Source organism: Mesocricetus auratus, unplaced genomic scaffold (genome assembly GCF_017639785.1).
Source record: "Mesocricetus auratus isolate SY011 unplaced genomic scaffold, BCM_Maur_2.0 Super-Scaffold_100047, whole genome shotgun sequence".
NCBI classification, from domain to species: Eukaryota; Metazoa; Chordata; class Mammalia; order Rodentia; family Cricetidae; genus Mesocricetus; species Mesocricetus auratus.
Window position 1 is genome coordinate 6,485,107 of NW_024429224.1, and position 142,286 is coordinate 6,627,392.

The 142,286-nt window shown below is 52.1% G+C and overlaps 1 protein-coding gene and 1 long non-coding RNA gene across 4 annotated transcripts; one reads left to right on the plus strand and one right to left on the minus strand.

Annotated features, from left to right (window-relative positions):
• Positions 1 to 8,524: 8,524 nt before the first annotated feature.
• On the minus strand, positions 8,525 to 29,898 carry LOC121136068. 2 transcript variants are annotated; one of them, XR_005873179.1, is made up of 4 exons: positions 29,326 to 29,898; positions 20,572 to 20,608; positions 13,221 to 13,341; positions 8,525 to 8,909 (listed from the first exon to the last, which is right to left on the minus strand). It is a non-coding gene; the product is annotated as an uncharacterized LOC121136068 (long non-coding RNA). The 2 variants fall into 2 exon arrangements; XR_005873180.1 differs by lacking the exon at positions 29,326 to 29,898 and adding an exon at positions 20,708 to 20,933.
• A 295-nt stretch (positions 29,899 to 30,193) lies between these two features.
• On the plus strand, positions 30,194 to 108,762 carry Lmx1b (LIM homeobox transcription factor 1 beta). Of its 2 annotated transcripts, none has more exons than XM_005082063.4 (8): positions 30,194 to 30,459; positions 31,203 to 31,389; positions 100,743 to 100,975; positions 102,572 to 102,753; positions 102,944 to 103,021; positions 103,155 to 103,221; positions 104,733 to 104,897; positions 105,164 to 108,762. In XM_005082063.4, exons 1-8 carry the CDS (start codon positions 30,321 to 30,323, stop codon positions 105,319 to 105,321), a joined length of 1,209 nt encoding a protein of 402 aa, XP_005082120.1. In that variant the 5' UTR covers positions 30,194 to 30,320; the 3' UTR covers positions 105,322 to 108,762. The 2 variants fall into 2 exon arrangements, with proteins under 2 accessions (XP_005082120.1, XP_005082121.1); XM_005082064.4 differs by having other exon boundaries at positions 104,733 to 104,876.
• Positions 108,763 to 142,286: the final 33,524 nt, after the last annotated feature.

The window sequence follows — 142,286 nt, forward strand, 5'->3', positions numbered from 1 at the left end:
ATATTGTAAGTCTCAAGAGACAAGATAAAGGTAGAGACGGGCGGTGGTGGCGCACGCCTTTAATCCCAGCACTCAGGAGGCAGATGCAGGCAAATCTCTGTGCATTTGAGGATAGCCTGGTCTACTAGGGTTCCAAGACAGCCTCCAAAGCTACAGAGAAACCCTGTCTCAAAAAACAAAACAAAACAACAACAGATAAAGGTAGAATCAGAAATCTTCTCTAGTTAAATAATGACTGAAATCTTCCCAAGCCTTGGGAGAGATGTGGACTTTGAGAGATGGGAAACTCAAAAAGCCCCCAAAAGATTAAGACAACGCAAAGTCCTCACTAGAGAATATACTTCTCTTGGGATGTGCATCTGTAATCCTAGTGCTTGGGAGGCTGCAGTAGGAGGACCATGAAGGATCATGAGTTCCTGGCCAGCCCGGTCCACATAGCTGACCCTGGTTTTAGAAGGGGGAAATGTGGGAGCTGGGCAGTGGTGCATACCTGTATTCCCAGCACTTAGGAGACAGAGGCAGGCAGATCTCTGTGAGTTCGAGGATAGTCAAAGCTGCACAGAGAAACCCTGTCTTGAAAGATAAAAAAGGGGGTGGGGGTAGGAGAGGTGGCAAGATGGCTTAGGGGGTGAAGGTGACTGCCACCAAAGCTGTCAACCTGAGTTCAATCTGTGGGACTCATATAACAGAAGGAGAGACCTGACTCTTGAAAGGTGTCCTCTGACTTCCAGGCGTTCTCATAATTTTCTCCTCAGAGGGAGGAACTAGACAATGTCTGTCCCTCTAAGGTCCCAGTGACTAAACTAAAGTTTGACTCTACTAAAACCCCCAAATGTAGGTAGCCAACGAATTTATTTGGGGCTTACTTACAGAGCATGAGTGACAGGCTGCTTACAGGAATGGGGGACCCCAAACCAGCTTCACTGGAGTCTCCACCCAGCGTGGATGATGGTTTCCCCACAGATAATCTCCCCTAACCTATACATGCTAGTTCCTCCCCGAGACCATGTGCAATTAGGCAGAACTGTATACACGTGAATGAGATTCTGGAATGGCTGGATACCCAGGTGAGGGTCCAGTGACCTTCCCAACCCTCCTTCCAGGAATGAATGTCAACAGTCAACAAATCCAGCTACGATGATCTGTGAGCAGACACAGCTGGTCTCATGAAGATGGCGGGTGTTCTGCTTGGAGGTCAGCACCATGCAACAAACGTGTGTGGTATGATACACATACATACATACATACATACATACATACATACATACATGCATACATACATACTAAATGTAATAAAAATAATTTTAAAGGGCTGGCAAGATGGCTCAGGGAGTGACAAATGAGGGCTCGCCTTGTAATCATAAGGATCAGAGTTCTGATCCCAGCACTCACACAAGAAGCCAGGCTTCCCTAAAAATGCCTGTAACCCCAGTTCCAAGAAGGACAAGTTGCTTCTTGTCAGGTATTTTGATGGCAGCAAAGAGGACAGTAACTAATATAATTGTTTCATGAGCCCATATGTGTTGTCTGTCTTTGCTCGCGATACACAATGGACACGGTGTAACGTTTTGGAATCATTCATGTAAAATGTATGAATGTATAAGATTCGTGTTACTCAGGGTTGTCATTGTTGTAATGAGACACCATGACAAAAGCTGGGGAGGAAAGGGTTTATTCGACTTACATTTCCACATCACTGTTCATCCCCAAAGGAAGTCAGGCAGGAACTCAAACAGGAACTGAGGCAGGAGCTGGTGCAGAGGCCATGGAGGGATGCTGCTTACTGACTTGTTCCTCATGGCTTGTTCAGTCGGCTGTCTTACAGAACCCAAGCTCACCAGCCGCAGGGTGGCCCCACCCATAATGGGCGGGGCTCTCCCCCATCACTCACTCTTTAAGAAAGACTTGCCTACAGTCAGATCTTAAAGAGGCGTTTTCTCAACTGAGGTCCCCTCCTCTCAGATGACATAAAACTGCCCAGCACAACTGGCAGAGGTAAATATAGAATTAAACCTGGAATATTCCAGCACTGTTGGATACTATGTAAGTCAGATATCTTTAGCATGAAAGTCAAAGTCAAAAGAGGTTTGTTTTGTTTTTTAAACTGGGCTGGAGAGATGGCTCAGAGATTAAGAATACTTGCTGCTCTTACAGAGGTCCCCGGTTCAGTTCCTACTCCCAGGTCAGGCAACTGACAACCAGCTATCCCCAGCTCCAGGGAATCCGATGCCCTTTTCTGGCCACTGAGGGCACTTGCACTCATGTGCACATGTCACACACAAAAGCATATGCTCACAATTTAAAAGATAATGTATCTTTTTAAAACAAATACAATGAGCTGTGAAGTACCTTAATATAAAAAATATGTAAATCACGATAGCAAAATTAGAAAATGTTGGGGAATATAAAAGTGTAAAGCTTGAGTATGCTATAAAATGATCTCTCTACTCTACCTATCTGATGTTCTGCATGACCTTCGCTGTAATCAGAACAGTATAGCACAAACCATAAAGAGAAAGTTAGTATTAAAGAAAATTACCAAGCCTGGTGTGTCTCACACCTGTATTCTCAGCACTTGGGAGACAGAAGCAGGAGGATGCCCTTGCGTCCTAGGTCAGCCTGCTCTGTTGCAGAGGACTGGTCTCTGTTGCAGAGGGAGACCCTGTGTCCACAAAGGGGGAAGATGGAGAGAGAGGGGTGGGTGGTGGGGTAAGCCTTACCCATCAATAATACCTTAACTATAAACGACTTAATGAAGGCAAGGACTGAGGGGAGACCTGGGCAGACAGCTCTGTCAACGAAGTGCTTGCTGTGCAATCATGAGGACCTGAGTTCAGATCCCCAGCACTGTGCAGGGGCACATGGGGGGACACATTGGGGGGACACACAGGAGGGCAGGCTCTGAAGCTCAGTTCTCACCCACAGACCAGGCAAATGATTTCTATAACACTTGTGGGGATCCACCTGTCATACCCAAAAACCCACTCCTTGGTGTGCATTCCAAGGCATGGAAGCCAAAAGCACTCCACTCCCCAAACCAAGCAGCCACTGTGGACCCCACAGCAGCCGGAGTAGGCCAGGCAGAGCACAGCGAGAATCCACGACTGCACACCCAGAGAAGCCTGGGGTGGGAGGCACTGGGACCCACCAACAGCATCTGTCCACTCAAGAGTGACGCGCACCCAGGCTGAACCTGCCACCCAAGGTGGGTCTCTGCAGCCCCAGGCGGGTGTCCACCGCGCGGTCCTTGGAGGAAGTCTGGAGCTCTGGCCCATACAAAGGCGGAGAAGGAAAATCCATTCGGGGCCAAGAGCCCGGTCTCAACTTTGTCCTTTTCTCAAGCAAAAGAAAATATTATTTCACCCTCTAAAGAGAACCACACATAATAACAGGCAAAATGTCAAGACCAATGTTGATATAAACCCCCAAGGAAAACAAACATCTCCGTACCTTCTCTGTGGCCTCCCCACCTCACCCTGCTCGGCTAGTTTAAACAGACCTAGCTGTGGGCAGAGGCAAGTCACAGAAGCCTGCTTGGCCTGGGGCCGGGCTGCCTGCCATTCAGCCCTGTCAGAACCCGGGGATGAACCTGGGAAGGGCATGCAGACAGGTCCTGTGTGTAAGATCTTGGACTGATTTCAGACCCAAGCTCACTCACTGACTGTGTGACCTTGGGCAAACAGCCTGACCTCTCTGGACCTGTCTTCTCTTGGTAAACAGCAGGGGGAGAAAGCATGGGACAATGTGGGCCCTGGGAACAGAGGACTGATCATTGCCACTCTGAGCAGTTAGCTCTCCGTGGTGGGAGAAGAGGCAGGGCTGGGTCCTGCTGTGGCTGCGTGACTGAATACTTGAGTGATTGCTAAGCACCCCTAGGTGCTCAGTACTAGCCCAACCACCTCATGGGACCCATGCAGCCCCGAAACATGGATATTGTCGAGCCCTTGTTAAAGGAGAGGCGAGGAGGTTCCAAAAGGAAGGGCCTGTCAGGTCACACAGCCTGGAACAAGGGGTGGGATTTTAAGCCGAACTTCATCCAGGAAGCCGGAACATTCTGGGAGGGAGGACAGTGGAGTACACTTTTCCAAGAATCCTCAGGTCTGAGCTTCTAGCTCTTGGGACACCTGGTTCCAGGTTAACCCAGAGATCAATGTAGCTGAGGCTAGCTTGAAGTCCCGGAATTACAGGATTTATTGTTGTTGCTGCTGCTGTTATCCTCTCCTTTTCTGAACTGAAGGCACAGTAAGGGTTTAACAAAGACCCAGAATCATATCCTTGCAAGGTCCTGATTCTAGAACGCTCTCAGTAAGCGTCCGGAAGGGATCAGAAAGACAGGGCTTCTTCATGGCTGTCCTGTACGACAACACAGGCTCACTGAAGAAGGAGCGCTCAGGGTTTCCAGGGGGACGGAAGGGACTCAGCTTTGGTATCAGAGAAGCAGGTCACCTGGACACCGAGGGCGGTTCGAGGAAAGGCACGTGGGGCAGGAGTGCCTACCTACAGGCAGTTTTGCTACTCAGTGTCAGCAGACCTGCAAGAGAGGATAAGAAACTGACCTAGGCCCTGGGGTGAGGGTGCGGGGCTGAACCACTGGCCAGGGAGGACCCTTGAGAAAGAACACTTTGCACACTGCAGAGCAGAGCTTGGAGCAGGCTGGCGGTGATGAAGGCGAAGGAGACAGAAAGATAACTTGACGATGCAAATTAGAATAGAAAGAACAGTAGGTACGAGACTTTGGACTGACCAAGACGGGATGATGAAGTATTTTCTCTGAATTTGTCAAACGCCAATGAACTAGGTGTTTTCTCTGAATTTGTCAAACGCAAATGAACTAGGCATTGTTGGTGTAATTATTTTTTGCCTGTATATATTGTATACACTTATTATATATAGCTTTGCTTATGTTAGTAGGTTTTCTTATTGTATTAGACAAAAAAGGGAATTGTGGTGATATAATATTTATGATTTATTAAAGCTTGCCTGAGGATTCAGAAAGCAAAGTTAGCTTCAAGCTATAGAGGTCAAGCAGTGGTGGTATACCTTTAATCCCAGGACTCAGGATTAAGAGGTAGACAGACTTCTCTTAGTTCAAGACCACCATGGCCTACACAAGAGTGAAGAGTATCACATGCCTTTAATCCCAGCATTAGGGAGGTGTTTAAGACAGGAGCAAGGTCTCAGAGCTGGCACTCATTCTCCAGCCACACTGAGGACAGGAAGACATTGAAGTCTCAGTATTCTCCAGCCACGCTGAGGAGAGGCAGCAGTCTGAGGTTTGGTGGAGCCGGGATGGCCTTTCATTCTGAGGTAGAGTAAGAGCTAGTGCCGGTTGAACCCCAAAATCTGTCTCTGGGTCTTTCCGTGCTGCAGGAGACTGGGATGAGACAGGTGGCCTTGGGAATGCTGGGCAGAGAAGATTCCAGGAGAGGCAGGAAGGGCAGGCCTGGTGCCGGGTTGGCAGAGGGGTGGGCACAGAGTGAGGAACCTCGCAGGATGCTGTCGGCACGCCTCACTGGGGCTGGCAGAGGTGCTGCGCCCCACCTGGCATGATAGCAACCTCCAGAAAAGAGGAGAAGTTGGGGCAGGGGCTCAGCACCTGATGTGGGCCGGGCATAGACAGGCACGCCTGTGTTAGAACTGGGGGTGACGGGGCGGAGGATCCAACAATCAGCCACAAAGAAGGGGACGAGGCAAGGATGGAAAACGAAGTCACAAAGTGTCGAGTGCAGCAGACACCTGCAGCCCCACTGAGCGCAGCCATGAGACAGACAGAAGCCAGGAGACAGACAGACACGGCACTCAGCCACCTGGCTTTGAGAAGTGTGACAGGAAGATGGAGACAGCATTGGAAACGGTGGCTTGGAGGAGGCTTGTGAACCACGGGCTTTGATTTCAAAACAGACTTGAGCTATTGTGAGTCACAAACTCAACACACAGGGAGTTGACTGATGCCTGGAGGTGGATGAGACGCAGTGAGGCTGGGAGGGTCACCCGAAGAGAGAGAGCATGAGGGGAAGGCTAAGGGCTCTGGTAGGGCAGCAGGGAGATGGGGGAGCCATGGGCTTTGTGAAATCCCATGTTCCCACACAGGGACCTACAGAGGATCTCCTGGTCCCCACGCGACATGAGGGTAGCAACTGTTCCTGTCCCATGGGAACAAATGCCTGAAAGGCCACTTGGCACAGGGCCCAGCAAGCAGGGGACCGCGACAGATACTCTGGAATAAGAATAATAAATAACATGGAGCGAGCCGAAGGGGCCTGAGGCCCGGAAGTGGCAAGGTCAGGGCTGTGTTTTAGAAAGTCTGCGCTGGAGGAGGAGGTAGCCTTGGGGTGAAATGAAAGGTCGGGCCCTTCTGGAGGTATTTCTCTGAAGTCTGTGGGAAGTTTGTAGTGTCAGGTTAAGGATCTGATTGGTTCCATGTTTGGTTTTGATCCGGCTGTTTCCTTGAGTCCTCTGGCTTCGGATATTCAGGTCCAGTCAGGCTGTGGAGAGGGCTGCTTTCCAGTCAGGCTGCGTGAGAGGGTCCGAGGCAGCTCCAGGGTGGATCTCAGCAATGCCATCGATCAGCTGATAGGAAGAAGGAACCAAGAAGAGCGATAAGTTACTTACAGCGCAGGTTTGGGGAAGGGCCAGAGTGACGGGGACAGTCTCGGGGCTCCTGTCCCAGGGCTGTGGGACTCTTAGCCTGTTCCTTGGGGGGACGCTGAAGGTGGGGCTTCTCGCCACACTCAGCCCTCTTTCCATACGGCACGGTTCATGGATTCTACCCAGGAAGACACTAATGCCTTTTGGGAACACCCTGGGCCCATGGCTAGCTCAAAGGTCTAGGCTCAGATGAGGTAGGAAAATGGCCTCAACGATAATATCCACACTGTGCTCTAACCACACACCACGCTCTTCTTCAAATTTCCCGCCCCTTGGAGGGGATGGAGGAAGAGACTGGAGGTCAGGGCGCATTGCTTGACTGAGACCTCATCTTGGATTAGAACCTATTTCCTGGAAAAAGCTTCATTCAGACACAATAGAAAGAGCCTGAGTACCAGCTTCCAGCTCTCTGCTAACCTGCTGTGTGACCTCAGGTGACAGGTTTGCCCTCACTGAACCCTCAGTCAGAGGTCTGTGCTGGGAATCCCACTGGCTCCTGGCTGCCTTTAGCCTCGCACATAGTAGGTGCTCCATGGAGGCTGGAGCCCCCTTCCCAGGGTTTCCCTGTCTGGGGTGATTATCTCCATGGAATCCACGCTGTGAAAATAAACATGAACTCAAGTGGCCCCAGTCTCCGTGGCAGCCAAAGGGAAGCTGGGTCCCCAGCCCATGTCTGTTGTAGACAAGAACAAACGTTTCCCTGTAAGCTTGACTCCCCCCATTCGCTTCAGCAGCCAGCTGGAATGGGGGTGGGGCAGGGGGACAGGCCCAAAGCAGTGAGCTCAGCTGTCAGTCAAGCCCAAGCGTCCCTCCCTCCCCTCCCCCTCCCTCCTTCTCCCCTCCCTCCCCTCCCCCTCCTCTCCCCCTCCCTCCCTCCCCCTCCCCTCCCTCCCCCTCCCTCCCCCTCCCCCTCCCTCCTTCCCCCCTCCCTGTCCCATCTCAGCACCCAGACAGGTAACTGTCCTTCAGGGTTCAGCTGGCTCTAGTGGAGGGTTTGAGAAGGCTCCGTGGCAGCTGCTGGCATGGGTATTGTCACAGACGTTATGGTGTCTTTCGCCTTCACGTTGGCCCCCTGCTCAGAGCTCCCGGAGCTGGTGGGGAATGGGGCACCCGGAAGGACACGTCAAACTCACACAGCTTGTTGTCTGAGAGGAATGAATTCAAATTCCGAGTCTGCCGTGACTACGAGGTGTTGGGAGTGTGTGGGCTCCCGAGCCCTGTCCCGCCTCTGTCATGCGTGGGCTGTGGGGCAGGGGCTGTGACACTCCGAGTCGGCACGGTGCTCCTGGCCAGTGGAGTCATTAGAATTAGGGGGTGGGGGCAGACGTGAGGCATGGTGAGGTGAGCAGCCCGGGTATGGTAGGAAGGGTGGCGGCCCTCAGGCTCTTCCTGGGAGTAACAGTGAGGAGCAGAGGGGCCTGGACTCCTCGCGGCTGCCGAGTGACAGGGACACAGACCTGCTGAGGAGAAGAAGAAGAAAGGGCCCAGCCTTCCCTGTGACCCTAGTAACCCTGCTAGGGGACCCCACACACAAGCAAACGTAAGCCGAAGGGGTGGTTGTACCTTCCCCTCAAGCCACCGGAGTGAAGGGAGTCCACGGGAGGAGGGGCTCTGCAGGGGCAGGGACAGCAGCCAGGCCCCAGGCTGTGCTTTGTTCCACACGAGGGGCCATGGTGGTGAGCTGTGCAGAGTGAACCAGGGGAGCGCCCAACGGCAAAGCGACTGAGAACTCAACACCCCCTTCAGAGGGCTCTGTTCATGTTGGTCCACAGGTAGGAACTAGGAAAGCAACTGGTTTTCTTTTTTTTTTTTAATTAATTTATTTTTTATGTATACAGTGTTCTGTCTGCACGTATCCCTGCAAGTCAGAAGAGGGCGCCAGATCTCATTATGGATGGTTGTGAGCCACCATGTGGTTGCTGGGAATTGAACTCAGGACCTCTGGAAGAGCAGCCAGTGCTCTTAACCTCTGAGCCATCTCTCCAGCCCTCAACTGGTTTTCTTATTTCACCCTTCAGTTTTGCAGTTTTACTAAAGTTAACAATTAGCTTGCTTGTTTGGCGTGTTGGTTTGAGACAGTGTCTTATTTAGCCCATGCTGGCCTTGAATTCATTGTGTAGCAGAGGATGACCTTGAGCTCCTGGTTCCCCTGTGCATTTCCCAAGCTTCGAGCTCACCGATGGGCATGCTAGGCCTGGATCCTCACCTCTGTAAGTCTCCTGGTGGGTTACATTGATTTTCCACTCAGTCGGTTATGTCATCTACAAATGAACACAAAGGTACTTTTTAAAATATGTAATCGTTTATTTACTGTGTATGTGTCTGTCTCTGCGCATACGTGTGTGAGCTCACATGCCACCATGCAGGTCCTAAGTACAAATGCATGTCACCAGGCTTGGCGGCAACTGCCTTTAAACACTGAGCGATTTGCTGGCACTGTAGTGGGTTTTTTTTTCTTTCTTTCAAAATAAAACAGCAACCAAGACAAGCCTGTGGGAAAGACAGTCCCCCCAGAACCTCAGAGGCAGACTGCTGCAGCGTACTGTCCTTGGAGTTCCGATCACACCCCCTCCCCTGCTGGCCATCATAGGTCCGTGACATTAGGACTGAGAGGGTGCCCGATGTGGTCTGGGAATGGAAACCATGGGGCTGGCCTGTCTCTCCCTGTGGGTGGAGCCACTCAGACATTTCAATATTCAAATCACAGTAGCTTTTCTTTATTTTTTCTTATGTTTATTTATTTATTTGTGGGGGGGCATGCATGTTTCTCATTGTACATGTGGAGTCAGAAGACAACTTGTGGGAGTCTGTTCTCTCCTTCCGTCATGTGGGCTCCAGAGCTCCAACACCTGTCCTCCAGCTCGACAGAAATCCGTTTAACCCACCAATTCGTCTTACCATCCCTTTGTCCTTTTTTCAGCTGTGTGTGTGTGTGTGTGCGTTTTATGTGTTTAGTGGGTGTGTACCTGTTCGTATGTACAAGTGTGCATACAGGTCCATGTGCACATGTGTGCATATTTGGAAGCCAGATGCCCACACTGAGTCTACTTCTCCATGGCTCTCTATTTTTTTTTTTTTTTTGGTTTTACGAGACAGGGTTTCTCTGTATTGTTTTGGAGGCTATCGGTCCAGCCCAGCCTTGAACTCACAGAGATCCGCCTGCCTCTGCCTCCCGAGTGCTGGGATTAAAGGTGTGCGCCACCACCGCCCTGCTGGCTCTCTATTTTTTGAGACCAAGTCTCTCATCGAACTTGAAGCGTGTGGTGGTGCGTACTGGGGAGGTGGAGGCAGGAAGATCAGAAGCCATAGTCATCCTAGGCTACACAGGACCCTGCTCCATAACAGTGTAGGTCAGCCAATGGCTACCTGATGCAGAAAATGCCATTTGTACAAAATAACTAAGTGCATCTAAATATCCAACAAAAACTTGCCTCATGGCTACCATCTTCATGATGTTTTGGTTTTCTTTTAATTTTTAAAGTTATTTGTGGGGGCAGACATGCATATCACTCTGTGTGTGTGTGTGTGTGTAGAGCTCAGAGGACAACTTACAGGAGTCAATTCTTTCCTTCTGCCATGTGGGTTCCAGAAATTGAACTCAGGTCCTTGACATTGACAGCAAGCTCCTTTACCTGCTGAGCCATCTCACTAGCCAGCACGTTTGATTTATGACACTGTGATTTCATTTTCACACACACACACACAAACACATTTATGTAAATCTACTCTTAAAAGCTGTGATTTTTAACATGTCCATTTTCCGATTTATTTAATCTTTATTTAGACTCATAAACACAGCAAAAGCTTTATGTTGTCTTGGTGGAGTTTTACAGCATTTCAGACATATGTACTGGAGGTTGGGTGTGTCTAATCTAAGAATCTGAACTCTGAAATGCTTCAAGATCCAAAGCTTGGGGCTGGGAAGATACTTAATGGGTGAGATGCCTTCCACCAGAGCATGCGGTGGGGGAGGGTATCGGAGGACAACTGTAGACTCAGATCTCTGCATTCACCTTCCTGTGGGTCCCAGGGATCAAACTTGGTCGCTAGGTGTGTGTTATAAATGCCTTTACCTTCGGAGGTATCCCTATGCAGCCTTCATGTTTTGTAAGTCGTGACGGTCAGAGTCCAACCAGACAGAATACTCACCTGAAACCCGTTTAGGCAAAGAAAGCCTGAGAGCTTTAGTGGAAGCCCTCCAGGGTGTTTCTCCTGACTTCACCTCCTGGGGGCAGCTGCATTCTCAGACAACCAACCCTGCTCAGGAGCCAGGTGACCCTGAAGCAGCTGTGTCCAACACTGCAAAGTCATGGTAAAAATGTGCTTCAAGCAAACGTCTGGAGTGTCACTCTGTAAGCTGTCTCAGGCCTCTGACCGTCGAGGCCACTCTCCATGCCACAGTGATGGATTCGTTTTAATTGGCTTAAACCTGGCTCACACGGTCTACCCAGGGAGAGGATGAAGTTGGGGTGATGGATGTGGGATGACCCACAGAACAAGCTGCACCCCACAGTTATGAGTAGGGCAGAAGCCAGGATCCAAAGTCTAGAGACAGGAGGATGGGAACCTGCCCTGCTGAGCCCTGAAGACCACGAACTTACTGACTGTCTGCTATTGCTCACCCAGCGACACACGCACTGTTCTGACTGTTTGAAGCAAGATGTAATGGTGGATTCCCATTAATGACAGTGGGGGTGGGGTGAGGCTCGATCCCAGGAGTGCATGCTTAGGACCCTGGCTTCCACCCCACTGCTACATAAAGCAGACAGGAGTGCTTGTCTGTAGTCCCAGAACATGGGTGGTGGAGGCAGGAGGATCAGGAGTCCCAAGTCATCCTAGACTACATAGAGAGTGTGAGGCCAGTCTGGACTACATCAGACCCCGCAGATAAAAAATTTTTAGTTTGGTTTTGGTTTTCTTAAGACAGATCTGTGTAGACCTGGTTGTCCCAGAACTCACTCTATAACTCTATAGACCAGGCTAGGCTTGAACTTAGAAATCCTCCTGCCTTCAGAGATCTACCTGCCTCTACCACCTAGGGGCTAGGATTAAATTCATGCACCGCTTTAAAACAAAGCAAAACAAAAAACTTTTTTTTTTGGTTTTACAAGACAGTGTTTCTCTGTATTGTTTTGGAGGCTGTTGGTCCAGCCTGGCCTCAAACTCACAGAGATCCGCCTGCCTCTGCCTCCGGAGTGCTTGGATTAAAGGCATGTGCCACCACTGCCCAGCTAACAAAAAATCTTTTAAAGGGGGAGATGAAGTTGTTTAGGCTGTGGCGGGTCACACACCATGCCTGATATACCCTGGCCAGTGCTTCCAGCCCAAAGATAGGTGGCTGTCACACGGCCATTCCCTAAGGTCCGGATTATCTTTCTACCAAGACAAAATGATGACAGCAGTGCTGCTTAGAGAATAATAAGAAGAGCTAGTTACAGCTCGGTGATAGGGGATGCTCACGCCTTTAATCCCAGCACTCAAGAGGCAGGTGGACCTCTGTGAGTTGAGACCAAGACCAGTCTGCAGAATGAGTTCCAGGACAGCCAGGGCTACACAGAGAAACCCTGTCTCAAAAAATAAAAATTTCAAAATAAACCAATTTTTTTGAAAGAATGTCTATTTATTGGTAGCTTATGAAGCAATCCAGAGCTGAGCTCCCGGGCCTCTCCCTGACCAGGGAATGGATACCGCTCACACCCTGTGCTACTGAAGTTAAAAACCAAGGTCACAGAACCAACTCAGTGTGTGGTGCTGAGGGCGAGAGTCCTAAAGGCCTGTGTGCTACTAACACTCTCTGCAGCCAAGAAGGACCCAGAACTGTAGAAAGTCAATGTGCTGGGACAGAGCACCCAGTGGGAAAGGGACCGAGGCGGGCAGGTGCCTCCGGATACTGTCCTTGCTGCATTTCCCCGGCATCCACGGGAAAGGTTACACAACCAGCCGAGAAACCGTGTGCAGCCTCCCAGCCCGCTAGATAATCATCTTCCTGCGACTGCAGCCTTCGTCTCCACTTGATAATTATTTTATGTGGTAAAGGATGACATCACTATGAAAATAAATCCAAGCCCTAAGTAGATGGTGAGGCTTTAAGGGATGTTCAGGGAGGAAAATTGTCATGATGGACTGTTATCGGCAATTTCCTGAAAATGCAAACAACACTGTGTATACATGCATAAATGTATGTACATACGCATACATATATAGGCATACATTTATAAAAGGCTGTCTTTATACAGGGCCAACCACAGATGTAAACTGATACCCTGGTTATTTTTATTATCTCATTTACTGCACTTTCCAAGTAGTCATTACTGAAGTACATTATATTTATAATTTAAAGGTTTTTTTTTCAATTCTGTACCAAAGTTTCTCAGTTCAAGAAGCTGAAGACGTCTGTAATGACCACAAACTTTTGTTTTTCTTTTCCTTTTTCATTCAACAAACTTACATTGATTTCTTCCTGCACTGTTCAGGATGCCTGGAAGGGTTCCTGGTGCCATGGGCAGACAGACAGACAGTCTTAAGTTACAATCAGGGGAAAGTGAGGTATGGCTGGCCCCACTTAACATTACCTCTGTGAGAACAGGACCCTGCCTCTGAGCCTGAGTGCCCAGGGTGGGATCTGGAACAAGGCTAGGCACTCAAGTGCCCGCACTTAGGACCACGTCCCAGGATGGATGACAGCTTCCTGTCCTGTAAAAGATGGGAGGGACACCTTTGCATGGGGTTGCATGAGGTCTCACACACAGAGCATCCATTTTATAATGTCCGGGAGTGTCCTGGACTGTCAACAGGGGGCAGGGATGGCTGGTGTCAGACAGGGTGACCTTGAGGGTGGGTGAAGCCTGACTTTACTTGAAAATCAAACACATTTTATGTACCATAAAGTCACCAAATATTAGTTATTTGAAAGGAAATTCCAAATATTAAAAATGAAATGAGGAGGAGGAGAAGGAGGAGGAGGAGGAGAAGGAGAAGAAGAAGAAGAAGAAGAAGAAGAAGAAGAAGAAGAAGAAGAAGAAGAAGAAGAAGAAGAAGAAGAAGAAGAAGAAGAAGAAGAAGAAGAAGAAGAAGCTAGCTTGTGTTGAGTTGGTGACCCTAGTCCCAGTCACTCCCAAGTGTGATAATCTTGACTGCACATCAGTCACTAAGATGTCCCCTGAAGGCAAAGAAAAACAAACACATAAACAGCCTGAAAAAAGTCTAATTGTATTGGTGCATCTGAAATTCATGGTAGCAGGGCATGCAGGCTCACATCTGTAACCCTAGCACTTCTGAGGCTGAGGCAGAAGGATTGCTGTGAGTTTTAGACCAGCCTGGGTTGCACAGTATATGGGTTGGAATGTGGCTCAGTTGGTGAGCCTTCTGCCTAGCATGCACCAAGCTCTTGGTCCCACCCCAGCACCACAGAAACCTGTGTGGTGACACTTGCCTGTAACCCCAGAGCTCCGGAAGTGGAGGCGGGAGGATCAGGGATTCAGGGATGTTCCTAGCTACATACGGTTGGAGACACCTGGGCTGCAAGAGAGTCTAACTTAAAACAAAGCAAAAAACCACTATACAGTCCAGAATCTAAGTTAGAAATATTAATATGAACTCGTGGTTTAAAAAAACCTTATTTTTAGCAGTTTTGGTATGTAGAAAATCTGTGCACAGTACAGAGTTTCTGTACACCCTGCACCGTTTTGCTGTAATTTCTAAGCTAACATCAAGGCATCCCAGCTAAAGTTCTGCCCTATCAGTGTCCTCTTCCTGTTGGGCATTCTGTGGTCTTTGACAAATGTGTGACATTAGTCCACAGCTACACACTTACAGGCATAGAAAGAGGTAGCAGTAACAATTGATAACGAAATGGAAACGTTATGGACCGGGCGCGTAGCTCAGTTGGTACCATGCTTGCCTAGCACACACAAAACCCTGAGTCTGAACCCTAACAGTGCACAAGAACAGGCGTGGTGGCCTATGCCTGCAATCTCTGCCGCTGGGAAGTAAAGGCAGGCTGGGCGGTGGTGGCGCACGCCTTTAATCCCAGCACTCGGGAGGCAGAGGCAGGCGGATCTCTGTGAGTTCGAGGCCAGCCTGGTCTACAGAGCTAGTTCCAGGACAGCCTCCAAAGCAATACAGATAAACCCTGTCTCGAAAAACCAAAAAAAAAAAAAAAAAGAAAGAAAGAAAAGTAAACACAGAAGACTCAAGGTCATCCTGGACCACACAGGAGGGTCAAGCCTGAGGCCCTGTCTCGAAACAATAAAAAATAAGTAAGTGAAGCAGGCTAAGGAGATAGCTCTGTCAGGGATGGCATGAGCACTTGAGTTTGATATACAGAACCGACATGGGGGAGGGGAGGCCTTTTAACGCCCACACTGAAAATGGAAACTAGCCTTGCACAATTGGTGAGCACCTGTAAGGAATCTTGACTCAAAGATTAGGTGGAGGGACCAATGACATGGTTCAGCAAGCCAAGGTGAGTGCCACACAGCAGGGTCCTTCCTTGGAACACAGGTAGAGATAGACGGAAACCAGTTTCACGAGGTTGTTCTCTGATCTCTGTCTGAGGCACGCACTCCGATGCACACAGGCACCCACTGAATCGATCGATCGGTAATAAAGTGGAGAGCATTCAGGAAGACATCTAATGCCAGCCTCTGATCTCTAGACACACTCGTATACCAACCCACCCCCTACCAATAAGTCATCTAGTTTGTAGGTAAATAAATAACAGTTTAAAACAATTGTCAAGCTGGGGGCTGGAGAGATGGCTCAATGGTTAAGAGCACTGGCTGCTCTTCCAAAGGACCCAGGTCCAATTCCCAGCACCCACCTGGCAGCTCACAAATTGTGCGTAACTCCAAGATCTGACAGGCTCACATGGACATACATGCAGGCAGAACACCAAAGCACATAAAATAATAATAAATAAAAATTTTTTAAAAATCATCAAACTGAAAAAAATGCAAGCACTTGCAACACTCCAAGCGTTCATGTGATGACCGAGATGGTAAGTAACAGACAGGTCACACATACAGCAGGGACACACTGGAAAGGGCCGACTCACACCCCAGGACGGACAAGATGGGAAAACTGGACATTTTATCCGGGTGCTTTTAGTGAAGTACAACAGGGGGGCTTTTCCACTGATATGTGTAGACCGATATTGACCACAGAAAACCAAAAACTGGGAGGTATACCTTAGACAGAGTGACTGATCGCCACAGTGCCAAACCCTCTGTGCTCCGCTGAGAAGTGTACACTTTCCCAACACCCATCTTTCTACTGTCTCCATAGTTTTGCCCCTTTCAGGGTGCCATGTAATTAGAATCAGGCAGATGGGCTTCCCTCATATAGCAATATGCATTTGAGGGCAAACACCTAAGTAATATTCCATTGAATGGACATACATACCACAGTCTGCTAATCCATTCTCCTAGAGAACATCTGGGTTACTTCCAAGATTTGGCATTCATGACTCACTCTGTATTTTTTTTTGATGGGGTGTATTTCCAACTTGTCCACTGGAAATACCCAGAAATAATGGCCAATCCAATAGCAAAGCATGTTGCTTAAATCTAGATTGTAGTCTCTAAGCATGATTCCTGCAGAGACCGGGGCTCCTTAACAATGATTCAGATGAGTAGCAGCAAGTTGATGAGGCCCATTCGGAGCATCCTGATCTTCTAGGACATAAAGTGGCCTCCAGAGCCTTCTGGGCACAGGCTTCCGGGGTCAACCCAAAGAGGACCCCTCTGGTCAAAGGAAAGAATGGGACATGGAGGACATGGATAGGAGTTCCAGGGGATTGCAGCACATTACACCCCTGTAGTCACAAGGATAGTAGAGAAATAACCCCTGGGCCAGTGAGACGGTTCAGCAGGTGGAGGACTTGCCTGACCACCCATCTGAGTTCACACCCCATAGCCCACCTGTGTACTGAGGCGTGTGCGTATACAGGCATAGGTGCACTAAATAAATAAATAAGTGTAAAGATATTTTTAAGGTAACTCCAGCCTGAGTGTGTGGTTCCGCAGCACAGACAGCACTTGCCTAGCAAGCCTAAGACCCTGGTTTCCACCCCCAGGACTGAAAACAAAACTAAAAGCGGGTCTGGGGGTGTGGCTCAGTTACTGCGAGCTTGCTTAGCAAGCTCAAAGCCCTGGGTTCGATCCCCAGCATGGCATAAAGCAGACACAGTGGTCGCACCTGTAGCATCAGTTAGTGCTTAGGCAGGAGAACAGGGAGTTCAAGGTCATTCTTGACTACATAGGGTGTTCCAGACCAGCTGGGATACACGACATTTTGTCTAAGGAGAGAGGGAGGGAGGGAGGGAGGGAGGGAGGGAGGGAGGGAGGGAGGGAGGGAGGGAGGGAGGGAGGGAGCCATGATTTGAGAAACAGTAAGGGCCAAAGCTGACAGCATAGTGATCACACCTGTATTGCCCTCATTAGGGAGGTTGAGTCAGTAGGGCTGTAATGAGTCCAAGACCAGCCTGGATATCTTTGCATGACTATTTCAAAATAAGATTTCAAAGGTAAAAAACAAAACAAAACAAAAAAGAACAGGATCTGAGGGTGTGGCTGAGGAGTGGAGTCCTTGCCCAGCATGTCAAGGCTCCGAGTTCAATTCCTAGTGTTAAAAAAATAATGGTCAAGAGTCAAGCCCTCAGTGCCTCTCTTGCCGTTCTGAAGGAGATCTTATGGTACTCGGTGTAGCTAAAGAGTTGCTAAGGAGACCCTGCCATCCTCAAAGATCCCAGCTAAGAGACAAGAAGGAAGCTGGCCACAGAAAAGCGTCCTTCTGCAAGCCCTGATACAGCAACGAACCTAGGTGAACACCAGTGATCACTAACTACACACACACACACACACACACACACACACACACACACACACACACACACAGAGGCCAGGAGTCTCAATCTCCCGAGAGGCAGACTGCCAAAAATTGAACCTGAATCTGATCTAATTACAGGAATTACAGAGGACAGAGGAACGTGTTTAAGGGCCCCACAGGGATACAGGCAGCGGACTCCAGACCTGAGTAATGCTGAAGGACAATGGCAAGGGCTGGGAGCCGAGCAGGCAGAGAGGGGAGCCAGACACAGCTTCAGAGACCTGGACACGGCTTGCGGGCTTCTCTGTAACGGGCAAGCATAAGACTGTCCAGGGTCGGCAACGCTGACGTGATAGGTTTGGGTGATAAACTTTCCAGATTGTGACAGGTAATTCCAATTATCAGCTTGATTGGATTAGCAAACACGGGGGCACTGGTGGCACACAGCACTAGGGGTGTCTGTGACCGTGCACCCACAGAGGACTAGGTGAGGAGAGGAGACCCGCCCTGAGGATGAGTGTCACCATCCCGGGGGCTGAGGTCCCAGACTCAATAAAAAGGGGGGGAGGAGAAATCCATGTGAACACTATCCCTCCCTCTCTCCACTTCCTGAGCTCCCGCTGCCTCCATCTCCGGCCACCAAGCTTTCTCTCCCCACCACAATGGCCGGTGCCCTTAAACTGTGAAGAAGTTAACTTTCTTTCCTTACATTGCCTCGTCTGGTATTTGGTCACCCCAGCAGAAAACTAGGTGGTGCAATGGGATTAGCACAATTTTAAAGGGGGAGGAGGCTTCAATCCCCAGGATCCACATGATGGATGGAGACAGCCAGTTCCCACAAATTATCCCCTACCTCTACATGTATACCATGGTAAATAGGCACCCTATACACAGAGAGAGAGAGAGAGAGAGAGAGAGAGAGAGAGAGAGAGAGAGAGAGAGAGAGGGAGGGAGGGAGGGAGGGAGGGAGGGAGGGAGGGAGAGATCAATGAATGTAATACTTTTTTCAAAGGTTCCCTTTCTTGAGCTGTTGAGATGACTCAGTGTTAAGAGTACTTACTGCTGTTGCAGAAGACCTGGGTTCGATTCCCAGCCCCACATAACAGGTCACAGCTGTTTGTAACTCCACTTCCAGGGAATCTGACGCCCTCTTCTGGCCTTCATGAGCACTGCACACACGTGATGCACTTAGCACGCAGTGACAAAACACTCATTGTCATAAAAAATAAGTTTAAAGAATCTCTTTCCTTTAGAGACATATACCAAATTGAGTGTGTTGGCATCCCCGCTGCCCCCTGTGATTCTAGCACTTAGGAGGCTGGCACAGGAGGATTGCTATAAGTTTGAGACCAGGCTATCTGGTGAGCTCAAGGCCAGCCTGGGATACCTAGAGAGCCCAATCTCAAGAATATTTTTTCACATACCCCAACAACTGTGCTTGATACATAGTAGAGTTTAGAAATAATAAAATAAAGAAATGTTGGTTTCTGGATGGACCAGTGAGATGGCTCCGAGGTAAAGGCGCTTTCCACGTGAGCCCAGTTTGATCTGTGCAACCCACATGCAGGTGAAAGGGGAGAATTGGCTCCACAAGGCCTCCTCTGACCTCCGCAGGAACACTCACATGTATGCATCATGCCTATGTAGACATGCAAACACTCACATGTATGCATCATGCCTATGTAGACATGCAAACGATAGGGGCGTGTGTAAATTCTTAAGGAATCCACTGGCAATGTGAAGGGGGCTGGGAATCCAGCTTTAGTGGTACAGTGTTTACCTAGCACTCATGAGGCCCCAAGTTGGATCTACACAAAAATAAATTAATAATTTTAAATCCATTGGAATCAGAAATTTTGAGTAGGATAAAATGAAACAGGATTGCCTGTGAATTGCAATAGCTGAACCTAGGGAATGGGCATGCTATTCTATTTTTATATACATTTGAAATTTTTCGTAATACAAAAGAAGCTGCTGGGTGTGGCAATACATGTCTTATTCCCAGCAGTTAAGAGGCTGAGGCAGGAGGATTGCTGAAACTTTAAGGCCAGCCTAGGCTACGTAATGAGCACCAGGCCAGCCAGGGCTGTAAGTCAAACTCTGTCTACAAACAAATAAACAAAAAGTTTACCAAAAATAAAAGGTTGGGGGACCAGGCATGGTGATGTGCACCTTTAATCCCAGCACTCAGGAGGCAGAGGCAGGAGGATCCCTGTGAATTCAAGGCCAGCCTGGTCTACATTTCAAGCTCCAGGATAGCTGGAGCAGAAAAGCAGAAACCCTGTCTCAAAAACAAAAACAAAAACAAACAGTGCTCCATGTGGTGGTGCACACATTTAGTCCCAGCACTCAGAGGCAGAGGCAGGAGGGTCTCTGAGTTTGAGGCCAACGTGGTCTACAAAGCAAGTTCCAGGCCAGCCAGAGCTATATACAGAAACCCTGTCTTGAAAAACAGGGTTTCTGTATATAGAATCAATCAATCAATAAAAGCTTAGAAAATTACTTGTTCATAACAAAAGCAGAGCCCTCTGGTATTACCCATGCTCTTGTCATTGTTTGGTATGAAGCTGCTACGGGGTACTTCCCTTCCAGATGCCCCTGCTTTTAGAGTATCTGTAGTAGGTTTGCTTTAGGAGGCTCCACACACGTGGCACCCATCCCTGTGCCAGCCAGGCTTCCTCCTGGGAGAGAAGAGACTGCCAGCCACCAAGAGGAGGAAGCCCAGCCCAGCAGCCAACAATGGCAGGCACCAGATTGGGGCAGTGAACCACCTACCAAGGGGGGCTTCCTCACAGGCAAGTGCGGTGCTGAGAACCCCACAGAAGACACGGGTCCTCAGTGTGATGCAGAAAGTATGAGCCCAGGCTCTGAGAGACACAGGTTCAAATCTCAGGTCTTCTAGCTACTGTCTGTGGGATGTAGGCATGTGCCTTCCCATGCCTGAGCCTCAGTTTCCCCATTGTTGACTAGCGGTGAGATTGACAACACTATTCAGAGTTGACCTTAGAGTAGATTGTGACAGGGCAACATTTGGAGTTTTGTACTGTTTCTGATCATCTGCCAAATGACCAAAATATACAGTACCCATCCACTCACCATTCCTTCCCCCATCGCTCCTGGGTTTCTCTTGAAGCTGTAAAGGAATAGAGAGGGTGAGGGAAGAAGACATATACCCTACTTACACAATGAAGGAGAGACAAGGACAGTGAAAACACAGCCAACGTAGTCTGACCTGTCAGAATGTGAAGGAAAGCTTCCGGGAGGAGGTGACATTTACAGGGACACACAAGAAATGCATGGGAGTCAGCTGAAAACAGGACGGAGTCCAGCCATACAGGCTGAGGGAGCAGCCAGGCCAAGTCTCAGGGGCTGAAATAAAGCCAAGAGTCTTGGCAAGGTGAGCCTTGCAGAGCGCGGAGGGGAGGGAGGCAGAGACCAGGCCGGTGAGGGGCCGTCAGAAGGTTTCTGGACTTGGAGGCTTGTCCCGGGTTTAGAAGAGGCTGACTTGCCAAGCTGTTCCAGGGAGGAGAACTCTGCTGGGCATATTGTGTGGGCTGGAGCAGAGGTGGGGCGAGTATGCACCAATGGAATCTGCTGGCTCTTCCACACCACTGTGGAACAGTTACAAGGCTTTCTAGATCTCAGCAAGCTCAAAGACACTTCAGACAGGCACACACACACACACACACACACACACACACACACACACACACACACTGAATGCTGCTTGGTACCCAATGGCATCGGCGTGCAGGCTGTGACCTTGGGCAAGGCACTTCACCCTGAGAGCCTCACCTTCCTGGTGGGTTCACTGGGCAAGCGTGACAGCTGCTCACAGGGTCACTGTAGGCTTCTGAGAGGTCACTGAGGTCGGGAGCCACCCGCAGTGCTTAAAAGCAAGAACAGCACCAGACACAGCCTCAACTGTGGGGACAGACAGACACAGCCTCAACTGTGGGGACAGACACAGCCTCAACTGTGGGGACAGACAGACACAGCCTCAACTGTGGGGACAGACAGACACTGCTGAGCCTTCTGCATCATGTTCTCACAGGAGCCCCTCCTTCTGCGGAGGGTCCAGCAGGGGTTGCTTGGGGGCCGCATTCCAGAAAGAGCAGCTCTGTGTAACATGAAACCCTGACTCTGGACACATAACCTCTATGGGAAATTGGAGGATAAGGCCTGTTCTGCAACCTGCCCAGCCCCCTTGCACACAAAGGGGATATTGAAACCCAGTGCCTGGTCACTTGGCCAGAGAGATTGTCCTAAGCAACACACTTGACCGTGGCATGGCCGTTGAAACCGTTCCTGGCTCTCAAGTGCAAGCCTACACTCCTCACCGTGACCTACAGGGCCTCGAAGTCAGCTCCTCCCCAACGGTAACCCAGAGCCTGGCTGTGATCAGCCACAAGGCGTCCGCCCGTGGCTCTGGTGCCTTTCTGCCTCAGGGACTTTGCACAGCCCTTGGCTCCTCTACTAGGAGGAGCTGACACTCTGAATTGTTACAGATCCTAAAGGCCACAGAGGGGCTGAGGGTGGACAGTAGTTTGGATGGCAGAATCCTGTAAAAAAACAAAACAAAAAAAAAAACCCAGGCAGGTGGCTGGGCAGTGATGACGCTCGCCTTTAATCCCAGCACTTGGGAGGCAGAGGCGGGCGGGATCTCTGTGAGTTCAAGGCCAGCCTGGTCTACAGAGCAAGTTCCAGGACAGCCTCCAAAGTCCCAGAGAAACCCTGTCTCAGGATAAAGGGAAAAAAAAAGGGGAGGGGGGCAGGTGGCCTGGAATCCCAGCACTCAGGAGACAGAAACAGGGATTCCTTGTGGCAAAATGGCTAGCAGAGCCAGACTCCACAACTCCAGGCTCAGCATGAGACCCAGCCTCAGGAGACACAGTGAAGAGTAGTTAAGACCTCCGCGTCAGCTTCGGCCAGTGTGCGCACGCACACACATAGATATGCATTCCTGTGTACATACGTCCACATACATACAAACAAAATGTCCACACAGAGCTCGTCAAACTCCCCAACAGCAAGGCGAAGTAGTGAAGTCACTCTTGCTTTCCAAACAAGAAAACTCAAGGCCAGAACAACCAAGGGTTTCTACTCAGCCCCCCCCCGCAGCCCCCCCAGACTCTAAAATCTTAGGGCTGTACTTCAAGCACAGCAGGACAGCAAGAGTGGATCAGATAAGAGAGTCAAGGACAAGATGTGTTCATGACCAGGCCCGGCAGGGATGAGCAGAGCCTTGATGCAGCTGCAGCCCAGGGCAGGCTCTGAAACTGCTGGGCTGAGGCGAGACCCTGTTCATCTCTGCGCCTCAGTTTCCTCATCTGTGAGGTGGGGCTGAAAAACTGACTTCCATTCCGAATGAGGTGCTGGCCTGCTGGGTGAGTAGCACGATGCCCCCCCTCTGGTGACACACAGCATCTAGGGAAACTGGGTCAGTCCGGACCAAACCAGCTCTGTCAGACTTGTACTACCCAGAGCTAGGCAGCTGGGGCCTGGGAAACCAACCTGCCCTGTTTGCTGTTTGGGGTTTTCTGTTTCCCGTCGTTTCCTTTGGAAAAAGTCCAGCTTCCTCCCTGCTGGAAGAGCACTGTTCACGCCTGGGCCCGGATGCCCAGGGGAGCCATGTGGAGAGGTGACAAGAGCCTGGGGTTTGGAGTTTGGCCAACTGGGGTTTGAGTCCAGGGTCTGACCCTTTCAAGGCTGTGTGACCTCACACAAGTGACTTCATCCCTCTGAGGTGCTGTCTTCCTCAGAGGGTGCTAGATGTGGAGAGAGGGACTGAAACAAGAGAAGGTTGTGGATGCCTTTCTCCAGTGCTCAGGGTGGTTCTTGGGGGGGATTCCAGGCTTATAGCAGGATTACCCACACAAATGCCTCTGACAGAGTGTGGGAACCCAAAGGGAGTTTTGAATGGGTGGACAAGACATGTGATATGAGTGGATCAAACTCCAGAATACCAGCCCCCTGAGAGGGTGAGAGCCCCAAATCTCCCCCGATCATCCAGCAGAGGGAACCAACTTCTCCTGCAAAACCTCACAATTAAGTACAGGAAGGAAAACATGCTGTGTGATACCATTTAGATAAAGTTCAAACACAGCCAGAAAGAAGGTAGAGCCCAGGGAGAGCAAGCCGGTGAAGGCAGGCAGTGCTTTTGGGAAACCAGAGGCATCCTTGGTCTTAATCTAGGATTAGTGTCATGGGAGTGTCCCCTTTATAATTTCACGCTTTGTACACATTTCTATATGCACATTATAGTTCAATAAAAGTTCTATAATCAGTTCAAAGCAAACACATCGAGGCTGCAGGGCTGGGAGGAGAGAATGCTGGCATGGAATCTATGGAAAAGGGTACCTTCCAACTGTGCTTAAAAGTCCTGTCAAGGGCTGGAGAGATGGCTCAGAGGTTAAGAGCACTGACTGCTCTTCCAGAGGTCCTGAGTTCAATTCCCAGCAACCACATGGTGGCTCACAACCATCTACAGTTCAATCTGGTACCCTATTCCAGTATGTAGGTAGAACACTGTATATGTAATAAAGAAATAAAATCTTTAAAAAAAAAAGTCCTGTCAAGAAGGGCAGGACTCTAGCTTCCCTCCCTGCATAGCCTGGAGCTTTTTCCGAAGAGGACTGGCCAGTCAGCATGCCTCTCTGACCAGTATCTTCTCTCAGGCAGATCTACTGAGCTCACACAGGCAACAATGTTAACTCCTCAGACTCACCCTTTGCCATACTACCCAGCCAGGAGTGAAGACTGGGTGACACCGCCTTGTTCTGTTTCCAAAAAGGCCTTTCCAAAAACTAGCAAGTCACCAAGCTTGTCACTCAACCCTGATCACCCCATGGATCGGATCACACCCAATGGCTTCAGGCTCCACCGGCAGGTTCTCTGGGGCCCTGGGCAGGCCTCACTATCAGCAAGCTTCGAATTGCAAATTGGCAGGTCAGCAGTGGACCAGACCAGGCCACGCCCTCTGCTTGATGGATGTGGAGGTCCTGGCTTTTTTTATTTGCTGGTGCCTTGCCCTTTTCTCTTGCAAGGCCAACACACAGTGCACACATCTCCTTCGTCACACGGAGCAAGTGGCAGAGCCAAACAACCGCACATCATCAGATGCATTTATTTGCACAGACACTCATAAAAACTTTACTAGACACCAAATAATTACAGGAAGGGGCCAACCTCCAATTCGGCGGAGCCGCGGCGTTTTGAAGTGGATTTAAGATAGAGATCAAATAGGAGAGGCACCCGCCCTGGCTCACACCCACCCCCCCTTCACAAACCGTAGACCCTCAGGGTGGAGACCAATGAATTCCCTGGCTTTTGTGAATTTGTGTCCAATTCTGTGAGTTATTCTTGAGATCTTAATGAGGCTTTTATGGCTCCAAACACAGTCTTTTACCTTCTCTTTGTTCTGGCTCTTGTCCTGGGTTGGGGAGACCCTCGTTCTTAAAGACTGTATGCTGACAACCATCCATTTGGCAAGAAATGCAGAGATTCCTAAGGAAGATGCTTGGTGAAAGCAAACAAAACACGTGCATACACATCCCAATCCCTAAGAGGGGTTTCTGTGAAATGGGCTAAAAGATAAAATCCCAGAGCTCTTACTGTGAGTACTAGCTGCTCTCAGCCCCAGGTTTCATGACAAAATGAGTGGAGAAGGCTGAGCTGTCTGCTGGATGCCCAGGCTGGATGCCCAGCCAGACCTGTGGCCAGCACCTCAATTCCACCTGCCCCAGAGGGAAGGAAGACACTAGACAGGACAGCATTTGAGACAAGTCTGTTTTCCCTCGGGCTCTAAAGGAAGAAGAGGAGGAGGAGGAGGAGGAGGAGGAGGAGGAGGAGGAGGAGGAGAGTCCCCTGTGTCTACGCCACCTCCCATACAATTATACATCAAATAGTAAGTCTAGAGCCCAACAGTGAGCAGGGCTCACCGAGAGCATGTCCACATCACCCTCCCAGCAACCCTGTAAAATCGATGCCTTTTTTATGTCCATTGCTCAGATAGGGAAATTGGGGTAGAGGTGCAAGTCTCCCACCCTGTTTCCTAACCAGACCTTGCCATTCTGCGTCCTTAATCATTGCCTGGCCGGCGGAAGACCTGAGCTCTGGGTCACCCAGTCCTGGAGCCCTTCCCGAGGGCTGCCAGCAGCCTTTGGATCTGGGAGAGCCCGATTTCCTAACAGTCGGGACTAATGGCCAGGGTTGGTGGAAGGCTGAGGGTGTTGGCTGCGAATGCTCCTCTCTGGCTGTGGTACACACTGGTCACCGGCAAGTCCCCCAGCAACCCTCCCTCATCAGCCTCAAAAGCCCCCAGTGGAGAAAGAGAAAGCACCCCAGAGGTCCCTTCCCAGTCTCTCCTCTCTGGAGAACCTCCTAGTAGGCTTCCACCAGCACAGGAAGACCTCAGACGCCTTTCCCTAGGTGGTGGGAAGTGACTGTCCCATCCTTTGAGCCGTGTGTCCTGGTTTAAGTCCATCTGGGATGCTCAAAGATGTGCCTGGTGGCTCGGGAGTTGAAAACTGCCCGCCTTCGGCCTCTGCTGAGCCTTGGGCCCGCCTGGGCTCCACTTCCGGAGTCTGCGGCATCTTCAGCGGAGCAGCTCCGGATCCTGGACCATGGCTTGGGGCAGCTTTGATTCAGCGCGACCGAGTATCGTGGATCTTGAGGCTCCATTAGCCTGAGAGGGCAGCGTGGGGTGAGCCTAGGCTTCATGACCCCGGCTCCTGTGACAGAGCAAAAAGGCCGGTGCGGGATGTTTCTCATAGTCTCCTTAATGGTGCGCCCAAGGCTGCGCCTGACGCTCATCCTTGCTGGGATCTAAGACTGTGGCTGTGTTTCTAAACCTGGAGGGTCCTCTCTCTCTCCCCAACTCTGGTCAGAAACATGAAACGGTTGGGGTTTCACTGGTGTAGCCCTAACCACCTCCACCCCCACGCCCTGCGCGCGCGCTCGTACGAGGCGGGTCGCTACGGAAAAGGTTTGTGAGGTCCTAAACGAGAAGAGCCAGGAGCCTCGGGACAGGACTCAGGAGCTGCGCGCCTCTGGGAATAGGAAGAGCCCAGATCCCGTTTGTTTCTTGCAAGCTCAGCGGTGCTGGCAGCCTGCCTCCTCCGTCTTTGCCCAGGTGGAAACAGTCCTGAGCGGATTCTGTCGCAGACGTCTGAGGCAGCAAGCATCCCGCGTTGGACGGCGGCGGCGCGCAGTGGGGGGAGTGGGGAGTCTTGATCGGCCGGCTGCCTGCCGCCGGCCTTGTGAGTCTCAGAGCCGCTGGGGACAACGGCTCGGTACAGGAGCGAAGGCTGAGATCCCGCGGAGCCAGGAATCACTTGAGGCCGGCAGAGAGACATGAGCTCCGAGACTAGGCCGGTGTCCTTGTCCAGTCGTATTATTCTTCCGAAGAGTCAGAGGCTGGGAGGTCAAGAACCCTAAGGATGCTTCGGAGACACGCGGACGACTGCGCGCAGCTATGTGAGAAGGACCAGTGACAGTCAACTCTGGTTGATGGAGCGAGGACAAAGAACAAGGACCAAGGCCTACAGGTCGGGGGAGAATGGATGGGAGGAGAGAGGTGTGGACGAGGGACCAAGGTTGTGGGCACACAGCATCCTCGACCAGACTAGAGACGGAAGCCACCCAAGGAGCCATGGACAGTTCTGGCAGCCCGCCCCAGGCCGGCCCCCAAACGGAGTTGTGGCTTGGACAGGGGCAGGGGCACAGGGAGAGAGGTCAGTAACCTCTTCTCCAAATGGGGGCTACAGGTGTGCCCTCGGCGTTGAGACCTGGCTTCGAGCATTGCAAAACGCTCAGCAAACACAGTCAAAGACCCAGACACTGTCCTAGACGCTAGTCACAGAGTCAGGGAAACCTCAGAGGCCAGGCCACAGGGGCCTCCATTCAGCCAAAGAGAAGAGAGCGATGGAGTAGAAAGGACCAGACAACAGGGAGCGTGGGGAAAGGGCAGCACCAGGGTGGGGGTGGAACACTGCGCGGAGAGTTAAAGGTCCGGGTGAGTCTTTAGGTCTTGACACAGAGAAGATACTTGCAGCCTTAAGTCTGAGATGGCAAAGGTCCGGGCCAGGAACTAGAGCTTTTGCCTGCGGGTAGTGTGCCCAGCAGTGACTGCAAGGATACACTGTGGCCAGCAGAGGGCAGAGTGCACCCGATCCGCCCGATCCGCCCGCCGGCCCCGCGCGCCTCTCGGCTTTGTACGCCTTACCCGCCCGGCTTCTTCCCGCAGCTATGCGCCGGGCCCAGATATCCAGAGAAGGCAGCCCAGACCCAGGCCTAGGCCCAACCTCGGAGCTCAAGGCCTAAGATTTCCCACATTGGGCAAAGACAAGAGTACTAAGGGTGTGTGAAGAAAACTCTACATCCACATACCCATGCTCCTGGACACAGACACACAAAGGCGCCGAGAAATAGACAGAACACAAAGCCACAACACAAAACCTCTGGGCGACAAAAAAAAAAACAATTCAGGAACTTGGGGTCAAACGGAAACACGAAGGTAACTCGGAGACATATATTTAGAGAAAAATCTACCAAACACACTACGGGGGCCGAGACACACACAAAGGCATCCTCATAGTGACACAGACACAAGGACACATACAAAGACGTGCAAAAGCATGACACAGAAGCACGGGAAGGTCTGCAGATGTGCACAGAACGCGCAGACACTCGCAGCCTGGAAAGACACAAGGCCACACAAACACAAAATTGTTTGTGCTCAGGGACACGGGTGCACACGTACTCAATAGCATCAGAGTCGGGAGCGCCGATACGCACAGACACACTCGGATACCCACCGACGCACAGGCAGGTACTGGGGTGGGGCGGTGACCGCTAATCCTCCACAAAGCCGGGCCCCTCCGGGGGGCCCCCCCGAAGCACAGGGGGCCACTTCTGACCAAGCCTCCCGCAGGCTCCAAATCCGATCCGCCCTCTTGCCTCAAGCGGGGTCAGGGGACCCGCCCTCCGTGCCCTCCACCCCCGCTCGGCTCCGCGCCGCTGCTCCACTCCCGGAGGGGCCAGGGCCGCCCAGCAAAGGCTCACGGGGGCAGCCAGCTCCTGCCCTGGGGCCGCACCATCCCTCCTGCTATTCCAAGACGAAACACGCTCGCGGGAGTGGTGGGGCCGAAGGTGCCCAGTTCCCTGACGCGACGTCTTCTAGTTTCCTCCCGGGGGTGCCAGGAGGGATGCACACGGAGTCTCCAGCTGCGTGCTTCTGGCCTTGCTCTGCCCGGTGTGGAGACCCGCTTTGCCCAGGCTGGCCAGTGCTCCGTCTCGACCCCTGTCCAGGCCCCTTGACCACAGTGAGAGGGCACCTATTCAAGAAGTCACCCCGATTTCCTTGGAGCGGCCGTACCCGCGCGGTCCCTAGCCTCCATCCCTAGATCTTGGGGGCACCGTTTCTTACCTGCAGCTCATACTCCATGCCCTCGGAAGCTCAACCTTCTCCCACTGGCCCCGCCGGCGACCAAGACCCCCTTTCCAGTCCTGTTGATCCCCTTACACTCTCCTGTCCTCAACTCTGGCCTGACTGTCCTCGCCCACTCAACGTCTCCCATTCAGGATCTGGGGGCCCCTTCAGCTCACTCTCCTGCCCTGTTTCTGCCAGGCCAAGGTTTTTAGGACTCTTCATTCAAACTGCAGCCCTTCCGCCTCCGTCCCTAGGCCAGTGCTCTCTCTGGCGAGTCCAGGGCCAGCAGTTCTCGGCATTTGATGTACTCCATCCCTGGGTCCCGAGAGCCATCCCTCTCTGCATACCGAGCTGTCTGATGCAGGCGCTGCCTCACGGGGGGTGGGGTGGGGGACACCAACTCAGACCCTGCGACCTACCTTCGCCGACAAGTCTGGGTTTCGGTGCAGCTGTTCCCGCCTGGCGCAGTCCCCTGGAAGAGTCTCTGCGCTCCCCGCCGTCCGGACAGTCTGGCCTCACTCGGGGCCACTCCTCTCAGAGCTGGAGCTTTTTTTTTTTTTACAAAAATATTAATAATAAAAAAGGCAAGAAAGAAAAAAAAAGAAAGCCTGATTTCCCAAACTCCCAAATCAATTTTTCAAGAGGGGTGGGGCGCAGGGTTTGTTTCGATGGCTACCCAAACTTCTGCTAAGGATGGGCAGAATGGCTGGCTGGGGCCGGGGCGCGGTGCGGGGTGCAGGCCGGGGGCTCGGGGATCCCTCCCGCGGGGAGGGGGGGGCGGCGACGGCACTATTTGACGTGGAGCAGCCGGCTCATCCCGGCGCAGTGATACGAGGCGCACCAATGAGTTCAAATGTCAGGAAGTTTGAGGAGGGGTGAAGCGGCTCCCGGCCGGAGTATCCCTCCGCCACCAACCCCAGCTCTAAACCGAGAGGCTCCTTGGGCGCACCATGGCACTGGAGTAGTGCGGGGAGCGCGCCCGGAGCCCCGCGGCCCGCTGCGCCCCGCCCGGGACCCCGCTGCGCCTCCCGCACCCCCCAGCCCGCGGGGCCGCCCCTGCACCCCCGCCCCCTCCCCCGTCCGCCGCCGCCGCCGCCTCCTCCTCTCGGCGTCTCCGCGTGCCGCCAGCCGCAGCAGCCGGGACCCGGGACTGACAAGCAGGTGACAGGCGAGCTGCGGGCGCGCGTGGCTGCGAGTGGCCCGGAGAGCGCGGCGCGCGGGGCTGCCAGCCGCCCGGGCCCGCCCGCACGACGCCGGGGCCCGGGGCCAGCGCGCCGCTGCTCCAGGTTCGTCCGGGGGCAGCGGGCGGCCCCGACCCCGCGGGCACCTCGCCTACCCGGCTGCAGCGGAGCGGGCGGACGGGCGAGAGGGCGAGCGGCCCGGCCGGCAGGGTCTGCAGAACGCCCAGCGTCCCATGGATATAGCAACAGGTCCCGAGTCGCTGGAGAGGTGCTTCCCTCGCGGGCAGACGGACTGCGCCAAGATGTTGGACGGCATCAAGATGGAGGAGCACACCCTGCGCCCCGGGCCCGCCACCCTGGGGGTGCTGCTGGGTGAGTGCTGGGTCACAACGCTCGAGTAGTCCTGGTCAGGGGGTAGGGCCATCGTGCCGCTGTGGACACTGGCGTGAGAGCCAAAGGATAAAGAAAATGGGTTTGTAGTACGTGGGGAGGGGTCCGGATCCCTGGAAAGACCACCGGAGGGGCAACAAGCACACCTAGACAGGCTCCCCCGGAGGGACAACGTTCAGGGACATCACCCAGACAGAGGACCGAACAGCCACAGCCATCACGCACACCATCCTCAACGGGTCTGGGTTCCAGAACTGCTACTCTGGACGGGACTGGGTTGGGAAGCGGGTGGTAGGGATGATGGAGGACCAAGTTGTCACCTTAGAGCCCGGGAGAGGTGCCAGGTCATTTAGGGAAGGGGAACATCTAGAAGAAAAAAATATCCCCCGGTCTATCCACACCACGGGTCTTGGGGCAGAAGGCACGATCAGCATCGTGGGGCGTGTCAGGCAGCGAGTGCCCGAGCCTCACCTGGCTGGTTGGGTTTCAGCCGGCCACCCCGCGTGGAGCTCCTTCTCGTTGGATCTCCGCAGCCCGGGAGAGCACAGTGCCCAGCCAAGGCTGCAGGCCCTTGGCCTCTCTGCGCCCCAGCTTACGGACAGGGACGTGCTGTCTCTGGCTGCCCGGTCTCTGGCGCTGTGGCTGGGGTTCCTCCGGCGAAGGGTGGCGCTCCCGGACTGGGCCAGGCGGCGCTGACGGCCCGGCTCTCGCCCTGTGCGCTGCAGGCTCCGACTGCCCGCATCCTGCCGTCTGCGAGGGCTGCCAGCGGCCCATCTCCGACCGCTTCCTGATGCGAGTCAACGAGTCGTCCTGGCACGAGGAGTGTTTGCAGTGCGCGGCATGTCAGCAAGCCCTCACCACCAGCTGCTACTTCCGGGATCGGAAACTATACTGCAAACAAGACTACCAACAGTAAGCGCCTCTCGCCCTCCTCTCTTTCCCCGCCACGGACCAGCACTCCAGCCTGGCCGGTCCCTGCCGGGAAGGGCCCACGCCGCCCTGCGGCCGGCTCTGCGCTCCACTGGGCCCGGCAGCTCGGAGGGCGCATAGGGCTGAGTGTCTCCGAGCTGGGGCGGACTATCGTATCCCAGCCGACACTGGTGGGGTGGCCCCTAGGTTCCATCTGTTGTCCCGGAAACCTGCGCTGAGTGACTGAATTGGGGTACAAGACAAAACCCTGGGCAGACTGGTGGATATGATGCTTGTCCTGGGAAAGGGTTTGGCCCCACTAAGGCCTGAAGTGGGAACCAAGAATTTATTTTCCAAGAGAGGCATTGCTTTAGAGAGCCAAGCCTGACTGTGTGCTTCCCCAGTCCAAGAGCGGCTGGGATTCCTGGAGCAGGGAGGTGGTGGCTGAACCCCGGCTACAGAACAGGCTGGGAGATTTCCCACCCTGTCTGGTTCCTTGTTGCACTTTTATTCTCGATAAAGAGGAAAGGGTGTCCATCTTCCTAAACCCTTCCACACAGGAATTTGCTCTTACAACTTTTCTTAGCTGGAGAATCAATCTATCTAGGAAGCTGCCTCCTAGAGATCCTAGTTGGCGGACTGAAGGAGTCAGGCCTCCCCAGGCAGCCTCCTTTCTGGCAGAGTACTGGCAAAGAGTGGTGGATACTAGCGAAGTGTGCTGGGCCCTACCTGCTGGCTTCTGGGCTAAAGCTGGCAAGGTGGGTGTGTATGACTGGAGGCTGGGGACAGACCACAGCAGATGCAGGCTTTTTCTTATGACCTGGAAGTGCAATGGGGTTGGGGGGGCATTGAGAAGCTTCGGTGGGAAGAAAGGTGTGCAGATCTGGAAGTGGAGTTGCAGGGACAAGTGTGTGTGTGTGTGTGTGTGTGTGTGTGTGTGTGTGCCTGTGAGAGCTTGTAAGTGGTGCTCAGAAAGGTGTCTTTGATGGGGCTGCAGGGTGGATAGCCTGCTCAGGTGCTTTGGGCTAGTGGTCTGCCGCCGCGCCGAAGCCTTTGGAGAAAAAGGCAGGGCTGTGTGTGCCAAGTGGTCAGTGCAGCCAAAGTATTGTCACCAAATCCAGGGCCTAGTGTGAAGAGGGGCAGCCGGACTCTTTGATTGGGCCCTGGAGATGCTAAGACTTCAACCGGAGCCCAGCACAGGGCTTTGGTTGGTCAGTAGTGTGCCTAGGAACTGGGGAACTGGCAGAAACTGCTTTTTGCGCCTTGCTCTTTCTGGTGGCTGGAGTAGGGTGGCGTTTTCTATGGGCAAGAATTGGGGTGGGTTTCAAAGCCCTGTCCTTTTGTTGGTCCTATAACAAGGAGTAGGCCTGGCCCTCTGTACGGCTGTGCCCAGGTTGAGACACATTGTTGATGCCATGCGGTGTCTGTGCCCTTGATCTCTATCTAGTTCCTGGAGAAAAGGCCACACCAGTCTGTCCACCCACAGCTGTGCATACAGCAGCACAAATAAAATGGAGTAGCAATGGTTGGGAACCTGGAATGACTCAGGTAGCCCCTCTGTGGGATGTACTGAGCTCTGGGGGTACCACTGACCTCAGCAGCCTCACATACGCATTTTCTAAGAAGCCTGGGAAGGCAGAAATGGGCCTCTGAAACTTTGGGGTGGTTTTAATTTTTTTTTAATTTTAACACTGGAAAGACATTGCAACCTTTTGTACATAGTTGCCTCTGGGGTCATTATGGAACTTCTCCTAAAAGAGGACAAGGATGCCTCCCAGGTCCTTCTGGCATAACCACAAAATAGCAACACGGACCCGATTTTGCCTTAGAGAGATGTGTGACCAACCTCCCCACTTCACAAAGCGATTACACATTTGCAGCTTCTTTGTCCCACAGATGTTTGTTTTTGAAAGAGAAGAAAAACACCACCACACTACCTAGGTGCAAACACCGGTTCTGGGAAGGAATTTGGTTCCCAGGACTCCGGGCCCTGAGTTTGGGGTGTGCATCCCCAGAGGAAGCCTGGGAGAGAGGAGTCTGTCTTATCCTCTCCTCCCACCCTTCCCTCCTCCATCATCCTTCTTTCTAACAATAATGACAATTAAGTATCTGCTATAGGCGGACCTCCTAGTGTGCTTAGGCGGGGTAGTGGTTATCAACACAATCTTGGGGACAAATCCCCAGGGTCTCCTGGCAGCGGTTTTTCAGGGAGCAGAAGATCAGGCAGACTCCCTGAGAACTCACACGGAAACAATGTTCTTTTTACACAGTAAAAAAATATATTTTTATTCATGTTTTTTTCTTTGAGAATCCCACATGCATATTTATTTCATGTGTGCACAAATGCTTTTCAGACGAGAATTAAGGCAAATGGGTGCGGAGACGTACTTTCTCGATTTTGAGTGTGCCTCCCTGGCACTGGGAAATTTACAACACACACACACACACACACACACACACACAAACTTTTATAAAAGGCCCTCCTCCCCCGACTAAGCAGAATGGCAGAGTTGGTCCTTGTGAGGAGGTTGCTGGGGTTTTTGATGTGTCTTCTTCCTTTCGGTTTGTTCTCAACGACCGCAGGCACCCAAAAGCTCGAAGTTGTTTTACGCACCACAGGGGCGATTAATTGGCTATTGGGAACATTTAGGCCAATTGATAAAATCAACTCATAGGCCGGGCAGAGCAAGGGAAATGCGGGCGGCAGAACTTGGACGGTTTTTGTTTGTAACCTGAAAACTCTCCTTTTTTCCTGGCCTTATGTGCATTTCGGGGACTCCTTCAAAGAAGGGGGAGGGAAAATCCATGACCTCGGTCTCTTTCAAATGGAAAACTGGTTAGAAACCGGGAAAACACGCGGCCTCCGCAAAATCGTGAAAACGCTGTGTCTTCCACCAGAGAAACTATGAGGGAAAACAAAAACAAAAACAAAAAACCTGATAACCTCCCTCTCCAATATATGTTATTTTTTTTTTGGCAGTTTGGTGAAATCGAATTATGTAACTCCCTTCTCTTGCCGGCGGTAGCTCACTAGCTCCGAACGCTCGTCTGGAAAAGGTTTCTGTCCTAAGGAGGTGGTGGACTCCTGGAAGAGGCTCCGGAAGCGGGGAGGTTCGGTGGGAGAGTCCAAAAAAACTGTCACACAATGGAGTCTGAGGGCTTGTAGAGCAGCTCCGGGGTCTGGGGAATAGTAGGTGTGCGCGCCTGAGCCTTTGTGCTGGGGGATGCGGAGCTCCTGCCCGGAGCAAGATCTTCCACCCGCTTGTAAGGGGCCTGCCGGGGTGTCCAAGCCTCGGGTGCTGCGACCTTCCTGGTTTTACTGAAAATGCTGGGCATGCCTTGGGCTAGTCCTCCCAAGTAGGGTACCCAGTCCCCGCGGCCGAAATGGGCATCCATTATGACTTTGACAAAAAGCCTTCTGAGTCCTGGTTTTTTAAAACATTTCTCCCGGCTGGCTGCAGCCGCAAAGTGGCTCAACGCGGCTCTTCCCAGCACATTCTTTTCCTCGGAAGTGTTTACCCTGGCAAATGCTTTCCTGGATCGGGAGGCTCACCTCGGCCCGGCTTGTGTCAGTGTGGCATCTGTGGAGCAAACACAGGCTCCTGGTCCTTTCTCCCTTCTGGGTTTCGTTTCCCAGCTAGGAAGGAAGGTTTCGTCCTTAGGTGTACTGGGGTACCACTTACCATCAGCACCCACGTAACAGCGGCGGGAACCCCAGCCTGCAAGTCTCACCCGCTGTATCAGACTAATTGAGAATTGCAGACATTCCAGCCCACTGCCTGGAGTACCGGGTCTCTCCAGAAACCTGCTTAGAAAAAGCAGCCAATAAGTGGCCTTACTAAAAAGTCCTGGGGGTATTCTTTCTGGAGCCCCAACCGCTGAAGGGTTCCCGATGCCGGGGATCCCCGTCCCTTGGAGGGAGCCCGTATATTTAACCCAGCAGCTCCTCTGGGGGCTGGAGGTGAGGGAAAGCCTTCCTGTCATGCAGGCATCTGGGGCTGAAGGAAAGAAAGCATTATTCACTGCCCGACTCCTAGCTCCTGGCTCACCCTCTATTCCCAAGTCTCTGAGCTGCTGTGACCATATTTGTTTGCAGTGTTTTTCTCAAGGGGGGAAGGGGCTGTGAGGATCTTCTACACTGTGATATGTAATTGGAAGGTCCAGGCTTCTTGCTGCCCTCATGCCAACCTTAGAAACACAGAGCCAGCAGGTACCTACCTGACCCTCTGCTGTGTAACCAAGACCTGCCCACCTGAGAAAGTATTCTTATAGACTCTAGATTAGGTACCCAAAGGAGCTAGTGTCTTTGCCGATATGTTGTTACACTCTGGAAATTATTGCTGTCCTCAGGGTTGCAGTTGCAGGGAAAGTCTTGTCTCCAAAGATATTCTCCAGACTGCAGACAGGTTTCTCTCTAAACAGATCATCATTGTCCCCAGGGAAACCATTTCCCTTTTCCTGAGAGGACACTGTGAAGGTCCTGCCTCCCTCTGCTACAAAAGGAGCTTTAGACCCAGCCAGGTTCACCCCTCAGCCCCAGCACGCAGCTAAATGGTAGCCCACCCCCTCCTTGTCTCCACTGAGCATGATGACATCACCTTGCATGGTGGCTGCGAAGGTTCCAAGGGACACCTGGTAGAGTGGGTCTGTCAGTGTTTCATTCTGAAAGCATCTTTCAGCCCCTGCTCCACTGTTGGAGAAACTTCTGAGAGTGAGGATGGGAGCAGACGCCAGCAGTGTGTTAGCATTTTGGGCTAGCATGTGGCTCTGTTCCTCGTGGGAGCATGTGTCGGCCCAGAGAAGCAGCCTTTCCACTGGGGAAACAATGGGCATCCCCGGGGCCTGCATATTACTCCGAAAAGCATAGTCAATAATAGGATTTTATATTTGAAGAACAGTCCCAGCTTACAATTGTTGCAACTAAATGTCAGACAAGAAAGTTCTGATCTAGGGGGGACTTCACCCTGAAGGAGAACAGGCTTAATGGTGGCAGAGCATTCCAGAAGGCTGGAAGGTAGCCCATGGCTCAGGCTCCGTGGCCTTGTGAAGTTTCTATTTGTGATGGACTAGCATAACTCCCCTGAGGGGACTGTCTTGTGACCATGCAGGTTTTTGAAAGAGACAGAGACAGACACAGTGAGGGAGGGAGGCAGGCTGGGTGAGGAACAGGACTAAATGCAATCCAACAACTTTGGCACCACTTTGGCCGAAGGATAGAGGGCACTCCCAATGACATGAGCTACAACTTCCAGTTTGTTGGACAACACGGTTGGTCCTCGGCTTGGAGTACGGAGGCAGGGAGGAAGGTCCACCCATCCTCAGAGCTGGGTGTGAGCTTTCAGTCAGCCCTGAGGTGGCCAGGACTCCAGGTCCTTGGCTCTACGACCGACCCAGCCAGAAGATCTTCAGCGTTCTACAATCCCCAAATCCCGTGTTGATGGCAGCAAAGAGAACATCCAAGTTCTGTCTATGTATGCCTCCTGCGGTCAGAAGTGAGAGGTGGTGGTTATAAGGGAGGGGAGGAGAGAGCTGGAAAGGTTGGCTCCAAAGGCTGGGGAAGTAAAGTGGCAGAGGCCACCTCCCCATCATCAGTCGCTGGTGCTCTCCATTCATGTCATAAATGTCTCCTGTCATTTGATGCCAAAAGCAACATGATTTGGTTCCCCGGTGGCCTATAGAGTTTTCTTCCTCCTCCTCCTCCTCCTCCTCCTCCCCCCTGCAGTAAATGTTTATTTGTTAATAATATACTTTAAACAGCCCAGCCTTGACCTCAAGTCTCCTGAAGCATCCATCTTCTCCTAGAAAAATGTTTCCAAGTTTGTGTAATTTGGGGGGAAGGTGTAAGTGACAGGCAGTGAAGGGCCTGTGTTTGCTCTAACTACCGCTGGGGCACGGAGTGGTGGGGCATAAGGGGCCACTGTGTTCCCAATGGCATCTTTCTTGGGTTTCAGTCCTGGCTGACAGCACTTCCTCAATGGTCTTTCCCTTTTGCTTGGCTCTGATCAGTTCAAATAAATTCTCACGTGGCGAGCCTTTCCTTTGTTGTTCTCAGGGCAATATTGTCTCCATCTCAGCTCTGCTGACCCTGGAGCCCTGGAGGAGGATGGGGGACTCAGGTTATAGGGATACATGGAGGGAATAGAACCTCAGGGAGTGCCTGGCCCCAAGTGACCCTAGACTCCAGTACTGGTTGACAGCAGGGCACCTGGCTAGCCTGATGTTTGGTGTGTGGCTGAAGGGGGGAAAAAAAAAACTCTTTTCTGGGGTCTGGTTCTAAAAGACACAAAGGTGCTTGCTTCCTGTCTGGCTTGAGCTTGAAAGAGGCCCTCACACACTTGCATGTGTGCAGGCACAAACTGTAGACAGATTGCTGGCTGAGGAGGGAGAATGCTCATGGCTGCCCAAATAGCAGAGGTGCCCTCCAGAGTGGCAGGAGAGAGCTGGGAAGGTAGGTGAACCTACCACCAACACTGGGCCTCCAGCTCCCCGGCACCTTGTGGATGCTCACACACACACACACACACACACACACACACACACACACACACACACACACACACACCTTGCTGGGGCAGCACTGACTACGATGTCCTGGAAGTGACTGTGTTTCCCTCTTCCCCACCTGTGGCTTGCAGAGGGAACTCTTGGTCAGGTGGCAGAGATTGCTGCAGTCACTTGTGGGTCCTGGCCAGTTGAGGCCAGGGTGGAAATTGGAGGCCTGGGGTGTTGTTGTACGCAGGCTAACCTGAGCTCTGAGAAGAGTGTTGTTGTCTAAACGAGCAAACGACACAAGACAAACGAACAAACACAACAAGGTTGCTAGCAAATGCAGTTTTGGGATACAGACCCTAACTGTCTCCAAGGGACTGGGGTGGTGGTCTGAGCCTCCGTCTCCTCTTTGGAGTGGGGATGACAGGTCCTACCTCACTGGGTTGCTCTGAGCACAAAGTGAAACAAACTCAGAGGTGCCAGCCTGGATGAGGCACTCAGTCAAGGTGTGCTTTCTTCCTGCTGGGAAGAACACACTCTGGAGGCAGGATCCATTGTCTCCCCTGTGTGGAGCCACCTTTTGCTTTTTAACTAGGACTGGGGCCAATGTCTGAATCCCTGGAGAAGGAAATAGGCATGTTTCCCACCACATACAGCTATGGATGGCCGCCATGACTGGCAGGCTCGATGGGACCATTTTCTAACACCCTGGGACTTGACCACTGCGCGTGAACTTGCAAGAGCTGAGCTGGGCTGGCCGCAGTGGGCCAGCGGTAGCATTGCTTCTAGAAAGAAACTGTACTTGTTGAGTGCCTGTGGAGGCCACTGGCTTTATGTCCCCAGCCGGACCTGTGGGTGAGGACACTGGCTCCCAAGGCCTTCCTTCTCTCCTGACTTGTTGAAGCCCCAGATTCTGAGACTGAACAATTGTACCTATCTTCTGAGCGCCAGCCTGGAAGGGTTGGGGGTGGAGTGGGTCACTGCCCTCCCTGGGCTGAGTGCTCTTGAGGGACCAGCCCTGACCAGGGAACAGAAAGGTTAGAATAACTCCTTCACAGAGGGGAGAGTCCCCTTTGCCAGCGGGACTGGCAAGGCGGCTCATGGAAGCCTGGGCCTGCGCTATGTTCTAGACACAACTCTTAGCGGTTCCTGCCGGGATTCTCTTTTCCCGGGAGTGAGGCAGCTAGGGTGTGCAGGCTCTCGGGCTCCTCGGTAGATGGAGCAAAGGCATTGGCAGTGGTTGATGAATTTCAGTGTCACCAAGGGTTTAGCCTGGATTTGGGAACCGCGCTCTAATGCGCGCACACGGTCCTGCCCTTTCTAAGGCGCAGCCCTTTCACCCAGCCACTGATTTATGAAGGAATCCGATCTGGTCCAGGACGGGCTGGGCTGGAGCCCGAAGCCCTGGACTCCACCGCAGCCCTTGGCTTCCTTCGCAGTCGAGGGATCTTCGGAAGCTTGGAGGCTCGTCGGGGCTGGAGTCCGGGTGCCCTGTGAGATAGAGCCCCTACACGGAGTGGCGGAATGGCACCGCCTTGGGAATGCTGGAGGGCCCTGCTGGAGGGAGTGGGTGGGGAGAACTAGCTTTAAGATTCCCCCACGGCCCTCCAGCCCACCCCTTTATGCAAGCAGGAAAGCAAAACGGGGAGCTTTGTTGATCTGGAGAATAAGGGAAGCTAGTAAGATCTTTTTCCCCATGCCTGAGAAATGTCCGAAGTCCCTCTGCTCCTGGAGCTGGCGAAGGGGCCCGCAGCAGAGTCCCCAGAACGGTTGTGTGCGCAGACAGACTTGGGCCCCCTCCTCCTGTGTAGCAGGACCGTGGCTGGAGGGTTTTTTTTTCCCCTTCCAGATTTGGTTTGCAGGGGTGGGGGTGGTTGTATCAATCCACAAATATTTACCCTTAACAGACTTGTATCTGTGGAGATTTCGAACAAAGACAGTTTAGGGGATTACAAAAACCCTAAACCCCGTTTTTCTCTCGGACTTGGTGCTTTAAATGCCAATTACAGGCGAGCCATATCCAACAGCAACCGGGGAAGGCGGGAAGGGTCCGGGAGGGTGTGGGGGACGAGTGCAGCCGTTAAATGTAACTTTTCATTATGAAAAAAGGATTTCTCTGGTTTTATCTTCTAATAAGATTATGTCAGGAACACAAGTACCTAGCCTGGTGCTGAATGACAGGGCTCTGGCGTTTAATCAGAAGTTGACCGTTCAAACCGCGGGGCCCTTTGTCCCACCGAGTGACCGACGGAAACCTGTCGCCCTAATCCCCTTATTCATGTCAAGCAGAGAAAAGAGGCTGAACACCTTACAACCGTGTCCCCTCCACCCCTTCCGAGGGTGACCGGAGGAGGGGGGCCTTGGAGGGCCCCAGATTCCCCACTACCAGATTTTCATTTAGCGGTGCCTAGGGCCTCTTGAGCCGGCTAAAAGAAACAGGAGAGGAAAGTGAACGCGGAAACCTCGGTTGACAGCATCTGGGAAATGGAGACATAGACCCGCAAGCAGGGGGTGCCTCAAAGCTGGGTATTTGGGGCCTCCAGTAAGGAAGAGCATGTAACTACCACCCTAGTCAAGGCGAGCCTGAGGCAGCGGATCCTCTGAGGGGCAGAATCCGTTAGATTCTCTGTACTGATGCGGCGGTTCTGAAACTCCCTCAGGACTGGAGCTGGCATTCCCAGCTGTGAGTTCAGCCCCTTTCTTTAGAGGCCAAATTCCTTTGTTCGACCCCCGCAGAAACGGCTTCTCAACCGGGGGGCGCTGGCGCCTTTATTCTCCATGGCACCTACCATTGCCTCGTCCCACCGTTCAACCGCTCCAGGGGAGACTCAGCCGACCCTTGCTGCCACCTCTAGGAACCCCAGAAGCCTACGTGGACTAGAAGAACTGCAGCTGTCACAGGCCAGCTAGAAGGCAAGGACTTAGTGACTTCTAGGCACAGTGGGGAGCCTGGGGGCCCGGAGAACAGGGCAAGCGTGGTTCCGGGCCGGGCCGTGCATCCTACTGAAAGCAACAACAAAAAGTAGCACTGATACCTAGGGAGTAAAAACGCTTGCGCTCCTGTGATCCCAGAGCTCTGCTTTGCCCTGATCTACTCACCCATACCCCCCGGGGTTTTAGCTGAAGGCCTTCGAGGAGAGGAAAGAGGAACTTGGCAGGAATTTGTGTCTCATGCCAGGATCCCTGGTCTCTTTCCTAAGCTCTTTGGCTGTGCCAAGGGCCCGTGTACCCTGGCAGGGTGGGATACTTGCAGTTCTGTCTCCTCTTGTGCCTGAGATGAGCATCTAAGAGTAGGATAAACCTCCAGGAAGGGACGGGTTAGGGCTGTTTATGGAGTAAGAGAATGGCAGGGGTAATGTTCCTATCTCTGGCTGCACTGGGATTCCAGAGGAATGGGATTGCAGGGCCACAGGGTAGAGTATGTGGCAACTGGGGCCGGGACCAATGGACCTGACCTCCCAGGATCCTTTCTCTGGGCCCCTTTGCAGTCCCTGGCTCAGACGAGTGGCAGGCCCTTCTTGGTAAGGGGTGGGGGCCGCGAGGGAGACTTTCTCCCTCGGAACACTTGATACCGACTCTTGTTTTTTTGGCAAGAAAAAAATAAGGCTTGTTTGGAAAGGGAGGGGGCGTTAAGCACAGAGGGAAGGAGTGAGCCCGCGGCATGGCAAACTTTGTGGATTAGGTTTCAGCGCCTCCGCCCCACCCCCAGCCCCTCCGTGGTGATTTGTGTGCGGGGGTCTGTGACCCTTCGAACATCAAACGGCCCGCGGGAACTGGCCGAGTTCAGAGGGACAGTGGGCAGAGGGGCAGTCTAAGACAACGCAGATGGTTCCTATCAGCCAGCCTGCTGGCCGCACCCTAGGCTCGCAGTGTCTGCCCTCTAGCCCGGGGCTCCCCCGTTGGGAAGGAACAAGAGGCCTTGGGTCTTGGGGAAGACCACTGTAGAGCTCTAGTAGGGGTCAGAAAGCAGTGGTCATGAGACAGAGGCCTCGGACTGCACTGAGTTACCAGGACAGATTGGCTCAGAAAGAAGCCATGGTGGGCTCTTTGCTCTAAGCAGCCTCAGGGAGGGAAGCCCTCTGGTGATTTCCCAGAGACTGGCTTACCCTACTATAAGCAGTGGTCAGTCCTGGGGCGATGCCCCATCCAAAGGTGGGTTTTATAACTTTTTTGATTTTTACTTTCTGATACAAGGTTTTTCTGGGTAGCCGTGGTTGTCCTGGAACTTGCTCTGTAGACCAGGCTGGCCTCAAAGTCAGAGATCCGCCTGCCTCTGCCTGCTGGGTGCTGGGACTAAAGGTGTGTGTCACATTGTCCCACTTTGATTCAAAGATCTTAAAGAAATTTCAGCTGGGAAATTATGCAGTAGTCCAAAAGACCTTGAAGGTATGGTCAGGCTATCTGCTCTGTACGCAGTGTCTGTGGAGGTGGAGAGCCCCAGCTACAGCACTGAGGAGAAAGGCTGCAGGCTCTGAGGTCCCATCTTTAAGACTACAAACCAGGATGTAGGCCATGGTACGAGGGAGGCTCCTCAGATTTCAAACTCAGTTTAGGCCAGACATTCAAATCCAAGCGGTAGGGGGGCAGCCTGTCTACCCCAGGAAAGTGAGTGAATGAGCTGGGCGGTATGGCGCAGGCCTGTAATCCCAGCACTAGGGGGGCAGAGGCAGGAGGATCTCTGAGTTCGAGGCCAGCCTGGTCTACAGAGTGAGTTCCAGGACAGCCAGAGCCACCAGAGAAATCCTAACTTGGATGGGGGTTCTTGAAGCAAGGGAAGAATGGAGGCCAGGTGCCTTACTAGGTTTCCTGGATTGTGCTGAGTAGAAGCAACTGTGGTGTCTCCCCAAAGCTGTAGGGGTTAGTGCCTTGCAGTTCCTCCAGCTGCCTCCCAGGCTTGTCTGAGGTATCAGGCTCCTGAGAGGGAGCTAGTGACGGTGGCCTGGACAGCAGAATGGTTTTGAGGTGTCTGAGCTGTGGAGGTCTGGGGTGTTAAAGGGTGAGAGGCAGGTGAACATGAGCATGGTATCCCTTTCCATGACCCTGCCTATGACTCCCAGACACCCTGTACTTGGCCCTTGATTCCCACAGTGGATCATGGAGAGGCCAGCAGCCTGGCCAGGGCCACAAGGGCCAGTAGACTTCCAAGACCTCTCCAAGCTCCATCTTCCAGGGTCCCTGCCTCAGGGGAGCAGCCGACTGGGTCATCTGTGTATGAAAATACATCTGTCCTCCACATGTTGGACACCGAGCTGAGGACATGTGGTTTCAGACGTGTTATCTTAATCATATTTATTAGCCAATCCTGAAAAAAAGGGGGGGGTTGATATTGTTACGATTTAGAAGAGATTCCCCCAATCTGCCCGATGACAGATCAGGAGGGACAGCCAGCAACAGCCGGGTCTCAGCTGGACTGGGGACATGGGTCCGGAAGTCCTCTGGGCTGTTCCACTGTGATGAGCCCTCTCTGCTGTGAAATGAGGGACACTGCCTTTTCCATTTTTCCCCACGCAGAGATCTGAAGCAGCATTAATTACCTCGCCCTGACTGATAGCTGGGCTGCTGGGGTATGGTTCTAATCCTTATTAACAATCTCTAAAGTCAGGCATGAAATATGACTTTTGCAACACACTCTCCTGCATGTGTTTTTCTTTTCCTGGATATTTTTCAGGCTACCTCCAAGCCCCACTGTTGTTCATGATTTTATGCCGTAGGTCTAAAGTTGTCAGCCCAAAAGCCAGTCTTGCAGGGAACCCAGTCTGGGAGAGGGGGGGGGGGGGGGGGCCGGAACATGACACATCTCCCTGCACAATGCAAATTGCTTCTGATTATTGAGCTTTCAAATATTTCCCTCCATCATGTTTTTATTAAGAATGCCAGAATATTTACGCTTGATAGTGCCTTCAATTATGTTTTAAAAAAATCCGGGGGGTTCCCCCTTCCATAGCAGTATGTAAAGAAAATAGTTGTCATGACCGCAAAATTACCATCCAAGCCTGGTTCGAGTCAAGCCAGCCCTGCTTTGACAAGCCCAGCAGGGCTGGGCGCTTTTTCTACTCTCTCCAGCTGCTAAGGAAACAGAGCTGAGGGGAAGCCCTCCGCAGCCTGAGATCTGCAAGGCACTCGGGATGCCTCTCAGTAGCTGACACTTCACAAGTCTGAGAGGCAGAAGGGGGCCCAGCTGCACAGGCCTCTAGCAGGCAGGGCAGGACCCAGAGAGCTTGCAGTAGCAGCAGCCACAGCTGTATGCTTTTTTAGAGCTGGTAGGCCCGGAGGCATAGCGCTGAGGGTTTTCCATTCTTCAGTGACATTTTGACATAGGTGCTACCATTATTTTCATTTTCAGATAAGATAAGAGACACAGAGAAGTTGAATAATTTGTCCAAGGTCACCCATCCAGCCTGTGAAACTGAAAGTGGAATCCTGGCATTGTGTCACCAGAGAACTTTCCGGAGATTCTTTGGGAAGGCAGATTCTCTGGCCTCTTGCTGGGTTTGGTGCCCTGGCAGCTGCCCGAGGAAGGAGTTCAGTGTGTGCTTTTGTATAGTGAGTGGACGGCTCCTGATAAAAGTCCTGTGTTTCTTCTGTGGTGCTGGGATGTGGCTCAGAGAGTGATTATCTCACAAAGTTCCGGTCAGGGTGCATTTGAGCTAGTGGGCTCCTGGACCAAGCCCTCCCCTCGAGGAGTCTCCTTGGGGTTGCTACAGCTGTAGGCAAGGCACGTTTCAGTACGAATGGAGTTTTATCTGTGGCCTGTCTAGTTCCATTGGGCATGATGTCATTCCATCTTAGCCCCATATCATTCTTGAGAAACAAGCTTAAGGGACTTCTAGTGACTTGCCCCAGGTCATGTAGCTGGGAAGCAGCTGATGGGAGGCACACTCAAGTGTCCTGGGGTCTGAGGTGGGGTTTCTCATTAGCTCCCTGAGTACCCTCTGTGTGCTTTGCCTAAGAGCAGGGAGGTTGAGGGAAAGTGATTTCCCAGGACTATCCAGCCAGGGGATGCCCTCCTACCCAAGGCAGCGGCCGGCCCAGCAAGCAGGGACAGGGGGCACAGCCAGACCTCCCGAGGCCATCTTTACCCCTGCATCGCCTTCCTGGCTCCGGACTGCTGCTACAGCAACTGGAGGCAGGCTGTGTCTGCCCTTTGAAGGGACAGCCGCCTGAGCATGTCACTTTGAACTGCAAAGGGGCCTGTGGTGAGGCTCAGCCCCCTCCCACGTGCCCGTCTGCCCACCCCACCAGGTCTGGTTCCAGTCGGCAGGCCTGGAGCCGGAGGGGGCGGGTAGGGCAGCTGCCCCCTGAGGGACATCAGACTGATAAGTGAGCAGTGACAGACCCCTGGAGAAGGACAGAGCTAGCTGGTCTTAGCACCGGTCTGGCTGGCCTGCATAGCAAGAGTTCAGGAAGGTCACTTAGGTGGCACCCTCCCACAGACATGCTCTCTTGGATGCAGAGACACCTCTTCTCAAAAGTCACATTCAAATTTAAATAGCAGTAGTGATAGAGATAAATAATTTGGAAACGGAAACAGCTCCTCTTAGAGATGAGGGACCCAGTGCACACTCAGCACCTAGCAAGCATCCTGGAGGGAGGGTGCTCAGGGAGGAGTTAGGTTAGCCTGGAACATCTGGACGCTGCTTCCCTGAGGACCACGCTGCTGCTCAGCTAGCTTCCTTAGCCAGATTTTTCAATAGGACATCGCAGCCCGAGGAATCTGAGCTCTGCTGCTGTCTGCCGGTGACCTTAGGCTAGACCTTGTTTCTGCATCTCAGTCCCAGTGCAAGTCTATCAAGACCTAAATGCTTGCCTCGGGGCAGTCATGCCCTTTAAAGAACACGGTCGGTCGATGCAGGTCTCTGGGTGGGAACCGGGCCCCTGAAGATTCCTTGATGGCTTCTCTTGGAGGTCCTTGTGTTTGGGCCTCAGCAGGTGTGTTGTGGCTTGGATCTATGTGCTAGGCCTCAGTAGTTGATTAGTTGGTAAGGAGGAACAGGGCAGGAGCCAGACCGTTTTGCTCTGGAATCCGGGCTGAATTCTCTGTAGCTGTGTGACCCTCAGCAGGCTCCTCGGCCTCTCTGAGTCTAGTCATCTCACCAAAAACGTTAGTAATCCAAGAACCTCCCCAGTCCTCAGTGTGGTCCAGAGATGCTAAACGGGCTGACAGTGAATGACTTCTGTCAGGGGAGAGGACCTCTGGCTCGTGCTTGGAGAAGATGTCAAGAGTCTGTGTGACTGGACAGGTGTGAGATGCTCAGCAAATGAGGGTGCTGCAAGCCCAATAGCATGAGCTGAATCCTTGGGACCCACAATGGAAGGGGAGAACCAACTAATGTAAGTTGTGCTCTGACCTCCACACACATGCGTGGCATACATAGCCCCCCATAAAGACATTTTAAAAGAATCTATGAAGGGTTTGGGGGTGCAGATCCACAGGTTCACTGTTGCCTGGCATGAGAGAGAGGCCCTAAGTTTGATCCCAGCACCGAATAAACAGGGTGTAGGGACACTGAGTCCCCCAGCAGAGCAAGGTGAATTGGAAGTTCAAAGTCATCTGGCCTGGTTACAAGAGACCCTGCGTGTCAAAAAGCCTGTGCTGCGTTATGTGAGCAGGTGCTGGAAGCTGAAGCTAGGCAAACCAGGGACAGCGTTGCAGATAGTCTCTGCCAGCAGAGCTATTTAGAGCTAAATGTGAACTGAGCAGGGTGGTCTGGGGCCGTAAGTCTGGCTGGAGGGGCTGCCTTGGGATACTGGGACAGGAGACTGCAGAGCAGGGCAGTAGCCAGTGTTAGATTTGATCCTGGGTACAGGAGGGAGCCATTGAAGGTTATTGGACAGGGGAGTGGCGGGAACTGGGGAGGCACTTTATGAAGATGAGCTGGCAGCCTGTGTGAACAGGGTTAGAGACTGGCGAGGGTGGCTGCTGGCCCCTGGATGAGAAGACATGAAGCAAATGCCAGAGGGGATGGTTGGAAGCCAACATCAGGTGGTTCGGAGTGAGAGTCGCAGAGGCCTGGGGCTCGAACCTCAGATCTCAGCACTCTGGTCGGTGCCTGGGACCTAGGTGGTCTGCCATGCTCCAAGCCAGGCTGCCCAACTCTAGCATACCTTTAGAATGAGTTTTGGCTCCGTGGGCATTTGGCCAGTCACTAGGGCTCGTGTGTCTGTTCTTGGTTGACTGTTCATCTCCTCCATTGGTGAACACCTGAGCTTTGACCAGGCATTTGGTTTCCTGCTGGGCCTGTAGGTAGGCCAGCCCACACCTGAGAGTCCCCTGGCCATGTCCTCCTGCTTCTGGAAATGGCATCCACTACTGAGGGTATAACACATAGGTCACAGTCGCATGGCATCTCCTTGACTGTGTCCTGACCCACACCCAGCCTGGGTCTATCTTAAGGTGTTTATTAGACATGCAGATCCCAGGACCCTGGAAAGACTCAAGCTTTTAGGGTAAAGCCTGAGTATCTACATTGTAGCTGATCTAGAGGATGCTTATGCACACAGATATGTGGGAATCCCAGCTTGGCATCTATGCCTGGGTGCAATGTCATTGCGAATACATAAATGAGATATGACTGGCTGCCTATGCTAATGCACCCATCTCCCAGGGCCTGGCCCTATTCCTAGCTGGAAAGCAGCGCCAGCAGGACAGTAGAAGGTATGGGTATAGAGAGAGCTAAAGAGACAATTTCTCTTCCAGAAATCCCAGCATGGGGAGGGAGGCAAGCTAAGAGACAGCAAGGAAAAATTAGCATCCTCTTGAAGACAAGAAAAGGCAAAAGCCATGCAGTACCTCAGAATATCCTCTCTCTGGGTCCCTGTTCTTATGAAAGGGCTGCATTCTTCCAACCTTGTTGTCCCTGCACATGAAGAGAAGGGTATGTTCTGTTTCTAGGATCTTTACATGCTCACCCAAGACTCACAGTATCTCATTAAACATCAAAGGGGAGGTGGCATAGCTGGATAGGGGTGCACTCCCTTAATCCCAGCACTCAGGAGGCAGAGGCAGGTGGATCTCTGAGTTCGTGGCCAGCCTGGTCTACAGAGTGAGTTCCAGGAGAGCCAGGGTTACACAGAGAAACACTGTCTTGAAAAACAAACTCTTGTGCCAGGCGGTGGTATCACACGTTTTTAATCCTAACAGAGGTAGGCAGATATCTGTGAGTTTGAGACCAGCCTCATGTACAAGCTAGTTCCAGGACAGCCTCCAAAGCTACAGAGAAACCCTGCCTTGAAAAAACAACAACAACAAAAAACAAAACAACAAACTCTTTTTTAATGTTTTTATTTATTAATTTTTATTTTATACGCTTTGGTCCTCTGGAACTGGAATTACAGACAGCTGTGAGCTGCCATGTGGGTGCTGGGAAAAGAACCCAGGTCCTCTGGAAGAGCAGCCAGTGCTCTTAACCACTGAGCCATCTTTCCAAACAACAAACTCTCCTTTGAGCCATCTCTCCAGTTCCAAACAACAAACTCTTTTTGGGGGGGGGTTCAAGACAGGGTTTCTCTGTAGTTTTGGAAGCTGTCCTGGAACTAGCTCTTGTAGACCAGGCTGGCCTCGAACTCACAGAGATCCGCCTGCCTCTGCCTCCCAAGTGCTGGGATTAAAGGCGTGCGCCACCAACGCCCGGCTAAACAACAAACTCTTAAGGCCTTCAAGGTACATCTGTGTGAGTCCCCATTTCAGAGATGTGCAAACTGAGAAACAGGAGAGACCAGTTGGTCTCTGAGTTAACAAAGCTTGTCCACCATCTCCCGTCAGCCCTCAAGAAGGATCCTTGTTCCAAGAAGACTCAGAGAACAAGCAACCTGGGAGCAGACAGAGGCAAGATAACAGAATGAGATGGGAGATACCAAAAGGTTCCACGAAGCAGCCTAGAGCCCCAAAGGCCTCCTTACCCAGAGACAGCAACACACCGCAGGGCCATGAGCAGGCCAGCCTTTGAACACCACATCCCATTCACATGAGTGGTCTGACACTGCCTCCTCCCATCATGTCAGCCCTGCTTGGGAGGCAGGGGGCAGCTAGAGCCATGAGCACCCTGCCCCGAGACAGGTAGATCCCTGTTGCTGAGTAGTGTGGCTCCAGACAAGGGATAGCAAATGCCAAGGGTAGGCCTGGAACATAGTAGGTACTCAGGGATTGTCCCCATGGAGTTTAGGTATCACCACTTTCTACAGCAGCCCTGTTAACCCCTGACAGCTGGGCGTTGGCCACTCCTGAATATATAGTGTCAGTGTGTGAGCTGGACTTTGACCTCTCTGAGGCCTAACTCTGTCTATGAAATGGGTACAAATTGTTGTAAGGATATCACAAGAGGATCTTTAAGGCTCTTAATACAGTGCTCATCACTGCAAAAACTGAGGGGAAAGACAGCTGTGAGCATCAGTCTGTGTGTGTGTGTGTGTGTGTGTGTGTGTGTGTGTGTGTGTGTGTGTGTGTGTCCAGTCAGTGCTGGAGACAGAGCCCAAGCCTTGCCCATGCTAGATGAGTGTTCCATCCTGAGTCCCACTCCAGCCTTTTTGTTATCAATGAACACTTAAAAAACTCTTACTAACCATGGCTTCTAGACGCTCCCCTTTGTTCTCTGGGTCAGCTCCCCACCCAACAAGAAGAGAGGGACAGTGGTGACTTAACTGGTCCCAGCCCTGCTAAAGTCAGAGGCTCACAAAGAGAGTAGGAATGGTGAAGACAGTCTCGCAGTAGCAGCTGTGACTCCGGGGAGGGTCTTTGGTAATGGACACCTAGAGGAAGAGGTGCTGCCAGACAGGCAGAAAGACCTTTCCCAGCAGATGACACTGGACAGCATCAGCACAGATGAGGAGCGGACTGTCCAGGGGACAGTCCAGCCTGTGGGAGCAGCACTCTTCCCTTCGTAGCGCCCTGAAGAGAAGGAGCCTGCTGAGAGCCAGGCACCCTCACCGTTTGACCCACAGACTGTCTCTGTTCCATTGAGGTGACTAAAGCAAGACCACACTACCGGGCTTGATGTCAGCCCCGGCACCGGCACCTACCCAGCCCGCCACTTGTCATCGCTAGGTCATTGCCCTTCTCTGTCTTGTGTCCCCTTTCTTAGAACCCCCCCCCCAGCATCTCCTCCCTAGCACTCTCTTCAGGACTATGATCAATCTCTCTAGGCTCCTTTGTGTCAGTCTCTGCCTGGAGCCTGCTCCTCTCCCTGCTTTTTGCTGGTTTGGCTGGCTTCAGGAAGCCCTCTGCCCTCTGTAGGCTGGGTACGGAGCCCCATCCTTTACTAGAGACTATGATGCCCTGTGTGAGAGCAAGCAGGACATCTGGGGAAATGGGATCCACTATGCAGAAGACAGAACGGGGAAGCTGCCGGCTGGAGACACCATGGCCAGGGGTCTGGGCTGGCAATTCTGTGCACCTGACTAATGACACAGCAGTCACAGACAGGACCTCGGTGGCTCCTAGCAGTGAGACTGTACTTCAGAGTCTGGAACCCTGAACTCAGTTCTCTCACTTACTGTCTCCAGTCTTAGCTCCTCACTTATAGAAGCGTGTGTGTGTGTGTGTGTGTGTGTGTGTGTGTGTGTGTGTGTGTGTGTGTGTGTTTCCTTTTTTTCTGAGACAGGATTTTATGCATCCCAGGCTGGCCTTGAACTCACTATGTAGCTAAGAAGACCTGGGACATCCGATGCTCCCACCTCTACCTTCTAAGTGTTGGGATTACAGGTGTGTGCCACAATGCTCACTTTATTCAGTGCTGGGAACCAAACGGAGGGCTTTCTGCATGCTAAACGCAATCTATCAAGTGAACCCGGGTCTCCTAAATGGGGATTCGAGGAAGCCATCAGGATTTCAACAAATGTGAACTAACAGATGCTGCATTGCCACTGTTCAGATCTCACAGAGCTGCTAAGAAAAGGTGGGGGATGCCCTGGGGTCCCCCGAGTGAAGTGTGTGGCTTGGGTTGGGCCTGTGGGAAGACCCGAGGGTCGTCTATTTTTAGCAGAAGAGAGAAAAGTAGAGTCTGAGGTCACACAGTCTGAACCAGGCTGCCCTGTGGCCTACCAGCCCTCAGGGAGGACAGGGGAAGTATCACACTCCCATGGTCCAGGAATGCTGGACTAGAGAGGCAGCCTCCTCCTCCCAAAGAGCAGCTTGACTGCCCCAGAGTTAGTGCCCTCTAGCAATGACCTTCCCACCAGCCTCTCTGGAGGTCTGAATTGGCCAGGACCCCTCTAGAAGCTTCCTCCTCTCTCCTTTCAAGGCTTTGTCAAGGCCTTGAGTGCCTCATCCCAGATTCTGCAGGCACAGGCTGTCCCACCCCTAAAGAATCCTTGACCCATGGGAGGGACAAAAGCAGGCCTGGGGTAGAGAGCTTGGCTCAGAAGCTCTTAGAGGGAACACAAGGCATTGCTGTACCTGGAGACAGGTCATGGTTCTTCACCCAGCCTGGAGGCATGGAAGAGGGCTTCCTGGAGGAAGGATACCCAAGCCCACACAGATTATCCAAGTGGGGGCAGGGTGGGGGTTAATTCTAGGCAGGTTTCAGGCAAAAGTCAGCACACAAAGACGCAGAGGGAGCTCACACATGGCGACCTAGAAGGCTCTGCTACAGTGGCAGCCTTTTACTCCAGGGGTCACTAGATGCCTAAGCAGGAGGCAGCATGTCAGGTCTGATGTTAGAAAGGGCACTGACTGCTGTGTGAGTTGCCAAGAAGGCTTGGGAGCCAGAGAAGAGGCCAGTCCTGGGGAGAGAGCACTGCCATGGATGTGGGAAGGGGGTCCTGTAAGGTGACAGTCACAACTGTACATTCCCCTGGCCTAGATGTCAGCTGACTGGAGCCCTCCCTGTGAGAGTCTGACCTTGGTGAAGACTCGTGGAAATGTGTGAGCAATGCTGCCGAGCTCAGTGCTTGTCTGCTGCATGCTTGAGTACTCGAATATGGCAGTGGTTTGACCCCTGCACCTCCAAAGAAGTGTGTCCGAAGGGCTTGGTGGCATAGAATTTGAAGAGTGTGTGCTCCAGAGGCTGGTGGCCTTGACTTTGGCTCCCTCATTCTCGCCCCTTCACCTGCAAAATTGGGAGTCCAGGGAAGGAAGGAATTGTAGCAATCCCTTCATTATTCCTGACCAAATCTGGATCCAGGTCAGGGAGCCTTCACCATGAGGGCAGACAGTCTGTGGCCTGTCTGGAGCGGCCAGACCCGACACAGATGCCTGGGCTTGACATCCAGCATCTGCCGAATGTTAGAACCAGCTCACTGGTTGGGGTTCTCCCCACCGCGATTGCCCCAGCTTAGGCTGTGGTACCTACCTGCCGAGCCCAATCCGTCTGAGCCCCATAGGCAGGTGCTCCTGCCACGCGGCGCTACTCCAGCAGGCACACAGCATCTGCAGAAGGCCGGCTCTGTGCCTCTGTGGGGACTCTGGCTTATATGCGCATGCCAGTGCATGCAGCCAGGCAAGCAGCACAGAGGGGCGGTGCCTATGTGCATATGGCCCAGTGCAGCACACCGTGAGTGTGTGTCATGGGCTGGCTCAGGGTGTTAGTACAAGCGATTGCCTGGTGAGTGTTATTTGGTGGGCAGACTGATGGCTTCCCATGATGTGTCGCCTGCATGTCTGCACTGGGGACATGCCAGCATGTGGTATTGTCCATGGAAGGCTCTGTCAGGACATAGGGCAGTCTTCATTTGGGTCCATGTGGGCCCTGCGGATGTGGTGTAGGGACACAGGTAGGCATGACGGGCGGAGCAGTGATGGCCCAGGCTGAGCCTGGTGATGGATGGCAGGCTGATGTGGGGGAGCAGTGGGTACCTTTCATTTGCCTCTATTCCTCCTTCTCATCCCCCTTCACTGATGCTGGGACCAGTGTAAAGTTCCAGGACCACAGAACGGATGCCCAGATGCAGCCCAAGTCCTGAGAGGAAGGAGCAGGCAGACACCCTATCCAGGATCTGCTTTGGGTCAATGCTCAGACTGGGGTCTCAGGGTTTGGAGTGCGAGGCTGGCCTGGGAAACATGGGAAAGGAGACAGGATGGCCGCCATGTTGGGGCTTGGGGGAGTAGAGAGGGTGCAGACAAGTTCTTGGAAGCCTAAAGAGTTCCCAACTGAAATGACCCCGCCCCCTTACTGGTGTCCCTGGCAGGTGGGTCATGACAGGTGTGCTCTAGTAGGGTGTGCTCTGGCTGGTCTGTTCTCACAGGTGTGCCCACCGTGTCCCCCAACAGGTGTGCCCTGACAGGTGTGCCCTGACGACAGGTGTGCCCTGACAGGAGTTTCTCTGGGAGAAGCAGGCAACTTGCTAGGTCTCTGGCTCCCTGGGGCTCGCTGCAGCCTGTGCACTTACCCCCAGCCCAAGAGGCCGGTGCCCTCCTCTCCACCGCTGCCTGTCCTGCCCACGGCCTTGCCACCCTGGAGAGCTGACCCTGACCCTAGCTGCCCCCCTCCACGTCCCAGCTCGAGGGGCTCACAAAGGGAGAGGAGAGAAGAGAAAAATCGCAGAGATTTGTCTTGTGTCGGGCTGACAGCGGAGCGAGTGATTGCCAGGCCCGCTTGGCAGTTTTTAATCATTTTATCTCTGTTCTCGGCTCTCCGGGGAGACAGGCAGTGCTTAGCAGTCTGCTCAGAAAGACCTCGGGGCGCATGGCGCAGCGGCGGCTCCGAGCTCCCATTATTAGCTGTGCTCTTCGGAGCGCGCTGCGATCTCTCCCGGGGGAGCCGGTGAAAAATTAACACGGGCCGGCGGCGCGGGCGCCCGATGTAACTGTAATTACTCCATTGATATTCCTCACACAATAGCGCTGTCATCAGTCATTTACATAAACTTTACTCCGCCAAGGCGGGCGGAGGTGCCTAATCCTATTGGTGCTTCCACCGCATGCATTATACATGGCGGCAGCTCCTAGGTGAGCAGCAAGGGGAGGGCGTAATTGGGCAGGAGAAGAAGAGAGGAGAGAGAAGGGGAGGAGAGAGGAGGAAAGGGGAGGAGAGCTGGGAAGGAGGCCTAGGAGAAGGGGTGGGGAGACAGGAACGCTGAGAAGGGGAGGAAGAGGAGGCGCTGGGGAGGGCCAAGAAGATGGAAATCCATTCCTAGCCAAGTGGGTCGCGTAGGTTGGAACCCAATAGGACTGGAGTCCCACCAGCGCCCTCAAAACCCAGACCGCCCCAGGGCCGAGCACCGGCTCCCCGTCGGCCAGCCAGGCATCCATCTGTCCTGGAGCAGGTGAATTCAGTCTCTAGGGACCTAGAGTCAAGCCCAACCCCTTCTCCTGGGCCAGCCCGCTCTTTTTCCCGCCAGTGGGCTGACCCCGGGTCCCTTCGGGAATCTGAGACTGAGCTGGGGGCTCTTCGGCTGCTAAGGAGTTAAAGCCTCCCTGGAAATTACCCTGTAATGACCTAATTAAAGACTTCGGGGGCCACGTACTCCAGGGTGAGAGCTAATAACACCCGCCCAGCAATAATAACCCTGGTGGAGCCCCCTGTTATTGCTGCCTCCTCTCCCTCTCCCACCCCCCTCCCAGAGCCCTCCCCTCACGCTGCCTGTGAAAACCATGGGGGAGAGAGTTAGGGGAGAGCAGGGGCTGAGCCTCCAGCTGGGGCCAAGGGGAGGAAGCCTGGATAGTCAAATTTCCATAGCTGAATATTTAATGAGGCCTGCCGGTTTATTTGGTTGGCCTGTCGATTTTTATTCTTCTGTCAATAGCTCCTCATATGTGGGGCTGTGGTGATCTTTAGCAGCGCCTCTCCAGGGACGGCTGCCACTAAATGCAATTATGGATTTTATACCTCAATGTGTTTGATATTTCCACTGATCTAATTTGCAGCCTGGTAGTTTATTGTTTGGCATTTTAATGGCGTTCAAATGCTATGGGAAATTTGATTTCTTTTTATAATTCCTCCTTAACACAGTTAATGCGAGTGGCGGGATGGCCCAGATTTTAGAGCCCAATGTATAGGAAGAAAGGGGGGCACACCCTTTGATATACTTAAAAAGTGTCCACTGGAGAACTCCCCTAGAGTTCCTGGTCCAGGTGTTGACGAGATGTAGGGGGGGGCTGGTTGTGGTAGCAAGGGCTCAGGAAAAGGCCTACCAGGTGGTCCTCAGCCCCAGCTATCCTGAGATCTGTAGGCCTTGTCACAGGACCTCTCCCAGTGGCTTCGGGCCATTGCCCTGCCAAGATTTGAACAGCTGTACAGCCAGGGAGGCCAACTTTTCCTCTGCTGCCGGATTTGGTGACCTGAACCTGAGTGTAAGGGCAGCGGCAGTGGGAGCTTCTAGGCGGTGCTTGTCATCTGTGACTGATCCCATGGGGCCTCACCACACTCACCAAACGTACTCTCTCCTGAGTCCAGGTCAGAGTGTCCTTCCTGCCTGCAGCCCTGTCTGCACCTCCCCTTCACCAACTGGTCTCTCTGTGAAGGGTAAATAAGGGGCAAGGCCAGGAATGCTCAGTGTCCTGTGCCTAACTTCCTGGAAGCCAGGCTGTTGTCTCTTTAGGCCGGTGTGAGAGCAAAGACCATACCCTATGCTATGCCTGCTCCAGTGACAGGCTGAGCAGCTGACCAGAGGTGGTTCTGCCCCTGGTTGGCAAGCTGGAAGCACGGAGGATGCTCAGAGCCACTCCTTGGGGAGGAGATTGCCAGTCATTGTGGTGGTTCCTCAGACCATCTTCTCAGGGAAAGAATCCAGAGTCTCCATGGGCAGGGCTAGGGCCCCATAGGGCAGGGCAGGCTACCTGGCTTGGGCCTGACGAGGGAGCTCTTCTGGGCACACTCAGGCCTCCAGGGCCTGTATAAGCAGCGCCTATGATCTGGAAGTCTTTTCCTAGAGCATGGAGAGTCAAGGTCTAGGTCTTTGAGATCCTGGGATGAGTTCCTGTGACCCTGTGTGGTGGCACATCCAACTGCATTTTCAAGAAGAGTCGTCACATTGCTGTTCTGTTTACAGAGACAAAGACTGGAGCTCTAAGAGTTCTGTCGCCTGTCTGAAATCACAGCTGCCTTGCAGGGCAGGACATGGAACCATGTGTTTATAGCTTCCTGGGCCCAGGCACTGGTAGTGTAGTCTTCCCAAGGCAGGAGGTGCCTGTGGAAGTAAAGATGGACTACCTCTCCGTCCTTCTCCTCCTCCTCTCCATCCTTCCCCTCCTCTCCTTCCTCCTCTCCTGCCTCGTCCTGATCTTCAGTATCCCAGCCGGTGTTTCTGTTCTGGTGTCAGGCCCACACTGTATCCTAACCCATGTGTATGTGTGTATGGGGGGGGGCTCTGTACTCTAGCTTTGAGGGTTCCCATGCCACCATCCTCCCAGATTTCTCCTGTGCCCACCCAGAATGTGGTCTGTCTTCTCCATGTTGCTACCCACGTGCCGGCCCCAGCTAGCCTGCTACCCTCTTACACATAAGCATGATGGCAAAGGGGCTCTAACCCTGCTCCAGAACAGGCTTGGAGAAGACATGACACACCCCTGTGAGAAAGGGGACCAGCCACTGGAGACCCACTTCCTTGATGGGGTGTCTCATTCAGCAGTTCTCTGTATCATGGCGTCTGAAACTATGGCAGTGGGGTTCAGGTGTGTGTTACCAGCTGGCCTGAGTGGCCAAACAGTATGGAAACGGGGTCTGTCCACACACACAGCCTCCCAAATAGCAGGACCAACCAACCGCAGGCCTCAGGGAGATTCTTGAGTACCACACGGGGGGGGGGGGGGGAGTGGGCGGGGTTAAAACGAGGAAACTGGCGGATGTGATACAGTCATGTACAGTCATGGAAACCCCGAGCCCTGCTCTTTGCCCTCAGCCACCCTTAGCTCTGCTGTCTGGACCCCAGATGATCACAAATGCTGATTTTTTTCTCCCCCCTGCCTCAGGAACCCAACACCAGCACTCATTGCCTCTCCCAAAGCACCTTCCCCTGGACCAGCCACTCTTCATACCTCCATGCCTAGCCACTGTCTTACACCATCCTCTGCCTCCGGCAGCCAGCCCAGCCCTGGTCATCCAAAAGGAGACCAGCCCCTACACCCCTTTCCAGCTATCCATTAGGGCTGTCCCTGCCTGCTTGGTCACAGGCATTCACTACCATCTACTCCACAGCCTGGCATTCCCGGAGGGTGGACACTTCAGCGTAGCCACCGGGGAGCCCTGCCGTTGAATCGGGGAGTAGAAACACGGGGATGGCCACTGAACCTCTGACCTCACTTGGGCTAGAGGTTGAGATAGGCTGATTCCACCTCTCATCGCAGCCCCCACCTGCCCAGCAGGGACGGCAATGCTGTCAGCTGGTGATGGACACACAGCCCTCCCCCTCCTCCCCCTGGGTCTAGGTGTTAAGTGGCTGCCCCATCCCCACTCCCCCAATCCACAGTGAAATCAGAGATGGGTATCTGATGTCCCACTTAGGAAAGAAAACAGGCTTCCCCAGCTGAGGAGGAGCTGCCTACAGCGAGCGAGCGAGCGCACAGAGGCAACCTCCAGCCTCCAAGCCTCCCATGATAAGATCTCAGCTTGTCGTCCCGGGTCTCACCCTCTTGTATGCACAGCTGGAGAGGGAGGTGCTTTGCAGGTAGCTGGCCTGCTCTTCGGTGACCTGCGAGTCCAGTGAAAGGCTGGCTGCCTGTGGTTTCGAAGACGGTTGCAGAAGGAACTAGAATCTTAGGGCTCCATCTGCCTGGCATCTGAGCAAGTGGGCTGGATGAGCGGACGGTGCGGTGAGGCCAGGACCCACGTGAAACCAACTTTGCCGCTTTCAGCCGTGTGTCCTCGGACAAAGCAGATGCCCTTTCAGAATCTCGCTGGTCTCGCTGGGGAGCATACCCCTACTCCTGGGTTGTTGACAAGACTTGGAGGCAGCCTGCCTATCCCTGGCAGAACTGAGACGATCAATAAATCAGTGACTATATCTTCGTTATTCAGGCAGGGATGCTTCCAGAGCAAAGCAAGATGCTGTTAATACTTAGGATGGTCCAGACCACACCTGTAAACAAGGATGGTCCCTCGCATCCTGGGTCCTATTTCCCTCTTCGTTAAGGGTTCTTCTACAGTTGAAGGACATGGCAGATCAAGGAGTGTCATGCATTTCTCTTCCTTTGCCTCATAATATGCTGGGTAAAAGGCTCCTGGGGCGGGGCAGGGCAGGGAGTTCCCTTACAGGTGATGCTTGGGGCCTTTATGGAGTGCTTATCATGTGTAGGTACTATGTTCTCACTGAGATGCCACAGTGACCCTGGGAAGTGGACCCTAGTCTTCTAGAAACAGGATCTTAAAAGAGGTCCTGTGAGTTGCCAGGAAGGGCAGAGCTGTGGCAGACTCGGGACTGTGGGCTCATCACTGCAAACCGTTCCCCCTTCTGTGTCCCAGCAGCTGACAAACGGCCATCTGGAGGCCAGGTGGGAGTCATCTCGTCCTGCCAGGTAACCAAGGCCTTGTGTGTCCTCACACAGCGGTGTTCTCCCAGGCTGGAGAGTCTCCCCATCAGCTCTACAGCTGTCAGGCTTAAAGAATGAGGGCAGGAGAGAGATCCATAAGCCAGCTCTGAAAAACCTGTTTGCTGGCAAGCTATTGATCAATCCCCGGGGAAGGCTCTTCCCAGACCCTCTGTGCAGTTCAGCCTCATGCTGCAGAGATGGTGTGAGAGGAAAGGGGAGCTGCCTCGCCCTCTCCCAGGAGGTGCTTCGACCGCATGGGAAGCCTCTGGTGGTTGTCTTTGAGGATCAATGTTTGCTCCCAATTTCCTCCCAAAGCTTGGGCCCCCTGAATGGCGAGATGGCCATGTCAATGTTGAGAGGGGTCCCCTCACTAAGGCAAGACAGAGAGAATGGCCGTGCCCTCCGGCTGACCTAGGGGAGGATCACCCTTAGCCACTTCCTAGCCATGGTACTAGGGCAAGCGCCTGTCCGCCTCCAACCTTCATCTTCCTGGCTTGTGAACCAGAATCCATTCCTCTTCCTCATAAAACGACAGACTGGGCTGATGCCAACGTTGTCCCTGGTTGGATCTGCCTGAGTCAGGTGTGAGGTACGGCTGAAGGCCAGTATGTTTCGCTGGAGTTTCTCTCAAGCAAGACAGGCCCTTTCAGCAGCCATGTGGAGTTCCTCAGAACCCCTGCCAAGCGCTGACAGGGACAGAGGGCCTGGGGCTCTTCCTGCCATCAGTCTCCCCGCAGAAAGGCTGCCTGCTCTCATCTCCCATCTGGCCCAGCAGCAGCAAGCCCCTTGAGGTATATGATCATCTTTCTAGCTATGCAAGTCCCACTGGAGCATCCTGTGAAGACCCTCAGAGCAGGGAGCCCACCTTCCCGGAGTAAGTAGACAGCTTTCTCCCAACTGTGCTTGGCCCCCCCAGCAAACTCCTCAGCATCCCTCTGGGCCTGCTTGACACTATGGAGAGTCTCGCAGCTGGATCATGCTCCCAGGGACTCCTTATTCTTATAAGAGCAACAGACAGGGATATCAGCGTTATCAATATTACCAGATCCAGCTGGTATTACATGAATATTACCTGCTTTGTGAGAGATGCTCTAGAGCCCAGCAGGGTGCAGGACCACTTCTAACATAGCCCTAGCAGGGCACATGGTTAACCGAGCTCCAAATCTTAACTCATTTATGGTTCTGGGCATTTTGTTCTGTGAACAACCCTCACTACCACATAGGACGGCGTGAAGGGGGTGGGATTCGTGAAGGCAGAAGGTACTTGTATAGATCCTTTATGTGGGATGGTGCTGGCAATATGAAGAGTAGAAGACTCACCCTCTGCAACCCTTGATGGCACAAGCAGAGAGTTAGGATGGGGTGTTGCTGAGAAGCAGCTCCCAGGAGACCTACAACTGGCACTTGTCCTCAGAGTCCACGTTTGAGTTGACTGTACTCAAGGGAGTGCTGTAGAGGCCGTAAAGGAGGAAATGAAGATGTCCTTGTGCCTCATGAAGGGCAAGTTGTGAGGGACACTGATGGGAGAGGAGATTTGTGGGTAACAGCTTCTCTGGGTCCCCGGAATAGAAGTGGGTAAAGGTGGATCTGCTCAGAAACCATCTGTTTGCCCCACTATAGATGATAGGAGGGATGTCAGCTTGAGGAAAAACGGAAGGGTATGCTGCCCCCTTCTGTCTTCAGTCAGCCACCTGTCCATCCTTCTGTCCACCCTTCTGTCCATCTTCACATCCAACTCCCATTCATCTATCCATACACTCATTCATTCGTCATCTAGCCATCCATTTATTCTCTTAGCTGTCCAGCCATTTGTCCTTTATCACCCATCATTCACCTGTCTATCCATCTTCCCATCCATCCATCCTTCCATCATCTACCCACCCATCCTCCCATCCATCTTCCCATCCATCTTTCCACCCATCCATCATCTACCCATCCATCCATCTTCCCATCCATCTTTCCACCCATCCATCATCTACCCATCCATCCATCTTCCCATCCATCCATCCTTCCATCATCTACCCACCCATCCTCCCATCCATCTTCCCATCCATCTTTCCACCCATCCATCATCTACCCATCCATCCATCTTCCCATCCATCTTTCCACCCATCCATCATCTACCCATCCATCCATCTTCCCATCCATCCATCCATCCATCCATCCATCCATCCTTTCATCCATTCATCATCTTAGCCATCCATCCACCCACCCAGTGTTTGCTGAACTCTTGTGCTATACAGATGAAGACACACAACAGTAAACCCCACGAGGAAAGCCTGCTTATGTAGGGCCCATGTCCACGGGACAGTGGCTGGTGAGGGGTGCTCTCCTGTGAGGTTAGGGCCAACTGCACATCTGTAAGACAAGTACCTTGGCCCCAGGATTCAGAATATGAGCAGGGACTGGCTCTTAGAACTAGGGTTTCCTTGAAATAAACTCTTGAGCTCTCCTGTGTTTTATTGGATCAGGGGAGGTTTTCTGTGAGAAAATGCATGTGTGCTAACTCTTTTAGACAAACAGCTATTTAAAAATCAGCAACAGCAAAGCAGGGACTAGAGAGACAGCTCAGTGAGTAAAAGCACTTAACCAGCAGAAGCTCTGAGTTCCATCCCTGGAACCCTTACTGGAAGGAGAGGCTCCATGAGATTGTCCTGACTCTCACACCCAAGCTGTGCACATGCATGTCCAAACTCACACGCAATAATGATAAATTAAATGAAAAAATTAATGTAAAAAGAAAGTATTAGCAAGTACATGTGCTAGGAAAAATTCAAATGAGGAATGTCTGAACAAAGTAAAAGAGCCCTCCCACACACAAGTCCCCAGAAATCAACTCCAGACCCCGTTCCTCCGTTTCCATGCTTCCCTTCCCACAAAGCATTGTGACGAAATGGGACGGGTATGCCATTTATAGCGCAGTTCCTTTCACAGTAGTGTACTCTGCTCTCTGTCTCACTGTCCACTGACCCCATGTTTAACTGGTTCCCTAATGATGGGTGGCAGTGTTTGCAACCTGGCTGTTGGGCCCTTTGCCTGACCCTGAAACCCTCCCACTTTGGGGAGTGGATGGTGCCTGGACAGAAATCCCTGCCCAGCATTCCCTCCCTTCAGGAAACCCTCTGGGAGACTGCAATGGCCCTGCCCCTCCTGCCAGGGCTGAATAGTGCCTTGGCCCAATGTGTGAAAACACACCGTGTCCTTTTTTCCCCTGGGGACTCTAGCTCAGGAGCAGCCCAACAGGACAGCCACCGTGGTACACACAGCACTACACTAAGGCAGGGTCATCACCTGTATGAGACCATCCTGGGCTGCATAGCAAGACCCTAACTCAAAAACAAAACAAAACTCCAACACAGTGAGAAAGCTGTTCACAGGGACATAGACTTGTTTCCCCGGGGACTTGGCTTTTGCCCCTGCCTTCCATGCTCCTGTCCCCAGGGAGCAGCCATCACTGCCATCTCCCTCCTGCTCTCCTGACCCCAGCAACTCCCTGGGTGATGGGAAGGGCTGCCTTCCAGCACGTGGGCTCCACGCAGTTTGCATTTTTATTTTATTTTATTTTTTTAGCACATTGTGAAATTCATAACACCCCATAATGACTTCCTCACAGTCCTGGGTAAAGGGAAGGGGGGAAAAAACCTAGAAGAAAAATGAACCACAGCAGGCGTGGACTCCATTTGTAACAATATGGAAATTGATTGTTGAGGCGGAGGAATATTTTGTAGTTTGCTTAGCTGTGCTCGGCACTAATAGCCGGGAGCATTAGTGAACCCAGAGAATGAGTTATAGGCACATTAAGGAGGCCTCGAGCCTCCAGGGCCTCCCTTGAAGGCAGGTTCCAGCGTGTGGTTCCGCCCGCCCTGGGTACTGCCTCCTTCCTGCCCTGGGAGAACGAGGCCAGGCTCAGCAGCCAAAGAGGTACCAGGGCCCTACTTGAATGAAACGCAGAGACAGAGTTCAGCTTCACACCTCCACTCCTTCCTGGGTGCTGTGTTACCTTGGGCAGGGGACTTGGGCTCTCTGTGTCTTCATTGTAAAATGGACAAGTTCATCCTTTTTTTTTTAATGGGTGCCTGAGAAGGGTAGGAGAAGACCCCCTAAGCAAGGAATGCATGGAATGGCACTTTGCTGGTCACTGTGCTGGCTGTGGAGATGGGGAGGTGGACACATAGGTGGACACCTGTACAGCTGATGATGGCCTGAATCACAAAGAGGCACCAGGGGTGACAAGGCTGCCTGGGACCATAAGGGTAACCGGAATTGAAGAGGTTGTGGCTGAAAGGATTGCAAGCTGGGACCATGTATGGGGTGGAGGGAGCTGCTGACCACACAGACAGCTCATGAATGCTGGGTACCACCGGGCTTAGGACTTCAGCAACTTCTGGTGCTTTATTTCATGATATATATATATATATATATATATATATTAGTGCTTGCCTGAATGCCTGGTACCCACAGAAGTGAGAAGAGGATGTTGGAGCCCCTAAAACGGCAGTGAACGATGGTTGTGAACCTCCATGTGAGTGCTGGGAACTGACCCCAGGTCCTCTGGGAGAGCAACCAGTGCTCATGAACAGAGCCTTCATCTTTCTAGCCCCTTCTTCCGGGTTCTTCGGTCAGAGCCACCAGTGTGTTCCTGCACCCCCCCACCTCTGTCTTTCCATCGGACCCCTCACTGTCCCTCATACTGCCCTTTCTCTGTCCCCTTGGCCTCCCCATCACCCTGCTTTGTGCCCCACCTCCGTCCTAAAGTCCCAGTGAAGCCATTAGGTTCTGATTTTTGTCACTCTCTAGCTTAAGGTGTTCTATGGTGCCCAGCATCACCAGTACCCCTCCTGCCCTCTCTCTGGTGTGGGCTGCAAAATCAGGTCCAAACTTGAGCGGCCAGTGGGTCGCACAGACTTTCCAATCAGCTGGTCCAGGCCGGGAGAGTCTGCGGTCCTCCAGGATCCCCAGAGATGCTCGAGCCTTAGCAAGTTCCTCCGGGACACTTCCCGACACATAGCACTTGGTGCTAGTCTCAAACATCTGCTTTGTGCCTACGCTGAAAGCCACTGTTCAAAGTGGCCCTCCTCCCTATACCAGCCCAGGGAGCTCCTGCCATCCCCTCCCACATCCTCAGAGAGAGGTCAGCAGGAAGCCCCTCAGAAACAGTACCATTTTGTACCTGTCAGCCCCTCCTCTGAGCCCACTGAGCAGGAGTTGGATACAGATGACTTCAGAGACTGTACATCCTACCCTGCCAGGCTGGCAAAAGATTCTGGGTGTGGGGAGAGGGAACAGTTTTAGGGACACAGCCCCTGGCCAACCCTCATAGTAGCTGGAGGGAGCAGAGGCCTCTGGGAAACCAAGGCCAGAGCCAGCCACAGCTCTGACCTGTCAGCTAAAAGGTGACAGTCTGTGTTTTGTTTTAATCATGAGTGAGATGCTGATGTGTCCCTCCCTGGGGACGATGAGGGGAGGACCAGCCCGGAGTCACCTCTGCAAACACCAAGGGAAACTCAAGTCAGCATCAGCGGGGCGGGAGGGACAGCAGTCCTGGGCAGAGGCCATCCGTTATGTCAGGAGGGCAGGGAAGAGCCCCAGAGAGCGCTGATGGCTACCTCCCTCACCGGCTTCTTCATGTTGTCCTCCAGGAGGCCCCTTATCATTCTGAGGACAGCAAGGCCAGGTCCTCACAGGAGCCACCTTGGAGCGGCTGGAAGCTGTTGGTGGCAGCAAAACTTCCAGTTGCATCCTTCCGTGGGTGCCCTGGGCAGCTCTCATGGCCAGAGAAACTGCTCGCCATACCTATTTTAAACACCAGTGTAATGGTTTATGGCCCATAGAGGGATAATTACGGAGTGCAGAACCCGGCTTTTATGGCCCCTCCTCCCCGGGGCACACTTAGAGAACAGTATGTGTCATGTAGCCAATTTAGATAATGATTCTGATAAAGATAAACGGAATTGTTTATTATAAGTAATTGGGTCCTCCACGGCCCCGATGAAGCGGTGATGGGAAAGGTTCCTTAGGATGTGGAGACCTAAGGACAGGGGCCTAGGTGGGGCTCCTGGGTAGAGGAGACAGGCTTGCCTCTCCCTTCCCCCTCCCTGTATCTCTTTCTCCCTCCCTTTTCTCCCCCTCTCCTCCCTCTCTGGGGCTGAATGGATCCTCCTCCTTGCAGCCTGGGCAGAGGCTGCTCCTGGGCATAAATAAATCATAGGGTTTTCTGTTGAGTCAGCTGGGTGGGGGAGGCACCTGGAAGAAGGGTAGGAGAGGGGGCCCAGCCTGGCCTGTGGTCCCCATGTGGTCCAGGGACAGCCCCCACCCCAATGCTGCAGGCCTCCTCACTAGGCAGCTGGCAGGTGCAAGGCCCTGAGGTCAGCTTAGAGCAGAGACCGCAGGGAGACAGGGTCCCCTGCAGGGGGTCTTTGTGAAGGAAAAACAGAATGAAGGCCTCGCCCATCGCCTGCCCCTCAGCACACACACCTGAGACCTTATGCCTTGTAATTATACCTTGGCCCCAGGCAGGGCCATGGGAATGCTGTCCCTTCACCTGCCTGCCTGACCCCTCTCCCCCTCTCCTCCAGGCCCTGTCTACCTCCTGAGGCCTCCCCAGTTCTAGCACTAGACTTCGGTTCAGAAAGCGGAGAGCATAGCAATTAATGTCTCTGACAACAGGATCTGAGTCGCAGGGCCTAAGACATGAGGACCCCACAGACCAGGGCTTGAGCTGGTGGCCGGGGTCTACTCCAGGAATCCCACAGACTGGCGCTCAGAAAGTGGGGCCTCCGAGCCTAAGTAAAGGCCCAATTTGAGTGAGAGGATGCTCCAAGTAAGAGCCGTTGAGACAAAAATAAAAACCAAACAAGATTCAAGCCAGGGTACCTGGTGCAAGGGTAGGGTCTTAGAGGCGGGACACCCCCGTGAGGCTCAGGTGTCCCTACAGCCAGGACCCTTGAGAGGCGTCCCCACAACAGAGCCCTGTAGTCATCAGACTCAGGTGTAAAAACCTCACTGGACTGCCCGAGGCTGCGGCTTCCTGGATTGAAACCCAAACCGGAGGAGCGGCCTGTCAAGCCGCCTGTGATCCACATGATTGAAAGACGGTGCAGTGGGGAGGGGGCTGGGGCCTGGGGCAGCCCTGAGTGGAGTTTCAGGAGCTGGGGGAGGAGGAAGAAGGGGTTTTCTCTTTCTTCCCTGTTTATCTGATGGCACAGGAGGGAGGGTTCCTGTTCAAAGACTCCTTATCAGTCAGGGATTTGTTTGGGGTGCAGTGGAGGGGGCCACACCTGGTAGAGCCTCCTTCTGCAGGCAGGGTGTCCAGCGGGGCAGCCCAAGCAGGCCTAGGCCCCAAGGTGTGTGTGTCCAGGGCAACGTGGCTGGCGACACATGCAAACACAGTTCTGTCCAGACACACCTCCGGGCGGGTGTGTGCGGCTGTTCCCCTGTGTGCATAGCAGGTACGGAAGAGACCCACTCTGGGCAGCGGGTAAGGTAGCGCTCAGACCTGGGCCTGAGGCTGGGCTGGGGACTACCTGGCTTCTGTCCTGATGTTTGGTCTCTGTCAACCTGAAAGTGTCCTCTCCCTCAGGGCCTGTGGGAAATGGTGCGATGCCTGTGTGAAACCATGAGTTCTGCAGGGAGATGAGTGAGGAACTGAGGAAAGGGAGGGAGAGAGAAGGAGCCCGTGGAGAAGGCCTGGCCAGGACCAGGCAAGGCGGAAAAGCCAGACACAGAGGCTGCACATCAACGAGGGGGGTGTTCACCGCGCCCTCGGCTGCATTCTTAGAGGCATTTTATAATTAACCTACTTCTTTTGAGATAACTCTGAGTCCGTATGCAGTTGTCGGAATGGAGATTCCCTCGGTACGCTTTACCGTACTTCCCTTGGTGCTAACATGTGTCACGGTGTCACCTTGGATGTTGACATCAGTCTAATGCTCCAGTTTTCACTTCATTTGTGTGTGTGTGTGTGTGTGTGCAATTGATCACACATGTAGGTTACCATGTCCATCTCCACGCAGACACAGCCAGTCCATTGACACAGGGTCCCTGCATTTGGTTCCAAACACCCCTCTCCCCTTACCTGCCGGCCTCCTTCCTGACCTCAGGCCTTCCTGTGCTGTTTGTTTTGTTTAATCTTAGTTGGCCTCCGTCTTCCAGGCTCCTATGGTGAGCACCAAGCCACCATGCCACCTCCCGTCTCTACCAGCTCTGTTCCGTGCCCCCAGCCATCAAGGCCTAGCCATTTCTGGAACTTTCCCTTTCTCTGCATCTCTCTGTTGCCTTTCCTTTGTACCTGGGCTCTCCGCCCTGGGCCTGGCCCCATAGTTGAGAGCCTCCACACTGCGCCCAGAGCTTGCTCAGATGCAGCAAGAGTTACAACCCTGCCTTGCTTCAGAACCAGTTGCTGGGCCTGGTGACTTTCTAGAGCCTGCATGTCGAGTGGCTCATCTCTGGGGTGCTGTGTGGTCCTGCCACCCTCTGCCACAAGCATCCTATGCAGAGGACCTTCCCTGACAGCCTCCACCTCGGCCCTGATTCCTTGCCCCTTAGCCTCTGTCTCTTCAGGCTTTTCCTGCCCGCAGACAGGAGTAACTCAGGAGCAGGGATCTAGATTGTAATGGGAGGGCAGGAAGGACATGCCAGCCTTCCGTGCCGGTGTAAAATGAGAACAGACAGGGCAAGATGAGCAGAGGGGACTGCTTACCCGTCTCTGGCACAGACAGTAGGCGCCTGTCTGGGGTTGGGGTGGGGGTGCTTCTTATATGACCTATCCATAGTTCTGGAGGAAACAGGAGCAACTCCCGTCAGATGCTGGACCCTCACCAGTCCGCAGGATCAGGACCAGCCATTGGGAAGAGGAAGGAGGAGAATTGTCACACCCGTTCTGAGTTCAGTGTATGAGCTATGTGACCCTGGGCAGGTTCCTTAACTGTGTGCCAGGCAGCAGTACTCATGTGTCCCGAAGCCCTAGAGGTGGCAGGGACCTGAAGAGCTATTCTTACAGGATGGCCCGCTTAGGGGAGGCTCCCAAAGATGCCCTGGCCTGGGGCCATAGTCAGGTGTCCCCAGGCCCAACCCTCTGCCCTAATGTGGCAACTTTGTTGGTCAGGAATGCCCATGGCAAGGGCGAATTCTGTCCCAAGAGGACAGCAGATAAGTAAGCTTCACAACACTCAGCCCTGTGGAATGAAAGCCCGCCTTTGCTCCCCCAACCCAGCTGAGTCCCCCACAACACACCAGCAAAGAGGGAGAAAAAACTGTTCCTTTTTGCTCACTTGGATTTCAGAACTGTTCCTGGCACACCGGAGGTGATCCAAAATCACCTACGGAGCCCATCGTGGTGGTATACAGCTGTCTGGGCTGCACAGAGCTCTGGGCCAGAGTGGGCTGCTGAGTGGGACCCTGTCTCAAAAATCTAAACAAAGGAAAGAACGTCTTTGCTAAACAGATGAATAATTTCTGGGCCAAGCATGACTCTCCTCTAAGCTAAATGGAACGTGGTTCTACTTTGTTTTCTGTTTCATTCATATAGTATCAAATCCCCTTGTACTCTAGCGTTCTATGTGCTAATTATATATGTGTGCCTTGCATGCAGCAGTACATGGACAGAGGTCACAGAGGTCAGCCCTCTCCTTACACTATATGGGAACCTAACATCAAATTCATGGTTTGCCAACCTGGTTGCAGGCTTCCTTACCCACAGAGGAAGCTTGCTGGCCATAATTTAACTTTTTTAAAGTTTTTTTTTTTCCTATTCTGGAGTTGAAGCCTAGGGTTTTGCACAAGCTAGGCAAGTCCTCAACCACTAAGCTACACACCTCAGGCCCTGTCTCACAGTTTTAAAGAACACAGCTCCATGGGTTGGTGAGGTCACAGATCGGATACTGCTGTTTTGACAATGCATGTGGCCTGGGCCTGAGCAGGCTCTCAGTTTCTTCCTGGGTGGTGCACTTCCTGGGTGGTGCACTTCCTTCATCATATTCCTCCCCAGAAGGGCAGGTGGGAGGCTGCCTCTGGGAAGAGGCAGAAGCGGACTCTCAGGGGAGTGTCCTAGCAGCCAAGGCAGAGAGGGAAATAAGATGGGTCTGGAGTCGGAACAACTGGGCTGAATGAATTACCTGGCACAGAAGTGCGCTGGGAAAGTTTTCCTACTAGCAAACTGACTGTTTTTCCCAAGTACATGTTGTGAGAGAGGAAAATAGGCAGGTGGGGGATCCCCGGCCCTTGCCCGCTCCCTGTTCAGCAGAGGCTCTGGTAACGACTTGGATAGACTCAAATATTGAACAGGGTTCTCAGAGGCCTCTCCCTGGACTCATGGTTTCAGACAGGCAGGCAGGAAGGGCTCCCCCGAAGCCACTGCAGAGATGGTACTGTGGTAGGGAGGGAGCTGCGGTGAGCCAAGGAACCCCAAGAAGGATGTCCTTTGTCCCTCCTCCTTCCTCAGTTTCCATGCCTGAGGGACAGAGGCTGCTCAGTTGCAGCGGCTAGTCACCGCAAGGGGGTCCGCCGTTAGAGCATGCATAGCAGGCTCCACTCGGGTGCCGCTGGTATCTCTCCCTATTATAACCATCAGAGGTGCTTCCAGAGTTGCTGTGTAGCCCCTGTGGACGCCACAGAGAACACCTGACCCTCTAACCTCACTTGTGTGTCAACAAACAGCCTCCTACTCAGATCAGCTGCGGCCTTCAGCTGCTGAGGGGAGACACACTCAGGTGTGAATGCTGACCATCTCCACTCACTCAGCCAAGTCCACCTTTGAAGCAACACGGGGTGTTTCAGGGGCAGTGGGCGAAAGGAAAGTGCAGAGTGTGTATTAGAATCATGGTCTCACAAGAGGTCACAGGACCATGAGTTGTGAAGAGAAGAACTGACCATACGTGCTGAAGAGCGTTTAAGATGAGGTGGGTGAGTCCCATGCCTGGGCAGGCACAGTGCATAAGAAAATGAGGGAGCACAGTGCATAAGAAAATGAGGGAGCATGGCTGCCTTCCATCCACAGCAAAGGCAACTCAGGAAATCTGTCTTGTTTTCCGTGGCAGCGGGGCAGTGTGACTCCTATCCAGGGTCACCTTACTTACAGGTAGAGGAAAGGCTGCTGACCACCGGGCCATGGTTAGATCAGGGGGACATCCCTGGACTTTAGGCCCCAAGGATGGGAGTGTGTCCTGACTGCAGAGCCCAGGCCTCTACAAGGGTGTGGCTACCCCAGTTCTGCAGCTCCTGGGCCAGAGTCTGGGGCTGAGAAGGTCTTGGTTATTCAATCAGGCTGGCAGCTGGCAAGCAGAAGATGAGGATATGCCATGGGCTGGCATGGGCACACCAGGAACAAACGGCGCAAGTTAAGTAAGAGGGCGTCAGAGCTGGGCATGGTGGCCCACACCTTTAATTCTGGAACTTGGGAGGCAGAGGCAGGTGGATCTCTGAGTTCAAGGCCAGGCTGGTCCACAGAGCAAAGAGAACTGATGTCCACCTGTCACACTGTCCTGGAGGAGTGTTTTCCTTCATTTCACAGGAAGGTCCAGCCAGGGCTGCCAGTTCAGCGGCAAGAGGGTCCATAGGAGAATGAAAAGGAAGCCTTGGGTCTTCACGCCCAGTGGGGGACAGAGCGGAGTGGGGGAGAGCGGAGTGGAAGGGACATTAAAGATGAACCCAGGGGCCTGAGACCAACCAGCCAAACGGGGATCACTAGGTCTTGGAGGAGCAGGGTAGAGACAGGGAGGGATAAGAGAGACAGGAGGGGGCTTGCGCAGAGAGCACTGGGGGGCTTGAGGAAGGGAGTGGGGAAGAGCTTAAGTCATGGCTTCTGCAGCCAGGTGTGGCAGTGGGTAAAAGCTGCCCAACCCCCTCTCTTAAGACCCAGGGCACCCCGCCTGCTGACCCCTCTGCCCTCCCTGCCACCTGCCAGCCCCCCTCCCTCCGGGTACCAAATCCCTACCCCCTGATTAGATTTGGGAAGGACTAATTAGATATAATTCATTATCCTCAAAAAATGAGATCAGAAATCAGGAGCTGTCCTCAGAAGAAGGTGGCCTCGCCCCTCATCCATCACGCAGCTAAGTAACCAATTTAAAGTCAGGCGGACGCACGCAGCAGCGTTATTACCTTGTCACAAATATTTAGGGGAAGGCCCCCGAACAAGGCAGCTTTATAAATGGTTTTTATCACATTAGTTTGCAGTTCTTTGTCATCCAGTTTGCTTAAGATAAATGCTGAACAAATAATCGAATTATCAAGCCAAAACCTCGCTAAGTCATTTGCATAAATTGCAGCCTGAGAGGCCCTGGTGTCCAAATCTGGAAAGGCCCTGCCCCTGTCAGGCCAGAGTTTTTGGCAGGCAGGCAGGGAGGGCTTCCTGGTGAGAGCAGGGGGCCCAATCTGGAAGCAGGAGGCATCCAGGGCATCCAAGCAGGCTGCACGGCATAGGTGGGCTGGTGGGGTTGATATATAGATTGGGAAAGCCTGACAGCCGGGCGCTGGTGGCGCACGCCTTTAATCCCAGCTCTCGGGAGGCGGAGACAGGTGGATCTCTGTGAGTTCGAGACCAGCCTGGTCTACAAGAGTTAGCTCCAGAACAGCCTCCAAAGCCACAGAGAAACTCTGTCTCGAAAACATAACAACAACAAAAAAGAACGGGAGGACCTGACTTAGAGGCCTCACTTAAGGGCCTGGGCCTGGGGCTGAGCGCTCAAAAATAGCTCTGGGAAGGTTTCCTGTACCCACAGAGAGACATACAAACACATACAGACATGTGTATTCTCTCTTCCTCTTGCCTCCTCCCCCTCTCTGACTGTTTCTCTCTGTCTCTCTGTCTCTGACTGTTTCTCGCTGTCTCTGTCTCTCTCTCTGACTGTTTCTCTCTGTCTCTGTCTCTCTCTGTCTCTCTCTCTCTGACTGTTTCTCTCTGTCTCTGTCTCTCTCTGTCTCTCTCCCTCCCTCCCTTCCTCTCTCTCTCTCTGTCTCTCTCTGTCTCTCTCTCTATCTCTGTCTCTCTCTGTCTCTCTGTCTCTGTCTCTCTCCCTCCCTCCCTTCCTCTCTCTCTCTGTCTCTCTCTGTCTCTCTCTCTATCTCTGTCTCTCTCTGTCTCTCTGTCTCTGTCTCTCTCTGTCTCTCTCTCTCTGACTGTTTCTCTCTGTCTCTGTCTCTCTCTGTCTCTCTCCCTCCCTCCCTTCCTCTCTCTCTCTCTGTCTCTCTCTCTATCTCTGTCTCTCTCTGTCTCTCTGTCTCTGTCTCTCTCTGTCTCTCTCTCTCTGACTGTTTCTCTCTGTCTCTGTCTCTCTCTGTCTCTCTCCCTCCCTCCCTTCCTCTCTCTCTCTCTGTCTCTCTCTCTATCTCTGTCTCTCTCTGTCTCTCTGTCTCTGTCTCTCTCTGTCTCTCTCCCTCCCTCCCTTCCTCTCTCTCTCTGTCTCTCTCTGTCTCTCTCTCTATCTCTGTCTCTCTCTGTCTCTCTGTCTCTGTCTCTCTCTCTGACTGTTTCTCTCTGTCTCTGTCTCTCTCCTTCCCTCCTTTCCTCTCTCTCTCTCTCTCTCTCTCTCTCTCTCTCTCTCTCTCTCTCTCTCTCTCTCTCTCTCTCTCTCTCTGCCCCTGTGTCTGTTGCAGCCAGAGTCCAGGCCTTTTGTCTGGCCCCAGAAGGGCTCTGTCAGAGGCCTGAATGGAACCCCTACCCCTACTGAGCATGACAGCATCAAGTCACTCCTGCCCCAGGCTTGTCTGGCTCTCTTCTGCCACCAGTGCAGGGCAGGTGGTGAGGAATGTCCCAGACTTGGGCGGAACATGTCCAGGGGCACCCGCTGAACCCTCCCAGCTGGGCCCAGAGGCTCCCTGTAGCAGCAGCCCCTGAGTGGAGAATGGCAATTTCACGCTGTCCCCTGGAGGTCCTTCTAAGCCCCAGCTGGGCCAGAGCTGGGCTGGCTCTGTGGGCACTCACCCCAACCCACGCAGCCGCCTTTATACAAGCAGGGTAAGAACCCAGCCAGCTCCTCTGGGTGAAGACAGGCTCAAATCCCCAGATGGTTCCAACGGAAGGTGTTTATGAGTCTTAGCCATTGCCTTGAGAAGAGCAGAGGGTGTCTACACTGGTCTAGCCATTATCCAGTGTATGTGTGTGTTGGGCCAGGGGTGTCTACACTAGCCTCAGAGATTGCTCTAGTGTTGTATAATCAGTGTAGCTATAACTTCTGACACAAGCATAAAAAGCCTAATGGCTGAGGATATGGCTCTCTTGGTAAAGATCTTGCCATAGCCTGGCAGATCCCTGGGGATCACTGGCCAACTAGCCTAGTCTAATTGGGAGGCCTCAAAACCAGCGAGAGACTCTCTTTCAAAAGAAGCAAGGTCGTGGAGACCTGAGGAACAGCACCAAAAATTGCAAGGTTATCCTTTGGCTTCTACCTACCTACACACACACACACACACACACACACACACACACACACCTGCATATACCTGCACACACACACCTGCACACACATACCTGAACACACAATACTTACACACACACCTGCACACACACCCCTGCATACACACATGCACACACACACCTGCACACACATACCTGAACACACAGTACTCACACACACACACCTGCACACACATACCTGAATACACAATACTTACCCACACACCTGCACACATATACCTGTACACACATACTTACATACACACACCTGCACACACACACCCCTGCATACACACATGCACACACACACACCTGTACACACATACCTGAACACACAATACTTACCCACACACCTGCACACATATACCTGTACACACATACTTACATACACACACCTGCACACACACACCCCTGCATACACACATGCACACACACACACCTGTACACACATACCTGAACACACAATACTTACACACAACTGCACACACATACCTGTACACACATACATACACACACATACCTGAACACACAATACTTACACACAACTGCACACACATACCTGTACACACATACATACACACACACACCTGCACACACACACACACAAATATCCACAGGCACATACAGTATTGTGGTTATTTTGGCCGCTGGATCCAGAGAGTTTAGAATCCCAGGTTGGCAGCTGTGAAACTGGACGAGCTGCCTCACTCTCTCTTTCTCCATTCCCCTTCTGTAAACTAGGGTGGTAACAGTGCCTACCTCCATGTATCGCTGAGGGTTGACATTTGCAAAATGTTGAATTAAAGCCTGGGGCATGGTAAGCGCCACACAGGAGCTGCACGTGTGAACACCGGGGGTGCACCCCATGCGTTTGTCTTGCTAGCAGTCCTTTCTTCCTGTGTGTGTGCGTGCATGTGCGTGTGTGTGTGCGTGTGTATGTGTGCATGTGTGTGCGCGTATGTGTGTGTGTGTGTGCGCGCGAGAGTGTGTGTGTGTGTGTGTGTGTGTCCACACACTTGCACATGTGACCACATGTGGAGACAGAGGTCAGTGTCCGATGTCCCTCCCCAGTCACTTCTCCGCCCTGTGTTTCCGGACAGACTCTGTCACTGAGCCTGGAGCTTGTTGTTTGGTCCGGATTGACTGGTGAACAAGCTCAGGTATCCTCCTGTCTCTGCCTCCTGGCACCGAGCCACTGGCATGAACGCATGCCCGTGCACTGGGGATCCAAACTCAGGCCCTCGTGTTGAGCAAGCGCTCTATCTGCCCCTCCTGCTTCCTGTGCCTAGCAGCCCTCCCTCCCTGTGCACTCAGGGAGCCGGCCATGGTTCCTGGGGTATACCGAGGTCTCAAACAAGGCCTCAAGCAGTGACGGCGCACTCTGGGGACACAGGCGGATCATGGAAAGGCAGAGCAGAAATACCTAATAGTCAAAGATCCACAGAGGTTGTCCCTGTGACAGATGTTGACATTGGCATGAGATACCAGGTCCCCACGGAAAGGACTGAAAAAAATGGCTCAGCCAGGACAGCTTCCTTGCTAAAAAGTTTCCTGCCCAGCTAATTCTAACCTATGCTGGGCAGCCCCTGAGGCTGGGTGACCTGGGAACCCCTGCACACACACACACACACACCCGGGTTGTCCTGGGCTAGGGTGTTCAGTGCAGCCGGCCTGACCAGGAGTTCAGATGGAGCAGGCTGATGCCTCCCACAGCTGCATCGGGTGCGGCTGGTAGAAGCTGTCATGGGGGCACTGAAGCTGACCCGAAGCACATGGTTGCTGTCTGTTTATTCGGCAGTGGAGCAGGTTTAATGGGCCAGCCCTGAGGCCACATAGAGGAGGCCTCAGAGGAGCCATGGAAGAGGGCGGTCCCTCCCTCCCCAACTGCCTCTGCTCAGCTGGGCCTACCAAGCCTGGGGCTCTGTGTACCCCTCCCTCCCCACAGCCAGCCCTCAATGCAGGCTGAGGCCTCTCATTGAGCAGGCACCTGGGAATGCCGGGCCCTGGAGGGCGGGGCCCAGGCCTTCCCCTCACTGTCCTTGAAGGCCCAGAGGTTCCCTCAGGGTACGGTGGTCACTGCAACAGCAAGGGGGTTGACACCCTGCTCAGCGTGACCTCTGCCCCACTAGGGCAGGCCAAAGCACCTCTGGCCCAGGGTCCCTGCTGCTGCAGCCCGCCTCTATTGCTCATCTCCCCGCCCTCAGAACAGCTGGTGCTTCCAGGGAAGTTACCTAATGAACCAACAATGCGGGGATTGTGGAGGCAGAGCAGCAAGGGAAGGGGCCTTGTTCCCAGGGCCAGGCCCATAGGGCACAACACCTGCAGGACCCCACCTCCATCCAGGGCCTTACCCCAGAGAGGAAAAAGAGCAGGAGTCAGGGCAGCCTCGACACTCCTTCAACCCGTGCCGCTACTTGCCTGCTGTGTGGTCTCCTGCAAATGACTTGACCTCTCTGGGCTTCAGGTTTCACACCCGAAGGGGACTCATGTGTAATGCTTAGCACAGACCTGGTATTCATGCCTGTCCAGTAGATGCTGACCTAATGACTAGGTCATTATTGTCTTTATTGTATTGGCCCAGGAAATGGTCATGTAAATTCCTTGCAAACCCCAGTTTCCATAGCTGAGAAGTAGGAGCCTTCTTGCCCAAGGGCAGTGCCAGGGACTGGCTCCTGCCCTGAGTCCTCTTGGCTTCCGTCCTGTCCAAGCACTGAGAGCCCAGAAAGTTCTGCAGAACCAGTTCCCTGTCTGGCATGGCAAGCTCCCATGCCCTGATCTCGGGAAGAAGGGTGCCTGCTCCCAGGGTGGGCACGGGGGCCTGAGGAAGTGCGTGTGGCTGGGTTGGGAGCCGGTGGGCGGCCTGTTGGAGCAGGCCCCGACCTGGGCACAGAGGGCTCATTGTTGCTGGGCTCAGCCTGGCGAGGCGTGCGAGTGGCTACTCTTGCTGAGTGTCACAAGTGTCCAGATGAGGCAACCCCAGGCCCCGGGCTGGGTTGCGCCCCCCAGGCAGTGGGAGGCTTGTGTCCTTGACTCAGGAGGGACCCAACAGACAGAGGAGGAGGCTGGAGTAAAGGCAGGGCTTACCAACCGGTGGGCCCTTGGCCAGAGATGAGTTTGGGACCTGAAAGATGTTGAACTTGGGAGCCTAATTTCCAATCCTGGTCCTTGCTGGCAAGTGAATGCCCCTTTCTGAACTTTACTGGACTTGGGTTGAAGTTCCAGTTCAGTGATTCATTTTTTTCTTTTTTAAAAATAATTTATTTTATGCATTGGTATTTCACCCACATGTGTGTCTGTGTAAAGGTGTCAGATCCCTTGGAACTAGAGTTACAGACAGTTGTGAGCTGAATGCCCCTTTCTGAACTTTACTGGACTTGGGTTGAAGTTCCAGTTCAGTGATTCATTTTTTTCTTTTTTAAAAATAATTTATTTTATGCATTGGTATTTCACCCACATGTGTGTCTGTGTAAAGGTTAGGATTAGGGTTAGGGTTAGAGTTAGGGTTAGGGTTAGGGTTACAGACAGTTGTGAGCTGCCGTGTGAGTGCTGGGAATTGAACTCAGGTCCTGTGGAAGAATAATCAGTGCTCTTAAGCACAGAACCATCTCTCCAGCCCCAAATTCAGCCATTCTTAACACTGGGTTACTGTGTGAACTTGAACTCTGCAGGTCTGAGTTTCATCATCTCTTCTTTTCTTTTTGTTTTTTGTTTGTTTGTTTGGTTTAATTTGGTTTTGGTTTTTGGAGATAGGGTTTCTGTAACACAAAAAACAAAACAAAACAAAACCCAGAGATAGATATTGGGGTTCAAGCTTCAAGCTGAAGATCAGAGAAGCACAGCAGCAATTCTGTCTCCACAAATCTCAGAGGCAAAGGCTCTCAGTTCCTGTCTCCTTCTCCTTATATCCCTTTCTCTGCCCAGCCGTATCCTCTGTCTCCACCTCCCTAGTGCTAGGATTAAAGGTGCGTGATCCCAGGTGCTGAGATCACCTTTGTGTGAGCTGTTTCTTTTAGGACTGGGTCCATTTCATGTAGTCGGTGTGGACTTGAACTAACAGAGATCCGACTACTTCTTAATCCTGAGTCCTGGGATTAAGGTGTGTACCACCATTGCCTGGCTAGCTAGTATGGCTGCTGGGATTAAAGGTGTGCACCACCATGCCCACACCCCCCCTCGGCCAAGTTTTATCATCTTTAAGACTGGCCATAAGAATCCTTTCTCCCTTGCCAGAATGATTCGAAGCACACAGGGTGTGCACAACAGTGCTGGGCCTGCAGGAGAGGTACAGTGAGCATTGGCTACAACTGCTGTTCTCACTGTCGGTCTTGCATGGGACCTGGCTTGCCAGTTGCTCCCTGGGCAGCACCTGGCACAAGCCCTCCCAGGTGCACACTAGAGGGCTGGACACCCACAGGGCAGGCACAGCAGGCCAGGCCTTCTTGGGAAGCCCCCCACACCTTTCTGCCTCCTGAGTGTGTCTATTTTTAGTCAGGTGGGTAGGAGCTGTTGTTCCTGTCTCTGTCATATATTTTTGGCACATGTGACTCAGAAGGCTCCTCTGCCCTCGTTGCACCAACCACGACATCCACAGAGCCCAGACCCAAGGTCTATGCCAGGACCTTGCCTCCCAAGCCCAGCCCAGGGAGACATCAGGAAGATAAGATGTCTATCGGGTGACCCCTGGCTCCCGCAGCTAGTTGCCACCCGTGGCCTGGCCTATCTGAGGCTGTTGAAGTCTCACATCTGTAAAGGCAGTGGCAGCACCATGGTCCCCTCCCCCCCAAGCTCTGTGTTGTTTCCATGGCGATGAGCACAGATCCCCCAGCCCTTCACCGAGGGGCCTTGTTTGTTTTGTCTGCATAATGTTAGAGACCTAGTTACAGCCCCAGGCTCCCCCAAGTCTCCTATCCAGGCTAACCCAATGCCCTCATGGTCAGATGGGCAACCCCATGATTTTTGTGGAGAGGTACGCAGTATGTCCTTTTATCTCCGCTGAGGCCAAGAGACAGGAGCAAGAGGTGTGGCCTCCTGCAGGCCTCTGCTCCCTGTCTCCAGGACAGGATGCACCATGAACACAGCTCATGCCCTACTCCAAGTTGCATAAGGCTTTCACCAAGGTAATTCCCCTTCCTTGGCCTCAGTAGGGATAAAGGCATCTACTTTAGCAGGGATGATGCATGAGTGACACATGCATGGAGCATGGCACCAACAGATTCCACCAGGTGGACACTGTCTCCTTCCTCTTCCTGTTTGAGGCTGCCGTGTTCTCCAAATGGGTGTGGGGGTCCCCCATGGCTCCCCAGAGCTGACAGCCTAGCTGTTGGCTTGCCCCCCCAGTCTGAATTGCGGGCGGGGGAGGTGGTGCAGTCTAGCATGGCCTATGACCCCTCCCCATCCTACCCCAGCCACGACAGGGCTGGCAGGGGTGTGGCTGCCAGCTGTGTAGTGACATTCTACAGCCCAGCTAACTGCTGCTCCTGACTCTGCTAGCTAAATTGAGTCTCAGTTTTCCTAAAAATCAGTATTTATTGTGCAATAATAATACTGAGTAGTCCCGGAGTGTTCAAGAAAATGATCCAACGTAGGGGGACTAGGGAAGGAGAGACCTCTTGCCTCTCGCTAGGAAAACAAAGGTTCTCTCCCATGGTGCTGGGCTGCTGGAGTGGGTGGCCAAATCTCTGATCCGGGCACACTTTCTCCTGGGTGGCATGTGTACTGGAGGAGGGGAGCCTGAGGGGCACTCCCACTGGCCCCTCACCAACCGTGGAGAATTGCTGGTCTTTGAATAGAGCAGACACCAGCTGCCCCCGCCCTCTGTGTGCAGAGCAGCCCCTGGGTAGCCCTCCTCCTCAGTGGTGGGACCAGCCCATGCCAGCCTGGGGCACCTCAGCTGTGTCCCCCTGATGAGCAAGGGGGGCTTGGGCACTCCCTCGGGACACACTATTGTCTCCAGGGTGAACGCGAATGGAGACCCAGACACAGAAGGCAGTGTGCGTGCGGGAGGCCGCACGTGCACCTGCCATGAGACAAAGGTGGGGAAGGACCCTGCTGTCCTGGCTGCCTACCGCCAACAGGTCACCTAGGACACGTGCTTGCCTTGGCCGTCCTCAGAAGCCCTGCTGGCTGCCTGAGATCTCTATCCTGTCTCACACCCTGGAAATACTGGCCTCGAACCCAGATCTGCCAGGAGCAGAGCTCCTGTCCTAGAGGCCCAGCAGGAGCCTAGCAGCCTTCCTGGAGGAAGCACTTCCAGAATCTAGCCCTGATGGACGGAAAGCATCCAAGGCTCGGGGGACAGTGAGCAGCGGGGAGGGGGAGGCACTGAGAATGAAATGCAGGGGTGGTAAGGGAACCGTGACAGCTAGAGCCACACAGCGAGAGCAGAGGCCAGAGAGAACTATAAACAGTAGCGACAGGGATGGCAGAGACCCATGCCCACACACACAGGAAGGCAAGCTCAGGCTAGCTCGGGAGGCTGTGCTAGGAAGTCGAGATTCTGTACCATGTTGGTCAGCTATGATTTTCTTCTGTGTGTGTGTGTGTGTGTGTGTGTGTGTGTGTGTGTGTGTGCAGATCCATGTGCGTATGTATGTAAATGGGTGTGGAGGCCAGAAGCCAACCTTAGGTATCCTCCTATAACATTCTCCCGATAACATTTTGAGGCAGGGTCTCTACTGGAACTAGGAACTAGCAGAGTTGGCTGCACGGACAGTGAGCCCCAGCGACCCCCATCTCTGCCTCCCCAGCCCCAAAACCTGAGCTTGCTCCTCCCCACAACCCCACGGGAAGGTGAATGGAGAGAAATGACTGTAAATTGTCCTCTGACCTATGTGTCTATCATGACAGGTGCACAGCCACCAGTGTTTGCACTGGTGAAGGGGATCCTAACTTAGGCTCTTTTTTGTTTTTGTGTTTTGTTTTGTTGCTTTAGGTTTTGAATTTTTTTCAAGATGGTTTTTCTGTGTAACAGCCCTGGCTATCCTGAAACTCGATCTGTAGACCAGACCGGCCTCAAACTCACAGAGATCCACCTGCCTCTGCCTCCAGGGTGCTGCGATTAAAGGCGTGCGCCACCACCGCCACGGTGCCCAACTTAGGCTCCTATGCTTGCATGGCAAGCTCTGTGCCCACAGAGTCATCTCCCGAGCCTACAACTGGGTCTTCACTCCCCGAGAATTGCAGGTGGTAGAGAGGGCTAAGGTCAAGGAGGCCAATGGGCAGGTGGGTTTCCAGGAACCTCCATAAAATCTGAGTTCAGGCAGAGATGGTCATGTTCTCTCTTCTTTATGCCCCCCTTTAAAAAATTATTTCTTATATCCCTTTGTTTTTCCAATATAAAAACCATTGCTGCAAAACAGAACTTAAACAGAATGGGGCTATCCCCCCCCTTTGTCCCATCACTCCCCTGGAAGTCAAATGACCAAGATTGAAAGCCTCCCCATCCTCCCACTGCCAGATCCCTCCTTCCTTCCTTCTTTCATATGTGGCTTGGATGTGCTCACGTGTCTGTGGGAAACATAGTACAGGTGCGCATGCCTGTGCGTGCATCCAAGTGGAGGCTAGAGGTTGTCATCAGACGTTTTTCTCAATCACTCTCTAATTTACGGAGACAGTCTCTCACAGAAACTAGGACACACTGAGCCAGCTTGCCCCAGGGTCCCCTGCCTCTGCCTCCGGAGTGTTGAGATTAAAGATGGTCATCACCTTTGCATGGGTTCTGGGGACCTGAACTCTGGCCCCTTACACTTACAAGCTCCACAAACATGTTTCTTAGGAGCGTGCTGTGAGCGTGCTGAGTGTACCCAGTCGGCTCTCCATTTCAGGGGACCTGTACTTTTGCTAACCCCTGCCTGTCCTGCTCAGTAAAATGCTGAGGACCGTTGCCCATGTCAATGTACACAGATTAACCTGTGTTGGTAGGCACAACTACCCAGGGACTGGGTAGGCCTTGATTTATTAACCATTGCCACGCTTAAGGCGTGACTGTCACTCACGCCACATCAGCAGGCATCCTGGGGCATCTGCCATTGTGCACATATGCTAACCGACAGGGGCTGAAGTGTGAGCCCTGGGCTTGGCTGCCCCGGGGGCACCCACAGAGCAGCTGCAGGACACCATTCAGGAGCCTCTGCTCCTGTCTGAGCCAGACACTGGGTTCTACCCCGTGTGAGAAGGTGTTACTGTCGTCACATGAGGCTATGGAGCTGGCTGAAGGATCAGCCAGTGCTGTAGACAGGAAGGCAGTGCTTTGGGAGCTTTGGGTATCAAGTGACAGCTGAAGCTTCAAGAGGACCCAGCCCTGATCAAGGCTCTTAGCATTTAAGGACAAGTGAACTGTGGTCCCAACACCTCAGAGGGCAGAGACCAGGGACCTTACATGGGGCTAGTGAAATGGCCCAGAAGGTAAAGGCACTTGCCATGCAAGCCTGAAGACTTGAGTTCAATCCCCAGAACCCAACACAGAGGTAAAAGGAGAGAACCGACTCCATAAAGTTGTCATCTGACCACCACATGGTGTGCATCTTCTCTCTCTCTCTGTCTCTCTGTCTCTCTGTCTCTCTGTCTCTCTCTCTCTCTGCGTGTGTGTGTGTGTGTGTGTGTGTGTGACGTTTATAAGGAAAGAAAGTTAGCCAGCTGAGGGTGGCCCATGGCTGAGAAGGAGATGGTGAGAACCTTGTGTCCAGCCCCTTGTCCTCCTCCTATCCCACAGCAGCTGCCTACTGAACCCTGGCCAGTTGCCTCTGAGCAGCCCCTCAGGGAGGCCCCTGGGAGAGTGAGGCCTGCTTTCATTTGGGTGGTAGTGTGTGGCAAGAAGAGGGAGGGGCTGAAGCTGGGTTCTTGGCCAAGGAAGTGCAGGTAGGGACATGGTGTCCATGGGCTTGGACAGTTTTGTTAACATGGTGTCTGGGAGCTTAGAGGTGGGCAGGTAAGGGAGCTGAGAGCTCCCAGATTAGGGGAGGGAGAGACACCAGGAAGTACTATAATGTCCATGGCTTGGGACAGAGACCAGTGGAGGTCTCTGAGGTCTGCAGGGAGGGACCTCTGGGAAGCAACTGACGCGCAGTGAAGGGGACGCTGGGGTCACCCTCCAGGTCTGTGTTGAGCATTTATCACCCATGGTCTCATTGTGACTTTGCCATCTAAGCAGGTTCAAAACTCCCAGAAACAGGGGAAACTGGGGCCCTAGATGAACGCCAGGATCCCAGGCCACAAAACTAACTAGAAGCAGGACAGAAGCAGACCTTCCAGAGCGAAGAGAGGCGATCACCTCATCCTGCTGTCCCCACTTTTATACCCCCCCCCCCCGTGGTGCTCAGCCAGGATGGTGATAAGAATATGATTAGGGAGCAGCCTCCCTTGCCCAGTTCTGAGAAAATGCCCTGCACAGCCCTCCTTTGCAAAACCATTCGTAAATAAGGGGTCCATCAACCTCGTGGGTCATTAAGAAATAGACTTACTGACTACAGTGGGGTTCAGCTCTGGGTATGGCTGTCCCTGGGCATGAAGCAGAGAGGTGGAATGAGGCCAGGAGAAGTGTGACTTGTGACCTGGGCAGGTGTAAGGCATGCCGGGAAGCCAGCCCAGTGAAAGTGCGGGGAATGAGAAGAAACCCAGCCCAGGGAGCAGAGCCGGGCATCAGCCGAGGGCCCCCATGGAATCTGTGGGGGGAGCAGAGGTGAAGAGGCCTGAAGGAGGACCAGCAGTCTCAGAGCAGAGGGAGATGAAGGAAGAGCTGAGGGTAGGGAGCAACAGAAGTCAGGGGTCCTGCCTGGTCACCAGCCAGCCTTGGATACGGGTAGCTCGCCCCCCCAAGGCTCAACAGTAACCAGCCACAGCTGTGTCCAGGTCAGCACTGGAAGATCCAAGAATGGTTCTCTTGAGAACAGTTTCTTTCAAGTCTGTGTGTGTGTGTGTGTGTGTGTGTGTGTGTTTGTGTGTGTGTGAGAGAGAGAATGTGTGTGAGAGTGTGTGTGTGTTCACATAGCACACATGCATGTATCTGCACCTACAGAGGCTCCTACGTAGGCCAGTGTCTACCATGTCCTTGTTTATCTACTGTTCCCATGTGTCTACTACCAGGGTTTTTTGTGTCCCTCTGTATGTATCTGCATGTGTCTGTTAGTGCAAATAGATGGTATTCTAGAGGCTTCATGTACGAGTGACTCTGGGAATGTTGGGTCATGTGGCTCTGGGGCAGGGCCAGGGCTACTGATTTCTACAGCAGGGCAGAAAGGGAGACCATTCTGCTTAAAGTCCATCTGCATCCAGCATCTTGCTTCTCTGTCCCTGACCTGCAGGTGACCCTGAAGTGCCCCAAGCCACGGCAGGACGGAGGCCTCAGTGGCCATGGCTATAGTGGGGAAAAGGTGAGAACTAAGACACCTTCAGAGGAGGCTGAGGACAGGCTGGACAGAGATTGGTAACAGCCTGCGACAAGGCCTGCCTGAATGAAGGGCCAGGCCCCTAGATCTGCCTCGTAGTCTGATCTGGCAGCCTTCCTGACAGGTCCTAACCCATACTAGAACTACCTTAGCATGCCGTGGTGACTCACGTGTAATCCCAGCACTCTGCAGACAGAGGGAGTTCCCATTCGTCCAGGGCTCCATGGTGAGACCCCGCCAACAGATAAATGAGCAACCAACAAAAGTCAGAGCATCTCTAAGCCACACCTGCCCCTGCAGCCAGAACTGCCCCTGCAGCCTCCCATGTGTCCGGGCAGCTGACATACACGTATACATGTGTGTACAGACACTGTGTATGAACGTGTGAACATGCCTGGAGCTGCGCCTGTCACTGGCTGAACACATGTGCAGCTCTTGGTTCAGCGGTCTGTGTCAGGGTGTGTGGGTCCATGTGCACAGCACGTGTGCGCAGGGTGGGGGGGCACACTCAGATTTGCAGACGTGTGTAGATGTGGAGGCGGCTAAACGTCAGCCTTGTACCACACGCAGAACACCTGTAGACAGGTAGTTATGGGCATGGGCATGGGCAGGCAGGTGTGTGCAGGAGGCGGCATACAGACTACATTTACGTACACAGTACTGGCGTTCCCCAGCAGCAGGGTAGGCCTTAGGAACGCCCCCATGGTGTGGGAAGGGTGCAAGCAAGAGAAATCAGCCGTCCAGGGCATCGGCTCACCTCCCTAAGCAAAGTAGGTGCCACACATGTATGGTTGCACACACGCACACACACACACACACACACACGCACGCACGCACGAGTGCATGCACACATTCATGGAACACCTGAGGAAGCAGAGGGGGGACCAGGCCAGCCTCTGGGCATGGTCCCCCTACCATCCTCCTGCAGGAATTTGATCCTACCCCAGCAAACTAGCTCTGCCTGACCGTGCCATAGAGCCATGAGCTGGGGGAGGGGCCACTAGGAAGTTGGTCATAAATTTCTTGAGATGCTTTAATTTCTTAAAAGCCCCATGTAGATGCTTTGCGTTGCGAAAACCCACGAATATCAACTAAATGAGCTACACCAGCAGAAGGCCTGGTGGGGCCTACAGCTCTCCCTGCCCGCCCAGCAGCTGGGCCCAAGCTCAGCTGGGGCCCCTGGCCGGGCCGGCCCAGGGCTGAGGGGCCCATCTTTGTTCTGAGTAGGGCTCAGACTGCTGAGTGCCTGGGTAAATAGTCGCCACAGTAATCGCAGACTGATTCCAACTAATTAAATCCTGCGCCAAGAACCCACTCCAACCAGTATCCCGTGAGGCCACGAAAACACAGACACCCCAGACGGGCTTTGCTGAGGGTCGGGCCTGCTGCTCTAATCCTGTATCTTTTGAAAGATAGGCGCGTCCTGGGATGAGGGGTCAGCAGGCCTGCCCTGTGCCGAGCGGTGGAATTTTTCAATAACCAGCAGCTGGGGCACCAGGCACACAAAGGCTGTGTAATATCCTGTGAGCTTACTGTGGTAGAAGAGCCAGCTCCCTCCAGGCCCAGGGCAGCCACCCCCCACCGCCCAGGCCCACACGGCCAGTGACAGGCCACTGGGCCAGGCCTCCCCTCCCTGCCTTCAGAAGGGCAGGAGAACTAAGGTCGGCCGCCCGGCCACCCCCCTCTCCTGGATGGAGGCTCCCAAGAAGATTCATCCTCCTTATTAAAAACCAGCTTTGATGCTTCCAGGCCCCAGCTGTGGCTGACTGGCCTGCCTGGGGCAGGACTGGTGGGACCAGACCCCTAACGAGGGCAGAGCATGGCTCTCACAGAGGGAGGTCACTCAGTGCAGGGCAGTTCCCAGGAGCCCTGGCAGGGCCAGGTACTGGCTGTTGACCTTGAATGAGAGACTCAGTTGTCCCCTCTGTGAAATGGGACATTCAGTCATTGTGAGGTTCTGGAGAAGATTAGATTGGACAGTGGACCCGTGGCTCTGCCCTCTTCCTCTGTCTCCTCAACCCATAGCAACCTCCCCCACAGGCTGTTGCAAGGAAGGCAGGTTTGTGCCCCAGGGGCTCTCACACTGTGAAGGGCTGTCCATGCTGGGAACCCCCACAGCACATATGAGAGTGATTAGATGCTGCAGAGATCCGGTTTATTTTATTTTATTTTATTTTTTTCCCAAAGAAACAATAGTCACCCCCTCTCTGGAGTCTGGAATGCTTTACGCCCAAGGTCTGGGACCCCTCATTTAAATTGGCTACGAAGGGACAGGCGCTGTGGCCATGGGAGGAGGTTGTTAGGGATGGAAAGCCAGGGGCCCAGGAATTTACAATCCGTTACTTGAGAGGTGTCCTGCCTCCCCCTCACCCCACCCAGGCCTTCACAGGCCCAGCATGTGCTGTAAAGATGTCACACTGGGTCGGGGCACTGAGGAGCCTTCTAGAGCCTGGCCTCGGGGAGAGGATACACTTCTTAGGGCTGCATATGTCCCTGCTGGGGGAGCCTGAGCCCGAGCTCATGAGAGTACTGATAAGTGGGGGCATCCCTCCCTGAGCACTTTGGCTCACAGACCCAAGACACCGTGGTCAGACTGGGCTCTCTCACTGCTGGCCTACGCTACACGGTGCTAGGACTTGGTACATGAGTCATGACGCTTTGTCCTTCCCCCAAGATTGCTCCTACCTTGCTACTGACACTCCTCCTCCTCCTCGTGAGTGTGTGTATGTGTGTGTTGCGCGTGCATGTGTGTGCACGTGCCTGTGTGTGACTATGAATGCCAAAAGAGGGCGTTAGATAGTCCGAAGCTGGAATTCTAGGTGATTGTGAGCCGCCTAACATGGATGTCAGGAACCAAATTCTAGTCCTCTGCAAGGCCAGCAAGTATCCTTAGCCACTGAACCACTCTCCGGTCCTGTCTTGCTGCTTATGTGGGACCTGTGCTGTAGTGTGGGACTTGGCACAGGGGCAGTGCCTCTCTGAGCCTTGGTTTTCTCTCTATAAAGCAGAGAGAAGCCTTCTGCAGTTGGGGGAGGGAGATACCCAGGCTCTGGGTAGGCGTCCATGCTGAGCTGAGCAGGTGTAGAGCCCAGGTTTACCGGAGTCTTCCCCAGGGGGAGAGCATTGAGGGAACTTGCAGAGTGCACAAGGAGCCATCCGCAGAGGGGAGGAGGGCGTGCCGATAGCATGGGCACCTGGTACACCAGACCTGGGGACCGGTGGAGAGGTGGGAGGCAGCTCTTCACTGAGGAGAGTCAGACCCGGGAACCCTGTATGAAGCACACTAGAGACCAGCAGGTGTGAGGGGAGGGGGGACCACCCTGGGCCACTCAAGGGGAGTGAATGGCAGCAGGTGCCATTGAATTGGAACCCCAATAGGGTCAGAGAGCCTCGAGGGAGAGAGAAGGGGGCCTGGCAAGCCCACAGGGTGTCTGAGATGGTCCCCTTCTCACCCCCACCCCCGTTCCCACGTTCCAGGGGTTTAATGCTGCTTCTCTGGTCGCAGTGAGTGACAATGGCTGGGCTGGACCTATCAGCCCTAGCACGCAGTCGCCGAAGACCCTCAGTTCAGAGCAAGGACTGTTAGCATTGTGAACTGTTGAACCTCAGGCACAAACCCAAGGGAGACTGTGTGGAAGTGTGCGTGCGTGCATGCGTGTGTGTGTGTGTGTGTGTGTGTGCGCGCGCGCGCCTGCGCGCGCACGCACGCGTGTGGAGGGGGCAGGAGCTAAGTAAACAGCGCTGCCCTGTCCCCACCGAGGCTGTGGCCAGGTACACAGGCCTGTTTGGACAGCTGCCGTGTCTGTCTGTCTGTGTGGGAGATGTTAGCTGATAGATGGGGGTGGGCTGGCTGTTAACCCCTAGCTGCCTGCAAGGGCTCCTCGTTTCCTGCCTCTGTCTAGGGGACAAGGCAGCCGGTGGGTGGCCCTGACTGCCCCCACCCCAGCTCCTCTCAAGCAACCCCCTCCCAGCCGTGAGTCACAGACAGCGTGAGGGGGCTCCAGGGTGCTGACAGCCTGTCCCAGTCCACTCCCAAGCCCGGGACAGACAAAAAATAGTGAACAGGGCCAAGTGCTCCTCTTTCTATGCAAATTCCCCTCTAGCCTCACACACCCGGGGGTAGTTCTCTATGACAGACACAGCCACTGCCAGGCTCCCTCAGCTCAACCTGGAGTAGAAGAGAGAGAGAGAGTGCGAGCCAGAGCCCCTGAGACATTGAGCCAGACAGGGCCGGAGCTTGGAACACTGTGCGGGACTAGGCTCACCCACCCCCTCCTTTGGGATGTCTGGGAGGATCCTGCCCTGAGATGACAGGAATGCAGTATTAGAGAGCTTGCTTCCACCACCCTGGGTCCCGTCTCAGGGTTGTCAGGGGCGGGGCACCCTCCGTCCAGCCCCAGGTCCAGTGCTTTCCCCACCCTCCGTCATTCTCTTCCAAGCCGACATCTCTCAGCCCCAGCCAGAAGCTGCTCAGCTGCCTGCTGGACCCCAACAGCAATTCTTGGAGGGCTCCAGCTAGGAGCCAAAGTGATCTTTTGAAAATGCAAATCACTCAAGCCACTCCCCATTTAAACCCCTTCAATGGCTTCCTACGGTTCTTGAGAGTAAGACAAAATCCTTTAAATGGCCCGCAAGGCCTCTGCGGGGTGTGGGTTAAGTAAATCCGAGTGGGAGCCTACAGTGAAGGACCTGGCAGCTGCAAGTCAGGTGCCCTAGGGAAGAGTGGTTGTGTGTGTGTGTGTGTGTGTGTGTGTGAGAGAGAGAGAGAGAGACAGAGAGAGAGACAGAGACAGAGACAGAGAGACCAAAGGCTAAGCTTGGGGTGGGGTGGGGGCGGCGTGCATGGGTTCACACACCTATTTCATTCTCAGGAAGGAGACTCCAGCCAAGACACAGGTGGCCTCTGGAAAGGGTACCTGAAGACAGGGATACCGTGGAGGCAGCAGCCCTTTGGACGTTTCAGTAGTAAATCATGGGAGGCATTACCCATTCACACATAAGTGCAATTGTTTGTGAAGTCTGCGAGACCCGCCCCTTGGCTGCTCCGGCTCTGCCGGGCTCCTCTGGTTCCATTTGTCCCCTCCCCTTCAGCTTTTCTTTCTAGGTCATGCTGGTGATGCCTCTGGATCTTTGTACACACTGCAGCCTTCCCCAGAATCTCCCCTCCGAACTTCAGGGGGAGGGGCGGCGTCCTCCGCTGCCTTTCCCTGGAGGGGCTGGACCTGGGTTTGCCTGTCCCACCTCTTGGTCCCGCCTATATAGCTGAGTCCACTCCTGCCTTTTTACTCTGCTGTTCTCAGGTGTGCGGGAGCCCCAACCTCGGCCCGCACACACTACAGAGTGAGGGAGAGCAGAGGAGGCCTGGGAATTCCATCCCACAGGCATTGGAGGGTGAGAAAAATTCGCCAGACTCTGTAAGAGGGAAGGTGTTCTTAGCAGAGGGCGCTGCAAGGCGCCAAGGCTGGGCACTGGGTCTCCATAGCAACCTGTCTGCCAAACTCTTGTCTCCCACGCCCGAACTGTGTGCCTTGAGCAAGTTATCTCCCAGCTCCGTGCCTCAGTTTGCCCCTCATCAAAATGGGGGTGTTGGCAAGGACCTCTCTGAGTTGCTAGGGGAGGGATCCCCGGTCCCCAGTAAACAGCGTGCGCACACACAACCGGTGCTAAACGCTGGGGGGACTGCTGCGGGCGCAGGGAAAGGGTTAAAGCTAGGCGCTTTTTAATTGTCAAATGACTGCGGGCGATTAGCGCTGGCAGCTTCCTCAATAATCGCTCTTCTCTGTACCTGCTGGGAGCTTAATTAAAAAACAAAGAGGCTCAATTTAAAGGCCATTACTATGCTAATGCAGCCGGGCGGGCGGTGATTAAGCGGCTCACGCGGGCAGCGGGCGGCTGGGGCGGGGCGAGGGGCGATCAGTTACCCACTAAACGGGCCAGCAGTAGGGGGGGGTCCCCAGGAGTGGCCTTGCTTGAGTGGCCTTGTATACCCTGCCCCGCAGGGGCATCAGGCTTAACCTGCCACGGCCACCCCCAGCCTGCAGGAGAAAGCCCACCGGCTTTGGAGAGGTCCAACCCTCGCTTGTAGAGTCACTTTCAGCCCGTCTCTTCCTTCATCCACCCCTCAGAATCCCGTGGCTCATCTTAGGGACTTGTTCTACTCACCAGCTATAACTATGTTCCCCCCAAAAGTCATCCCAAGGGCAACTCTCAGGTTCCCATACCTCTGGCACCTCTCTCTTTCCGGTTCTCCCCAACCACCACCCCAACCCCAGGAAAAGTATGGTTCCGCTCTGTCAGGCAGGATAGGGCAGAATCAAGCTCTGCATTGAGGAAGGGATCTGATACTTCCAGAGATTATCCCGGGATCTTTTTGTTTGTTGTTTTGTTGTTATTGTTTTGTTTGGGTGCGGTTTTTTGTTTGTTTGGTTGGTTGGTTGGTTGGTTTGAGATTTTTTAAGACAAGGTTTCTCTGTGTAGCCCAGGCTGGCCTAAAACTCAGGGATCCACCTGCCTCTGTCTCCTAAAAGCACACACACACACACACACACACACACACACACACACACACACACACACACACACGGGCTAGGCAGCATAGCATTTGGTAGGACCTTATATACATGCTTCACAATGTGGTTCAAACCAGAGCAGGATCAGAGAAATGTGTGCACACAAAAATGCATGGAGGAGGAGAGGCTTGAGCCAGATCTCATGGCAGCTGGAGTGTCTGGGCTAAGAAAGCCTGTGCTATCCACTTATAGCTATATCAAGGGGAGTATGGGGCAGAGGGTAACTGGGAAGTGACCTGTCCGGCCTGCAGAGAAATGAAAACTCAACCAGGTCTTCAGGTTTTTGGAGAAACTCAGCCGTGTTCAATAAGAGGCCAGACTCTGAGAAACAAGTCACAGGGATCAAGAGAAGAAGGTGCTGTCAGAATTCCTGAAGGACAAGAAGGAGCACATAGGTTCTGGGGACACCTGCAGTCCATATAGGACACCTTGAAGTCTGTCTTGACCCCATGTTTTGGTCCCTGGGTAGACATGCTTTCATTGGCTGCCCCGTGTAAGATTTGTGAAAACAAACTTCACTGATTGAGTTGGCAGGATTTAAAAACACCCTCCTGATCCTAGGGGAGATTTACCTCGGTAAATAAAGAAATCAGCTCAGCATGAAGTGCAACCCTGGAGGGAGGCTGAGCAGGTGTGATGGTGGCCCCGGGCCACCAGCAAGGCCCGGGGTGGGCTCAAACCCCACAGCAGAGCCAGCACTTAAAAAAATCTGTGAAACATCATTTATCTCAATAAAAACAATTTTAGTAAATAAAAAATGAAAGGGGAAAAAGTTGTAAATTATTTAACTATACTAGAAAGAAAATTGATCAAAAAATTAAATTGCCTTAGTGGAGTTTCTTCTAGAACACATTAGCTCAAAGGAAGTTTATCAGTGTTGACAGAACCCTAATTAAACCCTGCTACAGTTTGCATACAAAGATGACAAAATCTTTGGGGTTAGGATGGTGGACCACCATACCAGTTTGGTTAGTGCTCTGCCCACAATTGTGTCCCAGTCCCCCTGCAGAGACCAGGTCCCCTGAATGCTGCTGTTCCTTCTACCAGGATGGCCCTGTGGCTGTGGCCTCATCCCCACTCAGTCCCTGTCACCTGGCACAGCAGTTGGCCAAGGTGTGTGTTTGGTAAACGCTAACATTTCACACTGCAGTGAGAGGTTGGGATGGAGTGGCAGGCAGTGTGTGGGTAAGTGGATGGCCGAGGCTATGGGTAGGCGTGCAGGGAAATGGATGACTGGATAAAGGTGTGTATAGATGGAAGAATGATGTGGATTTAAGAAAATGGGTTAGGTAGGTAGAGGGATGGTAATAGAGGAATACACGGGTGGGTGGCTAGATGGATGAATGGTGCATGGATGGATAGAGGATGGGTGGATGAACACATGGATGGGTAGACAGGTGGATGGATGAATGATAGATATGGGCACGTGAGTGGATGACTGTCTGGCTAGACTGCTGGACTAGATGGATTCTGGATAAAGGGATGGGTGTAATTGGGGAGATGGATAAGTGAATGGGAGAGTGGATGATACCTAGCTGATTATGTGATTGTGAATGGGTGCATGATGCATCGCTGTACAGGACAAAAAAATGCTTTATTTTCAGGTCTTGAGCATGCAGACAGGAACACGCCCACCACTGTGACCTATGAAGGTCAGAGGGCAATTTCGTGTAGTTGGTTCTCTCCTTTCACCTTTTTGTGAGTTCCAGGGATTAAACTCAAGTCCTCAGTCCTGTGCAATAAGCCATCTGGTCTTTCCTCCTTTGAAATTATTATTATTATTATTATTATTATTATTATTATTATTATCATTATTTTGCAATAGGAACTCTCTATGTGGTACTGGTTAGCCTGGAACCCACTATGTAGACATTGACTTTGAACTTGGGGCAATCTTCAATTACAAATGAGAGTCACTACCCCCAGCTCTGCCTTCTACCTGGCTGAGTATATACCTGCTCAGGCTTCGCCATAGTCCCACAGCCCTTCCGGGGCACATGGCTCTGAATCCAGTACTTTCTGGCCATGGAGGATCCCAAGACAAAGCTGGTGGCTCCACATCTCATGGTACGGGCTTTCTCGTCTTCCACTTGGACTGCTGACCACACAGAGTTTCATGTCCTCGGCACCTCCAGCCTAGGACATGGACCTGGCCACTCTGAACTGACAGTACGAGGCAAAGTTATCCCCAAGTGGGCAAGAGGGAAGCCACAGAGGGCTTCTAAAACAGGAATCCCTGCAAAGGGGCCAGGAGAGCTGCAGCCTGATGTCTCCTCTAACACCATTTTCCTCTGTAGTAATGAGACTGGGCATGCCTGGAGTCAGATGAACAGCCTGTGTGTAAAGGATGCTTGGATCTGGTCTGTAGGAAACACTTCAATAAATCTTAGACTCTGAAATTTAGAGTGGAATAGTTAGCAGTACTGAGAGCTCTTGGGTCCTGCAACAGGAGGGCGGGGGAGGGGGGCCCTGGATTGGCTCCCAAGGCAGGGATGGGCAGCAGGAGGAAAGGAAGGAGCCGTCCAGGGCTTGGCTCGCAGTAGGAGCAAAAATGTGACCAGTGAGAGTAACCCTCTCTGTGTGGTTTGGGATAACATCAAGCCATTGATTTACCTGCCTCTGCTTCCCAAGTGATGGGGCTGCAGTGATGTGTCACCACGCCCGCTTGATAAGGTGCTGGGGATCAAGCCCAAGCCTTCTTGTATGTCAGGTAAACCCTCTACCACCCAAGCTATACTATTTCTGCGGGCCCAGACTAGAACCCACACTCTTCAAGCACAAACAGAGCCCTCAGCCTGGTGTCCTCACACACTTGGCTGCCTTAGCTGGCTTTCTTGTAGCCCTTCTGCCTGTACCAACATTCTGTGCTGGACCACAGGGCTTCATGGGGAGGTGCTCAGATGGGGAGAGGGAGGACTCATCATCCACTTGGCCTCTGTCCTGAGCTTTGTCTCTCCCTGGTGGCAAGAGGACTCCTGTCTGGTTTCAGAGCAGTGTCCCACCCTACTCCATGATGAGTTCCACTGACGATGGAACATGGTAAAAGCTCATTCTGTAGGACTGCATGGGTGTGAGCATGTGTGTCTGTGCTCCTGTCCATGCCTGTGTGTGTGTGTGTGTGTGTGTGTGTGTGTGTGTGTTCCCGTCTAAGCTTCTCCAGAACGTCACATGTCAGGTGCTGCCCCTGGGCATACCCTGTCCAGAGTTGAGGCCTCCATTCTCCCCTCCATCACTGGCCTCGGTTTTTCCTTTCTAATGCTCCACCCCCACTTGTTGAGAGGGTGAAACCCACCCTTCCTCTGGCATCCTCTCCTTCAGAAGGCTCCTGGGTGTGAGGCTACTTCTGGATGCTGACCTCACCTTGCCAAGGTCACTGGGCTGATATCCCTAAGCCCACATCTGCTCCGCATCCGGCATAGCTACACAGCTGCCAGTCAAGATGCCAGCCCAGAGGGCCAGACAGATGGCTTAGTGGGTTAAGGTGCTTGCCACCAAGACTGATGATGATCTGAGTTCAATTCCCAGAACCCACATGGTAGAAGAAGAGAACTCAGGCAGTTGCCCCCCAACACACACTAAATAAGCAAACAAACAAATAATAAATGTTTTAAAGGACTTTTTAAGCGATAGTCCATTAGCTCAGAGCCTTCCCAGGCCACATGACCAGCCCTTCCCCAGCTCTGCCCACACCTGGGTCAGTGCCCTTCATTTACCTGCTCCTGCCACAGCTCCCTGTGTCACTTCCTGGCATCCCATGTGCACTCTGACCTCAAGTCTTTACACTGCTGTCCCCACAGCCGAAACCCCTTCCGCAGATGTCCCAGCTGCCTCTGACTGCCCTCTCCGAAGCCACAGCCCCCTGGACACCTCCTTGCTCCCGGGTCACTTTGCTGTCTGCATTGGTACACTGTGCGTGTGCTGGTCTGTTTGTTCAGATAGACACACGCTATTCTAACTTATGGATTGTCCCCTGCGCTGTGAGAATGGGACTCGAGGCCTGGGGTGGACGATTTCTTCCGCTCCCGGCTCGACCCTCGTTTAGTGCCTGGCACGGAGAAGGTGCCAGTGTCTGTGAGATCCCTGAATGTGTGCCTGATGCTGTGGGGACAGTACCTAAGGCTCCAAGCTGGGCTGGTCCCCGCCTGCCTATGGCTTGTGACCTCCAGCCCTGGCTGGGGCCTCCCCCACTGTGTCTGAGAGGTGGATCAAAGGGGAAGAGAGGCCTGGGGCAACCCTCATGTAGGCTGGGCAGGCGGCAGGTCAGCAAGGCCCTGCCAAGCCCTGGCCGGCCAGGGGGTACCACACCGGCAGCCAGTGAGCATGGCCAGCCACGCAGCACATTCCAGCTGCCTGATTGACACGCACTCCGGGCCTGCCTGCGGCTCCTGCCGCATCAAAGCAGATGTTTGCAGCTGGTTTGAGTTGGATCCCATCAACAGGCCCCTTTTTGTCTCCAAATAAAAAACAGCTAAGCCCGGAATGATAAGGATGCACAGACACGTGGGGGAGATGTCAATAAGTCCCAGCGATGGGCTGGCTCCTGCAGTCCCTCCCCTACTGCACAGGCCCCTTGTACCTACATCATAGGGTACCACAGCCCCGTACCACAGGGAACCCTTGCTGTCTGGAGCCCCAGCAGTGGAACCTGAGGTCCTGCAACCACACCTGTCACACTTGGGTGTGACCTGGAGAAGGCTACCACACCTGCCTGCTTGGTGGGCACCCAGCCTCCGCGATGTCTAACAGAGAGCCAGGCTGTCAGGACAGAGGTGGCCTGTCCCCAAATCAGGAAGGTAGCAGAGCAGAGGGGGATTCAAAACCTCTTCTGCCACCCTCCAGAACCAATTCCTATGCCCATGTCATGTCCCCTCCCTGGAAGAGCCCCCCACTGTCCCCCACATTTGGCCATCCCACCTTCCTGTGGCGAGCACAGCCTGGCAGATCACCTGCCTCACTGTGGCCATCTCTGTGGGACCAGGCAGTCTGGCTCTGTGCCCAGGCGTCCTCAGAGCCAGCTCCCAGAGTGTGGCAAGGAAGGTACCACCGTGGGCACAAACAGCCACCAAGCCAGTAGCGCCCATTCACGTGGTCTCAGTTGGGGAGAGGAACCAAGCAGTAGTGTCCAGGAGCTCCCGGGGTTAGCTAGGAAGCATCTGCCTCAGCCATCGTGATCGGGTGACAGTCTCACAGAAGCCTTCCTTGACAAAGAAAGACAGACAATAGACTCTTCGGTTGTGCGTTCTAGAGAGAACAAATCTGTGTCTTGTTACCTGGTGGTATTCTTAGAGCCCCTCAAAGAATCATAATTCTTTCCCTCACCCAACCTGGCTACCACTCCATTTTTCGTAAGGTCGTTCATCCGTTCAACAAACGATAATAATCTCAGTGTCAGACCTGGGGATGAGTTAGATCCAGCGTCAGTTCCTGGCGCAGTAGGGACATTGGGGACAGAGGATGACTGAGGCTATGCACCAGGGAAGCCTCCACAGAGAAGGGCACCTCTGAAACAGGCCTTGAAGGATGAACATTCCAGAAGCGAAGGGAAGGGTGAGAGAAGGCAGACTTGGAAGCAGATGGGAACCGCTGTGTTCGGGGGTGGAGGGCAGTGGAAAGCATGGTGACTGGTGGCAGGCCAGGATGGGGCGTGGATGGCCATGATTAGATCTTGGGGATCTTGAGATTATTCTGTGCTCTCAGTGTTGTGAAGCAGCCTGAAGTCTGATTTGATTTGACAAAGGAGTGTGTCGGCTTTCTATCACTGTCACAAACCCCTGAGGCAACCGTTTTCTAAGAAAGAAAGATCTAGCTTGGCTCATGATTTTAGAGGCTTTGGTCCATGGTCACTTGGCCTAGTGGCTTTGGACCTACAGCAGGGTGGAGCATCATGGTGGTTTCCAGGACCTCAGTTTCAAGGCCAGACCCTAGGGAACCTAATCTTTCCCCAGTCCCTACCTTCCAAAAAAAAACACTGCCTGCTAATAGTGCCACGGGCTAATCTCATATGAGTCTTTGTGAGACATTTTCAAACTGCAGCAAGGAAGTAAGACTGAGTGTCCTCAACCTCACTTCCTTATCAGTTGTGAAGTGGCCGTGCCCGCTGGGGTGGTTACAAGGCCCGAGAGGCTAAGACTCACCACTGCTGCCAAGTGAGGGCTTGTCTAGAGGGCTGAAGGTCCCGCTGAGAGCCACAAGCGTACGTGTGGAACAGAAGTTATCCCCAGAACCTGACGAAGGGTCCCACAGACTGTAAAGTGTACCAGTGGGGCACGCCCTACAGTAAGGGGGAGGAGGAAGAGAGCGTCCACTCAACAAGGATGATAAGCTAGTGCTGGGAATCTTTTTTTAATTTATTTTTTTATTTTATGTGCATTGGTGTTTTGCCATGAGTGTCAGGTCCCCTGGAACTGGAGTTACAGACAGTTGTGAGCTGCCATGTGGTTGCTGGGAATTGAACCCTGGTCCTCTGGAAGAGCAGCCAGTGCTCTTAACCACTGAACTATAGCCCTAAGCTATCTCTCCAGCCCTAGCTCTGGGAATCTTGAAGACGCAATATCAACGATCACAGTCCCCATTTATCCGTCCAGTCCCAGGAGCCCCCACACCCCATGTCAGCAGAATCTATCTCTGTCCCCATTAAGCACATGAAGACACTGAGGCACGAGAGAATGTACTCAAATAAGGTTCCAGGGCTTGAAAGCGACAGAGCCAGGGTTCTGAGCTCGGCATGTGCCACCTGGACTCTGGGATCTGGCTGAAGACCTCTGGGCTGGGGACAACTCAGAAAGGCCAGTATTGTACGCAGCTAAAGAGCTGTGCTCCATGATCCCACAGGGGTCATTGGCTGAGAAGTTCGTCTGTCAGGTTTGTGACCCACATTCAAATCCTAGCGTGTTTTCAGACTTTTTAAAATTAGCCTCTGACGAGTTTAATAAATTGGGCTTTAGACAACCCAACCCAACTGCTGATGGAGACGGATTCTCACAGAGAATGTTGTACACAGTGATCACTGAGAACGGGTTCTCACAGAGAATGTACACAGTGATCACTGAGAACCCAACTGCTGATGGAGACGGGTTCTCACAGAGAATGTTGTACACAGTGATCACTGAGAACGTGTGCATGCAGAGTGATGTTCAATTTGGTTTTTATTTATTTTGTTATTATTTTTAGAACGGATCTCATGTTTCCCAGGCTGGCCTCAAAGTCACTGTATAGTCAAGGATGACTTTAAGCTAAGTGACCCGCCTCCTGAGTGCTGGGACTCCATGTGACTTTAAGCTAAGTGACCCGCCTCCTGAGTGCTGGGACTACACGTGCGTGTCATGTCTGGTTTTATGCAGCACTGGGGATCAAACCCAGCTTCCTGCATGCTCAGCAAGCATGGTGAGCTACATTCCCAGCCCTGGGTTTGGCTTGTAAAGAACCCAGGCCCTTCCTGGAGAGGAAGAATCATGGGGTGTGAAATAGATTGGGCCTCCAGGAAGCTCGTAGCCTTGGGGCAGATGCACAGGCTCAGTAACCAGATACAAGGCTGTCTGGGCTCACAGGGTCAGAACAGTGCATGTGTGACCTTGGACAAGCCTCTGCCCCTGTCCTCCAGGTCTGTGAGGACTAGGCAGATGGTCCAGGTGGATGGCCACCAAGCCTGCTTGGTGCTCAGAGCTGTCCTTGTCCTGTCTTTGAGTCAGGAGAGCAGGACCCATTGAGGCAGTCTGGGAGGGGAACTGGCCAGAGCAAGGCATGCTGGGGCTTAGGCACACACAGCAAGGAACCTGCTCCCAGAAATCAGGGGGCCCCCTGAACCAGCATGGTGCAGCATGAGGCAGGATCCCATGTAACCCAGGCTGGCCCTGAACTCTGTGTAACCAGAGATGACCTTGAACTTTTACATTTCTTCTTTTTGGGGGGAGGCGGTTTCGAGACAGTATTTCTCCGTATTGTTTTGGAAGCTGTCCTGGAACTCACTCTGTAGACCAGCTGGCCTTGAACTCACAGAGATCCACCTGCCTCTGCCTCCTGTGTGCTGGGATTAAAGGCGTGCGCCACCAACGCCGGGCTTTACATTTCTTCTTATTGCTGTGTGTATAATGGGAGGACATACAGAGCTTGCACACGGAGGTCTGTTCTCTCCTTCCTTCCACGGTCTCTGTGTGTGTGAGGAACTGAACTCAGCAAGTCCTACCCAATGAGCCATCTCACTGGCCTGCCTCCACCTCCCCAGTGCTGGGATCCCAAGTGTTTACCTCGATGCCTGGTTTACCGTGGTGCTGGAGATAGAATCCAGGGCTTCCTGCATGCTAGGCAAGCACTCTATCAGCTGAGCTACTCCCTCAGCCCAAGAGTTCCTATGTGATAGATGGGGAACTGGACTCTCAGGTTAAATGTCTTGCCCAAAATCACATAGCAAGGTAGCTATGGAGCTAGGGTGAGGAGTGTTTGTCTAGGACATGCAAAGCTCTGGGTTTGCACCTTGAAGTTGTAGAGCCAAGGTGTGCCCTGTCTGCTTGCAGATCTAAACTGATAGCTCCTGCCTGCTATGCTGAGTAGCAGGCTTCAGCTGAGTCCATTACCCACAAACCAAGCTGAGAGAGACTAGGAGAGCGGAATTGCCTGCAAAGCTTCCAAGCTTCCGTGATGGCAGTGTCCTGCCTGTGGCTGGCCGGCTTCTCCTTGGCTCTCAGTGGCTTCTGGTTCCAGCCATGTGCCCATGGCGAAGGGACTGAGAGAGAGACGGGGATTTGGAGAGATGAGGGAACCCCTATATACACACATGCATTCAAGAGTAGCTCTCACTCTATCCCTGCATGGTAGACAAAGCCGGCCCCATAATTGGGAGTGAGTATTTCATATGTGCCCCCCGATGTTTTATTGGGTGGAGAGATGCTTGGAGACCGAACGGATGGCACATTCCGTTTATAAAGTGCACGCCGTTTGTTTTATTTCCCAGGCTCTTGCAATCTAGATAACAGATGATGCCCCGAGTGGTTGTGCTGCCTGGAAATGGCTGCTGGAGCCTTTGGAGGGGCATTAATAATAGATTGTGTTGATAAGCTTGGAGAAAGTCGCAATGCACCCCCTGCTGCCAAGGCATTAGTGTGGCTGTTGAATGTAGGAATGCCAGCTTGGTGGCACAGTCTCTGAATGCAGGTCACCCCCCAGCACAGCACACACCCCGCTTGCTACTTCTCTGCAGCCTAGGAAGCTCTGTGTCTTAGAGCCCTACAGGATGTGCTGACTCTGGCCTGGGACCTGGACCTGGCCAATACCTATCTGTTCAGACCCCTGCAGCCCTCACTGAGCGCCTTAGTCAGGTGCAGAGCAGCAGGCATAGCCAGACAAGCTCTTAAGAGCCTCTGCCTACCTATGGCTGCCGGTGGCACAGGTTGGACCCTCAACAAAAGTACTCTGCCTGTGCCTTCTTTGCAAAGTTACAGGCCGAGCTGGGGCTAGAGGGTTCCCGCTTGTCCCCAGCGGCTATTCTGACCTTCAGTTCCATGCCCAGACTTGGCAAAGACACACCACAAATGCACACAGAGTTCCCCTGAGAATGGAAGGAGCTATACTCTTCGGTGAGCTATCCCCACTAGAGCTGGGACCTCTCGGAGACCTCCTACATTACGACTTTTTGCTGACTCACATGCTCAATGTCATCAGATCCTCAGGATGGTTTTCTGGCACCCCTGTTTTACAGCAGAGCCACCTGAGGCAGTAAGGAAGTTCAGAGGCAGGCTAGAGGAAGCCATGTGCCCTAGACTACGGCATCATCAGAGAAGGCTTCCCAGAGCAGGTGGCATTGGAGTTGGGTGTTGCAGGTTGAATAGGAGTCTGCCAGACAGAATAGAGGTGGGCATGGGGGTTGCTCCCAGGCTGAGTGCTCTGGCCAGTGCCAGGGCAGCAACCAGAACCGGAGGAATCCCTGTCCACCGTACCACAGCATTTTGTCGTGGGCGGTGCTGATGGCAGCCCCGGGGAAGGGAGGCAGGGCTGGAGCCTGGCGTTCACGGCTGTCCCTGCTCCAGAACCGATTAGCAGAGAATTGCAGCTGTAATCTGTGCCCGTGATGGCGGGCCATAAAGAGGGATGGGACTCGAGCGGTGCTCCCAAGGTGGCGCCCGCAGACGTGGCCCAGGGATGCGGGAAATGAAAAATGGTTTTAATTCCCTCCCAGCAGCAATAATTTGATTCTTCATAAATTTTTCCATCAAAGTGTTGTTGAGGCTGAGTTCCCACAGAGCAGGCATGTGACAGGGTGTGGGGGTGTGGGGAGGAGCGGTCAGCAGAACAGCAGGGCCATCCAGCACAAGCCGGCCAAGGGCATGGAAGCCCTGTCGGGGCTACATCCTTGGATGGGAGATAGCACCATCCATGATGAGCTCCTGGATCAGCCCACCCTGGGAGTTGTTCATGCTCTGAGCAAGAGGAACTCTGGTCTGCACTTCCTTTTCCTCGTCCCGAAAATGGGGCCAGGTCTCTCTGGTCTCAAGGGCCATTGCAAGATCAGGTGACAGGTGACGTGCATGTGTAATGTGCTGAGTGCATCTGCTAGCCATGCCCGTGAGGAAATGAAGGGACGGGAAGGTGGCACCAATCCGAGGGCAGGGACAGAGCATGTCCAGCGGCTGCTGTGAGGGTACACTGGAGACCCCGTGGCTGTTCTGAGGGATTACACCCAGGAAGCAGGGCGGGTGAGACGGGATGTTCTTCTGAGGGCGCTAGGGAGCTGTGGAAGTGCGGGTCAGGAAAGAGCAAGATCAATAAGTATACGAAGAGCCTTCTGTGTCCCGTGTTGGGGCACAGGTGAGGGGAGGTTGAAGGATTTGAGATCTGGGAGCCCAGGCTGGGAAGAAGGGCCCAGGCTGGAGGACAGGGCAAAATTGGGATTATTTGGCTTTGGGGGTGAAGGAGGCTAGTGGTCAGGGAGTGAGACTGACCCTGAACACTGCCCCCTAGTGGCTTCCGTGCCTGAGCAGGAAGCCCCTGAAGCAGAGCTGACTGGGTTCCCCGTGGGACATGCGGAAGAGGAGGGTGTGTCCCCGCCCTCCCCGCACTGCTGCCTGCTAGGGTGGCAGAGCGAGATGTCCTGGGCAAGACCCTCTCAGCCCAGCCTGTGCCTCCTCCGCTCCCCGCAGGCTCTTCGCGGCGAAATGCAGCGGCTGCATGGAGAAGATCGCGCCTACGGAGTTCGTGATGCGGGCGCTCGAGTGCGTGTACCACCTGGGCTGCTTCTGCTGCTGTGTGTGTGAGAGGCAGCTGCGCAAGGGTGATGAGTTCGTGCTCAAGGAGGGCCAGCTGCTGTGCAAGGGCGACTACGAGAAGGAGAAGGATCTTCTCAGCTCCGTGAGCCCTGACGAGTCTGACTCCGGTGAGCCTGGGCTGGGGCAGCTGCGGGACATGGTTCAGCGCCATTCCGGAGGCGTCTTCTGAGCTCCACAGGCCCGCACCCCCACACGTGTCCAGCCAGCACTGATGCGTCCCGTCCATCCCTGCACGCCGCCCTAGTACTTATCTGGGTGCCAACCACAGGGAAAACACACCTGTATGCCTACATGACCACACATGTGCCCAGTACTGTAGAGACACTACTCCATGTGCCCCTATGTGGGGACATGTGCTCACACGCCCAAGCATGCAAAGCTCCCCCTAGGCGCATACACATGTCTGTGCTTCATATCTCTGCAGCTAACCAGCACACACTCATAGGCTGTGCATGCATGTATGCAGGTTTGTATACGCTCACATGCACTGTGCATACATGCGCTTGCTCTCAGACAAGGCCTAAAGTTCAGCTGGCACCCTGTCACTCCTGAAACTTGAGCAGGGAACATGCTGAGATGGCCGTCCTATCCTTTGAGGTATCCTAGAACCACAGAGATAGCTTCTGCCCACGTGGGGAGTGTCTGCCATTTCCAGGGCCCCGCTGTCTAGGCTGTAGTACGGCAGAGTCCTCATGTATCTGCTGCTGGCCATCCCTGGGTTAGACCATTGCTGTGGCCACCTGGACTCCCACGGAAGGGAAGGGCACTGGCCTACCTTGCAGGTATGGTAGAAGGAATCACCTCCATGAGGTTCACCTCCAGGGAAGGAGGGGCTAGGGAGAGGACAGGATCCAGTGAAGGGTATCAGAAACTAATGGTTGTTAGGAAGCTTGACCATGTACCTGACTCTCTAAGGCCCCAAACCCTGGGGTCATGGAAGCGGTGTGTATGTTGCTGGGTGTGCATACATGCTTCTTCATGCCACATGTGCCTTGGCATGTATGTGTCCCTGCCCATGGGTACAGGCCTCCGTAAGCCTATGATTGTAAATGTCTCTAAGCAGTACATGTATGGACCTCTGTACCAAGATGCAGGGACCAAGTTCTCCTGTGAGGATGCCTGACCCCTGTGTCTTTGTTAGTTGTTAGTCTCTGGAGGTCTCAAGAAAGAAGGCCTCTGATGTCCTTCTCTTTTCCCCTGGTCCCCAGCTGGAATGACACATGACCCTCAGAGGTCAGCAGAAGGTGGGTTTCAGACATGATGAGCTGGGGAAGCCCATGGCCAGCCTGGGCCGTAGTTGCCACACGCCTGTGTAGGAGGCTGCTGGCCTTCAGACACACAAGAGCAGATCTGTCCTTGTGTGTGAGCACCAGCCTCCTGCATACACTCCAGTGTGTGTGTCACCGGAGGCTCGTGCATGGCCACGCATGTGCACCTGGGTCCATCCCCCACCCCCAGGACTGATTCACTGTCTCCCTGAGCCCATGAGCACCTGCAACCGTGGACGCCATTGGGAAACCTGCGGGTCAGCAGTTAGACCAGGCTGGGCCCAGATTGAGAGAGCGAGGGTCAGGGGGCGTGCAGGGAGCAGGAGATGAAGGCCCAGGCAGACTCTAGGGAAGGGAGCCACGGCAGGTGGGTGAAGGAATTCTCACCTGAAGGCACACAGCTTGAACTGACAGGTCGGGTTGTGTCTCCCACAGTGAAGAGTGAGGACGAAGACGGAGACATGAAGCCGGCAAAGGGGCAGGGCAGCCAGAGTAAGGGCGGTGGGGACGACGGGAAGGACCCGAGAAGGCCCAAACGGCCCCGGACCATCCTCACCACGCAGCAGCGGAGAGCCTTCAAGGCTTCTTTTGAGGTCTCCTCCAAGCCCTGTCGGAAGGTGAGGAGTTCTGGGGTGGGGGACGGTCTGATGCCAACACCCCTCTTTTACTTACTGTGGCCCCGACTCCTCCTTCCCAACCCACTGCTGTCACCGGGCACAGGAGAGCCCCTCCATCCCTCCACCCAACTGCCACCTCCCAGCTGCCATCTACACAGACCTGACCTGCCCCCTCCTCTCTCCGGGTCAGGTCCGGGAAACGCTGGCAGCAGAGACGGGCCTCAGCGTGCGTGTGGTCCAGGTCTGGTTTCAGAACCAAAGAGCAAAGGTGAGAGGTCCCTGCTACTCCAGAGCTCTAGGACACACCTGGGAGATGGGGATGGGCAGGGGGGTGAGGGGACATAACGAGGGCCTGATGTGCAGGCACAGACTGAGTGGGCGCCCGGCTTGTCACCCTGCAGATGAAGAAGCTGGCTCGGCGGCACCAGCAGCAGCAGGAGCAGCAGAACTCCCAGCGGCTGGGCCAAGGTGAGCCCCATGGACACGGGGAGCAGAGGTTGCAATGGAAGGGTTGTCGGGGTCTCAGCTGCAAAGGTCACTGTTGTCCCCTGTGCTCTCTCCCCACGCCCTACCGGCCCCAGTTCACTCGGCTCTCACGGTCAGGGCTGTCAGGCGTACCTCATGGGGAAACCGAGGCCTGGGGAGATCCAGGGACCCTCTGGGATCATACCACTGGCAAGGGGCGAAGCTGCCTGTCTGTAGGGCTCCAACCTGCGCTTTTAGCAGTGACATACACTGGCTGCTCACTCATTCCGTGAAAGCGCCCCAGAAAAGCGGGACGGAGTATGGGGACGCCCCTGGCGGGTTGCCTCTAGCAGTGAGGAGCTAGTCCACGGGGCAGAAGGCAGGCCCTCTGGGGCTGGTCTTCACTCAGAAATCTGTTTCAGCTTGAGCCAGGGATGGTCTCCGTGGCTACACAGGAACTTGGGGACTTAGAAGTTATGGAGGGAGGAGGGTGCAGAGCCCCTGGACTGCCAGTGTGGGGGAGGAAGATCTGTTGGGGGGGGTGGGCAGCTCTGCCACACCTGGCTGGAGTCAGAGCAGCATCCCGGCCTGGACTTGGGGCCCTGCCAAGGTTCCAAGACCCCAGATCTCTTGTTTCCCCTTCTCGGTCCTCCTGGGGCCACACGCTCCTGCCTCCGGCCACCAGGCAGCCCTGTACTTGTTCTTGGGTGAACAGCGTCCCTTGTTCTCCAGTGTCCCCGGCTCACTCCTACATGCTACCCAGAATCCTCCCAGCTCACCAGAGTCATCTGGTGCTACCCCAGTGCTCATGGCCCTTCTGACCCCCACCTTTCCCTCTGTCCTGTCCCATCTGGGGAGTGGCTGTCCCTCGCCCATCTTGCGCCCTCCAAGTATTGTTTGTCTTTCCTCTAGAGACCTTGGCAGGGTCCCGAGGACCTTCTCATTTCCTCTCCCCCCAAACAGACCCAGTCTCCCGACATTTCTCCCCATTTCTTGCTTCAGATAGCTCCGGGGGCCCGCTGCACCCCCTTCCTAAGCGTCCATTGTGGCCTAGCCTTCCTACCACCTGCTTGCCCACGTTGACTGCCTTGTCCGCGATGTCTAGCCCCAGCCGTTGGACTCTCCAGTCCCACCCAACACACCATTCCCTCCCCAGCCTGTCCTATCACCTCCTCCCTGTTCTCTAGGTTCTGCTGGGATGAGGGCTTTGCCTCCAAGAAGCCTTGCTGGGCTTGGGTTCCATCTTGGTGCTCCCCACGTGGTTAACCGTGGCACGTGGCTAACCATGGCACGTGGCTACTGCCAAAATAGGCTACCGCCTCTCCAGCCTGTGCTCTTGTACTGGAGCGGTTAGATGACCAAGCAATGGGGGAGTCTTTGGGGAAGGACCTGGAGAGCTTAGAAGGCAGAAGGTGCATCAAGGAAGGGAGTCATAGGGTCCCTGGGGAGTATCTGAAGGGACCACCAGGACGGGGCAGACGGGACCAGCTGGTGAAGGCATTCGTTGTCCTCAGAGGTCCTGTCAAGCCGCATGGAGGGCATGATGGCTTCCTACACGCCGCTGGCCCCTCCGCAGCAGCAGATCGTGGCCATGGAGCAGAGCCCCTACGGAAGCAGCGACCCCTTCCAGCAGGGCCTCACGCCACCCCAAATGCCAGGTGACCACATGAACCCCTATGGTAAGCTGCCCCACCCCATCTACCCCAGCACTGCCCTCTGTCCTTGCCTAGTCAGAGGCTGTGACAGTCCTTGCTACCTCAAGCTGAGGGCCCAGGGCCCAGGGCAGTCCAGCCAGCACTGCCAGCATGCCTCCCCTTGACGGGAAGGGCCTAGCCCAGCCAGCTGGCCTGCCCATAACCCCTGGCCACAGAGCCTGCAGGGCTGCCAGGACCTCCTGGAGCCCTGGCCCACACCCAGCTCCTGACATCCCTTCTGCACCCCACAGGGAACGACTCCATCTTCCACGATATCGATAGTGATACCTCCCTCACCAGCCTCAGCGACTGCTTCCTCGGCTCCTCTGACGTGGGCTCCCTGCAGGCCCGCGTGGGGAACCCCATCGACCGGCTCTACTCCATGCAGAGCTCCTACTTTGCCTCCTGAGAGCCAGCTGGGCCGCATGGACGCTTGGGCCTGGGCCTAGGGTGGGACCACAGGCCTCTGCAGCCAGCCGGCCCCCCAGCCCACCACCCACTCAGACTCTACAGACAGCCATACGGTGCCCTCCCCTCGGCCAGCCGGACCTGGCTCAAGTGCCCACTGGGCACAGCCAGACAGGCAGATGGGTGCAGCCTGGGCAGGGGTTGTGTCCTGCCCACAGAGACCGTGTGACTCCTGGGGACCCAGAGCTCTGGGACAGCCACTCACCTCCCAGCTCTTTGACCCCATCACCTCCTCTCCCCTCCCCATCTCTGTTTTTTGGGAAGTTTATATTTGTTCTGCTTTTTTTCTTTAAACAGTCTCTGTATTCCCAGCCAGCCTCCATCGTCCCTGCAAGGCCAGCCCTGGGACGGTGCCTGGTACCCGAGAAACAGTTATACGGGTGTCCTGCGCAGGTGACCACTTCCCCTTCTGGTCAGCGCAAGGGATGGTTTCTGGGTCCTAGGAGGCCCAGCCCTAGGTTGGGGGCAGAGTAGAGGAGGAACCAAGCAGGGGTGACAGGCTCTTTGTCCCTGCCTGAACTAGGAGTCACAAGCAAGAGGAGGCATGGGGGCAGAGCCCAGAGAGACCCAAAGGGACAGAGATGCACATGTAAAAGCACACGCATCTGCGGGCACACCTGTGCAAGCATGTGGAGGCACCCGGGTGCACACACACACGGGCGTGGAAGGGGCGGGCAGACGCTCTGCAGTCTAGGGGCAGCGAGGCCAGTGGGCAGGGCCGGCCTCTGAGAACAGCTGGAGAGAGAGGAAGGAGGGAGGCTTTGGGTGTGAGCAGGTGGGCCTAGGTGCATCCAGGCTGTACAGGTCAGGACTATGGAGCAGGAGGGCAGTCACAGACCCAGGTCCCAGTCCAGAGACGGAGCCCACAGACGCAGGTAGTATCAGGCCACAGTAAATGACCCAGATGGAAAGGGCCCCAAAGCCACTGGCTTGACCCCATCTGATACTCACTTCCCCTGGTCCTTGTTCCTTGACAGGGCTAGCTGCCCTTTCCGTGGCCCCTCCTGACCCTCGGTCTCCTCTTAGCAGACTGAGGCTGTAGGCTGGCAGGTGTAGGACTCTGTGGCCAAGCTGGCCTCCTGACGCCATCAAGCTGCCCTCCTGACGCCATCTGACTCACACAGCGCAGGCCCATCCCCTCCCCTGCGTCTGCACCTTACCTCTGATGATGTGGTGTGAGATCCAGCAGGTGGGTTAGGTCTCGGCTTTGGAGGTACAGGGACAAGCCACAACTCCTCAACATGTGGCCTGTGCCTAGTTACCTCTCGTTGGCTCAGTCAGCTTGGGCTATTCCTTTCCACTGCGTCAGCTGGGCGAGAGGCCCGCCCTATGGGGCTCCCTGCAGTGCCCGTGCACACTATATAGCCCACCAGCATTTCAGCCTCCTGGACTCTTCCAGCCCAAAGCAGAAGCAACAGTGGGTCTTTTCTTGGCAACCTCCACTGGGCCCTGGCAGGCACTGGGTCCTGGGGCCAGAGGCCCAGGATGCTATCACCCATTTAATGCTGAGTCCTAACCCCCAACACACACACCTGGTGTCTGCCCAGCTCTAGCTGTGAACACATAAGAATGAGTGTCTCTCCACTTTGGGCTCCTGCGTCTGGCTAGTTAAGTTGTGTGGGTTTGTTCTCTGTCTCTGGGGAGACCTCAGACCCCCTTAACCCCACTCAAATGTCTCAAGATGGAGTCCGCAGGGAATAGCGGCTGCCAGCATAGCCCTCCCGTTTCCCTCTTTTATAAAGAGGACATCACTAATCTCCATGCTGAAGTTATGGTCCTGAGCCAGTTGCTCCCTGGAGATTGACCCTTCCCTGCTCTGGCACAGGCCCCTGGCTGAATCCTACAGGGCATACTTAGGGTGGACCCAGGGTGGATACTGGCTCCTGGGAGACCAGGCCTTCTCTTAACCATGTTTTAAGTTGGAAGACACAATACCAATGGGCTGTGTAGGTTATCCCTTCTGTGACAGCTGGGAAATCTGAGACAGGAGTCGGGCAGGAATGTGCTCAAGGCCTCACAGCACGATAATGACAGAGCTGCAGCAGGCTTGTTATCTCCTTTGTCTCTTGAGTGGCCTGCACCAGGGACCAGTGTGTCTCACCACACCTGCTGGTCCCAAAGGGTCCTCCCTTCCTGCTCTGGGGCCTCCAGACCCCCAAGTCCAGCCCTGGCCTCTGCTGTTCCCATGCTGGTGTCCCCAGGCAGAAGATGTTATCAGGACACTTGAAAGTTGCCTGAGGAGGGACCGCAGCTGTCACACGGGAGATGTCCTGGCAGCCGTTCTCAGGGTTCACCATGGCTGTGGCCTGCTTCCCTCTGAGACTCAGGAGCACATGCCAGCCCTGGACTGCTGCAGGGACTCGGGCTTCTGTCCTGTGAGCAGAGACAGCCTGTGCCACAGCCCTGCCCAGATCTTGTTAGAGACCCTGCTCAGGTTGGGGAGCTGAGGCTGGGAGAAGTGGTGAGGGGCTGGGCGGCCTGGCCTGCAGCCTGAAGGGGCAGAGGGATACGGGCGTAAGAGGCAGAAATTGAGAGATGGGTGGGGGTGTCTCAGAGATGAACCACGTCCCATCTCCTACATGGGGATGCGGCATGTTGAGGCTCAGCTGGATGAAGGCGCCTGCCCAGGTGTCACACAGGAGTGACAAGTACCCCAGCTTTACCTGTGGATTCATTCCATGAGGCTCCCCCACACTCTGCTGCCCTCAGTGACTCACAAGCAGCCTGCCGTCATGGAGGCTTCCTGGAGGGGGTTGTGGGCGGTGAGGAGCTGGCCCAGAATGAGTAGGCCCAGTGGAGAGGCAGCCTCTCCTCCTTAAGGGACATCCCTTTGAAGTGAGGCCAACTCCCAAGTCTACCTGGATGTCCCCCCTGCTCAGTCAGGGAACACAGGGGGAAGATGAACTCAGAGCTCTGGGCACCCCTAGGGCCAGGGGGATGCTGCAGCCCAGGGCTGACCGCTGTGGGGAAGGGCCACCACACTCACACATGTGTGCACACACACTCACACCTGACACAAGGAGGCTCGCACGCGGAGAAGCAGGAAGGACCCTTCAGCGCAAGGCCCCTGATAGGGGCAATTGCCAATGGTTCCTGGGCTGCTACCTTGCCCTGGGGGCCCACTGGAGGGAGTCTGTAGCAGCTGGGCTGGGGCCAGGCCACCCATCGTAGTATTCTTCTGTTTACCTTGTACAGACTGCCCGCCTGCCATCCCCACACACATTTTATTTAATAACTTGTCATTGTTAAATTATTTATTAGCGTTACCACATCACCACCCCTGCCTTCCACTCACCTGCCTCTTCCCACAAAAGCAGAAAATGGAAACAACAAGAAAAAGATGAGATGTTGGTATATTTGTAAATAAACAACCTGTACACGCCTGTGTGGCTTCTGCTTGGGGGGTTGGGGTGGGGACTGGGCCTAAGAGGGACCTGACTGTGACACTGTTGGACTTCCCTGTGGCTGCCGGGAGCAGCAAGTCATGGACACAGGGTTGGGGGGGTCCCTGGTCTTATCCAACTCCATCTCCTCCTAATCCCCTTCTCCCTCCTTCCCTCCCTGGGCGGTCTCAGCTCCTTGCCATCACCACCCCTCCCCATCCAAATTACCTCACGCACTCATCCACCCCTTCACCGAAGCAGCCTTCGTTCATGAAAGGTCCTTTGAGAGTCAAGCAGGCTGAGAAATGATGGTCACCACCATGGATGTAGGAGCTTTGACATAGTGCCTGTGAGGACACTCTAGGGCCTTGGTCGGGGGGCACCTGGTCTTATGGGGGTGGGAATCAGGGAAGGTTTCCCGGGAGAAGCCACTCAACGGAAATCTGAAGTTACCTAGCGGACGGGGAGTGAGCGGTGCAGGCTTACACACTTTGGAGGAGGCAGAAGCTGAGTGTCCGAGCCAGAAAAGTAGCCAAGGCTGTGGGCCAGGAGAAGGATGCTGCTGGGCAGAAGAGACATGCCTCTGGCCTAGGAGAACTGAATGGGCCAGGAGGTTAGCTGTGTCAGAGGGGAGAGGTGACAGCAATTCTGACCAGGGTTGTCCCTATGGAGGGCAAGGAAAAAAGTCCAGACTCTCCAAGTGTTCGGGTAACATCTAGATTTCTGGCCGTTGCTGCTGGGGTGCAGGAGGAGAAGATGGAATGGGGGAGTCTTTGGTCTGAGGCATGTGAGCTGAGCATGCCAGGGATGCCCCCAAATGGGATGACATGGACCACAGCTGGGCCCCCCGAGGATCAAGAGGCTAAGTGTGGGGTGTCCTCACTGAGGTACAGATGGCAGTTTAGCCAAGGGACAGAACACACCTAATACAATGGCTGTCAGAGCCACCAGAGAGCCACCAAAGGGATCTCACGCTGCCGGTGAGCACCAGCGCCCCCTACAGACCGCTTCCCCACAGCCTCTGCTGAGTTGGCTATTGGTTGGGTAATTCCGGCAGCGACTTTCTCATTTGTACCCCTAACAACCCTGAAAGGCAGGATCCCAGTTTTGAAAGGGAAACTGAGGCCCAAGGGAGAGGGTGGCAGCTCCGTATGACAAAGCTAACATGAGGACAAAGCCAAGATTGGAAAGCAGCTTTGACCACAAACATTTCAGCCTTACCACCCTGACCCTACCCTCACTGCACCCTGCTCCCACCCCCCCACCTCAGCTGCTCTTCCTAGGCCCCACTGTTCCCGGCCTTAGGAGCTGACCCTCCAAGATCAGGCCAGCACCTGGAGACAAGGGGACGCTCCTACTTCCAATTGCCTCACAGAGACTCCCAAACTGCACAGCTGGGAGGCAGAACTAAACAGAGCTTTGATGGGGGAGGAGGGGCTCCCATGGCCCACTCCTCAAGAGCAGTGGGCTGCTACCTTTCTAGCCTACAGCAATGTCTAAAATCCTGTCACTAAAAAATGTGGGGCTGGAGGCTGGGCTAATCCACCCATCCCTTGCCACCTGCCTATTGCCTCCCCAACACCCAGTCCAGGTGAAGGCATGGCCTGGGAGGTGAGAGAGGGAGGAGTCCCCTCCTCAAAGTCCCTATTGGCAGGCATACCTTGCCCCCAAGTCACTGCAGGACAAGAACGTTCTGTTCACTGCCTCGAGTTCTGGTCCAACCTCCAGACTTGGCAGCAGGCGGAGGATGGGGTCTGGAGTGCCCTTTGCCGTTTTCTCTTTCTTCTATGACCCAGGTCTCCCGGCCAAGCATGAGCTGTTAGTTACTCAAAAGACATAAGGGACTCTATGTGGGGAAGGGCTCCTGGGAAGCCTCCTGGGAGAGGGGGTGCTTGGCTTGAGCATTCTAAAGCAGTCAGAGTAGAGTGAGCAGAGACAGCACCAAGGACGTTTGGGAAGAGGGAACGGCAGGGCTGAAGCAGAAGTCACGGGGACATGGAAGTAGGGTGCACCCCACTTGGAACTTGGAGTCTGACAGTCGAAAGTGGAGAATGGAGATCCTGGGTGGTGCCGGTGTCCACACAGGGCATGCCAGGGTCAGCCAGGAAAGGAGAGACAACTGACTTTCCCTGGGCCAGCACACTGTGAACTACTGTAGAATGCAAAGAAATGCTTGCATTCTCCAATGGATATGGAGGAGGAGGAGGAGGAGGAAGAACAACAAGAAGAAGAATCCACATCCTAGATAAAGAATATGTATATTGTCCATGCCTTGGAGCCCTGGATAATCACTAAGTGACATATTAAACGTTCTTAGCACATCTCCCCGGTGTGACGGAGCATCCATGTGGCTTTCTGCAGACAACCCTCCACCCTCCCCCTTCACCGTGTTTTAGCAGCTACTAAATTCCAAGGCAGACCAGCCAGAATTTCTACACTGAACCTGCAGTCACCCATCAGGCCACGAGGTGGCACTCGAAAGTCAGGCAGGCCGCGATCCATGGGCTCTCAACTCCTGCAGTGAGGACTGCTAAGGAACTTGAAGATAGCCAATGGAGTGAATGAGTGTCAGGCACGGGGAGGTCCATGTCATGCATGGTACTGGCAATTCCCTACCCGACACCATGGAGAATCAACTGTAAGATTTCCATGTCACAGAAACTGGAGGGTCAGACGGGCCTTAGAGTGGGGACCCAATAAGCACCCCATGGAGCTATGGGAGGGCATTGCTCTCATAGAACTTCTCCCAGGACCGCACATCCTAAAGGTTCCATGCCTAGACTGCCACAGGGAAACCGAGCACCAGCACATGCGTCCTTAGGAGACACCCTTGTCTAGCATATGAAGACCCCGATTTTGCAATGCCATCCTATTCTGTAGATTTTGAACTGGTGTTTAAGAGGAGAAATTGGGGGTGTTTTCTTTGCAATAATCTCCAACAAGACACTGTCCGACATTCCTGGAGAGCAAATGAAATTATTAATGTGGGCTGAGAATGTAGCTTAGTGACAGAGCATCTGTCTAGCATGCAGAAGCCCTGAGTTGCATCCTCAGCACTGCTTAAACAAAACATAGCATATATATACACCACACGCACACTACACACACACATACATACACACACAGTCACACACACACATATACATACACACTCAATCACACACACACACACATATATATACACACACTCACATACATATACATACACACACTCACACACTATGCCAGTGTGTGCAGGTGCATATGTTCCTGTGTGTGTGTGTGTGTGTGTGTGTGTGTGTGTGTGTGTGTGTGTGCCACAGGACAACCTCAGCTGTCACTCTTCAAGTATCCATCAACTTATTTCACGGCGTTTTTTGCTTGTTTGTTTTTATTTTTTTGTTGGGTTTTGTTGTTGCTGCCTTGAGACAGGGTTTCTCTGTGTATCCCTGACTGATCTGGAACTCACTCTGTAGACCACGCTGGCCTGGAACTAACAGAGAACCACCTACCTCTGCCTTCTGAGTGCTAGAAGTTAAGGTGTGTGTCATTATATTCAGCTACCTTGTTTCTTGAGACAGAGTTTCTTTCTGGTGTGGGGCTTGCCTGATTAGGCTAGGCTGAAAAGCCCAGGGATCCACCAGTTTTTGCCTCTTCAAGGCTGGGGTTACAAGCACACACCATCACACCCAGATTTTTGTGTAAGTTCTGGGAATCAAACCTAGACCCTCACACTTGTGCACAAGCACTTTCCCAATTGCTCTAACCCCAAGCTAATAGACTTTATGTCTTTTAAAACTGTATGGCGGCCGAGCATTGGTAGCACTTGCCTTTGATCCCAGCATTCGGGAGACAAAAACACCTCCTGAAAACAAAACAAACACTGAATGGCACCCTCCTGTAATCCCAGCACTCAGAAAACTGAGGCAGGAGGATTGTGAGTTTGACACAAGCCTGGAGTACATAGTAAATTCAAAGCTATCTTGAACTACATAATGAGACGTTTCTCCACAATCCAAAGACAGCAAAAAAAAGTGGTTGGTGGACATGTATAGTGGATAATGTAGCACCCCTGAGAGCCGTTCCTGTCATCTCAGCCCTCGGGCCACGAGCACCTTTGTGGAACAGGGTCCTCTGCTCCTGTGTCTACGGAGGGGTGCTTCATACGCAGCCAAGGTCAACAGATGTGGATTGGCTGTTTTGCTTATAACGCACCCTGCCAACACTGAGAACAGTCACACATATGACCATAGCAATAACAGTAACAATGGCTCCCCTGCTCATGAGTCAGACTCCAGCTATCATCTCATTTAACTCCCATTCAAAGTGGTATTGTGATCCCCCCCCATAGATAAAGATACAGCAGCTCCGAGAGGTGAAGGAGCCTCTTCAAGATCTCAATGCTAGTGAGCGGCAGTTCCTGAGGACCAGTGTGTTTGATCACGCCCAGAATGAAAGACAGAGTGAGCCCCTGCAATGGCTTTCTGGAGGCGCAGGGCAGGCAGTGTCAGCAGCCCAGGCTTCCAGCCTAGGAGCACCTTGGAGTGGCCTGAGGGTAGGTGAGATGTCTCCATGGAGACCAGGGTAAGGACTCAGCCAATGCAGAAAGGTGTGGCCTGTCCCGTGGACTTCCGGGGACTGACTGAGACAGGAGAGGGAAGTGGATAGAGAAGACTTCTGCCCAGGGACCCGTCCTCCCTGTCTCGGTGCAGCCCAGGCTGCCCCGAAGGCTCCAGTTGCACCTTTTGCTGTGCAGAGGGGAGCACAGAGCTCAGAGTGGCTTTACAAATACTGGGCACATGTGAGAAGATGCTTCAGAGTTGGGAGATGGTTGGACATGGGTTTCATCATGAAAGTCTCCATGACCCCTCTAGGAAGGCAATGAGCAAATTAAGAGCCTCCAAAACTAGTGAACATCAGACAGGCCAGGGGAGGGAGGGAGCAGGAGAAGGAGGGGACCTTCAGTGACAAAACCCATTTTGGGAGTAGACAAAGGATCTGGGATTGAACAAAGTCAGACTGAGTCTTGGGTGCCTGCTATGTTCCTTTTGACATTGCTGAAGAAGGCCAAGGCTCTGCTGAGGAGTGAACGGAGGTCAGAGAGACTGTCAGATCCCCTGGAACTGGGGTGTTGGATGGTTGCCAGCCTTCATGTGGTTGCTGGGAATGGAACCCAGGGCCTCTGCGGGAGCAGCACGTGTTCTTAACTGCTGAGCTGTCTCTCCAGCCTACCTTACACTTTAAAGAAGCCATTGTAAGCAGGATCCATGCAGGATCCGTTCTTTGTCTCAGCAAACTCTCGGTGGGGAAGGGGGGAGTCAGAGAAACACAATGTCTCCATACCAAGAGAGCTGGGTTGTTTGGATGATCTCTTTGTATGTCTCTCCATCAGCTGTCAATGTCTTCTCCATCTCCCAGTACCGTGTATAAATGTTGGTCAAACCCATGAAATCTATACTGAAGCTTGGTAGTTTCCCGTTGTCACATAAATTCACTCACCCAGGCTGGCCAGAGTGATCCAACACCTCCTCTACCTACTGTCATCTGGATGTGTACCACTGTGTTTCAAACCCTGGCTTGTTGTGGTTGTTGTTTGTATTTTTCTTGTGTGTGCGTGTGTGTGCGTGTGTGAGTGTGTGTGTGCGTGTGTTTCTTTGGCTCTGCTGAAGGTGTTTCCTTGGCTGAACCCCTTTTCCCTACATCAAGTTCATCCTTGACCTACATGAGACCTCTATTGTTTACAACACATACCACATACATACACACACACTCACACACATACACACATACATATACACTCAAACACCACATACATACACAACACACACACTATGTACACACACACACACACTCACACATATCACACCATACACCAATACACACATATACTGATTAGAAATCCTTTGTACTTTATAAATGCTACAAATCATTTCAGTTACAGTTTGTACTTCATCTTTCTCTATGTTGCTTTTGAGGAATAAAAACAATCATTTTTAATGTAGCCCAATTTATCATACTTTTTGGAGCTAGTACGTTTTGTGTCTTACTTACAAAATCCTTCAATAGATGGGTCCTAAAGCTAGACTGAAATATTTTAATTTTTTGTTGTTTTGTTTTGTTTTTTTCAGTACAGGGTCTCACTATGTGGCTCTGTCCTGGAACTCACTCTGTAGACCAGACTGGCCATGAACTCACAGAGATCCTCCTGCCTCTGCTTCCCAAGTCCTGGGATTAAAGGTGTGTGCCATCATTGCCTGGCGGCGACTTTCTTATTTAAATCTTTATCAAGATATATTGTTGGGGCTCATGAGATGGCTCAGTAGGTAAAGGTGCCTGCTATCAAGAGTGAAGACCTAAATCCCTGGAAGCCTCATAGTGGAAAGAAAACACCAACTTCTATAAGTGTTCTCCACACGTGCTTTGGCATGAATGTGTGCACTCCCCACACACACTCACTCACTCACATGCAAAATCAATCAACCAGTAAGTAAATAAATGTAAAAACTTTAAAGTCAATTACTTTCAAGACCACATCATGAGACCCTGTCACCACAATATTAAACAAAAGTGACCAAAAAGTTGCTTATGATTATTTGCATACGGGTGAAGCACAGAGCTACCTTTCAACTATTTTTTCTTATGGATTCCCAGTTATCCCAGCACACTGATCTGAAGTCTCAGTCCCATCAGAGGCTAGGTTCTCATGCATGAGTGCATATTATTGGTCTGTGTCTGACCCTTTGCCTGCCTGCCTGTCTGCCTGGGACAGAACCAAGGGCTTGCTCACTCTAGGCCAGTGCTCCACCACTGAGTGACACCTCAGCCATGCACTACTTTAACTGCTAGCACTTCCTTATGTGCAGAATACTTCCAAAGAGGGTCTTCCTGCTCATCCAGGGGCACCACACATCTGGTCCGGAACCTCAGGTTTTCTGTATAGGTCTCATAGTCCATTATAAAATAATTTCTAAAAGATTCGTTATTTATTTTTATTTTATGTTCATTGGTGTTTTGCCTGCATGTGTGTCTGTGTGAGGGTGCCAGATTTCCTGGAACAGGAGTTACAGACAGCCGAGAGCTGCCATGTGCATGCCGGGATTTGAACCCAGGTCTTCTGGAAGAGCAGCCAGTGCTCTTAACTGCTGAGCTGTCTCTCTAGCCCTATAAAATACTTTTTAAAGTTTTGGTTGTAATTATGATTATTTTAGGCAGTCTGTGGAGAGCTGGTATATCACAGTTAATATCCCTGTGATTTGTGTCTTCTGCCATTTTTCAGTAAAGTTGAATCATTTTCTGTGCTATTCTTACTGGACTTGGATTCAGATCTTACATTTAGACATATTTAGATCACTATTCTTAATTTTGATTTTCCGTGAATTGAATAATTTTGTAGGTAAGTTTGGAGAAAAGCTATTTAAGTTTGAATACTAGGGGCTGGAGATGGCTCAGTGGTTAGAAAACATTTGCTGCTCTTGTAGAGAACTAGGTTTAGTTTCTAACACTCATGGCAGATGACTCACAATTACTTGTAGCTTTAGTTCCAGGGGATCCAGTGTTCTCTTCTGGCCTCTTCTGGTACCTGCATCACATGTACACATACATACACTCATGCACACACCCACATGCATAAATTAATCTTTTTTTTATTTGAATAGTTGCTGGATAGTGGTGCACGCCTTTAATCCCAGCACTCAGGGGGCAGAGGCAGGTGGATCTCTGTGAGTTCAAGACCAGCCTGGTCTATAAAGGAGTTCCAGGACAGCCAGGACTGTAACACAGAGAGAAACCTGTCTTGAAAAACAATAAAGCAAGCTGGGCACTGGTGGCACATACCTTTAATCCCAGCACTCGGGAGGCAGAGGCAGTCGGATCTCTGTGAGTTCGAGGCCAACATGGTCTACAGAGACAGTTCCAGGACAGCCTCCAAAACAATACAGAGAAACTCTGTCTCGAAGGAAGAAAGAAAGAAAGAAAGAAAGAAAGAAAGAAAGAAAGCAAGAAAGAAAGAAAGAAAAAGAAAAACAACAACAACCACAAAAAGTTTGAATAGTGATGGGGTACCCCGCCACCTTGATAAACTAATTCAGATCAGCCAGCCTGTTAGCTTAGATAGATTGCTATTTTTATATATAGGCAATTCTACAGTCTGGAGCCATGATGAGCTTTTATATGTTTTTCTCTATTTCTTTTCTTTCATTCTTAAACACTCTAGCCAGAACTTGCAGTGAAGTGTTGAGAAGGAGGCTGCTGGCTTGGACATCTGTCTTGTTCTGGTGAGGAAAATGGATGACTTCTTTTTACTCATTACTGGCTAAGAATGTTTTGATAAATTTGGCAAGTTTAAAATTTCCTTTTACTCTTGGCAAGATAAGAACCTTAAAAATGTGTTATGATTAATAATATTATTTTTACTACTTTGTAGTGCTGGGCACAAACGTTTCAGATCGCCTGAGCTCAGTGTTGCCATAGAGTTATGGAGTGGCAGGGTTTCTGTTTCTTCTTCAATAAGTCCTTTCCTTTGATTTTTTTTCTCTAACCAGTTGTATATTTCAAGGAATTTACACGTTTTACCTGTTCATAAAGCAATTGGTACTAAATTATACTGGATATATGCTTGCTACATTTAATCTCTATAGTCATATTTCTATTTAAAATTATGGTGTTGCTTATTCCTTATATCTTTATATTCTATATATGTTCTGATACATGTTTATCTAATGTATTCAACTTTAAAGAGCAAAATGTTTGAATTTATGGATTTTTTAAGGTATGCACTAACTATGCAGCTCTGCTGAGTCTGAAACATGCTATATACACCAGGCTGGTCTTAAACTAACATCTTCAATTTTTAATTAATGTCTGAGACTTTCTGCTTTTATGGGTCCTATTGCTACTAGGTTTTGTTCCTTCCCTTTAACAATGTCTTAAGCCCCGTGGTTAGCGTGTTATACTATGGTTCACCATCTAAGCCCCGCGGTTAGCGTGTTATACTATGGTTCACCAGCTAAGCCCCGCAGTTAGCGTGTTATACTATGGTTCACCAGCTAAGCCCCGCGGTTAGCGTGTTATACTATGGTTCACCAGCCCAGGTACCCTCTTGGAGGCTCTTGGTTTCTCTTAAGCTACCATTTTTGCTTCCTTACATACATTCTGATATATGGGATGTTCACTCAGTTTTAGGTACTTTTAAATTTTCCTTGACGGTATTTTTCTTATTTGCAAATGTGTTAATTGGAATTTTTATTACATTCATCCATTCGTGTGTGTCTTTGTGACTGTATGCGGGGTGTGTACATGTCCTGGTGTACATGTGAAGGTCAGAGGACAGCGTTCGGGATTCAGTTCTTTCCTTCCAAGACTTCTAGGAATTGAATTCAGGCCATCAGTGTTTTTGCCTGCTGAGCTGCTCACTACATTTTAATTTGTATAACACAAGTCTACTGTGTGCTTACTTTTTTCAGTCCTCCACATGTGCCTGAAAAGACTTACATCCCCAACTGTTGCATTTAAACCTTTTTTTTTTTCCTTTGAGACAGGGTTTCTCTGTGGCTTTGGAGGCCGTCCTGGAACTCGCTCTTGTAGACCATGCTGGTCTCGAACTCACAGAGATCCACACATCTTAAATAAGCAAATGGAAGCTTATTATGTAATTTTAAAACTTCAGTGCTGCCAGATGGTGGTGGCACCTGCCTTTAATCCCAGCACTTGGGAGGCAGAGGCAGGAAGATCTCTGAATTTGAGGCCAACTTGGTCTGTAAAACAAGTTCCAAGGCAAGCATGTTACAGAGAAAACTTGTCTTGAAAAGCCAAAATCAACAAGAACACAAAAACAAAAACAAAACTAACAAAAAGCCTTCACTGTTTGAATTTCCTCCTTGCTTGGAGTATCAACAATGGGAAGAGATACATTGAGGACGAAGAATCTTGGTTCTATCCATCTCTAGATTCCTATCTATTACCACTTTGCATGTTTGGAAGCTATTTTATTGACTATTGTGTCTTCCTAATACTGAAACTTTTATCATTGTTAGGGACTTCTTAACTTCTTATAATAATCTTTAAGTTAGTAACCTTTATCTTTTCCTTTTAAATTTAACCTATTTTTTTTCTGTACCATTGGGGGTGGGGATCATATGGAGGGCCTCAAGAATTCTGTCTAGGCAAGCACTCCAATGCTGGAAAAGTTCCCATTTCAGTCCATGTGAAGAGGCTTTACTTCCTTGTCATCCTTGAAAGATTTGTGCCAAGTATGAACATCTAAATCAATAACATTGTTTAATTCAAGTTGTTTTTTCTTGCGGGGGAGCAGTTCAAGACAGGATTTCTCTGTGTAGCCCTGGCTGTCCTGGAACTCTCTCTGTAGACCAGGCTGGCCTCGAGCTCACAGAGATCCACCTGCCTCTGCTTCCCGAGTGCTGGGATTAAAGGCGTGTGTCACCACCACCTGGAAATTTAAGTTGTTTTAATAAATGGAATGCCTAAAGATAACTTTTGGGGTTTTTAAGATTTTATTTTAATTTTAAACTATGTGTCATGTGTATAATCCTGTTTGGGTTCGGGCATGTGAGTGCTGGGCCTGTGGAAACCAGAAAGGGCCACGGGATCCCATGGAGCTAGAGTCACAAGCGGTGGTGAGCTGCCATGTGTATGCTGGGAACTGACCTCTGGTCCTCTGGAAAAGCAACAAGTGCTCTTAGCCACCAAGGCATCTCTCCAGCCTGGACGTCTTTACAGACTCCTACGGTAGCTGTGGATACCTCTGCTGTCATTCCAAATGTCCTTGTTTGTACTCAGTTTTTTTCTTTTCTCTGGTCATTTCTTCTGGGTCAAGGGGAAAACAAGTTTCATTGTATCATATGTCGGAGGCTGGTCTTGAACTTGCTACTATGTAGCCAAGGGTAACCTCGAACTCCTGATCCTCCTGCCTTCCCCTGCCAAGTGCAAAGATTACAGTGCATGCCACCAGCCTATTACAACGTGTCCAGGTGTGAATTCAAATCTCATAAATTGTGAAAATTTCTCAGTCATGGCCAGCATGTTTCCCACCGCTCCCACTTTGTCCTTTTCCAGGTGGCTTTTATGTAACAGCCCTTCCCATCCCATTCTGCCAATTGACAACCCCCTGTCCCGACCCCTGTGCTGTCTGCTTTGTGTTCTAGGAGATGATTTATTTTTTTTATTTTTTTATTTTTTGGTTTTTCGAGACAGGGTTTCTCTGTAACTTTGGAGGCTGTCCTGGAACTCGCTTGGTAGTCCAGGCTGGTCTCGAACTCACAGAGATCCGCCTGCCTCTGCCTCCCGAGTCCTGGGATTAAAGGCGTGCGCCACCAATGCCCAGCCTAGGAGATGATTTATATATTATCTAGTTCATGATTATATCTTTAGCTGTGTACAATCTGCTGCTGAAGCTATCTGACGAGATTGTGGGGAGTATTCATGCTTAGGGGTGCAAATGTGCACATACAATTGTACCGTGTGAGGTTGAGGACCACTTTCAATTTTGATCCTAACTTTTTCCACCTTGTCTGGGATAGGGTCTCTTTGCCACTGTTTAAATCGGGCTAACTGGTCAGTGAGTTCTGGAGATACCTCCCATCTCCCCAAAGGAGTGTGCATGTCTGCATGTATGTGGGCACATATATTTGTGCACACGCAGGTCGAGTAGGGAGGCACCAGGTTGAAGTCAGAACCAACCTCGATGGCTCTTCCTCTTTATTCAGTGAGGCACACTGCCACATGGCTAGTCTCACCACCCAGCTTGCTCCGGGTGGGCATGGGGAGTCTGGTTTGTTTTCTATTGCCGGGGTTTTCTATTCCTTGGGGAGGAAAAGGTTTATTTGATCTTGCAGCTTACAGTCCCTCGTGAAGGGAAGTCAGGGCAGGAAGCTGAAAGTAGGAACTGAAGCAGAGACCATGGAGGATCTCTGCTCACTGGCTTATGCTCTGAGCCTTGCTCAGTCGCATACAGTCCTGGACCACAGGCAGTAGGCGGACCCTCCCACACAGATGTCAAGAAAACACCTCTCAGGTCTGCCTCCAAGCTAATTCGATGGAGGCATTTTCTCAACTGAAATTCCCTCGTCCCAGATGACCCTGGCTGTGTTGAGTGACAAACAAATAAACAAAAACCAAAACCTAACCATCACAGGGTCCCGTCACTGTTTCTGAAGTTAGAATTACATCACACCCATACAGCAGCTCTGGAGGTTCTACAGAACTGAGCTCAGGCCCTCATGCTTGCACAGCAACCGGTTTCACCTCTGAGGCACTGAGTCTCCAGCTGTCACATGGGTGCTGGGATTCTGAGCTCAGGTGGTGAAGCTTGTGTATCAAGTGTTTTTGCCCACTGAGCTGTCACCTCGGCTCTGAGGACACCCTTACACTACCAATGTTTGCATACGTTATTTTCCAGCATTCTCACTCATGCTTGGATGCTTTTTCTGTGTGTGTGTGTGTGTCCACTTTGCATTTCTTCAAACATTTTATACTTGATTTTATATTCTATATTTGCTAATTCCAAACACTGAAGTATTAAGGGGGTACCTAAAACGGCTTGTTGTCCTGTCATTCAGAACTGTTCCTTTGTAGTTTGGTCTCTGTAGTTCAGGACCTCCTGACTAGGCAGTGGTGCTGCCCACAACGAGCTTGGAATTAATTAAGACAAATCTCCCCCATAGACAAGCCCCCGGGCCAGCCTGATCTGAACAATTCCTCCACTGAGGCTCTCTTCTCAGGTGATCCTGGGTTATAGCAAGCTGACAGTTAACTAGCCACCACACTGAGGTTTGTGTTTTTGTTTTGTTGTTTGTTTCGGCTGGGGCACTTCGTCCTGAAAGAGGTCTCTTCCTTCCTAGCATAGCAGGCTCCAGAGTTCACAAAGAGTCTCCCCTAGCCTTGCTTTGTCGTTCACGAATATTTTGCTTGCAGAGCCCATATCCTCTCATAAGTGGATATTACGGCTGCATCTGCTGACCCTATTTTAGACAGAAGCAAACTGATTAAACGTCCTATTGCAGATTATGCAGCTGACCAAAGAAGCCTGATGAGGACTGGAGCCCAGGTTTTCCAGAGCCCATGAGCTTACAAAGAGGCGGGGGCGGAGTCTGAGAGGCTCACTCAGAGGCGAGGGCGGGGCCTGAGGGCTCACTTGGTGGGGGCGGGGCCTGAGGGCTCACTCCGGGGCGGGGGCGGAGCCTGAGAGCTCCCTCCGGGGCGGGGGAGGGGGGTAGAGAATTGTAGCTTGGTCAGGGATGGGCTCTCACATTCCTGCGGGGATGAAATGAGACCCAGACCAGCCAAGAGTCACTCAGCACCAGGTGCCCTCCACAGCTCAGCCAGTCTGCTGTGCAGTCTGCTCAGCATGAGCCTCCCACCCTGGGAAGGAGCCAGCTGGCACTTCTTGCACCCCCAGTTTCCATGACAACCAGTCCTCCTCTGAGATGAGATGCAAAAGCCACAAGCAGTGAGTGGAACATTCCTGAATCTTGAGTCCTCTTTTCCAGGTGGCTGTCCCACAGACCTTGACGAAAGCATGAGGGTGCTCGGAAGAATGCGCGTTCAGGTGAAGGGTGCAATGGCCCACCACCGGCTCCTTTCTGCTCACCCTCGCCCCAAATATAGAGACGCAGGCTAGGGGGAGGCTAGGAGCAGGCTGCAGTCTCCCTGGCGATGGGCCCACTCAGTACCGGGTTCCCCTGGTTATTCAGCGAGTCTCCTCAGTGCTCTAGCCAGGTTCCTGTGAGGTGAGTTCCCCTTCTGCAGTCTTTGGCAAACAGCCTAGTGCAAGATCGGACAAACCTAACAGATAAGGGCCACAGAGGCCGCGCGTGCTCAGCAGAACTGGTGCCAGCAGCCAGCAGGGATATTGGAGCAGGGCTACAAGGGTTGGTAGTGAGAGGTTAGCCTGTCACGGAAGCGCAGGACAGTGATGGAGGCAGAGGAAGCCCCGGTCTCAGAGGCGTGAAAAAGCCTGCGCTCTTTAGCAAATGAGGGGAGCGACCAGAAAGCAGCTGGCCAGAGCCATGGATAAGCTGGGCACTCAAGCTTTAGCCCAGGCAAGGTGGGCAACCTTTAAATGGTTCCAGGGGGGTCTGGCCGGGCTCCGCTGTCGCCACAGCATGACGTCAGAGGCCCCAGGAAGGAGACTGTGCAGTGATGAAAAGGGGGGGACCACCGGGGCCTCCTTCATTTCTTGAGGTTTCCTGCAAGATGCAACCAAGTGGACGTTTCCAGCTGTAGTCCACTCCTGGTCCCCACCCCACCCCCGTCCTCCAACCCCCCACACACAGTATTCCACAGCTTCTGCAGGACACTTGTCAGCCCCTGGCTCCCCCATCCCCTGGGCTAGGTGTCCGGTTTCTGGCTCCACGCGTGTCACAAGCTGTGCCCCTGGCTACTCCCCAGCCGTGTGTGTGCTTCAGGGGAATGGGTGCAAAGTGAGTTATGGAGGAATCAAGTCCGTGACTGGGGATGGGAGAACTGTGCTCTGAGCCTCACTCCCCTGACACGGGCTGCACGCCCTGGGACAGCACTTCCCCAACTCCCCGGGTACACTCGCTTGACAGCCCAGTCTCTTAAGGCCCGCGGCTAAGGACACCCAAGCACTGTCCCCTCGGCCTCCCTTGCCTCCCGCGAGCCCCTTCACTATCGCATTCCTTCTTCAAGCCCTCTCTATACTTCACACCCCTCCCCCCACGCCCCCTTCTCCCCCACTCCCGTCCCCCTTGTCCCCTCTGCTCTCCACGCCCCTTCCTTTCCAACTCTGCTCGCGTGCCTCCCCGTTCTCCTCCGGCTCTTTACGCCCCTCCCCCTCAAGTGCCCTGGGCTATTCACGCTTTCCTCCCTCGAGCCCCCTCTGCTCTCCGCGCCGCCCCCCTTCAGCCCGCATCTTCTGCTCGCACTTTCCTCCTTCGGACCGCCTTCTGTGTCCTCCAGCCCCTCCTCACCCCCACCCCCGTTATTTGTCGCGGCACCTCTAACGCTACGCTGCCTCCCGCCCACACACCTAACTCAGTTTTCCCTTGTGGATTTACCCTGCACAGGAGTTCAGGATTCTCTTGAGACTCACTCTAGCCCTCAACTGGCTCTCTCCAGTCGGGGGCCAGCCTGAACACCCACACCAGTGTGTTTCCAGACTGGCCCGGTACCCTCACCCTGATTCAGGCCTCGGGACCCTAAGCCTGGCTTCCACTCGGCCCCACCTGCCCCCTCTTCCACGATCAGGGTCCCATCACACACCCCGACACGCCCAGAGGTGCAGGAGGAGTGGGTGCGGTCGGGAGCCAAAGGAAAAGGGCGTGGCCTGGCAAGAAGCTCCTGGAAGCCCCGCCCCGGGGTCCAAACAGCTCTGAGGGCCTGGGACCCGCGCCTGACCCGCGCCCTGCCTGGCGGGGCCGCCCTCGGCCCGGGGAGCCTCTCTGCCCCGGCACCCGCTTCCTCCCGGGGCGGAGCCCGGCGGCCACGGGCCAAGCGCCGTAAAATTTAAAGAGGTGAGAGAGACACTGCGCAGAAACCTCAGCAGCGCGGGGAAATGAAATAAGGCCTCCCTCCGGGGCAGCGGGCGAGGTCACCCCGCGGGGCCCGCCTACGGGCGCTGCGCGCTCCGCACGGGTCTCCGGGGCCTTGTCGCCTGCGCCCGACGCGTCCCGTGCTTTTCCCGGGTGTCCGCCCGGCGGCTCTGCATCCCGCCGCCCCTCCCCCCGCGTCCCCTCCCCCGGTGATGGATGGAGCCTTCAGGGAGCCGGCGCGGGCGGGCTCGGCTCGGGCGGAAATGAAGAGGATAAGATCTGGGAGCCGAGGCGCCCGTGACACCGCCATATCCGCCCGGCTCAATGCGCTCCGAGTGATGGATGGGGCGGAGCACCCTCCTCGAAGCCCCGCGGCACGGACGGCCGAGGGCGGGCGTGCGCGCACACACACTCCAGAGAGAGACCCCCGCACAGCGACCACACACGCCGCCCCACCCCGTCTTACACACTCCGTGCCTCCCACACTTCTCAGCGCGAAGCTTGCACACGCTCGCCACTATCCCTACCCGCGTAACGCACCCACGCACCCCGCTGCACACCCGTCGCTCTGGCTGTCTCCAGCCACACCCTACCCATTTGCCCTCCACCCTGCCTCTCTTCGCGCCCCCCCCCCCGTCATGCACTCACATCCAGACAGGCTCTGTGCCCTCCCTGCAGCAGGAGCTACTGAGTTTCGAGGCCACTCAAGAGGAGGGTGTGTTCAGTGTGTTGGAACAGTGGCTGCTAGTTGTGGTCGGTATATTGTCAGGACAGTAGACAGGGCAGACTTGGCGTGGACAGGGGCAGCTGAAGGGCCAGTTGGTCCGTACAAACGCTTCAACATCAGGGTTACCATGGCTACCATCTTGGGAGCACTATCAGCAGCATCACCGTCGCTATAGTTACAGGCACCGCATCCTTCCCGACTTCACGGCTTGCTTTCCGATTTCTATCGCCATTACCATTCATTCACTTCCTGCATGAGCTCACCCCCTAAATTAATTCACCAGCTGGAGAAAGCAAGTTGATCTAGTCTGTACCCACCTCTGTGAGCTCACCTTCAAAGCCCAGAGACAGGCAAACAATCAACAGCGCTGCCTGCACGTTCTGCAGAGCCCTGAAAAACAGATCTAACAAACATGGATGGTTTGACAGAAAGAATAACACGGTGAACCCAGCCAAGAAAGCAGCTGAAAGGCCTGAGGCCAGCATGGTCGCCACCACGTGGTTTTGCGTGCTTGGAGAGATGTCATGGGTGTCAGTAAAGAAAGAAGGCTAGTTTGGGTCATTTTGAGCAATTTCTAGTGACTCAAGGCTTCTCCCCTGGCATATGGTTAAGATCAGGGAGTCGACAGACCTGGATTTAAATGGTTAATCCCTAATCTGTGGAGTTTGAACACATCATTTCTACACACTGTCTGCCTTTATGAAGGCCCCTGGAAGCTGCAGTTTTTCTTACTAGTATTAATGGAACTTTGAAGAGACAGATGCATTTACTGTTTTGACCTATAGGGGCCGCTCACGTTCCTCTCCCTAGCCCACCTGGGTGACACCGGGGAGGAACCGATTTTGCTCAAAAAGTTTCCACTAAGGAAACGTTTCTCGTGACAGGAGGTATGTAAGTATATAAAACATACCAAAAAATCAAACATTTCCTAATAATAAGTCATGAAGAAATTTATTTTAAAACATTTCTTAATTACACTACTTACTTTAAAAGAGCAAATTTGCATACTTAATGAAATGGATTTGCATGTTTATTTTTACATAAAGAATTCCATCTTAGCTCAATATTTGATATCACAGGGTATAGAACAACAAAGGTTTTCCGAGTTGATTGGTATTTTGATTTTATAATAATGAACACATTTCACATAAATATGTAGTGGACAATGACAGGAGAATCCTTAGGAACATTTGACAAAGTGTTGGGCCTTCTTTCCCGACCCCAAGCCAAACACCCATCAAACAATTTCCTTATAAAACTCATCAGTAAGTCAAACAGCACATTTGAAAATCAAATATTCCAGCACAATACAATCCAAAAATACACTAGGTTGATTGAAGCTGAGAGGTGACAGGAGGAAAATATTGGGTCTTGTTTTCTTTTTTCTTTTTTCTTTTTTTGGTTTTTCGAGACAGGGTTTCTCTGTGGCTTTGGAGGCTGTCCTGGAACTGGCTCTGTAGACCAGCCTGGCCTCGAACTCACAGAGATCCACCTGCCTCTGCCTCCCAAGTGCTGGGATTAAAGGGGTGTGCCACCAACGCCCGGCGGGTCTTGTTTTCTATGATTGAACCATTTGCCTCTGTGAGAACAGAAAACTTTGACTTTGTGTGCTGTGACTCCATTAGCAGTGTAAAGTGTGTAAGTTGTGCGCTCAGAACCCAGGCTGCAGTGATGTCCCCTAAGGACGCGCCGGTGGCCACTGCCACTCTTCCACGTTTGGTTTTGAATTGATTTTTAGTAATCGCAAATTCGGAAGCTATTTGCTGTTCTCCAGTTTTCACGAGCCCTGTGTTGTTAAGGACTCCAGGTTGGTTTGTGTGTAGCTAATCTCAGTTGTCAACTTAATGAGGGTTAGAACCACCTATGAGGGGGGCTGCTGGGAATGTCTGGAGGACTGCCTTGATCAGGCAGTTCACTAGAGGAGGTTAACTCAGTGTGCGCGGCATCAGTCCCTGGGCTAGGACCCCGGCCTGTGTGCGGAAGAGAAAGAGAAGTGACCATAAGTTCCTTGCTCTGTTTCCTGACATAGGCACAGTGCGGCCAGCTGTCTCAGGTGCCTGCTGTGCCTTTCACACCACGATGGGCTATAACCTAGGACTGTGAGCCTTTCTCCCTTCTCCCTCAGTTGCTTTTGTCAGGGAATTTTAAAGGTTTGTTTATTTACTGTGTGTGCTACGTGCTGCATGCACGCTCTCGTGTGTGCGCACGTGTGTGTGTGTGTGTGTGTGTGTGTGAGCGTGTACCTGCCTGCCTGCCGAGTTTATGTTCACTGCGTGTGTGAGTACACACAGGGACCAGAAAAGGGCATCAGATCCTCTGTAACTGGAGTTATAGGCAGTTGTAAAACAGATCACAGCCCACACTGTGATGAGAGGGAGGCCAAGACAGGAGAACCTGCCAGAAGCTCTACACCAGGATACAGCGCAACAGCAGAAACAGGAGAAACCCTGCCTCAAAACAAGATAGGAGGAGAGAACTAACTCCTGCACACTGTCCTTTAGTCTCCACACTCTCAGACACACACAATAAGCTAATTCACTTAATTAAAACACTACACAATTAATCCTAGCACTCGGGAGACAGAGGCAGGCGGATCTCTGTGAATTTGAGACCAGCCTGGCCTACAGAGCGAGTCCCAGTACAGGCTCAAAATCAATACAGAGAAACCCTGTCTCAGAAAAAAAAAAAAAACACAATGTCCTATAAATTCATAGCACACGCAATCATGACTTGTACTTTAAAATAAACTTTGAATTATTACTACTTCAACTTTAAAAGTCAAAATGACAGAAAGTATTTTCAGAGCTTAAAAAAGCAGGTTACTATTCAGATTCCATAAAGATACTCAGCCCAGTAATATCAAAGGCAAACAACTAACAGAAAATTGAGCATGAGATATGAACTGCTAATATAAAGGGAAGAAAATGAGAATTTCCCCCCAAATGAAAACATGCTCAGCTTCACTAATAATTGGGGAGGGGGAAATAGATAAGCAAAAAGGCCCCTTCTTACATCCCACAAATGTAACATCTGACATCCAATGGTACCACGTGTTAGTGAGGATGTGGGGAAATGAGGACTCTTGCTGCTGGGAAAGTAAATCATAGCGATTTGGGAAAAGGACCATATGGCACCCTATATATTCCAGGGCCCAGGGATTTCCCTCCTTGGTAGGTGCACCTGAGGTATTTTGCTGTTATACTCGTGGTTGTTTACATGAGGATCATTTGCAGTTTCAACAGATCAGAAATCTGTCTTTCAGTTGAAGCACGTGTGTGACCTGAGGTCATGTTACTTTCATGAGAATGAAATGAACGAACCAGGGCTACATGCATCAACATGAACAAATCTCAACAAATGAAGCTGGGTGCCGACAGACTGAGATGTATGTGCATGTAAACATAGTAGTACAGTTGGCTCTGTGTACCAGGTAGTGTCTCACCCACGGACACAACAACCCAGGGATGATCAAAGTCCCCTGACCCACACATGGAGAGGGGTTGGGAGGGAAGGGGAGAGAAGGAAAGGAGCAACCACACCCTCCACAGCTCTCAGATGCAGCAGACCGCTGGTTCTTTATCACACTGCCTCCTCTCATTTGAGGGTCTCAACTGGGCTCTGTCTCACAGAGCATTGTGAGCAAGTGTGGCCATGGAAGAGAGTTGTGACCCGCCAAGTAAATGGAGACTGTCAGCACTCAACTGTAAAACCACCCAGCCCTGAGCCTTCATCCTCTTCTCTCTTCCATCACCTTGATGCAAATAAACCAGGTCTCCAAGCAGCTACTCCAAGGAGAGCTGCCGACTGGTCAGGAACTTCTCTTCCTGGCTGTGGGTCACCCAGAGATGGGTTTCAATGCATTGAGGTTTGCTTATCTGAGCAGGTAGTGATGCTCATCATGACTTCTCCTCCCCTCCTCCTTGCTGCTTCTTGAGACTGTCCTGGGTGACCTGTGATAAAGACTTGCCTAGCACATGCAAGATCCTGGGTGCAGGCATTTTGGGTAGATCGGGTGGGACAGGTATTTTGGCACTCAGGAATCACGGAATACTGAGTGTTACACAGCTCAGATGGAAAGGTATCCTGGAGCTCTGGAGCCAAGGAGTACCACAGCCCTGCCTCAGGGAAAGGCTGCCCCAGTGTATCGGCTCTGCTCCAGCAGGAGAGGGTCTTCCAGCTGGGGATGTTTACCCCGGCAAAGTTGCTACAGTTCAGCTCTGCTCGAGGAGAGTGGAGAGCCGAGTGTAACAACTCAGCTCTGCCAAGGGAAGGTTTCCCCAGCAAAAGTGTTACTGCCCTGCTTGGCTCTGCTCTGCCCAGGGTCATCTCTGTTCCTGTGCAAAAGAAGGTCTTCACCCAAAGCTCATAGAAGGGGTTTATTGGGAGAGAAGAATCCAGGAGAGTAGCTGCCCTCTGCCAGAGTGGCAGAGGACAGCCGGGTACCACCAACAGCCACAAGCTGAACTAACACAGGGTTTATATATGGCTTCCAGGGTGGGGATTGGTCAGATTTCAATGCTGAGCTCACATTGGCTAGAGCTCCTGCTCGAGGATTGGTTAGTTTTTTGCACAGGGTTAGGGTCAGATTTGGCTCTGGTTTCATGGCCAAAGTGTGTTTCTTTCTCTGGTCCTTTTTAGCCTTTTGGCTCTAATTTTAGGGCCAGAGTGTATTTCTTTCACTGGCTCTGATTCCAGGGACAAAGTGTGTTCTTTTGGCACTGGTTTCAGGGTCAGGGTACATTTCTTAGGTTCTGGTTGCAGAGCCAAAGTGTGTTTCTTTGGGTCTGGTTTCAGGGTGTGTTTCTTTGGCTGGTCCCTTTTCCCTACACTGGGTTCCATTCCCAGCTTCACAAAAATGGGTAAGAAATGGCATTGATCTGGCTATTGTTGCTTTGCATGTGTTGGGAAGGTGTTGGGAATGTGTTGGAATGTATAGGTGCTCATGTGTGTATGGAAGGTAGGGACTAGCATTGGGTGTCTCAATCATTCTCCATCTTAGTCTTTTTTCTTTTCTTAAGATGGTGCTCACTGAACCTGGAGCTTGCTGATTCAGCTTTGCTAGCTATTTGGGAACCCCAGCGATCTTCCCATCTTCCACCTTCTGAATGCTGGGTGCATGGGATGAAACCCAGAGATCTTCCCATCTTCCACCTTCTGAATGCTGGATGCATGGGATCAAACCCAGACCCTTGCATGTGTGGCAAGCACTTCACCCACTAGCTGTCTCCTAGCCCCTTGGTTTTTATCCTGCAGGGATTTTCATCACAGGTGGCTGAATTCCTGCAAAAGTCATTGCTATGTCTTTGGTTGGAATTCCATTCTGTCTGACTGCAGTATTCACATCTGTAGACTCACTATCTGCAATAATGTGTCTCTCCAGTGACACATGCAGCCTCCTTATTTAGACACTATGTATTAGATTTCATTGCAGATTATTTTTATTAGATCTCACTAAATTAACAAAGAGAATTTGTTTTGTAGATCAATCTTGTGTATCTTCTGTGAACATTCAGTTGGTTTTGTCTCCATGGTCAATGCAATCTTATTTTTCCCACTTACTATTAATGTATATGTGTGGCAGAGGAGGAATGTGATGCCTCGGGCCACAGAGGAGGGTCACAGGACACAGGACAGCTTTCTGGAATCAACACTCCACCTTTACCTGGGTCAAATACTTGAGTGGTTTGTTTGGTTTATGTGAACTTTCTGATTTCCCCCTGGAGATAATTCTTTTTAGATTTCTAAAGGAGGTGTCTATTCCAAGCAAGTTCATAAGTTAACTTCGCAGTGTCTCTTCAAGACCCCCTCAAGCTCCTTTCGTGTGAACTGTCTCTGAACTTGAACCTGTGTCCTAAGATGCCAGCCTTATTAAAGTCTATTTCAATAGAATAACTTGTAACTTTGCAGATAATGACTACTTCTTGTTTCCTGATTCTTTTTTCCCCTCTGTCTCATTACTTTTAGTCACTTGGGTTTTTCTAAGAAAGGTATTTGAAGTCTGTTACATTCTAATGTCTGAAGTGTTGGAAACTCTGGTTTGGCTCATTAGAACTTCGTTGCCTGAGATAGGATCTGTAGTACACACACAGTCCTCTCTGTCTCTCTATCTCTGTCTCTGTCTCTCTCATTTGTTTGGGTTTTGTTTTTTGTTTGTCTTTGGTTTTTGGAGACAGGATTTCTCTGTGTAGCCCTGGCTGTCCTGGAACTTGCTTTGTAGAACAAGCTGGCCTCAAACTCAGACATCTGCCTGCCTCTGCCTCCCAAGTGCTGGGATTAAAGGTGTGTACCACCACAGCCAACTCACACAGTCGCCTCATTCTTCATTTATCAGTTTCCCCATCTTTATTTATGCTCCTGTTGTTACATTTTAACATTGTATGAAAAGCATGTGTCCTCTGTTCTCTACCAGAAGTTCACATTACTTTGTGTATTCTATTGTTTGTTTGTTTTGAAACAGGGTCTCTCTCTAGATATAGCTCTGGCTGACCTGGAATTTACAATGTAGACCAGGCTGACCTGAAACTCACAGAGATCCTCCTGCCTATGTCTCCTGAGTGCTGGGATTGAAGATGTTGCACCGCGTCTGCATCTATCTTCTGAAAGTGTTGCAAAATCCAGGGTTTGTTTTATATTCAATTTATAGATAGACTCGCAAACTTACTACATAGTCAAGGAAGACCTAGACTTCTTACCTCTATCTCCCAGGCACTGGGATGCCTAACATTTTCCCTGCTTCCTAATGAGCCAGTCACTTTATTCTGGTTTGTTTGTTTGTTTGTTTTTTGGTTTTTCGAGACAGGGTTTCTCTGTATTGTTTTGGAGGCTGTCCTGGAACTCACTCTGTAGACCAGGCTGGCCTCGAACTCACAGAGATCCGCCTGCCTCTGCCTCCCAAGTGCTGGGATTAAAGGCATGTGCCACCACCGCCCGGCTTCCCTATTTTTACTCTGGTAAATGTTACATATCCTGGGGCTGGCTAGAGGGCTCACCAGGTAAAAGTGTGAGCCTAGGCTCCTGAGTCCAATCCCATGGTGGAAGGACTTCGGGAGGAAGTCCTCTGATCTCCACTCTTATGCTGTGGCTTGCCCTCGCTCACACATTGGCATGGGCAATAACTTTTAAAATTTATATTTTCTACTTATGTTGTTTTAGAAGCTATCCTTAAGTTTTGACACAAACGATTGACACAGCAAAGCCAAGAACTAATCAATACCCTAACATTTTCCTATAATAACATAAGATGAAAATATTAGCCTACCTTACTGTTGACTTTACCATTAGTTACATTATACAGCTAAAATTTATTATATTTTATCTAATCTAAGATGTCATCAATTGTAAAAAAAAACAAAACAAAAACAAAAAACTATTATTTTATGTACCCCTAAGGAAAAAAAGGATGACATCACCAAAAAATGGCAGAGAAAATTCCTTCCTCCATAAAAGCAATGAAAACATTAGCAGGGGTGGGGGAAGGGTCAGAAACAACCTTTTCCAATGTCTGGAAATTAACCAAAGGATTGTAGCAACCTGGGGAGTGTTTGTTTAAGTAGGGATAATTGCAATAGTCGGTTCTCTGCAAGAACTGAAGTTTATGGAGTTTTCACCTTCTCTGCTCCTGTCTGTGTCCCCTCAGTCACCAGTACCCTTCTGCTGTGATTGCCCTGTGCGATTACCCGCAGCCCTGGAGCCGGGAGGGGAGAAGCCAGTCTGAGCATCTCAGAAGCCCCCTTGCAGTCCGTATGAACCGGCTTGGTGTTCCCACAGGTGGTCCCACTCTCTCTTGTTTGTTTCACACCACTCAGAACTCACCCAGGTCAGATTACCATCTAGCATCAGGCAGAAATAGATGCACATCTTGAACGGTAGATGCCTCAAGTTCCAATAACAGCTGGGCAAGCAGGAAGTTGGCAAGCTAGCTAAAAGACATGAAAGGAAAAGGGGGGGCGGAATTACTATGGGGGAGGGGGCATGAAAAGCTGTGGCATGTTCCAGGAAGTCAAGAAGGCTACATGCATGAGTAAGACTGGACCCATGGTCAACAGAGATGTGAGAAGGACTTGGGCTCTTACCTCCGGGTACCACGGATGCTCTGTGGATGCAGGATGTGACGACGAGACAGAGTTGTATATTGGCGATCTGAGCCCTGAGGACATGCCCCAACACCTACACACAGGTGTAACCCCTCCAGAAGACTTGGAGACTTCGGGGCTAGCACAGGGGCTCACCAGGTAAAGGTGCTTGCTTCCAAGCCTGACGACCTGAGTTTGATCCGTGGGTCGTACATGGTGGAAGGAGAGAACCAACTCCAGCAAGTTCTCTTCTGAACTTCCTTATGTGTTCTGTGGTGTGCACACGCACACGCACACACACACACACACACACACATGCACATATACACATATAGTAAATAAATAAGTGTTAAAAAATGACTCGGAGACTTTTAATGGTTCCAGGCATTTCAGAACTCTTTTGTCCATTTATTAGCTGACCACTAAGCTATCACACAGAGACATCAGTGGTCACATGTGACAAGAATATAGACCTTGCAGAATTAGTTCACAAAACAACCACAATAAACTCAGCAGGGAAATGAAGGGATAATTGAATTTCCTGAGTTGCCACATTAAATTATTGGAAATATCCAGTTATTTTGCCAAAATTGGGACATGTGAAGAAACAAGAAAATATGGCCACAAACAGGAAGAGCACAGTCCACTGAAGCCATTCCTATGAAAACACAGATGTCAGGCTTATGGGGAAAAGACCGCACATCAGCTATTTCAAATATGTTCAAAGGACTAAAAGAAACCACATCTGAGAACTAGAGGGAGCATGTGAATAATGCCAAATAGAGAAAACCAATAGAGATAGAGATTTTAGGAAATAGCCAAGCAGGAATGACAGAGTCAAGAAAGCCAAAGAACCGTATTGAAGAATTCACTGGAGGTGCCGATCTGAATGAGGGAAGACCAAGTAAATAAGCTTGAAGCACAGTCAGAGGAGATTATCTACAGAGGAAGCACAGTGAGAAAGAATGGAGAAAATAGAGACCTCTGAGACATCACCAAGTGTGCCATATATGCCAGTGGGGATTCTAGAAGGAGAGGGGCAAAGGGGAGGAGGGAGGGAGAGGCCAAGGGACTAAGACTTGGAAAAGCAATGGCCTTAAACCACCCAGATTCGATGGCAAACATAATCCACACACCAGAGAAAATCAGTGATCCTCAAGTTTCGTGGTGTTGAAGAGCTCCCAGCCTAGATACACCCATCGTCTCCCATTGGAAGAGAAAGATAAGCGATACGGAAGCATCAGAAGGCAGCTCATCACACACGAGGGAGCCTGAGCATGAGGAATGGTGTGAGTTCGAGGCCAGCCTGGTCTACAGAGCGAGTTCCAAGACAGCCTCCAAAGCCACAGAGAAACCCTGTCTCAAAAAAACCAAAAAAAAAAAAAAAAGAGGGAGAGGAGGGGCTGTGTAGGATGAAGATTTCATACCAGTATGATTAAACTAATATTAAAATGAACTATATTATGATAAATTGTTTGTTCGAATCCCAAGGGTAACCACAAAGAAAATGACTCCAACAAATAAATAAAAGGGATGGCAAGGGAACGCAAACGGCACACCATAAAAATACCGAAGAGGAAGGGAAGCAGCGGCGGAAAAGCGGGTGACCAAAGGCGCCACGGGACAAGCAGCCGAGCTCAGGGCGTAAACATTGCCGCGTCAGTAGCTACGGTAACTGGGGGTGGATGCAATGCTTTCATCAAAAAGAAGGACCTGGAAGGATGGCTCAGCAGGGACAGGCGCTTGCAGTTAAGGCTGAGGACCTCAGTCCCATCCCTGAGACCCACACAGAGGAAGGAGAGACCCAAGCTCTGCAAGTTGTCACCCATGCACTCTGGCACAGGTACCCACTCACACTCACACATACACACACGCACACACACAATAAACATAGTATTTTAAAACCACGTTATCTAACTGTATACCACCTAGGAAAGCCAAACTTCAGACTCATGTATATGAGTAAGTTGAAAGTTCAGAGATGGAAACAGGAACCCGAGTGATAGCTCAGCAGTTAGCACTGGCTACTCTTACAGAGGACATGAACTTGGTTTCCCAGCACCCGGATGACTGCTCACAGCCACCTGCTAGTCCAGTGCCAAGGGATCCAACACCCTCTTCTGACCCCCCAGGGCACTATGCATATGGTATACAAACATACATGCAGACAAAACACTCATGCATATAAAATAAAAGGATATGTTTTAAATGGAAATAGCTATATTAACACACACATATATATATATGATATAAATAGCAAAGAAAAGAGGCCTAGAAGTGACTGTCCTACAAAGTCACAAAACAGACTTGAGACAAAAACTGTTACTAAAGACCAAAAAAAAAAAAAAAAGCACATCTTTATTTGAGGCAGGGTCTCATGTAGATCAAGTTAACCTGAACCTCACTATGTAGCTGAGGATAACCCTGATCCCAGATTCTCCAGCCTTCCCCTACCCAGTGTTGAAATTACAGGTGTGTGCCACCATACCCACTCTAAGAAGGAATTTTTAGGGCTGGAGAGATGGTTCAGCATTTAGGAAGTGCTGATGCTCTTACAGGAACCTGGGTTCGATTCCAGCACCCACATCAGGTGGCTTACAACTGTTTCTAACTTCAGTTCCAGGTGAACCAACCTCTTCTAGCCTCTTTAGGTATCTGCACACATGTGGTGTGATATATACACTCAGATACACACACACACAGAGAGAGAGAGAGAGAGAGAGAGAGAGAGAGAGAGAGAGAGAGAGAGAGAAGAGAAAGGAGGAAGAAGAAGGAAGAAAAGAAAAATGCAATATAGTTAACTTAAGTAAAGAAATACTAGCTGGGTGTGGTGGTGAATACCTTTAATCCAGCACTCAGGAGGCAGAGGCAGGTGGATCTCTGTGAGTTTGAGGCTTGCTTGGTCTACAAAGTGAGTTGCAGGACAGCCAGGACTACACAGAGAAACCCTGTCTCAAAGAGAGAGGGAGGGAGGAAGGGAAGGAAGAAAGAAAGAAGGAAGGAAGGAAGGAAGGAAGGAAGGAAGGAAGGAAGGAAGGAGAGAAATACTAAGAAGGAAAGCCATAGCTATCAGTGCATGTATTGACAAAAAGACAGAGTTCTGATCAATGATTTGATCTTCACCCTTGGGAAAATAGGAGGCAAATATAAACCAAACCCCAAGTAGTAAAGGAAAAAAATAATTACTAAGATGGAAATCAACTCAATAGCAAATAGAAGAGCACAAGACAAAACTCAGTTCTTTGAAAGGACTGACAAAATTAATGAATCTTATCAAACTTGACCTGGAAACAAGAGAAAACTCTTGCTAAGCATGTTAGTGCACCAATGTGATCCCAGAACTAGGGGCACAGAGATAGGTGGATCTTGGGTCTTGCTGGCTGGATACCCAAATTTACTTGAATAGACTCTGAGAAGTGACCCCCTGAACATCTTGTGGCAGCCCAGATTCCTGATTGGTTCCAGGATCCATCCATTTAGCCAGCATGATAAACCCTTCCCTGCCTATTGCTTCACAGACCTGAGGAATTCAGGCAACAGGGAGGCAGGCTCAGCTCCCAGTTCAATGGCTTGGTAATCATGCCCACCAATGGAAGCCCCATTCCCTTTGGATCTAAGATGTTTAAGCCAATGGAGTCTAAAGTATCAGGAAAACCAACTACTTAGGAAGTAAAATTGTTAATAGACCATTGGGGCAGTGGTGAGAAAAACAATTTCCATGTTAATCCCTTGATTCCAGAGTCTTGGGCCCTATTCATGGAATAAATAATATGATGACCAATCAGTGTAATACACCATATTACTTGAATAAGAGTTACATTTTGGGCTGGGTAGTTGTGGTGTATACCTTTAATTCTAGCACTCAGGAGGCAAAGGCAGGCAGATGACTGAGTTCAAGGCCAGCCTGGTCTACAGAGGAAGTTTCAGAGCAGCCAGGGATACACAGAGAAACCCTGTCTCATAAACAAACAAAAAGACACATTTTGGTGACAATGATCCAGAATATATCCCTATCTGGGAAGGGACTGCCACACCACTGGTGTAACAACTGAAGACACTAGTCTTCAAAAGACCACTGTAACGTGTTGTCTTTCTGCTAGCCACCTGGGCCCTGCAGAGCTGTCTGAATCCCCAAATAACACATGAGACACTATATTAATTATGAAGCTGTTAGCTGTTTGCTTGGTTTCTTATCAGCTAGCTCTGATTTGATTATTAACCCATAATTACTAGTAGATATTTTATAGGAACTTATCTTTTTGAGAATGCACTCCTGAGTGCCCGTTGCTCCTAGATCACATGCAGAGAGCTCCCCTCACTACAATTCCCAGAAGCCTCATAGACTCCTAGCCCACCTATTTTGCTTCCCTATTGGTCAACAGTACTTTATTTAAACCAATCAGACACATATTTACAGAATGACATCTCCCAACATCTCCTCTTTTCTCTCTAAAATAAAAGGTTTTAACTTTAACATAGTCAAATTATATAAAACAGAACAGTTATCAAGAAAGAACTATAGTTAAAATATTTTGTCCATTAACATGTAACAAGATTTAAAGAAAATATCATCTATCTTTGTGAGTCTAAAGTCTTACATGTAATTTTTCTTTTATCATAACTAAGGAAAACTATAATTTTAACTGTTTGTCTTCAACTCCATCAAAGACCACAGAAGGATAACATATAAACACTAGAATTGACAGAGACATCTCACTGCCTGGACAGACATCCTAAGTTCCTCTGTAGCATTGGGGCATCCATCTTCAGCCCACAAGCCACAATGTGTCTGGAAGACTTCTCAGCAAAGCAGTAAAATTTTTTTTTTTTGGTTTTTTGAGACAGGGTTTCTCTGTGGCTTTGGAGGCTGACCTGGAACTCACTTTGTAGTCCAGGCTGATCTCGAACTCACAGAGATCCACCTGGCTTTGCCTCCCAAGTGCTGGGATTAAAGGCGTGCGCCACCAACGCCCGGCCAAAGCAGTAAATTTTAAACTCTCCATCTGCATTGACAGTCTGTAGTCATTTTTCTGTGTCCTGTAGAAAGTCTGGCAGACTCTTTCATGAAGCAGGAACCCTTTAGGACTGTCAAAATTAAGTAATCACTTTTCTATGGGTCCTGCATCTCCAGATTCTATCACAAAATTGACCTTAAATTTGTATCAATAAATGAAAAACTATACCAATACAAAGTATTCATTTCCATACCATAATCCCCCTTTACCTTTAAAAAGAGATTGGTTGTGTCATTAACCAATTATAATCAACCCTATTTAAATGAAAACAAAGATTTATAAACAATATTTGGGAATTTGGACATTGTTCTTTCCAAACTGCTTTCTGTTGATAGGGGGCGCTGTCCATACCATGGTGATCATGACAACACACAGAAACCTGGCCAAGTCCTTGTTTTTGTAGTCCTTAAGGCTGCATCATCTCAGCTGTTTCAGATGTGGGAGCACTGTTTCTGGGGTCTTGGTTCATCAAACTGCAGAAGCCTGGAAGGAATCCACAGCTTTCCATTTTCTGTAGAAACATAAATAAAATCCTTTTTTCCAAGTAACCTGTCCTTATGTTTAGATTTAGAAGTCAAACCATTTTTAAAATATATAAGTTGGATTATTTAGTAGCATTCATAATCAAGTATATTTTAGCAGTTGTTTCTTTCTTAGTAATCAAACAACTGAAAAACACAATAACATACAGTATCCAGACTCTGTGTGTATTTTCCATTTTTACATGGCTTTTTCACTACTCTACTTCTTTTACTTCTATTTATTTATTTTTTTCTCTGAGGCAGGGTTTCTCTATGGAAATCTGCCTGTCTCTGCCTCTGGAGTGGTAGAATTAAAGGCATGTGGGCCACCATTGCCCAGCGATTCTATTTTTTTTTAACCACTTTACTTTGTTTCTTTTTTTCTCCCAAGCCTACGTACATTTTTTTTTTTTTTTTTTTGGTTTTTCGAGACAGGGTTTCTCTGTAGCTTTGGAGGCTGTCCTGGAACTCACTTTGTAGACCAGGCTGGCCTCGAACTTACAGAGATCCGCCTGCCTCTGCCTCCCGAGTGCTGGGATTAAAGGCGTGTGCCACCAACACCCGGCCCAAGCCTACGTACATTTTTAAACACACTGTAAACCTTTAGAGGTTTTTCTTCATCTGAATCTGACTTTACAGTAAAACTATGTTTTTCTGTTGTTAGCAGGTCTCTCAAAAGAGCCATGTGGCCCTTGTGCTCTCTTACTGTTCTTTCTTCTCTTGCTCTTTCTCTGCTCTTTTCAGCCCTTCTCTCTCTCGCCGCTCTCCTCTCTTTCTGCTCCTGCCTTCCTCTTCTCTTCTCTCCTCCCTCTGTGTCTCTTTATGTCTTTTCTCTTTCCTTCCCCGTCCGTCCCCTTTCTAATAAAACTTCTCACTCAAGCTCTGTCTACCTGGAGTGTTTGTCCCCCGCCTCTGCCACCCTCACAGGCCATGGAATCCACCATGGTCCCCCACACAGGATCCCATTAAGCTTTATCCTACAAAAGAACAACGTTTGGTGCGCGTGACTTGGCAGGTTTTCCTGGCATTTGCTCCTGCTTGTGGCAGTCTGAGATATGCCGGGACCTGGTAACCTTCAACTCGGTTATTTTTCCAACTAAGGATGTCTGGATTCTTCCATCCACCGCTGCCATGTCTGAGACAGGCCAGCTGCTGGCCCCTCCACATTTTCTCCAAGAAGACTGATGGACACTGAAGAAACGTCCCCCCACGAAAGTGGCAACGCTAGCCACTGAACAACCCTGCCTATCACCTCAACTGCTGCAAAGGACTCTTTGGACTGTGGACAAGAGGACAGTGGAACCAACTTTCTCCACGTTGCTTGGGCCAATGACATTATCTCCTGGCTTCCTGTTACAGAAGATGAGCCTTTGTCCCTGATACCTTCTCCTCCTGTGCTTTTATCTTCACCCATCCTGCCGAGACAACGTGACACAACATTGTTAGCCTTCTTCTGACTAATGTCAATATCGCTCACCGCTGAGCCAAGGGTGTAATGGCTGAGCAAGAACAGACAGAGAGAGTGGCAGAACATTGGGAGCCAGAGGACCAGCATTCTTTTTAGAGCTCCCTCTAGACCCATTTCAAAGCATTCCATGTCACCCACATACCTCAGTTTCATCTGTACAGTGGGCCTGTAATCCTCCCCGCTTGGTGACAGCAGAATGAGGTGGTGCTTGAGCCTTCATCCAGTGACTGATGGAAGCAGAGGCAGACACCCACAGCAAAATCCTGAATTGAACTCCTAGAACCCAGTTTCAGAGAGCGAGGAGTGATGAGCAAAGGGATCAAGACCAAGCTGGTGAAACCCACAGAGGCACCTGACCTGAACAAGTGGGAACTCATGGACCCCAGACTGATGGCTGAGAGGCCAGCATGGGACTGATCCATACTCACTGACCCTGGGTGTCAGTGAGGAGACCTCAGTAATCTATGGGGCCTCAGGTAGTAGATCCGTACTTATCCCTGGCGCATGATGCTCTCTCAGCCTGGACACATGTGGGAGGGGCTAGGCCCTGCCCTGGATGATATGACAGACTTTGGAGAACCCCCATTGAGGGCCTCCCCCCTCCCTGGGGAGCAGAGGAGTAATTGGTTGGAGGGTTGGGAGGGTTGATTGAGGGGGGGGAGGGGAGGGAGAGGGAGCTGGGATTGACATGTGAAGCAAGCTTGTTTCTAATTTAAATTAAAAAATTTTTAAAAGAAATAAAAAAAATTTTAAAAAAGAGCCATGTGGTTTTTCCATTTATGCTGAGTCAGGAAACCTCCCTTAAAGGAGCCATGTGAGTCTCTGCTTGTCTCTAGCAAAACAGAGCTCACATAAGAAAAATGCTGATACCAAGAAGCTGTGCTTGCCTCTGTTCTTTTGATTGTAAAATCCCCTTTTAAGCTTTTGTTAAGGTTTAAATGGAAGTTCTTAATTCCCACGTTATCTGTGCCAAATTGTTGTGGGATCCCTGCCTGGGTCCTGTCACTGCTTTAGCCCCCAAAATAACACACGAAACACTGTATTAATTATGAAGCTGTTGGCCGTTTGCTTGGTTTCTTATCGGCTAGCTCTGATTTGATTATTAACCCATAATTACTAATAGATATTTTATAGGAACTTATCTTTTTGAGGACACACTCCTGAGCGACTGTAGCTCCTGGGAGATCACATGGTGAGAGCTCTCCTCACTACAATTCCCAGAAGCCTCCTAGACTCCTACTCCCACCTATCTTGTTTCCCTATTGGCCAACAGTGCTTTATTTAAACCAATCAGACACATATTTACAGAATGATGTCTCCCAACATATATCTCCATCTGGGAAGATTCTGCCTTAGCCCTAGAAGGGGCTGCTACACCTCCGGTGTAACAACCGAAGACACTAGTCTTCAAAAGACCACTGCTGTAAGGGACACAGGAAATGACAGGAAGAGTGGAACCCACAGAACATAACTTTCTTCACATGTGAATGGTGGTTTTGAAAGAAACACTGTGACTGGGGTCAGCAACTCCACATCATGGTGAATGCCATTCCAACGAGAGTAAATCAAGAAAGATTTTAATGGTTGCCCATCTACCACAATCCCAGGAGCACCACATCCATTCTGCCAGCGTTAAAGGCCACCATGCTTTGGTCTGCACGAAGGACTGATACCCACTTTGTTTCTCTCTGCAAAGTACCCCTCTTGGTCCCTACCTCCTGGGATTCTGTGTCCCCTTGGAAGTCAGGAGCCAGTGCAACAACCTCCCACTTGCCACACAGCACTGTCCTTAGAGCAGAACATCTGCCATCTTCATGAGACCAGTTGTATCCGCGCGCAGAAGATCATCGTAACTGGATTTGTTGGCTGTTGACATTCATTGTTAGAAGGAGGGGTGGGAAGGTCAGTGGATCCCCACCTGGGTGTCCAGCCTCTCCTCCCAGACATTCATGTGCAATTTTATCTTGAATGCATGAGGATTCAGGGATCTAGTGGAGAGACAAGAGTATATAGGCTGGGGAAGACTAGAAGATAGACTCCATCTATACAGCTCGGAGCAAGGGCAGGCATCATTCATATGGTGTGAAGACTTACCAGTGTGGCTGATTTGGGGTCACCCATGCTCACTTTAAATAAGCCCAATAAACTCACTGCCCACCACCCCCCAGAGGAAACCTTGGTGGGGTCAAACTTTGGTTTGTTGTTGGCACCTTAGAAAGAAGTGGGTAGGTGTCA

Excerpts from the sequence above, each read along its gene's own strand:
- Lmx1b (XM_005082063.4), top strand. The coding sequence starts at position 30,321 with ATGGATATAGCAACAGGTCCCGAGTCGCTGGAGAGGTGCTTCCCTCGC. Across the intron at positions 30,460-31,202 it reads CACCCTGGGGGTGCTGCTGG|GCTCCGACTGCCCGCATCCT; the intron begins GTGAGTGCTGGG and ends TGTGCGCTGCAG. Across the intron at positions 102,754-102,943 it reads CCTCCAAGCCCTGTCGGAAG|GTCCGGGAAACGCTGGCAGC; the intron begins GTGAGGAGTTCT and ends TCTCCGGGTCAG.